This window comes from Neoarius graeffei, chromosome 6 (genome assembly GCF_027579695.1).
Source record: "Neoarius graeffei isolate fNeoGra1 chromosome 6, fNeoGra1.pri, whole genome shotgun sequence".
NCBI classification, from domain to species: Eukaryota; Metazoa; Chordata; class Actinopteri; order Siluriformes; family Ariidae; genus Neoarius; species Neoarius graeffei.
The window spans coordinates 34,436,598-34,580,776 of record NC_083574.1 but is presented as its reverse complement, the minus strand read 5'-3'; the positions used below and the strand labels follow the sequence as shown (position 1 = coordinate 34,580,776).

At 41.6% G+C, this 144,179-nt stretch overlaps 4 protein-coding genes across 6 annotated transcripts; 3 read left to right on the top strand and 1 right to left on the bottom strand.

Moving 5' to 3' along the window:
• The first annotated feature begins 4,717 nt into the window (after positions 1-4,717).
• tsen34 (TSEN34 tRNA splicing endonuclease subunit) lies at positions 4,718-18,704 on the top strand. Its single transcript, XM_060923594.1, has 4 exons — positions 4,718-5,342; positions 12,784-12,925; positions 17,861-18,142; positions 18,289-18,704. The coding sequence occupies exons 1-4, from the start codon at positions 5,010-5,012 to the stop codon at positions 18,498-18,500; spliced, it is 969 nt and encodes a 322-aa protein (XP_060779577.1). The 5' UTR covers positions 4,718-5,009; the 3' UTR covers positions 18,501-18,704.
• A 10,350-nt stretch (positions 18,705-29,054) lies between these two features.
• bcl7bb (BAF chromatin remodeling complex subunit BCL7B b) lies at positions 29,055-58,254 on the top strand. Its single transcript, XM_060922891.1, has 6 exons — positions 29,055-29,225; positions 47,823-47,898; positions 47,996-48,098; positions 48,288-48,461; positions 54,032-54,111; positions 56,629-58,254. The coding sequence occupies exons 1-6, from the start codon at positions 29,134-29,136 to the stop codon at positions 56,680-56,682; spliced, it is 579 nt and encodes a 192-aa protein (XP_060778874.1). The 5' UTR covers positions 29,055-29,133; the 3' UTR covers positions 56,683-58,254.
• Positions 58,255-63,623: 5,369 nt separating this feature from the next.
• On the top strand, positions 63,624-96,357 carry baz1b (bromodomain adjacent to zinc finger domain, 1B). 3 transcript variants are annotated; one of them, XM_060923592.1, is made up of 19 exons: positions 63,624-64,408; positions 67,593-67,709; positions 69,354-69,498; positions 69,609-69,801; positions 69,923-70,242; positions 70,406-70,609; positions 75,852-77,301; positions 78,539-78,665; positions 80,035-80,177; positions 83,063-83,183; positions 83,446-83,544; positions 83,650-83,827; positions 84,180-84,365; positions 84,532-84,679; positions 87,111-87,261; positions 90,114-90,223; positions 90,376-90,530; positions 90,729-90,835; positions 94,572-96,357. In XM_060923592.1, exons 1-19 carry the CDS (start codon positions 64,290-64,292, stop codon positions 95,236-95,238), a joined length of 4,740 nt encoding a protein of 1,579 aa, XP_060779575.1. In that variant the 5' UTR covers positions 63,624-64,289; the 3' UTR covers positions 95,239-96,357. The 3 variants fall into 3 exon arrangements, with proteins under 3 accessions (XP_060779575.1, XP_060779574.1, XP_060779576.1); XM_060923591.1 differs by having other exon boundaries at positions 87,108-87,261; XM_060923593.1 differs by lacking the exon at positions 70,406-70,609 and having other exon boundaries at positions 87,108-87,261.
• Positions 96,358-128,788: 32,431 nt separating this feature from the next.
• On the bottom strand, positions 128,789-131,477 carry fzd9b (frizzled class receptor 9b). Its single transcript, XM_060922890.1, has one exon. The coding sequence runs from the start codon at positions 131,103-131,105 to the stop codon at positions 129,354-129,356; it is 1,752 nt and encodes a 583-aa protein (XP_060778873.1). The 5' UTR covers positions 131,106-131,477; the 3' UTR covers positions 128,789-129,353.
• Between the last annotated feature and the right edge of the window lie 12,702 nt (positions 131,478-144,179).

The window sequence follows — 144,179 nt, the reverse complement described above, 5'->3', positions numbered from 1 at the left end:
GATAAGAGTGTCTGCTAAATGCCATTAATGTACAACCCCGATTCCAAAAAAGTTGGGACAAAATACAAATTGTAAATAAAAACGGAATGCAATGATGTGGAAGTTTCAAAATTCCATATTTTATTCAGAATAGAACATAGATGACATATCAAATGTTTAAAGTGAGAAAATGTATCATTTAAAGAGAAAAATTAGGTGATTTTAAATTTCATGACAACAACACATCTCAAACAAGTTGGGACAAGGCCATGTTTACCACTGTGAGACATCCCCTTTTCTCTTTACAACAGTCTGTAAACGTCTGGGGACTGAGGAGACAAGTTGCTCAAGTTTAGGGATAGGAATGTTAACCCATTCTTGTCTAATGCAGGATTCTAGTTGCTCAACTGTCTTAGCTCTATTTTGTCGTATCTTCCGTTTTATGATGCGCCAAATGTTTTCTATGGGTGAAAGATCTGGACTGCAGGCTGGCCAGTTCAGTACCCAGACCCTTCTTCTACGCAGCCATGATGCTGTAATTGATGCAGTATGTGGTTTGGCATTGTCATGTTGGAAAATGCAAGGTCTTCCCTGAAAGAGACGTCATCTGGATGGGAGCATATGTTGCTCTAGAACCTGGATATACCTTTCAGCATTGATGGTGTCTTTCCAGATGTGTAAGCTGCCCATGCCACACGCACTAATGCAACCCCACACCATCAGAGATGCAGGCTTCTGAACTGAGCGCTGATAACAACTCGGGTCGTCCTTCTCCTCTTTAGTCCGAATGACACGGCGTCCCTGATTTCCATAAAGAACTTCAAATTTTGATTCATCTGACCACAGAACAGTTTTCCACTTTGCCACAGTCCATTTTAAATGAGCCTTGGCCCAGAGAAGACGTCTGCACTTCTGGATCATGTTTAGATACGGCTTCTTCTTTAAACTATAGCGTTTTAGCTGGCAATGGCGGATGGCACGGTGAATTGTGTTCACAGATCATGTTCTCTGGAAATATTCCTGAGCCCATTTTGTGATTTCCAATACAGAAGCATGCCTGTATGTGATGCAGTGCCATCTAAGGGCCCGAAGATCACGGGCACCCAGTGTGGTTTTCCAGCCTTGACCCTTACGCACAGAGATTCTTCCAGATTCTCTGAATCTTTTGATGATATTATGCACTGTAGATGATGATATGTTCAAACTCTTTGCAATTTTACACTGTCAAACTCCTTTCTGATATTGCTCCACTATTTGTCGGCGCAGAATTAGGGGGATTGGTGATCCTCTTCCCATCTTTACTTCTGAGAACCGCTGCCACTCCAAGATGCTCTTTTTATACCCAGTCATGTTAATGACCTATTGCCAGTTGACCTAATGAGTTGCAATTTGGTCCTCCAGCTGTTCCTTTTTTGTACCTTTAACTTTTCCAGCCTCTTATTGCCCCTGTCCCAACTTTTTTGAGATGTGTTGCTGTCATGAAATTTCAAATGAGCCAATATTTGGCATGAAATTTAAAAATGTCTCACTTTCGACATTTGATATGTTGTCTATGTTCTATTGTGAATACAATATCAGTTTTTGAGATTTGTAAATTATTGCATTCCGTTTTTATTTACAATTTGTACTTTGTCCCAACTTTTTTTGGAATCGGGGTTGTAATGCATGGTGCACTGTGGCCTAGCAGGTAGTATTGCCAGGCGTCCCATCCAGGGTATGTTCCTGCCTTGTAACAAGTATTCTCAGGATAAATTTAGGATCAACCATGACCCTACACAGTTTCTAAAGATGAATAAATGTGCTTATAAATCATATTTCCTGGCTCTAAATTGACCGTAGGTGTGAATGGTTGTTTGTCTCTGTGTCAGCCCTGTGATAACCTGGCGACTTGTCCAGGGTGTACCCCGCCTCTCACCCATAGTCAGCTGGGATAGGCTCCAGCTTGCCTGCAACAATGTAGAACAGGATAAGCGGCTACAGATAATGGATGGATGGAAATCATATTTCCCAACTCTGGTCCTGTTCTGCATATTTTAGTGTTTTCCTGCTCCTACATACTCACTTGTTCCTCAGACCTGCCTGATCCATCCTGGTGCCCTGTGTCTGGTTGGAGTCTCATCGCATTGCTCCTGTGGAGTAAGGCCTCATGTGGGGACGCGCCTGGATGCTCTGGATTTTTGCAGTGGTGCTTTTGTGGCTGAGGACTACAGTTGACTTGCTGACTCTAGGGCTGCAATTGACTTGCTGACTTTAGGGCTGACTTCCTGACTTTGGGACTATGGTTGTCGTGAATGATTTTGTGCTTGGGTTTACGTTGGTGGGGGGTTTATAGCATCAACGAAGCTGACTTTATGTTAAAACTGTTAATGTTATAGTCATGTTGTCTGTTGTTGCCCAAATGAGGATGGGTTCCCTTTTGAATCTGGTTCCTCTCGAGGTTTCTTCCTCATGTCGTCTGAGGGAGTTTTTCCTTGCCACCGTCACCACAGGCTTCTCATTGGGGATAGATTAGGGATAAAATTAGCTCATATTTTAAGTCGTTCAAATTCCGTAAAGCTGCTTTGCGACAATGTTTATTGTTAAAAGTGCTATACAAATAAACTTGACTTGACCTGAACTAAGGAAGGGCTGTTAATTAGTTGAATCAGGTGTGCTGGAAACAAGAAAAATATTAAAATATGAAGGACAGGGAGTACTCCAGGCCCAAGGTTGGGAAACTTTTAAGTCCGACCATAGGGTCAGACATGGATGTTGTTTAAATTTGCAAGCTAGGGACTTCTTTGTAACTGCAAATGTCACATTACTGTTAATTAATTGATTAATTTTGACACATTACTGAAATATCAAAATTTGACCTGGCAATAACGTTAGCATGAGTTGCGATTAGCTACAGTTTTCTAGCTTTTGGAATGTTTACCAACTTTTATTTTGACACACAAACGCGACCTCTCGCTTGTTCCGGGTGTTTTACACGCTCATTGGTTAAAAACCACGGATCATTAGCCAATCCGCGCTGTACAGACGACTGAAGCCATCTAGCCGCCATATTACCACGCACATCGCCACATTACCCCACGTCCGTTTGTGTTCAAGCGTCGTATCCGATCAAACTTGCCCCAAGAAAAGTGTCTCCTGACCTTTTCCCCCTTTCATTACCTCCTCTTATTTTCTCAACTTTACCCACATTCCTTACATATCTTTATAGCGCTCCCCTTCATTGTTTCCCCCCTTTTCCAGCTCAGTCTCTGATAATATTTTTAAACAGCTCTTTTACTACTATAATTATTTTTACAGAGATTATTTCAGTTTTTCTTTTATACAGTGGAGCTTTCTCTTTCCTATATTTCTTCTTCCTTTCTATTTAGGACAATTGTTGAAACAGGATTATTTTCTCATGCTCTTTGCTATTTTCACTTCATTCTCACAGTCATGCCTTAACTGGGGGGCGGCACGGTGGTGTAGTGGTTAGGGCTGTTGCCTCACAGCAAGAAGGTCCTGGGTTCGAGCCCAGTGGCCGATGGGGCCCTTCTGTATGGAGTTTGCATGTTCTTTGCGTGGGTTTCCTCCAGGTGCTCTGGTTTCCCCCACGTTAGCAGGTTAGGCTAATTGAAAAGAAACCTTTTCATTATTATTCGTCACATGCACACTTCAAGCAAAGTGAAATTCATCCTCTGCATTTAACCCATCTGAAGCAGTGAACACACGCACACACACTCAGAGCAGTGGGCAGCCACAGCAGAGCGCCCAGGGAGCAGTCGGGGTCAGGTACCTTGCTCAAGGGCACCTCAGCCCAAGGCCTCCCCACATCAACCTAACTGCATGTCTTTGGACTGTGGGGGAAAACACGGTCCCGGAGGAAACCCATGCAGACACGGGGAGAACATGCAGACTCCACACAGAAAGGCCCCCGCCAGCCGCTGGGTTCGAACCCGGAGCCTTCTTGCTGCGAGATGACAGCGCTAACCACTACACCACCGTGCCGCCCAATGGTTCCTCTGAAATGACCGTAGGTGTGAATGTGAGTGTGAATGGTTGTCTGTCTCTATGTGTCAGCCCTGTGATGACCTGGCGACTTATCCAGGGTGTACCCCGCCTTTCGCCCATAGTCAGCTGGGATAGGCTCCAGCTTGCCTGCGACCCTGTAGGACAGGATAAGCGGCTACAGATAATGGATGGATGGATGGATGGCTGGAGGATGTCTTAACCGGATTTACTGGTTACATAATTCACATCAGTGGGTGGCACGGTGGTGTAGTGGTTAGCACTGTCGCCTCACATCAAGAAGGTCTGGGTTCGAGCCCCGTGGCTGGCGAGGGCCTTTCTGTGCGGAGTTTGCATGTTCTCCCCGTGTCCGCGTGGGTTTCCTCCGGGTGCTCCGGTTTTCCCCACAGTCCAAAGACATGCAGGTTAGGTTAACTGGTGACTCTAAATTGACCGTAGGTGTGAATGGTTGTCTGTGTCTATGTGTCAGCCCTGTGATGACCTGGCGACTTGTCCAGGGTGTACCCCACCTTTCGCCCGTAGTCAGCTGGGATAGGCTCCAGCTTGCCTGCGACCCTGTGGAACAGGATAAAGCGGATACAGATAATGAGATGGGGAATAACTTTAGCATAAGTTGCCATTAGCTTTCCAGCTTCAGGAACTTTACCTGCTTTTATTTTGACACACAAACGCGACCTCTGTCTTGTTCCGGGTGTTTTTACACGCTCATTGGTTAAGAACGCGACGAATGTGTCACGTGACACGTAGTAACGCGGAAGTAAACAAATAATGCGGTCGTCTTGAATGTAAATTTGGATTAAAGTGTGTAGTTTGTAATCTGGGCGAAGGAAGCAGTCGTGTAATCAAATTCAAATCAAATGCACGCGTCCTGGCTTGTGTTTTGGTAGATTTGATATTAGACTGAAATGTTGACAGTTAAAATTTTCACCACGTGGTCAAACCTAACTAAAGCAAACCACAGCCATTAAGATAGTAGTAAACCAAGCAAGTTATTATTTATATGCCCAAGTTTAATTATAGTTGATGTCATGGATTGGGATGCGACAGAACTGAGCATCCAGTCTGATGAACAACATGCAGAAAGCAGTGAGTGTGTGGAGGCGAGAAATCAGACTGATGGCGAAGAGAAGGCTGAGAATCAGACTGTGAACATCAGCTTCTGCGGATCCACGCCTTTGCTGTGGAGGGCGGCAGATATTAAGAAGTGTAGAGAAGAGGTCGGGGTGATCGGGACTCTTGTGGGGTCTCTGGCCAGACAGCCAAGGCAGAATGTCAGACTGGGAAGGCCACTGGAAATCCTGCAGGAAGAGGCTTGGCTGCTGGTGGAGACTGGAAAGGCGATTGCTTTACGGCACAAAGAGGTGACTGCTGAAATCAGGAGGAGTGGTTGGTTTCAAGTCATTTACGTGCCTTGTGTTAATGGTGTTTATGAGGTAAAGGAGTAGATCTGGAGGATCCTCAGACAGAGTGCTTTGGTAAACTGGGATGTATGGATGCTGTCAGTCCCCCACTCGCTTGCTCACTCGAGTTTGTTGACGGTGTAGTGGCTGCTGCTTTATGTCCCGAGGCTCCCTCATGCCTGTGTTACCTTCTGGCTCTCCCCTTTTAGTTATCAAGTCAAGTTTATTGTCAAATATGCTATACATGCTCGACATACACTACCGTTCAAAAGTTTGGGGTCACCCAGACAATTTTGTGTTTTCCATGAAAAGTCGCACTTTTATTTACCACCATAAGTTGTAAAATGAATAGAAAATATAGTCAAGACGTTTTTCTGGCCATTTTGAGCATTTAATCGACCCCACAAATGTGATGCTCCAGAAACTCAATCTGCTCAAAGGAAGGTCAGTTTTATAGCTTCTCTAAAGAGCTAAACTGTTTTCAGCTGTGCTAACATGATTGTACAAGGGTTTTCTAATCATCCATTAGCCTTCTGAGGCAATGAGCAAACACACTGTACCATTAGAACACTGGAGTGAGAGTTGCTGGAAATGGGCCTCTATACACCTATGGAGATATTGCACCAAAAACCACACATTTGCAGCTAGAATAGTCATTTACCACATTAGCAATGTATAGAGTGGATTTCTGATTAGTTTAAAGTGATCTTCATTGAAAAGAACAGTGCTTTTCTTTCAAAAATAAGGACATTTCAAAGTGACCCCAAACTTTTGAACGGTAGTGTACAGCACAGATGAAATTACAGTCCTCTCTGACCCACGGTGCAAACAGGCAATGCAATAAATTAAAAAAAATAGAATAATTGAATAAACAATACAAACAGTATAAACACTCGATAAGAACTAGACATAGACTAAACACTCAAAAATAGAATAATTGAAATAAACAATACAAACAGTATAAACACTCGATAAGTACTAGACATAGACTAAACACTCATATGTATACACACACACAAATTGAAGCAAATAAACAGTCAAGGGCACTTGAGCTATAGCAGGTAAACATGAGATAAGCAGAATAAACAATAAACTAATAGCTGTTTAGGTGAGGTAGTGTGGAATAGTGCAAATATGCTGTCATAGTTAGTTGCCGGAGTCCCTGCTTGTACTCAGCGCAAAATGTATACTGTTCCTTCTTATTCAGGTGATATTGGGCATACCTAACAACCTGTGTTTTCTCTCTCTTCTCCCTCCTCTGAGTTACGTGTCAATCCTGAGATCGAGATGCTGACCTCTTCTGCTCCTCGGACCTGCCTGATCCATCCTGATGCCCTGTGTCTGGTTGGAGTCTCATCACATCGCTCCTATGGAGGACGGCCCCGTATGGACAGTCGAAAGTCATACTTGGAAGACGCTTTGGACACTTAAGGCCAATTTATGCTGACAACCCAGTCCTCGCAGATGGCGTCGCAGATGGTGTCTGCGAAGCCCCCCCCCCTTCGCAGATGCTCTGTGCGCACCTCCCAAAAATTGTGACCACCGCAGACAGCCTCGCAGACAGCGTCGCAGACAAGAGGGCTCTGATTGGTCCACTCTACATCCGCTGTACACACACTTCCGCTTCCCTACTTTCCCGGTTTGTTTTGTTTTCACGACCGCCATTTTTAAAAACACGAGCAAAGATGGAGCAGCACGAAGAGCGGTTGATCGAGGAAGTGAGGAAGTACGTACATCTATACGACTCCAGTTCTAGTCATAGTGTGGTTAGTGGAGTGTTTATCCTCCGGTTACTTTAGTAACCGGAAGATAAACACTCCACTAACCACACCCACCAACTACTCCTAGCGATTTCGCGACTTCGCGCCCCCTTGCGTTCTGGCGGTGAATAACATCGCGCACGCCTATTACTCCCCGCTCAACGATAAATTACAAATGTCTACGAAAAGCTATCTGCGAAAGCCTTGTCGCAAGAGCATGCAGAGGCCCTTACAGTAATGCTTTTGTGGCTGAGGACTACAGTTGGCTTGCTAACTTTGGGACTGCGGTTGTCATGAACAGTTTTGCACTCAAGTTTCCATCAATGAAGAGTTATAACATCAACAAAACTTGTTAAAGCTGTTAATGTTATAGTCATGTTGTCTGTTGTTGTCCAGGTGAGGATGGGTTCCCTTTTGGGTCTGGTTCCTCGAGAGGTTTCTTTCTCGTGTCATCTGGGGGAGTTTTTCCTTGCCACCGTCACCACAGGCTTGCTCATTGGGGATGGATTAGGGATAAAATTGGCTCATGTCTCGGGTCATTCAGATTCTGTAAAGCTGCTTTGGGACAATGTCTATTGTTAAAAGTGCTATACAAACAAACTTGACATGCAACCCACAATAAAAGGTGTTCTTGTATTTGCAGATTTTGGTGGGAAACAGTGCACGTTTTGTGTGTCAAAAGTCAAGTCAAGTGGGTTTTTATTTCATTTCATTTCTCTCGATAGATAGATAGATAGATAGATAGATAGATAGATAGATAGATAGATAGATAGATAGATAGATAGATAGATTCTTTATTGTCATTGCACATTACTATACAACGAAACACTGTTTGAGGGCTCAGATCACAGCAGCATGTCATATCAAATAAATAAAACCTTTTAAAAAGCAGCATATTGGCATATAAGCAGCAGTATAAATTACAGTATGGAATTCTTCTTCTTTTGGCTGCTCCTGATTAGGGGTCACCACAGCGGATCTTTCATCTCCATCGCTCCCTGTCTTCCGCATCCTTCTCTACCACACCTGCCACTTTCATGTCCTCTCTCACCACATCCATGTATCTCCTCTTTGGCCTTCCTCGTTTTCGTGTGCCTGGCAGCTCCATCCTCAACATTCTCCTTCCAACATGCTCTGCATCTCTTCTCAGGCTGTGCCCGTACCATCTCAGTCTCTCCTCTCTTAGCTTAATTCCCAAGCTCTCCACATGTGCTGTCCCTCTGATGTGCTCGTTCCTGATCCTGTCCAACCTTGTCACTCCCATCGCAAACATCCTTAACTTTGCCTCCTGCCTCTTTGTTAAGGGTACGGTCTCCAATCCATACATCACAGCTGGTCTCACTACTGTCTTATACATCTTACCTTTCACTTTCGCTGGGACTTTCCTATCACAAATGACTCCCGAAATCCTTCTCCAACTGATCCACCCTGCCTGCACTCTCTTTCTTACCTCACTATCGCAGCCCCCATTTTCCTGCACAGTTGACCCCAGGTACTTGAATTCACCTGTATGTAATTATTCAATGTAGCCAAACACAGTAAGGTGCAGAGTGTGAGTCCAAGTCCGGATCAGGCCTCCAGCAGAACTTTTCCAGCCCTGGGGAAGAAGCTATTTTGGTATGACCCTAAGCCTGCCAGAGGGAAGGGTGTCAAAAAGACATTGTCCGGAGTGAGTGCAGTCAGTCCTAATCTTTGTGGCTCTGTTTCTCAGCCTGGCAGAGTAAATCTGTTCCAGGGATTGGCGAGGGGTACCAATGATTTTAGATGCAGTCCTGATGATCCGCTGCAGATCTTTCCTCTCCTCTGAGGTGCAGCTGGAGAACCACACTATGCATCCATAGCTCAGAACACTTTGTATGGTGCACTGGTAGAAGTTGGTGAGGAGCTTCTGTGAGAGCCCAGTTTTCCTCAGGGATCGCAGGAAGAAGAGTCTCTGCTGGGCCTTCTTCACCACCTCTCTGTAGTTTGTATACATTAGAATGAAATGTCATTTCTCGAGGACCATGGTGCATAGTCAAGTCAAGTTTGTGTCTCTCTTTTAACAATAGACATCATCGCAAAGCAGCTTTACAGAAAATTAAAGACTTTAAACATGAGCTAATTGTATCTGTAATCTGTCCCCAATGAGCAAGCCTGTGGCGATGGTGGCAAGGAAAAACTCCCTCAGACAACATGAGGAAGAAGCCTTGAGAGGAACCAGAGTCTAAAGGGAACCCATCCTCATCTGGGTGATAACAGATAGCGTGATTTATAAATAACTCGCTTCTATACCATAACTGTGTTCTATATAGTCACAAAGTACAACTGTAAAACCAGGAAAAAAATTATAAGTCTATTTTGTTGAAGTTAAAACTGTTCATTGATGGAAACTTGAGTGGAAAACTGTTCATGACAACTGCGGTCCTAAAGTTAGCAAGTCAACTGTCGTGCTTAGACATAAAAGCATTACTGTAAGTGTCCAGAGCGTCTTCCAAGTGCGACTTTCGACTGCCCATATGGGGCCGTCCTCCACAGAGCCATGTGATGAGACTCCAGCCAGACATAGGGCACCAGGATGGATCAGAAGAGGTCAGCATCATTGTTGTCTCAGGATTGACATGTAACTTGACAGAGAGAGACAGATAAAAGAGAGAGAGAAAAAAAAACACAGGTTGTTAGGTATACCCAGTGTCACCTAATGGTTAAAGCATATACGCAGAACCATGGCCTTACTTTTTGTTTATAAATGCCTTGAGACCTCAAGAATGGCACAGGAATAGTTTTAAGCGTTAACAATAAATCTAACATAGTAATTTTTACGATTAAAGTGATTTATATAGGTAGCGGTCTGAGTGAATGATGTTGACGTCCGTGATGTCACAACAGGAAGTCTATCGGCCTCATCGCCATTTCCAGTATACTAAAACACAGAGCTGACTGCAACTCCGAGCTTCCATTTTGAGCTAATTTATCACCATGCCACGTAGATGTGTTGCTGGCCGGTGCAGCAACATGACAAAAGGTGGATTTCCGTTGCATTCATGGCCCAAGAATGTTCAAACTGCAAAGATTTGGACACGTTTTGCAAGAAGTTCACGGGCACATCGGGTGCCTACGAAGTGGTCTCTCCTCTGCTCTGCACATTTTACTGAAGACTCTTACGAGACCTCTGATCTGTTGAGGAGCGTTGGCTATACCGGTAAGCCCGTATTGAACGAGGGTGCAGTACCAACAATTAAAGGAAAATAAAACTATAAGAAAAGGAAAGTAAGTTCAGTTGCACCAGTCTTCCCGGAGTGAGCCAAGGGTTGGTGCTAAAACCTGGGATGGAACAGGACATATTATCACTTAGGCAGTGACCTCCCCGCGGTTGTTGCTAAAACCGGTGACGTCCCGTCCTGGGTTTTAGTAATTGCCTGAGCCGAGCAGTAATAGCGGAGTACTCAGTATGGAGAAAATGGAGAATGAGTGGAGCAGCTGTCTGATTTCTCTGCTGGATATGCTCGCCTCAGCAGCAACATCTCGCCCTTATGTGGAAGGAGCGAATGAACGGAGAACTGAACGAACAACTGAAAGTCAGATTGTTTTGAAACAATCAGCCACAAGATCGGCCTTCAAGAAGCGAGAACACAAATGAGTAAGCTGCGACTCTCATTTGGATACAAAACAACAAAAACAACACTCGTTTTTTACTTGCATTTAGATTAATACATGTAACTTGTGTTGTGTGTTTAAGTTACCGGTATGAGATTATTTCATTTGCTTCAGAATGTGACTGTTTCAGTTCATCTGATTATTTAATTAGCCTTTTACGTTTTATCAGTGAAAATGCATGCATGTACATGTATGTTGCATAAGTTAGAACACCTATCCTGTTTTAATGAGAGTCAACCCACAATCAATGAAGTCAAATCAGTCTTAGTTGAGCGAGTTGGTTACGGTATTTCTTACTTTGACCATACATTTTTATTTATATGACTTTGGTCTATAGCTGTAAAAGGCCTCGGCCTTAAAACCGGTTACCGCTGTGACGTCACGCACTCAGGGCTGGCTGGCTCAGCGGGGCAGCTCGAATGCCAACTTTGCGGTCGATTTTAACTCTCAAAAATATATCTCATTATCTCTAGCCGCTTTATCCTGTTCTACAGGGTCGCAGGCAAGCTGGAGCCTATCCCAGCTGACTACGGGCGAAAGGCGGGGTACACCCTGGACAAGTCGCCAGGTCATCACAGGGCTGACACACAGACAACCATTCACACTCACATTCACACCTACGCTCAATTTAGAGTCACCAGTTAACCTAACCTGAATGTCTTTGGACTATGGGGGAAACCAGAGCACCCGGAGGAAACCCACGTGGATACGGGGAGAACATGCAAACTCCACACAGAAAGGCCCTCGCCGGCCACGGGGCTGAAACCCGGACCTTCTTGCTGTGAGGCGACAGCGCTAACCGCTACACCACCATGCCGCCCCTCAAAAATATATATATATTTTTATTCCCATTTATGCAGCATACAAGAGTCAAGGATGGAGATACTATCCACTCAGAAATTTATTTTAAAATAAAGGTTCTGCGTATCTCCTTTAAGAATGGTATACATTTTGCGCTGAGTGCAAAAGCAGGGATTCTGGCAAGACTAACTATGACGACATAACTAAAAGGGAGAGCTAGACATGAGGGAGTCCTGGGACATACAGTATATAAAGCAGCCAGACACCACAACGTCAACAAACCCGAGCATAGGACAGTGGTGGCCCAGCTGTTAAGGCTCAGGGTTACTGATCAGGAGTTCAAAGCCCAGCACCTCTACGTTTCCATTGTTGGGCCCTTGAGCAAGGCCCTTAACCCTCTTTGCTCTCAGGGTGCAGTATAATGGCTGACCCTGCACACAGACCCCAGCTTTCTAACAAGCAGAGATATGCAAAGAAAAAAATTCCACTGTGCTGTAATGTAACCAAGGCTGCTGCTTCTTTGACATGGAGTGCAGGGAAAAAATACACAGAACAGGACACGGGCTGTAAACTATTGGTAGAGTAGCAACAATACGTTTAGTGTTCTATAAATTGTCTGATGCAGCTTTGCAAAGAGTAGGTGTGTAGCATCAAGTACAGAAACAAAAAGACATCTGTGGAATTTATGGAACAATGGATACTTACAAGTGAGATACAAACTTTGGTCGTCCTTAGAACAGAATAAAAACTTAATTCATTCATTTTCAGTAAGTGCTTTATTCTGGGCAGGGTGGATCTGGTGTTGGTCCCAGGAATATTGGATGGGATACCAGTCTATTACAGAGCAACATGCACATACACACTCACACCTAAGGGGAATATTTCTTAGCCAGTCCAGTGTGAGAAGAAACAAGTAAGATGTGAAAATCCGCAGTAAGACCTGAACTCGGGATTAAACCGCAGACCCTGTGAGGTGGCAGCCGGACCGGCTGCACCTCTGTGTTGTCCACATAACATGGCAAAAATCATTGGCTCAATATTAGTGGATTCTTTCAGTTACATTTCTTTTGAATGGTTACCATTCTTAAATAATCCATTTGTTTCATCCCAAAATTGGGGATCGAAGGGATTCAGTATTGTACCTTTTGTAAGAAGAGTGTGAAGATATTGCTTATGCATTAATCGTTGTTTTATTCTTATTTCCACAGCTGTCTGCAGATGAAGAAAGTCGTTTGAAGGCAGTGGAGTTGTACGAGGCCAGACTAGAGCAGAGTTATAAGGAGCAGCATGTTCTCGCCCTGGAGGACAAGAAAGCTGTACTGCAAAGAGTAATCAGTGAGAAACAGAATGGTGATTGACACTCCATAGTATATCAAATACTCAACATAACATCAATGCATTGACACTGAATGATGACTGGTGCGTACCTGAGCCTTTCTCTTTACAGAATAGGCAAAAAGAAGATTTCAAAAAAATAAATCTGATGCACAACGTTTCAAATTTTCCAATCAGAATAATTGGAGAAAATATTTACACTTCCGGTGACAAAACATTTAATTCTTTCTTTAAATAATACTATTATATTTCAAAAGTATATGCAAAACATGGTTGTCCCTTCATAAATGGAAACAAATTATCATCTTTCAATTATGTAGATTCTTATTAGGATGCAGTGCTGCTGCACAGCAACCTATGGGCTCCCCTAGGGGAGCCCATAGGTTGCAGTGCAAAGCACTGCAACTATTGTTCTTCTACGTGTTTCTTCTTCTTCTTCCGTATTCTTCTTCTTCTTCTTCCTCCTACGCAAATTTCGATTTCGAATAACTCAATAACCATACGTCGCACACAGACAAACAATATATCAAAACGTGCGGCTCGATCGGACTCGCTATGCTATTACTTTTCTCTACAGAATACGATTTTTTCGCGACGTAGTCGCGAAAAAATCGCCCCAAAAAACCCCATTCATTTCTATGGAATTAATTGAAAAAAAAAGCACTTTTTCAAACATTCGCTGCTCTGGCATGCTTTCACCTAGAGACGTGATTCAAACTCTAAAACGTAGGAAAACTTCTCCTCTGTGGATCTGGTATTCAACTTTTCTGCTAGGTTCTACACTTTCAGATCAGTCCCGGCTCAAACGCCATGTGGGTTCCGGGAGAAAATCCGGCTTTTGAATGGGTGTCTATTGCGTTACACACCAGTGAAGCTCGTTAAGTCAGAGTGTAGAGGGCTTGAAAAAAAAGCTCAAACTTTCTCGCTTAAACTGTGTTTTCAGCCACAAATTTCACTCTACAGACATGATTTTCTCAAAAGTAGTAGTAAAACTTGTCCTGATTCACACAATGTGTCTACCTAAACGATTGGATTTACAGTTTTTGAATGACAAGCCTCAAACTGAGGACAGGGCAGCTGAGAGGCCTCATTGACACCCATTATAAACGTGACAGAAAAGTCACTCATTTTTAACTCGCTCTAGTGTCCTCATTTTTAACACTACAGACAAAAAATTACATCAGTTTATTCAGGAGACCCTTCTAGCGCTCACTGTGAAAGAATTTAGTGAATTTCTTTTTTTTGTGAAAAAAAAAACAGCCTCGGTCGGCATGACACTTCACCTTAGCTGCCCACTTTATTAGGAAAACTTCTGTTCGTACATACAAACTACAAACACTCTTCTTAGAGTTTAGAGTTTATTTTATTTTTAAAAGGGACAGTGCACAAATTAAACATTATCCTTGTGGTCAGGACAGATGTCTGTACCAGGTTATAGCAGTACATGCTAATTTCCGCCTGTAGTCACTTTGTTTATACTCTTGAATAGCTCTTCTTCATGATGACAACCGGAAGTGTACCAACACGATGGGGCGTGTAGCGCCACCTGTGGCTCGGGTGCACAATGCACCTCATAACAATAGCTCGATTTAAACACTGTGCATGTAGGATTGGATTTCTCTGGCACCCCTGCTGGGACCCTTTGCTCGATTACTGACAGTAGCTCAATTTGGATGTGCATGTAAACGTAGTGAATGTGTTTACCTAACTGATAGGATTTACAGTTTTTGAATGAGAAGCCTCAAAGTGAGGAGAGCACAGGTGAGCGGCCTCATTGACTCCCATTATAAACGTGGCTGAAAAGTCACTCGTTTTTAACTCGCTGTAGCGTCCTCATTTTTTACACTAGGGACAAAAAAATAGTGAAAGAATTTTGTTAATAGTTGCTTTCGTTTTCGAGTTATTCGTCCTGAGCAAAAAACAGCAGAAATCTGACAAGATCTTGTGGGTCTTAGCGCTCCTGCTCAGGCCCGTCGCCAGGCCGACTGGGGCCAGTGAGGGAGCAGAGAGGGGGGAGGGGGCTGCTGTCTCAAGCACACACATAAATCATGGCATTGTAGCTTCATAGCAGGTCACACATTCACGGCCAGCGAACATGCGTGCCCGAATTGCTTCGTGCACTGCATCCTCTCACAATTTCCCCTGGGGAATTGTCCGGTCTAGTTTTGGAGTTGCCCTCAGCCTCCAGGAGCCATCATTATTCATGTCATTTCAAATGCAGTGGCAAACGCAGTCTAAAATTCTGCTTACATGATGAGTTTCATTGCATAAATTGAATGCAGGAGTTGTGGTGATGTGTTAAAGCATTCATTGTACAACATATTGTATTACCATAGCCAGGTTCTTCAATATTAGGGCTTCTATCAAAGTCCCATCATGCCAGTGTTGTAGCCAAGTCACTAAACCTTGAGTCGGAGTCCAGTCTTGAGTCCCCATTGTTCAAGTCCAAGTCATTAAAAAAAATTAGAGTCAAGTTCACTATTGATCCGAGTCGAGTCCGAGAACAAAATTCCAACCGCACCATTAAAATTAGTTTGTTCCTGAACATGACGTATGAACAGGTCAATGTGCTTCTCTTTATCAGGGAGTGTGAAGTATTCTGTCAGAGATGGTTGGGAGACGGATGTAAGTGCAGAAGGTTTGTTTATTAATACAAGTGAAGACGGGTAAACAATCCAGAATGGCAGGCAAAATCGTGAAACTGGCCGAGCGAGGCACAAACAGGCTATCGTAGACTCGGCAGAATCAAAGACGAGAAACAGGAAATCAGGGATCAGGAGCCCAAACAAGGAAATAAGGCTCGGTAATGTGTCTGCAACACAACTCAATACTTCGCAAAGTAAGTGTGTTTTCACAGTTTTTATATAGGCGCTCTGATTGCACCTTAATCCTGTGCAGGTGTGAGTCGTTTATGGCGCGCGCACCTGAGAGAGAGTCCGCTAGGCGTGCGCGCTGTCTGGAGTGCACCCGAGAGTCTATCTGATGCAAGCGCCAAGGCACGCAGGTGTGACACTCTTGCTCAAAAATTAATGTAGATATACAGTGGTGCTTGAAAGTTTGTGAACCCTTTAGAATTTTCTATATTTCTGCATAAATATGACCTAAAACATCATCAGATTTTCACACAAGTCCTAAAAGTAGATAAAGAGAACCCAGTTAAACAAATGAGACAAAAATATTATATTTGGTCATTTATTTATTGAGGAAAATGATCCAATATTACACATCTGTGAGTGGCAAAAGTATGTGACCCTTTGCTTTCAGTATCTGGTGTGACCCCCTTGTGCAGCAATAACTGCAACTAAACGTTTCCGGTAACTGTTGATCAGTCCTGCACACCGGCTTGGAGGAATTTTAGCCCATTCCTCCGTACAGACCAGCTTCAACTCTGGGATGTTGGTGGGTTTCCTCACATGAACTGCTCACTTCAGGTCCTTCCACAACATTTCCATTGGATTAAGGTCAAGACATTGACTTGGCCATTCCAAAACATTAACTTTATTCTTCTTTAACCATTCTTTGGTAGAACGACTTGTGTGCTTAGGGTCGTTGTCTTGCTGCATGGCCCACCTCCTCTTGAGATTCAGTTTATGGACAGATGTCCTGACATTTTCCTTTAGAATTGGCTGGTATAATTCAGAATTCATTGTTCCATCAATGATAGCAAGCTGTCCTGGCCCAGATGCAGCAAACCAGGCCCAAACCATGATGCTACCACCACCATGTTTCACAGATGGGATAAGGTTCTTATGCTGGAATGCAGTGTTTTCCTTTCGACAAACATAATGCTGCTCATTTAAACCAAAAAAGTTCAATTTTGGTCTCATCCGTCCACAAAACATTTTTCCAATAACCTTCTGGCTTGTCCACATGATCTTTAGCAAACTGCAGATGAGCAGCAATGTTTTTTTTGGAGAGCAGTGGCTTTCTCCTTGCTACCCTGCCATGCACACCCTTATTGTTCAGTGTTCTCCTGATGGTGGACTCATGAACATCAACATTAGCCAATGTGAGAGAGATCTTCAGTTGCTTAAAAGTTACCCTGGGGTCCTTTGTGACCTCGCCAACTATTACACGCCTTGCTCTTGGAGTGATCTTTATTGGTCGACCACTCCTGGGGAGGGTAACAATGGTCTTGAATTTCCTCCATTTGTACACAATCTGTCTGACTGTGGATTGGTGGAGTCCAAACTCTTTAGAGATGGTTTTGTAACCTTTTCCAGCCTGATGAGCATCAACAACACTTTTTCTGAGCTCCTCAGAAATCTCCTTTGTTCGTGCCATGATACACTTACACAAACATGTGTTGTGAAGATCAGACTTTGATAGATCCCTGTTCTTTAAATAAAACAGGGTTCCCACTCACACCTGATTGTCATCCCATTGGTTGAAAACACCTGACTCTAATTTCACTTTCAAATTAACTGCTAATCCTAGAAGTTCACATTCTTTTGCCACTCACAGATATATAATATTGGATCATTTTCCTCAATAAATAAATGACCAAGTATAATATTTTTGTCTCATTTGTTTAACTGGGTTCTCTTTATCTACTTTTAGGACTTGTGTGAAAATCTGATGATGTTTTAGGTCATATTTATGCAGAAATATAGAAAATTCTAAAGGGTTCACAAACTTTCAAGCACCGCTGTAAATATCTTATGCCAAAATATTATGGAATGTGACAAAAAATAAAGAAAAACATCTGAGTCCTTGTGTCCAATTTACGAGTCTGAATGCAGTTAATGCAAGAGTCCGAGTCATCAGTGCTCAAGTCTAAGTCAAGTCACGAGTCCTTAAAATTAGGGCATGAGTCGGACATATATATATATATATATATATATATATATATATATATATACACACTACACACACACACTAATGATTTGATAGTTGCTCTAACTGACATGGAGTTTTTTGTCTGTATGGATTTTGTGTCTTGTCATTAAGCTCACAAGGGTAAGGATGCAGCAGAGCAGGCAGTCAGACAGCGACTTGAATCTCTGGAGAAGAGCTTCTCGTTCCCCCGTTCTGCCATGGCTGTCCAACTCTGCACTGCACGTGCCGGCTTCAGTCACTGTCCTGAGGAACATGCTTTCTTGACTGTTGATTGGCCAATGCCTAGAAACAAGCGCTCAGAGACGAGATTCCGGGTTTATAAGGATCTTAGGAGGAAAGGCTTCTATCTAACTCCAGCAGGGAAGTTTGGGGGTGATTATCTGGTGTATCCAGGTGAGCTCAGTGTGGACGGATACATTTTCACTTGATTTTACAGTCCTCTTTTACAGTATAAAGTACTGCAGTAACATGGGGTTCCCAGCCAGTGATATATTTTTTTTTCATTTATTGATAATTATCATGTTGTCCTTTTCCTCCAGATGATCCACTCCGCTTTCATGCCCACTTCATCGCCCTGTGCTTGCCAATGGATGAAAAGTTACCACTCTGTGATGTTCTTGCTATAGCAAGGCTTGGATCCAGTGTAAAGAAAACAGTGTTACTTTGCTCACCACAGGATACCAGTGACAGTGGAGAGGAAATGGGAGAGGAGGTTGTGTATTCGTCTCTGCAGTGGAGTGGAATAGTATAGCATACGGACTGATTCGACCCAGAGGAGGGCCCTCCTTGCCTTTCAGGACTTAATAACCTGCTGGACTGAGCTTGTCTGAAGGCACAAATATTTAATATAAAATTAAATCTGTTCATTTTCCCATGGCTGGTCAGTTCTTTTCAGTTTGTTTCAGTAAAACAGCGTCTGGGATTTGGCCAATAAACCACATGTATGATAAAACCAGTGGTATCTGGTTTGGGTGGATTTTTGTCAGAGTTTCACCATGACTGAATTGTTGAGGAGGGTTTTTTTTTTTTTTAAATAAGAAAACAGTGTGGTTTATAGACAAATGCTCTTAGTGCTGACATAATTTGCTGGCAAATGAACTGATATTTGATATGGAACAAATAAGTACAAAAGGTGAATTTATTACTAGGTTATCGACCAAGATGTTAAAAAAAAAAACACACACACATGAACTGTTGTAGACACGATCCCAGACCCCCCCCCCCGTCCTCTTGCAGCAAAAAGACGAACATTTATGCAAGTTTTGTGCAGATACACAACTTTCCTATTTTTTTTTTTAAATGTTGCGGTAATTTCATCTCATCTCATTATCTCTAGCCACTTTATCCTGTTCTACAGGGTCGCAGGCAAGCTGGAGCCTATCCCAGCTGACTACGGGCGAAAGGCGGGGTACACCCTGGACAAGTCGCCAGGTCATCACAGGGCTGACACATAGACACAGACAACCATTCACACTCACATTCACACCTACGGTCAATTTAGAGTCACCAGTTAACCTAACCTGCATGTCTTTGGACTGTGGGGGAAACCGGAGCACCCGGAGGAAACCCACGCGGACACAGGGAGAACATGCAAACTCCACACAGAAAGGCCCTCACTGGCCGCTGGGCTCGAACCTGGACCTTCTTGCTGTGAGGCGACAGTGCTAACCATTACACCACCGTGCTGCCGTTGCAGTAATTATTAAAAAAAAACTAGTTTATTTTCTTGTTTGCTGCTGATTCCTCTGTTGATCCCATTAATAATAATAATATTAATAATAATAATAATACCTCATTAGGGGCGGCACGGTGATGTAGTGGTTAGCGCTGTCGCCTCACAGCAAGAAGGTCCGGGTTCGAGCCCCGTGGCCGGCGAGGGCCTTTCTGTGTGGAGTTTGCATGTTCTCCCCGTGTCCGCGTGGGTTTCCTCCGGGTGCTCCGGTTTCCTCCACAGTCCAAAGACATGCAGGTTAGGTTAACTGGTGACTCTAAATTGACCGTAGGTGTGAATGTGAGTGTGAATGGTTGTCTGTGTCTATGTGTCAGCCCTGTGATGACCTGGCGACTTGTCCAGGGTGTACCCCGCCTTTCGCCCGTAGTCAGCTGGGATAGGCTCCAGCTTGCCTGCAACCCTGTAGATCAGGATAAAGCGGCTAGAGATAATGAGATGAGAATACCTCATTATTTTTTTGTAGAACCACACCTTAGAAAAATTATTAGACTGGGGCAGTTAGGAATGTAGATAAAACATTAGACAGGAAAAAAGGTATCATAAGAAAATGATAAAATATGAAAGAACATAGTTTCAAAAACCATGAACAAAAAACGTGAACTATTGTACGATTAGGGCTTTCAAAAGTTAAGGTATATTCTCATCTCATTATCTCTAGTCGCTTTATCCTGTTCTACAGGGTCGCAGGCAAGCTGGAGCTTATCCCAGCTGACTACGGGTGAGAGGCGGGGTACACCCTGGACAAGTCGCCAGGTCATCACAGGGGTGACACATAGACACAGACAACCATTCACACTCACATTCACACCTACGGTCAATTTAGAGTCACCAGTTAACCTAACCTGCATGTCTTTGGACTGTGGGGGAAACCGGAGCACCCGGAGGAAACCCACGCGGACACGGGGAGAACATGCAAACTCCGCACAGAAAGGCCCTCGCCGGCCACGGGGCTCGAACCCGGACCTTCTTGCTGTGAGGCGACAGCGCTAACCACTACACTACCGTGCCGCCCAGTTAAGGTATATTATATAGCAAAATGTACACGGTACTAACCCTAACCCATCACACCCATATGTGGGTGTTCCCTAAACTGTTGGTACAAAGTTGCCTACAATATCTTTGTATACTGTAGCATGATGATGATGATCTCCCTTCACTGGAGCGAACAGGCCTAGCCCCAGCCTGTTCCAGCATCACAATACCCCTTTGTACCAAGTGAGGTCTATAAAGACATGGTTTGCTGATGTTGATGTGGAAGAACTTGAGTGTCCTGCACAGAGCCTTGACCTCAACCCCTTGAACACATTTGGCATGAACCAGAATACTGTGTGCCTGACCTCACGAATACTCTTGTGGCTGAATGAACACAAATCCCCACAGCTACGATCCAAAATCTAGTGGAATGCCTTCCCAGAAGAGTGGAGGTTATTATAACAGCCAAGGGGGACTAACTCCATATTAACGCCAATGGATTTGGAAAGGGATGTTCAACAAGTATATGAGGTTATGATGGTCAGGTGTCAACATGCTCTATAAATTAGTCTATATAGAGGATATTACATGGTTGTGCAACAATATTAAGTTTATCTTCAAGTGGTGAATATATATAAAATGAGTGAACGAAGAGAACGGGTGAAATATTTTTCAACACGAGAAGATAAAATTCATATCTTCGTACCACTGTGTAATGTTCTTTACAGGAGTGCTTGAAAGTTTGTGAACCCTTTAGAATTTTCTATATTTCTGCATAAATATGACCTAAAACGTCATCAGATTTTCACACAAGTCCTAAAAGTAGATAAAGAGAACCAAGTTAAACAAATGAGACAAAAATATTATACTTGGTCATTTATTTATTGAGGAAAATTATCCAATATTACATTTCTGTCAGTGGCAAAAGTATGTGAACCTTTGCTTTCAGTATCTGGTGTGACCCCCTTGTGCAGCAATAACTGCAACTAAACGTTTCCGGTAACTGTTGATCAGTCCTGCACACTGGCTTGGAGGAATTTTAGCCCATTCCTCCGTACAGAACAGCTTCAACTCTGGGATATTGGTGGGTTTCCTCACATGAACTGCTCGGTTCAGGTCCTTCCACAACATTTTGATTGGATTAAGGTCAGGACTTTGACTTGGCCATTCCAAAACATTAACTTTATTCTTCTTTAACCATTCTTTGGTAGAACGACTTGTGTGCTTAGGGCTGTTGTCTTGCTGCATGACCCACCTTCTCTTGAGATTCAGTTCATGGACAGATGTCCTGACATTTTCCTTTTGAATTGGCTGGTATAATTCAGAATTCATTGTTCCATCAATGATGGCAAGCCGTCCTGGCCCAGATGCAGCAAAACAGGCCCAAACCATGATGCTACCACCATCATGTTTCACAGATGGGATAAGGTTCTTATGCTGGAATGCAGTGTTTTCCTTTCTCCAAATATAACGCTTCTCATTTAAACCAAAAAGTTCTATTTTGGTCTCATCCGTCCACAAAACATTTTTCCAATAGCCTTCTGGCTTGTCCACATGATCTTTAGCAAACTGCAGACAAGCAGCAATGTTCTTTTTGGAGAGCAGTGGATTTCTCCTTGCAACCCTGCCATGCACACCATTGTTGTTCAGTGTTCTCCTGATGGTGGACTCATGAACATTAACATTAGCCAATATGAGAGAGGCCTTCAGTTGCTTAGTAGTTACCCTGAGGTCCTTTGTGACCTCGCCGACTATTACAAGCCTTGCTCTTGGCGTGATCTTTGTTGGTCGGCCACTCCTGGGGAGGGTAACAATGGTCTTGAATTTCCTCCATTTGGACACAATCTGTCTGACTGTGGATTGGTGGAGTCCAAACTCTTTAGAGATGGCTTTGTAACCTTTTCCAGCCTGATGAGAATCAACAACATTTTTTCTGAGGTCCTCAGAAATCTCCTTTGTTTGTGCCATGATACACTTACACAAACGTGTTGTGAAGATCAGACTTTGATAGATTCCTGTTCTTTAAATAAAACAGGGTGCCCACTCACACCTGATTGTCATCCCATTGATTGAAAACACCTGACTCTAATTTCACCTTCAAATTCACTGCTAATCCTAGAGGTTCACATACTTTTGCCACTCACAGATATGTAATATTGGATCATTTTCCTCAATAAATAAATGACCAAGTATAATATTTTTGTCTCATTTGTTTAACTGGGTTCTCTTTATCTACTTTTAGGACTTGTGTGAAAACCTGATGATGTTTTAGGTCATATTTATGCAGAAATATAGAAAATTCTAAAGGGTTCACAAACTTTCAAGCACCACTGTATATTATACAGACACATCTCCCCAAAAGAAATGCAAGTTAATCAAAAGAGCTTTAATTTTGAACCGGTTTGCCGGAGTGATGTCATCGGAGTGAAATATCGGAAATTATTATACATACAGGATACTTTTTTGATAGAATGTATTGTAACATGTATTCTATTCCCTGCTAGCAAATTTCATTCATTTGGTTTGATAGCATACAATAATGTTAGCATATCGCTTATCCTATTATGTCACACTACCCAGTGAAGAATGAGTGTTGAATATGGTTTATGATATTGCATGGTTGTCAAGACATGATGACGTCACACGTCAGAGACGTAAAACTTGCGTGCTAGCGAGCAACTGTGACAATTTGTAAACAGACCTGGCTGCCAAGTTTGCATCATTAAATACAGAAGATTTTGAGAGAATTTTGAAAGAGAAAGACGCACTGAACCCCCGAAAGGAGTGTGTATGAATATTATTATCTCATCTCATCTCATTATCTCTAGCCACTTTATCCTGTTCTACAGGGTCGCAGGCAAGCTGGAGCCTATCCCAGCTGACTACGGGCGAAAGGCGGGGTACACCCTGGACAAGTCACCAGGTCATCACAGGGCTGACACATAGACACAGACAACCATTCACTCACATTCACACCTACAGTCAATTTAGAGTCACCAGTTAACCTAACCTGCATGTCTTTGGACTGTGGGGGAAACCGGGGCACCCGGAGGAAACCCACGCGGACACGGGGAGAACATGCAAACTCCACACAGAAAGGCCCTCGCCGGCTACGGGGCTCGAACCCAGGACCTTCTTGCTGTGAGGTGACAGCGCTAACCACTACACCACCGTGCCGCCCCAATATTATTATCATTAATAATATTAATAATAATAATAATGGCTTTTTTCATGGTATATCATATATTCCATCCAGCTAGCATGATATTGAATGACCCGAAAACGAGTTCAGTATCATGCTGGCTTAATGAAATATATCTGATATACCACGAAAAAAGCCAGCCAATATTATTTCATTGTCACTCAGATCCGCACTGTATTTCATATGAAAAATGCTAATTTTTCAACACAAGAAGATAAACTTCATATCTCCAAGCCAGCATGTGATTTTCTTTTTATTCACAAACAATATTTTATTTACAACATTCACAAAGAAAAAGTACCCAAATTTATCAAAACAATTAATCAAGTTCCTCACAAGTAACATATAGAGATTTATGTCATGGTTATGGTTCTCCGTGTCCTGGCTGTAGCTCGTATGAAAAATATGAGTGGCGTATTTCCCAGGAAAACACTCATATGTCTATATAATATATAAACAAACCTTTAAAAATTAAATATTAGGAAGATATTACAATTTCTCACTCCCAACCCTCTACATCAGGGGATCTCAGAGTTTTGCAGCCTGCATCCCTTTTAACTGTAAAAGAAATCCCATGGATGCTATCAGTACAGATTTATTTATGAACATAATCCAACTATTCAAATAACAGGTTCATTATTTACATGTCTGCAATAAAGTTATGGTTATTTATTGGAGCTATGGAGCTTTTATTCTTGAAATTTTCACTGACAAATACACTAGGCCTAAGTCTACAGTGAGATTTTGAGTTGAGGTTTGGATTAAAACTTGAGCTTCTTTTCTTTTAATCCCACTCGAAGTGATTTGGCGTCCGATAAGGATTGGAACTACTAGTTCTCATATTGTGACCAAGCACACACACATTAAATACGAGTTTCTTTTCTCATCTCATTATCTCTAGCCGCTTTATCCTGTTCTACAGGGTTGCAGGCAAGCTGGAGCCTATCCCAGCTGACTACGGGTGAAAGGCGGGGTACACCCTGGACAAGTCGCCAGGTCATCACAGGGCTGACACATAGACACAGACAACCATTCACACTCACATTCACACCTACCGTCAATTTAGAGTCACCAGTTAACCTAACCTGCATGTCTTTGGACTGTGGGGGAAACCGGAGCACCCGGAGGAAACCCACGCAGACACGGGGAGAACATGCAAACTCCACACAGAAAGGCCCCCGCCGGCCACGGGGCTCAAACCCAGACCTTCTTGCTGTGAGGCGACAGCGCTAACCACTACACCACCGTGCCGCCCGAGTTTCTTTTCTATTTTTTCAAAAATTACATTTTTATTTCTTTTTCAATAATAAACTTATGTCATTATAAAATTCTTTATGTAAAAGTAAATTTTTATATTAATTTCTAATTGTTTATTTCTCATTTTTTAAATAATTTTATCATGAAAGTTTGGATATTTGATACAATATAGAAGCAGGTGTTTGACATTTTCTTTTACACCACAAGTTGTACATTGATTGGATTTTTTTTTTAAAGAAATTGTGTATCATTAAGTAGACATTTTCCAAATCTAAATCTTGTAATTATCCTTTGGTTTTTTCTGTTTTGGTCAGAATATGTGGTATGTGTTGTACTATTTGGTTCAAGTTGTTTAGAAGAATCTACCAGTTTGGAAATTATCCTGTCTGTCTTGCCATATTGGAAAAATAACATCTTTGATATGTTTTGTAATATCAGAAGTGGTAAAAGGGTAATGAATGTCATAATATGTTTTATTTACTGATCTTTTGGCCAATTTATCAGCCATTTCATTTCCTATAATACCCACATGAGCTGGAATCCAACAAAAAACAACCTCACCACCCATAAGATTAAACTGATACATAAGATATCGGGAATCTAATAATTCTATGTCATTATCTTCCTTTTGAATTTTTTCTAAGACAGTCAAGGAATCAGAAAATATCACACTTTGAGAGGGAGGTTTATCAGTAAGAAGTTCCAAAGCCTTTGTAATTGCTAGTAACTCAGCTCTAAAGATAGTACAGTTTGAGATTTTATAATCTTTTTGAATGTTTAGACTTGGAATTAGGCGGCATGGTGGTGTAGTGGTTAGCGCTGTCGCCTCACAGCAAGAAGGTCCTGGGTTCGAGCCCCGGGGCTGGCGAGGGCCTTTCTGTGCGGAGTTTGCATGTTCTCCCCGTGTCCGCGTGGGTTTCCTCCGGGTGCTCCGGTTTCCCCCACAGTCCAAAGACATGCAGGTTAGGTTAACTGGTGACTCTAAATTGACCGTAGGTGTGAATGTGAGTGTGAATGGTTGTCTGTGTCTATGTGTCAGCCCTGTGATGACCTGGCGACTTGTCCAGGGTGTACCCCGCCTTTCGCCCGTAGTCAGCTGGGATAGGCTCCAGCTTGCCTGCGACCCTGTAGAACAGGATAAAGCGGCTAGAGATAATGAGATGAGATGAGATGAGACTTGGAATTACAACGCCAGATGCACATTTGAGATCTTTTTTTGAACCATCAGTAAATATAAGTAAGTGTTGATTGTATTTGAGTTGAATGTGTTCTAATGCCGAGTGTAACATGTAGCAACTATTATCCTCTTGTTTAGCGATTTTAGGGACTAAATCTAAGTCAACTTTTGGAGACTGGGATTCCCAGAATGGAAAAGGATCAACCAAAGGATTACAAGCTGGAACCGGAAGACTGTTAACCAAGTCAAGTCAAGTCATTTGTATAGCCCTTTTAACAATAAACATTGTCGCAAAGCAGCTTTACAGAATTTGAACGACTTAAAACATGAGCTAATTTTATCCCTAATCTATCCCCAATGATAGATGCCTGTGCCTGTGGCGACGGTGGCAAGGAAAAACTCCCTCAGACGACATGAGGAGGAAACCTCAAGAGGAACCAGACTCAAAAGGGAACCCATCCTCATTCCGTGGTCGCCAGTGTCCTGTTTTACACCGTGGTGTGCTGGGGGGGCAGCACATCCAAGAAGGACACATCCAGGCTGGACAAACTGACCAGGTGGGCCGGCTCTGTGGTCGGCATGAAGCTGGACTCTCTGGTGACGGTGGCAGAGAAGAGGACTATGGACAAAATACTGAACATCATGGACGATGCCAGTCACCCTCTGCACACCGTCATCAGCAACCAGAGGAGCCTGTTCAGTGACAGAATGCTCCTTCCCAAGTGCAGGACTAACAGACTTAAAAACTCCTTTGTCCCTCATGCCATCAGACTGTACAACTCCTCTCTGGGGGGGAAGAGGGGGAACAGGAGGACAGAGGACGGGAAGGAGCAGTAGCTGGCCCTCCCCCCCATATCTTATTCTTTTTTATATTTGTATATTCAAATACCTAATTTAATTTATCTAGAAGTTTTTTCTCTATTTCTATTCTATATAGAAATAGAGAAAAAATATAGATATAGATATTTATGAAGTGTATATATGGTATGTAGTATATATTTATTTTTGTAATTATATATTTATATAGATATTTATGAAGTGTATACATGGTATGTAGTATATATTTATTTTTGTAATTATATATTTATATAGATATTCATGAAGTGTATATATGGTATATATTTATATAGGTGTATTAATGTAGTTAGGATTCCGGGGTGGGCGGCACGGTGGTGTAGTGGTTAGCGCTGTCGCCTCACAGCAAGAAGGTCCTGGGTTCGAGCCCCGGCGAGGGCCTTTCTGTGTGGAGTTTGCATGTTCTCCCCGTGTCCACGTGGGTTTCCTCCGGGTGCTCCGGTTTCCCCCACAGTCCAAAGACATGCAGGTTAGGTTAACTGGTGACTCTAAATTGACCATAGGTGTGAGTGTGAATGGTTGTCTGTGTCTATGTGTCAGCCCTGTGATGACCTGGCGATTTGTCCAGGGTGTACCCCGCCTTTCACCCGTAGTCAGCTGGGATAGGCTCCAGCTTGCCTGCGACCCTGTAGAAGGATAAAGCGGCTAGAGATAATGAGATGAGACGAGATTATTTATTTGGCATGTGGTGCTTTTTGTATTGTCTAGAACATACATAAGATGAGCATATTATAGCAGCAAAATAGAAGCACAGTCATTTGAATGCAGCAAAAGTTTTGCTGCATTCAAATGACTGTGCTTCTATTTTGCTGCTATAATATGCTCATCTTATGTATGTTCTAGACAATACAAAAAGCACCACATGCCAAATAAATAATTGAATACATAATAATAACAATAATAATAAATGCTTCCAATGTTATAGTGTTGTTTGTATTTGGTTGCATTCACTGCATGAATATATTTGATTGACAATTTGACTGACAGTGTTTTGGCATATTTAACATTTATCCTCCAAAATAAATCAACTGTTTTGGTTTAAGATTGTGCAAGCCTTCAAATTTTCTCACTGAACATTTCTCCTTCACATTTTTCACCTGTAGGCATGTGACAAGATTTAACATGATATTGCTCAACCTACCTCTGTAAAGTCAGCTAACAACTTATTAAAATGCACCAGAATTCAGCAAATAACATGTATGATAATAAAAAACTTCTGGGGGAGGACCCCCAGACCCCCCACTAATCATTTCCTTCAAACCAATGTACAACAACCTGTACAATCTGTTACATTGGCCAACCAATCTACATTCAAACTGCCATAATGTGTAGGGGGGCACTACAAGACACACATAGGCCTACAACACACAGATAAGGTGTATATCTCTGTGCAATATGATATGGTTATCAAATTAGAGGGTTATTTTCCAAAAAGTATATTGGGGCAGGGTGGCGGGGGCAGGGGCGGGTACGAGGCAGAGCCCCCCCCACATAACCAATCCCAATTTAACCCCTGGTGTCAGCCCTGTGATGACCTGGCGACTTGTCCAGGGTGTACCCCGCCTTTCGCCCGTAGTCAGCTGGGATAGGCTCCAGCTTGCCTGCGACCCTGTAGAACAGGATAAAGTGGCTAGAGATAATGAGATGAGATGATCTTCAAAAGATCTATATTTAATTGCACTTTGAGTTTCTTTGAATTCTCTTCTTAGATCCAAAGGCATAATAGAGCACTCTATGTCCAAAACAGAGATAGGAGTACATTTAAGAGCACCAGTGCAGATTCTAAGGCATTGATTTTTGAACAACATCTAATTGTCTTTTCCTATAAATACATGCACCTTTAAGCAACCAGTTAAATCCTTAGACATGGTTCAGATCTCTATGATCCATTCGTGTTTAAATTTATTTAAGGGGAGGGGAAAAAAAGCTTGACGAAATAACCTTGGTTTGGAAAAAAAAAAAAAGAAAGAAAAAAAAAAAAGGTGGTCTGACGTCTGTACAAAACCTTAGCAACAAAACTGCAGTGATTGTTTACAGCCATTGGGCGCTAACGAAGAGGAAGATAATAATAATCAAATCTCGGATAATGAAATCTCGCGAGATCGCGTCGAAAAGCGGCCAAATCGCGGGCAGCAGAGGGAGAAGGAAAAGAGAGGCATCTGAACAAACTCATAGAATAAGTGATCAAAATGTCCGGGCGATCAGTACGAGCGGAAACGCGAAGCCGTGCAAAAGATGATATCAAAAAAGTCATGGCGGCGATCGAAAGGGTCCGTAGATGGTAAGCTGAACAATCTAAAGACGATTAAGTTTCTTACTGTGAAAGCAACAGCTAAGCTAATCACGAAAACACAAACTTCAATGTGGCCTGTGGGCGGGGCGAAGTGTGGATTGACAGTTATACAGTTGAGCTGTGACCAATAGAATGCCGACTCTGGGCTGTTATGCAAAAGAGGGTGTGTCCTGAGCATGTCAGTGGGAAGGAGGAGCTCAGGTGAAGGAGGGCGAGCTGCAGTCAGCACCCTGCATTTCCCCTCAGTGGGCTGGAGGAGGTTTCTAGCATGTGGTCGCATAAACAATATATGACACAGGGATATGATGTAAACAGCGTTCCCTCTGGGTTCTGAAAAATATTCTTCACTTTTTTTTCCCTTGAGCAAATCAAGTCAAAGAAGTATTCTTCACTTAGTCTGTATTTTTTTTCTTAGTTACTTAATACAGGTTTATACCAACCAGTCAAGTCAACTTTGTCAAATATGCTATACATGCTCGACATACAGCACAGATGAAATTTCAGTCCTCTCTGACCCACGGTGCAAACAGGCAATGCAATCAATCTCATCTCATTATCTCTAGCCGCTTTATCCTTCTACAGGGTCGCAGGCAAGCTGGAGCCTATCCCAGCTGACTACGGGCGAAAGGCGGGGTACACCCTGGACAAGTCGCCAGGTCATCACAGGGCTGACACATATGCCGCTTTTCCACTACCAACGCGGCTGAGTCGAGCTGAGTGGGGCTGTTGGAGTTGCATTTCGACTACAACCGCGCTGAACCGTGCTGGCTGGAAGTGGGTGGACACATTGGGTGGAGTTAGTGAAAGTGGGTGGACGTCACGTGATGTCGTTAGGCGGCGCAAACAGTGACATCAGTGATCTTTTAAGCGGTAGTCTCACGACCAGGATAGTAAACAATAAACATGGAGGACATGGAGTCGTTAGTGTTGCTGGTCTTGGTGCTGTGGCTTGTTGTCACCGACAACGCCAACAGATACTGGCAAGAGCGTATAGATGAGGCGAGGCGCATAAGGCTTCAGAAATTCTCGTAATTCGTAATTCTTCTTCTTCCAGGTTTACGGTGTTTACAGATCCCAGCGTGCTCGCGGGGCATGTGTGGGCATGTGAGGACACTCCTCCTCACCAATCAGTGCACAGGGGAGTGTCTCCTCACGCCCCTAGCCCCACTCGGCTCGGTTTGGCTCGCTTTAGCCCTACTCCAAAACCGTGCGAGTTTTGGGTGCTAAGCAGGGCTGAAGCGAGCCGAGTCGTGCTGTTCTAAGGTAGTCGAAATGCGAGCCGTGTCGGGCTGAAGCGAGCTGAAAAAGGGGAGTGGAAAAGGGCCAACAGACACAGACAACCATTCACATTCACACCTACGGTCAATTTAGAGTCACCAGTTAACCTAACCTGCATGTCTTTGGACTGTGGGGGAAACCGGAGCACCCGGAGGAAACCCACGCGGACACGGGGAGAACATGCAAACTCCGCACAGAAAGGCCCTCGCCGGCCACGGGGCTCAAACCCGGACCTTCTTGCTGTGAGGCGACAGCGCTAACCACTACACCACCGTGTCGCCTGCAATGCAATAAATAAAAATAGAATAATTGAAAAAAAACAAACAACAATATAAACACTCTAGATAGGAACTAGACATAAAGTTAGGTCCATAAATATTTGGACAGAGACAACATTTTTCTAATTTTGGTTCTGTACATTACCACAGTGAATTTTGAGCAAAACAATTCAGATGCAGTTGAAGTTCAGACTTTCAGCTTTAATTCAGTGGGTTGAACAAAATGATTGCATAAAAATGTGAGGAACTAAAGCATTTTTTAAACACAATCCCTTCATTTCAGGGGCTCAAAAGTAATTGGACAAATTAAATAATTGTAAATAAAATGTTCATTTCTAATACTTGGTTGAAAACCCTTTGTTGGCAATGACTGCCTGAAGTCTTGAACTCATGGGCATCACCAGACGCTGTGTTTCCTCCTTTTTAATGCTCTGCCAGGCCTTTACTGCAGCAGTTTTCAGTTGCTGTTTGTTTGTGGGCCTTTCTGTCTGAAGTTTAGTCTTTAACAAGTGAAATGCATGCTCAATTGGGTTGAGATCAGGTGACTGACTTGGTAATTCAAGAATATTCCACTTCTTTGCTTTAATAAACTCCTGGGTTGCTTTGGCTTTATGTTTTGGGTCATTGTCCATCTGTATTATGAAACGCCGATTATTATTTGGCTGGATTTGAGCACACAGTATGTCTCTGAATACCTCAGAATTCATCCGGCTGCTTCTGTCCTGTGTCACATCATCAATAAACACTAGTGACCCAGTGCCACTGGCAGCCATGCATGCCCAAGTCATCACACTGCCTCCGCCGTGTTTTACAGATGATGTGGTATGCTTTGGATCATGAGCTGTACCATGCCTTTGCCATACTTTTTTCTTTCCATCATTCTGGTAGAGGTTGATCTTGGTTTCATCTGTCCAAAGAATGTTCTTCCAGAACTGTGCTGGCTTTTTTAGATGTTTTTTAGCAAAGTCCAATCTAGCCTTTTTATTCTTGAGGCTTATGAGTGGCTTGCACTGTGCAGTGAACCCTCTGTATTTACTTTCATGCAGTCTTCTCTTTATGGTAGATTTGGATATTGATACGCCGACCTCCTGGAGAGTGTTGTTCACTCGGTTGGCTGTTGTGAAGGGGTTTCTCTTCACCATGGAAATTATCCTGCGATCATCCACTACTGTTGTCTTCTGTGAGTGTCCAGGTCTTTGTGCATTGATGAGTTCACCAGTTCTTTCTTTCTTTCTTTCTTTCTTTCTTTCTCAGGATGTACCAAACTGTAGATTTTGCCACTCCTAATATTGTAGCAATTTCTCGGATGGGTTTTTTCTGTTTTCGCAGCTTAAGGATGGCTTGTTTCACCTGCATGGAGAGCTCCTCTGACCGCATGTTTTCTTCACAGCAAAATCTTCCAAATGCAAGCACCACACCTCAAATCAACTCCAGGCCTTTTATCTGCTTAATTGAGAATGACATCACGAAGGAATTGCCCACACCTGCCCATGAAATAGCCTTTGAGTCAATTGTCCAATTACTTTTGGTCCCTTTAAAAACAGGGTGGCACATGTTAAGGAGCTGAAACTCCTAAACCCTTCATCCAATTTTAATGTGGATACCTTCAAATGAAAGCTGAAAGTCTGGACTTTATGTCCATGTCCATTATATAACTATAACTTGAATATGTTTCAGTAAACAGGTAAAAAAACAAAATTTGTGTCAGTGTCCAAATATATATATGGACCTAACTGTAGACTAAACACTCAGACAAACAATATAAACAGTATAAATAAACAGTATAAACACTAGATAAAAACAAGACATAGACTAAACACTCAGACAATATAAACAGTGTAAACACTAGATAAGAACTACACACAGACTAAACACTCAAACAGACAATATAAACAGTATAAACACTCTAGATATGAACTAGACGTAGACTAAACACTCATATATACATACATATATACACACACACACACACACACACATAAATTGGTTCAAATAACCGAACAGTCAAGGGCACTTGAGGTATAGCAGGTAAACATGAAATAAGGAGTATAAACAAACTAGCAGCTGTTAAGATGAGGTAGTGCGGAATAGTGCAAATGAGCGAGGTAAAGTGAGATGTGTGGTCTCTGAGTTCAGTGTGTTAATGAACGATGAGATGTGTGTGTGTGTGTGTGTGTGTGTGTGTGTGTGTGTGTGTGTGTGTGTGTGTGTGTGTGTTTGCGGGGGGGGGACTGTGAGGATGACATGTCAGATGCTGAAGTGGGGTGTGTGAGCAGAATCTGTGGCAGGGGGCAGAGGGGGGAGGAGGGGCAGAACAAGGAGGGAGTTGAGCCTCCTGACTGCCTGGTGAAAGAAACTGTTCTTGAGCCTGCTGGTTTTGGCCTGGAGACTCCGCAGTCTAAACTGGCACAATTAAAATATTTGTACAGATACAGCTAGGCCTCTCGATTACATATCTCTAATAAGAAAGACTTGATTTGGGGCGTCCTGTGCACCATCAAGCGAAAATAAACCTCTCTGGTTTGAGCTTACTTAAAGCAGATACGCAGAACCTCATCTCATATCTCATCTCATCTCATCTCATCTCATCTCATCATCTCTAGCCTCTTTATCCCGTCCTACAGGGTCGCAGGCAAGCTGGAGCCTATCCCAGCTGCAGGGATCGAAACGGGAATTTGGGAGCACTGGCCCATTTGGACCAGTGCCTCTCAGAGGTAGTGGTCCGAATGGAGTAGCACTGGTCCGTATTTATAATTACAAATTTCAAGCCGATTTTATATATTTATTCATATAATACAACCATATTAGACATGAGTGATCAATTTCAACTGTCTATAAACTTCTTCCTCAGTCATCTCATTATCATCACAATCTTCGAAACCCTCATCCAGATCATCATCATCATCATCTATCGGGTCATACACCACATCATGCTGCGCCTCCTCGTCATCTTCATCTTCCACCTCCTCATTCTGTCTCTCCTGGGGCTCTACATCTCCTGCCACATACTCCCTCTCATCACCTGCAGGCTGCTCTGGCTCATCATACTTGTTGAGCGATATCCGTTTGTTTTGATAGCTGTCAGAAATGTCAAGCCAAGGACTTTTAAACTTCGCGGGGGTCTAATCTATCTGACCAATAGCGGTTCAAGTTACATTTGTCTTCACGGGCAGCAGCGAAAATGAACGGGAAGAAACGAAACTTCGCGCAGCCATGCTGTATGTAGCGGCGTATACTGCACACGTAAACAATATGGTGGCGCCTGCGTCTATGCCAACTTGACAAATGTCTCACAAAATCTATTGAAATTATCGTAAAAACCGGTAAAATAGACGTGTCTGTGAAGATTCTCAGTCATCCAGGTCATGGTAAACTGTGGGTGGTAAAAGAGAGCAACTGGACTTGCTTGAGAGTCCGGTTGCTCTCTGGCTCAAGCAAGTCCAGTTGCTCTCTTTTACCACCCACAGGGTAAAATAGACCAAGTTCTGCTTAAAATGGGCAAGAATCGTTGATAGAAACCATTGAGGCAGTGAGTAGTTTGATATATATATATATATATATATATATATATATATATATATATATATATATATATATATATAGCGTGGCGAGCCAGTCGCCCACTCGGTCGAGTACATGTTGTCACTAGTCGCCCGTACCCTTTCCAACTCACATTGGCGAGTGGGCGACCGCCCATTTCGATCCCTGAGCTGACTATGGGCGAAAGGCGGGGTACACCCTGGCCAAGTCGCCAGGTCATCACAGGGCTGACACATAGACAGACAACCATTCACACCTACGGTCAATTTAGAGTCACCAGTTAACCTAACCTGTATGTCTTTGGACTGTGGGGGAAACCGGAGCACCCGGAGGAAACCCACGCGGACACGGGGAGAACATGCAAACTCCACACAGAAAGGCCCTTGCCGGCCACGGGGCTCGAACCCAGACCTTCTTGCTGTGAGGTGACAGCGCTAACCACTAGACCACCCATTTATCTTTTTTCAAAAAAATAAGATTTATTAAAACCACCAGGTCGTTTTCTCATAAACAAACCAGCGCTGACGTAGGATTCAGAGGGAGGCGTCCCGCACGTGACGTCACGAAAATCAATGTTTCCCGGGAAATCCAAATGCCAAGTTTTTTCAGAGGCGGACCAATTCGCCTCAAATGGCTTGATTTCAACTGAATTTTTCTGGTATTGCGCAAGGTAAAAAAATTGCACGAAATGCAAAATGTTACAGATATTTGACCAAAGTTTAAAATAAAATAGGAGAATTACAGTGGGGCAAAAAAGTATTTAGTCAGTCACCAATTGTGCAAGTTCTCCCACTTAAAAAGATGAGAGAGGCCTGTAATTTTCATCATAGGTACACTTCAACTATGAGAGACAGAATGAGAAAAAAAATCCAGAAAATCACATTGTCTGATTTTTAAAGAATTTATTTGCAAATTATGGTGGAAAATAAGTATTTGGTCAATAACAAAAGTTCGTCTCAATACTTTGTTATATACCCTTTGTTGGCAATGACAGAGGTCAAACGTTTTCTGTAAGTCTTCACAAGGTTTTCACACACTGTTGCTGGTATTTTGGCCCATTCCTCCATGCAGATCTCCTCTAGAGCAGTGATGTTTTATGGGGCTGTTGCTGGGCAACATGGACTTTTAACTCCCTCCAAAGATTTTCTATGGGGTTGAGATCTGGAGACTGGCTAGGCCACTCCAGGACCTTGAAATGCTTCTTACGAAGCCACTCCTTTGTTGCCCGGGAGGTGTGTTTGGGATCATTGTCATGCTGAAAGACCCAGCCACGTTTCATCTTCAATGCCCTTGCTGATGGAAGGAGGTTTTCACTCAAAATCTCACGATACATGGCCCCATTCATTCTTTCCTTTACATGGATCAGTCATCCTGGTCCCTTTGCAGAAAAACAGCCCCAAAGCATGATGTTTCCACCCCCATGCTTCATAGTAGGTATGGTGTTCTTTGGATGCAACTCAGCATTCTTTCTCCTCCAAACATGACAAGTTGAGTTTTTACCAAAAAGTTCTATTTTGGTTTCATCTGACCATATGACATTCTCCCAATCCTCTTCTGGATCATCCAAATGCTCTCTAGCAAACTTCAGATGGGGCCTGGACATGTACTGGCTTAAGCAGGGGAACACGTCTGGCACTGCAGGATTTGAGTCCCTGGTGGCGTAGTGTGTTACTGATGGTAGCTTTTGTTACTTTGGTCCCAGCTCTCTGCAGGTCATTCACTAGTTTCCCCTGTGTGGTTCTGGGATTTTTGCTCACCGTTCTTGTGATCATTTTGACCCCACGGGGTGAGATCTTGTGTGGAGCCCCAGATCAAGGGAGATTATCGGTGGTCTTGTATGTCTTCCATTTTCTAATAATTGCTCCCACAGTTGATTTCTTCACACCAAGCTGCTTACCTATTGCAGATTCAGTCTTCCCAGCCTGGTGCAGGTCTACAATTTTGTTTCTGGTGTCCTTTGACAGCTCTTTGGTCTTGGCCATAGTGGAGTTTGGAGTGTGACTGTTTGAGGTTGTGGACAGGTGTCTTTTATACTGATAACGAGTTCAAACAGGTGCCATTAATACAGGTAACGAGTGGAGGACAGAGGAGCCTCTTAAAGAAGTAGTTACAGGTCTGTGAGAGCCAGAAATCTTGCTTGTTTGTAGGTGACCAAATACTTATTTTACCGAGGAATTTACCAATTAATTCATTAAAAATCCTACAATGTGATTTCCTGGATTCTTTCCCCCCATTCTGTCTCTCATAGTTGAAGTGTTCCTATGATGAAAATTACAGGCCTCTCTCATCTTTTTAAGTGGGAGAACTTGCACAATTGGTGGCTGACTAAATACTTTTTTGCCCCACTGTACATTGATCTTGCTCCTGAATTTACCTGTGATATGCACTTTAAGGCCGAGGCCTTTTACAGCTATAGACCAAAGTCATATAAATAAGAACTTGTGTTGAAAGTAAGAAATACCGTTACCCACTTGTTCAACTAAGACTGATTTGACTTCACTGATTGTGGGTTGACTCTCATTAAAACAGGATAGGTGTTCTAACTTATGCAACATACATGTACATGCATGCATTTTCACTGATAAAACGTAAAAGGCTGATTAAATAATCAGATGAACTGAGACCATCACATTCTGAAGCAAATTAAATAATCTCATACTGGTAACTTAAACACACAATACAAGTTACATGTATTAATCTAAATGCAGGTAAACAATGTGTTGTTTTTTTTATCCAAATGAGAGTCTGCGCTTACCCGTCTGTGTTCTCGCTTCTTGAAGGCCGATCTTGTGGCCGATTGTTTTGAAACAGTCTGACTTTCATTTGTTCGTTCAGTTCTCCGTTCGTTCTCTTCTTACACGTAAGGGCGAGATGGCAGCAATATCCAGTTTAGAAATAAGACAGTTGCTCCACTCATTCTTTCCTTACTGTGTATTCCGCCATTACTGCTCGGCTCAGGCAATTACCAAAACCTGGGACATCACCAGTTTTAGCAACAACCGCAGGGAGGTCACTGCCCGAGCGATATGTCCCATCCTGTGCCGTCCCGGGTTTTAGCAACAACCCTCGGCTCACGCTCCAGGAGAACTGATGCAACTGAACTCCCTTTAAAAAAATAAAATAAATACTTTCCTTTTCTTGTTTTCTTTAATTGTTGATCCTGCACCCTCTTTCAATATGGGCTTATAGCCAACGCTCCTCAACAGATCAGAGGTCTCGTACGAGTCTTCAGTAAAATGTGCAGAGCAGAGGAGAGACCACTTCTTAGCCGCCCAATGTGCCTGTGAACTTCTCGCAAAACACGTCCAAATCTTTGCAGTTTGAACATTCTTGGGCCATGAATGTAATGTAAATCCACCTTCTGTCGTGTTGCTGCACCGGCCAGCAACACATCTACGTGGCATGGCGATAAATTAGCTCAAAATGGAGGATCGGAGTTGCAGTCAGCTCTGTGTTTTAGTATAGCGGAAGTGGTGATGAGACCGATAGACTTCCTGCTGTGACGTTACGGACGTCAAGGTCATTCGCTCAGACCGCTACCTATATAAATCACTTTAATCGTAAAAATTACTATATTAGATTTATTGTTAACGCTTAAAACTATTCCTGTGCCATTCTTGAGGTCTCAAGGCATTTATAAACGAAAGTGAGGCCATGGCTCTGCGTATATGCTTTTAAGGTTATTTTAGCATGGAATTATTCAAAATAGGCATTAGGACTCCCTTTAGTCTGTACTTCAACACAAAACTTGATTTACAATTGAACAGAGTCGAGGAGAAAAAAATCTGAGAACAACCAGCAGTGAAGGAATCCGAATTTCCGGTTGATTTACAAACTGAACACAGAATGACACAGCGGCTGTGTCTGAAATCACTCACTCATTCACGGCTCCCTACTCACTATCGAGGGAATTCTACATATATACAGGACTCTCTCTCTCTCTCTCTCTGTGTGTGTGTGTGTGTGTATATATATATATATATATATATATATATATATATATATATACACTACCGTTCAAAAGTTTGGGGTCACCCAGACAATTTTCTGTTTTCCATGAAAAGTCACACTTTTATTTACCACCATAAGTTGTAAAATGAATAGAAAATAGAGTCAAGCCATTTTTCTGGCCATTTTGAGCATTTAATCGACCCCACAAATGTGATGCTCCAGAAACTCAATCTGCTCAAAGGAAGGTCAGTTTTATAGCTTCTCTAAAGAGCTCAACTGTTTTCAGCTGTGCTAACATGATTGTACAAGGGTTTTCTAATCATCCATTAGCCTTCTGAGGCAATGAGCAAACACATTGTACCATTAGAACACTGGAGTTGCTGGAAATGGGCCTCTATACACCTATGGAGATATTGCACCAAAAACCAGACATTTGCAGCTAGAATAGTCATTTACCACATTAGCAATGTATAGAGTGGATTTCTGATTAGTTTAAAGTGATCTTCATTGAAAAGAACAGTGCTTTTCTTTCAAAAATAAGGACATTTCAAAGTGACCCCAAACTTTTGAACGGTTGTGTGTGTGTGTGTGTGTGTGTGTGTGTGTGTATATATATATATATATATATATATATATATATATATATATATAAAGCTGGGCGGCACGGTGGTGTAGTGGTTAGCGCTGTCGCCTCACAGCAAGAAGGTCCGGGTTCGAGCCCCGTGGCCGGCGAGGGCCTTTCTGTGTGGAGTTTGCATGTTCTCCCCGTGTCCGCGTGGGTTTCCTCCGGGTGCTCCGGTTTCCCCCACAGTCCAAAGACATGCAGGTTAGGTTAACTGGTGACTCTAAATTGAGCGTAGGTGTGAATGTGAGTGTGAATGGTTGTCTGTGTCTATGTGTCAGCCCTGTGATGACCTGGCGACTTGTCCAGGGTGTACCCCGCCTTTCGCCCGTAGTCAGCTGGGATAGGCTCCAGCTTGCCTGCGACCCTGTAGAACAGGATAAAGCGGCTACAGATAATGAGATGAGATGAGATGAGATATATAAAGCTCATTTGTAAAATGAAAAATGGGTACATGTGGCTGCTGCTTATAATAAATAAAATTGTTTTCTGATCCCATGTCTATACAGTAAATATAGCATATATACATGTTATCAATTCTACTCGCCTCATCTCTTGCAAGCATCACCAAGCTGTGAGCAGCATCAGGGTTTGGAGTATTTTGGTTACCAATTTTGTTTACTGTGTTTTGTTCAAAATCCAGTGCTGTGAACTAGATCTATTTTCAAAATAGTAAGAAAGCACTTGTTCATGAATTGTCTTGGAAGCATTATTTAGTACTAATGAGCATGTTTTGTGGGTGGTGTAGTGGTTAGCGCTGTCGCCTCACAGCAAGAAAGCCCTGGGTTCGAGCCCCGGGGCTGGCGAGGGTCTTTCTGTGCGGAGTTTGCATGTTCTCCCCGTGTCCGCGTGGGTTTCCTCCGGGTGCTCCGGTTTCCCCCACAGTCCAAAGACATGCAGGTTAGGTTAACTGGTGACTCTAAATTGACCGTAGGTGTGAATGTGAGTGTGAATGGTTGTCTGTGTCTATGTGTCAGCCCTGTGATGACCTGGCGACTTGTCCAGGGTGTACCCCGCCTTTCGCCCCTAGTCAGCTGGGATAGGCTCCAGCTTGCCTGCGACCCTGTAGGACAGGATAAAACGTCTAGAGATAATGAATGGATGGATGGAGCACATTTTGTTTCACGAGTGTAGTGTAAAGACTCTAAAATAAATAGGCTAATCCCTCGAAAGGGCTCAGTTATCCCCCGAAGGAGCTGATTTATTCCCACATGAGACTTTTGTAATTGCAAGCCGAGCGGATCGCTCAAAAGATTCCAGCGTTGTCTTCGCTGCCTTCTTGAGTTTTTGTTGAATGGCTGGAATTCTTGGTGTGAATATCTGCCAAAAAGCTAAAAAAAAAAGTACAAAACTTTTCATTTGACCTTTCAGAAGGACCAAACAAAAGCTGTGATAATCAAAAGGTACATTTTCTTAAAATAAACACCACTTACTTGACATCGAATCAGTAGCCTTGGCGAACCACAAGGTGAATTTTGTGTATCTTTTTATCTGCCGATTATCTTCCGATACTACGGCGTTGTAATGAAGTTTCTCTTATTTTGTTTCTGGTTCTGAAGTTTATCAAGAAGTAGAACGGGTCATCGAACTTAATCAGGATAAGTGCTGATTGGTTACAAAGTTTCACTATTGTTACACTCATTCTTACATTCTTATACTTGCCTACCTTTGATAACGTGAGATCAGCTGTTTGTATCGCGAGATCACAATTTGCCGTTCTCGTGATTTGTAATGCTTATGCGCATGCACAATGCGTTATTGTTACACTCATTCTTACAACACGATGACATAATGGCTTCGCCTCTATGAGGTAGTAGCCACAAAAAACCCTTTCAGGCGCTACTCTGTTACACTGGTATTTACGTCATTACTGTCGCACAATTAAAACGTGCCAGATCAGTCGGCTGGTGGGTTTTCAAAATAATAAATACATGCATGTATTTTTGTGATAAATCCATATTATACCGAGCGTATTTCCCACATTAATAAATACAAAGTACTTTGTGTCTGCTGCATCTTTTAGTTCTTTTAAATCAAGGCTGAATGCTTTCTTCTTTGCCTTTTATTAAATCAAATTTGAGGCTTTTGATGAATTCCTCGCTCCATGCTGTAACTTTTTATTCTTGTATTTTATCTGTCTTATTCTATTTTAGCTTTTTTCTATTTTCTTACTATTTTTAATTGTACTTGAATGTCCGTTTATAATGTGTTTCTTCCTCCGTCCATTCACCCCAACACACTTTTTTTTTCTTTTCTTTCAGTGCGACTGCAATTCATGATGGTATATACAGTGCAAGTTCTCCCACTTAAAAAGATGAGAGGCCTGTAATTTTCATCATAGGTATACCTCAACTATGAGAGACAAAATGAGAAAAAAAAATCCAGAAAATCACATTGTCTGATTTTTAAAGAATTTATTTGCAAATTATGGTGGAAAATAAGTATTTGGTCAATAACAAAAGTTCGTCTCAATACTTTGTTATATACCCTTTGTTGGCAAGGACAGAGGTCAAATGTTTTCTGTAAGTCTTCACAAGATTTTCACACACTGTTGCTGGTATTTTGGCCCATTCCTCCATGCAGATCTCCTCTAGAGCAGTGATGTTTTGGGGCTGTCGCTGGGCAACACGGACTTTCAACTCCCTCCAAAGATTTTCTATGGGGTTGAGATCTGGAGACTGGCTAGGCCACCCCAGGACCTTGAAATGCTTCTTACGAAGCCACTCCTTCGTTGCTCGGGCGGTGTGTTTGGGATCATTGTCATGCTGAAAGACCCAGCCACGTTTCATCTTCAATGCCCTTGCTGATGGAAGGAGGTTTTCACTCAAAATCTCACGATACATGGCCCCATTCATTCTTTCCTTTACATGGATCAGTCGCCCTGGTCCCTTTGCAGAAAAACAGCCCCAAAGCATGATGTTTCCACCCCCATGCTTCACAGTAGGTATGGTGTTCTTTGGATGCAACTCAGCATTCTTTCTCCTCCAAACATGACAAGTTGAGTTTTTACCAAAAAGTTCTATTTTGGTTTCATCTGACCATATGACATTCTCCCAATCCTCTTCTGGATCATCCAAATGCTCTCTAGCAAACTTCAGACGGGGCCTGGACATGTACTGGCTTAAGCAGGGGACACGTCTGGCACTGCAGGATTTGAGTCCCTGGCGGTGTAGTGTGTTACTGATGGTAGCCTTTGTTACTTTGGTCCCAGCTCTCTGCAGGTCATTCACTAGGTCCCCCCGTGTGGTTCTGGGATTTTTGCTCACCGTTCTTGTGATCATTTTGACCCCACGGGGTGAGATCTTGCGTGGAGCCCCAGATCGAGGGAGATTATCGGTGGTCTTGTATGTCTTCCATTTTCTAATAATTGCTCCCACAGTTGATTTCTTCACACCAAGCTGCTTACCTATTGCAGATTCAGTCTTCCCAGCCTGGTGCAGGTCTACAATTTTGTTTCTGGTGTCCTTTGACAGCTCTTTGGTCTTGGCCATAGTGGAGTTTGGAGTGTGACTGTTTGAGGTTGTGGACAGGTGTCTTTTATACTGATAACCAGTTCAAACAGGTGCCATTAATACAGGTAACGAGTGGAGGACAGAGGAGTCTCTTAAAGAAGTTGTTACAGGTCTGTGAGAGCCAGAAATCTTGCTTGTTTGTAGGTGACCAAATACTTATTTTACCGAGGAATTTACCAATTAATCATTAAAAATCCTACAATGTGATTTCCTGGATTCTTTCCCCCCATTCTGTCTCTCATAGTTGAAGTGTACCTATGATGAAAATTACAGGCCTCTCTCATCTTTTTAAGTGGGAGAACTTGCACAATTGGTGGCTGACTAAATACTTTTTGCCCCACTGTATTCCTTGGTTAGTCACCATTGGTTATACACTACTTTTCATGGTGCATTGTGGGATACTATGAGTCCACTATATAGTGTGTGATTTCAGACACAGGGAGCGTTTTTTATCAACATTAGCCATGGGGACTCAACATGCCACGCCCCCTGAAACAGAGCTCCCTTCAGTCACTTGCTGGCTGACAGCACTTTCACTTTGGCTGTTTTTTTTTTTTTTAACTGACCTCTGTATTACTGACACCAGAGGGGAACCATCACTGCTTTCTAGCCTTCAGAGAAGGTCCAAACATATTAGCATTTTAAATTTTATATTTAATTTCCTTCATTCTTTTAATTGCTTTCATTCTTTCATAATTTCATTATAGTTATTCTCTTCTAATTCTAATTTGCTCTCATTTTCTCTCAGATTTGCTACAGAAATGAAAGGGTTACTGTCCTGAAAACATTAAAATCGAGTTATCCAATGAGGTTTTTTTTGTTTGTTGTCTATAGGCTGAGAAAAGTTTAGAGCTGGCTCACTCATTGGTTCGGACTTCATTGCCGGGACAGAAGGCCATGGCAGTTTGTGTTTATGTAGGAAGTGACAGATGAATTAACCAATTAGATTTTGATTTATAGTGGGAGGGACCAAAAATGTATTGCCCTAGGCCTCCTCGAAGGCCAACACGAGCTTAACCACGAGTCTGCAGTGAAGTCACCGGTGTAGCGTTCATCGGTAGTGTTAGCGAATGCTAATAAAGCAGTCAAGCCAGTGCTATCGAGAGCAAGTAGCACAGGCTAACGACCGAGAAACTAAGATTTCTGTCTCCAGTCTCTTCTTCCACGCACGCTCGCTTGCCACTGTATTTTTCACTTAGACTGAAGTATTCATTTCCCTGTGTCGTTTACTGAGTTACTTTTAAAATCAACATTGACAACTACACACAACAGAGCGACCTGGCAGCCTGCTGCTAATCCCTTGCAAAATTATTTGTCCTGTTGCGTTTTTGGTGTGTCGGGATAAGTTTTGGCCAAAGTCCCAGCTCTAATAGTAACGGTTCACCACTGACTGATGCTGTCCGATGTGCTCGGGGACGGTTGGGGCTCTGAGTGTGCCTCCCCCATGGCTGTTTCAGCCCTTAAATCATCTTCATTGCTTGAAGAAGCCTGCCCAAAAAACTTTGTCAGTTTAGACTGCACTGTGGTTTGGTTCACGTAGAGATAATTACAACACCACACCAGGCCAATTAAGATGCTTTGCGATTGGTCCATCATTTGGTCATTATGTGGAGTCCAGTTTTATTGGTCACAAGCACGTGCTCATTGTTTACACTCTGGGGAAGTCTCTTCACGGGGGTTGGATTTTGGCAAATGGAAAGATTTCTATAAACAATGACTTGTGATAATGATAAAGATCACAAATACATTTGTCACTGTAACTGCTAGTAATTTTTTACGAGCTCCAGCGGGAGCCCTGTGTAAATGTTGAACTTTCCATTTTATGTCTGTGGATGTGAATAAGCTACACTTATGGCTATAGTTAGAAATACTAGCCCCTCTCTCTTTGAAAGATAAAAAAAAATCAATAAATTTTCTTTTTTTGGCATCAGGTTATGTGCTCTTGACAAATGTCTTAATCAGAGTGGATTATTTTGCACCTTTGTGGAACCAAGTGCAACAGCACGACCAATGGTTGGAAGAGAAAACGCACAAAATGGGATGAAGAACTGGGGCTGATTTTGTTCTAGCCCAGGCTATAGATCCATAACAATGATTTGGGGCAAATCATTACACGCACATAAAGGCAAATAAGTAGTTGCATTCATGATTTCTATGTTTTTAAAGTGTTTTGTCTGTAATGACCCCCTGGTTTTATGCTATTCATCCTCCAAATACCACAAATGGCAACAGAAAAGTTGTAAAATACAGTATAAACTTAGTTATGTTCTCAGTTTTTCATCTAAAGGCATATCACTGACAGTTGCAACAGGTGATTACACAGAGCACTTGGATTAGATTTGTCAATCTGCTTCACTAAAGTCCCTTTCACATACAAAACCCATTAATGTCATGTATCGGATAAAAACACGGGATAGATGATAAATTTTCGTTCCTACTCAGTCTTCCATAGTGGTAAAGCTAACAGCTGTTGTGTATTCCCAGCTGACTGGATATCACTGGATGCTATGGACTATGAACCTCTGCGAGACGTGCAAAACATGCGAGACCAGATATGATCTATAATTCATTCCAACTTCCAGCCATATCTGCCAAAGTTTTCTTTTCTGGTTGTTTTGAATTTGCCACCGGTTGCTTTACAGGAGGCAGTATGAGTATTCGGATTATGGAAGAGTCAATAGTTCTGTTGCAATATCACTGCATCATCATTTACGTCACTGCCACCAACGTCATGACAGACCATGACACATCAGGCCAGTGGTTCAGATTCCCACTGGAGCCATGGTAAAAGATTATCGTTAAGCTTACTAGGTTTGCCAGGAGATAGATTAACTTTTCGACTTGACCGTTTTGCTTCCATTCCCACACGACACCATTACAGCATAATAGGGATAAATAAACGGTTTTTGGAGTGAGCGCGAATGGGATATAACACCATCAAACACGAAATACGTTCATGAGTGTAATGAACATGGACAAGGTGGATTATTTGCTCTTATTTTATATTTTTTCGTGGTCCAGTTTCCATCAAATTGTGCGCTCTGATTGGCTCGCAAGCAGTCCGGAATCCTACGATCGGGACCCCTGTTACAGACCTTTGGCGACTCGTTTGTTCACAGCAACAACAACAACAAATGTAGCAATTTTTTGTCAACATTTATTTTTGCATTTCTCAGTATAATAGCATTAATCTTACAGCATGGATAGCGATAACGACAGCGTTCACAGCGAAAGCGAGTTTTACTACCCCGATGAAGACAAAATAAAAGAAAACATTTCAGGAGAAAGCCGAAAACGAGCTTGTAGCAGGTTTGTTCTAAATATGGTTTCCCTTTCGGGCGCTCTCATTTTCTGTTAGAATTTGGTAAAGAAAAAATATATATATTATTTACCAGCTTAAGGTCAGTTTGTATCGTGAAATACCATGACCGAGGTCTTTAAAAGGGGCCTTGGTCAGTATTTTCAAGGCCGAGGTCACGGTATTTCACCATACGGACCTCCCAGCGGGTAAATAATATATATTTTTTGTCTCCCTAAAATGCCTTTAGATGAAAAATTGAGGACAAAACTGTAAGTGTGTACTGTATTTTACAACTTTGTCATCATTTGTGGTATTTGGAGGAGACACAGCATAAAACCGGGGGGTCATTACGGACAAAATACTTTAAAAAGATCGAAATTGTGAATGCAACTACAACCCCGATTCCAAAAAAGTTGGTACAGAGTACAAATTATAAATAAAAACGGAATGCAATAATTTACAAATCTCAAAAACTGATATTGTATTCACAATAGAACATAGACAACATATCAAATGTCGAAAGTGAGACATTTTGAAATTTCATGCCTAATATTGGCTCATTTGAAATTTCATGACAGCAACACATCTCAAAAAAGTTGGGACAGGGGCAATAAGAGGCTGGAAAAGTTAAAGGTACAAAAAAGGAACAGCTGGAGGACCAAATTGCAACTCATTAGGTCAATTGGCAATAGGTCATTAACATGACTGGGTATAAAAAGAGCATCTTGGAGTGGCAGCTCTCAGAAGTAAAGATGGGAAGAGGATCACCAATCCCCCTAATTCTGTGCCGACAAATAGTGGAGCAATATCAGAAAGGAGTTCGACAGTGTAAAATTGCAAAGAGTTTGAACATATCATCATCTACAGTGCATAATATCATCAAAAGATTCAGAGAATCTGAAGAATCTCTGTGTGTAAGGGTCAAGGCCGGAAAACCATACTGGGTGCCCGTGATCTTCGGGCCCTTAGACGGCACTGCATCACATACAGGCATGCTTCTGTATTGGAAATCACAAAATGGGCTCAGGAATATTTCCAGAGAACATTATCTGTGAACACAATTCACCGTGCCATCCGCCGTTGCCAGCTAAAACTCTATAGTTCAAAGAAGAAGCCGTATCTAAACATGATCCAGAAGCGCATACGTCTTCTCTGGGCCAAGGCTCATTTAAAATGGACTGTGGCAAAGTGGAAAACTGTTCTGTGGTCAGACGAATCAAAATTTGAAGTTCTTTATGGAAATCAGGGATGCCGTGTCATTCGGACTAAAGAGGAGAAGGACGACCCAAGTTGTTATCAGCGCTCAGTTCAGAAGCCTGCATCTCTGATGGTATGGGGTTGCATTAGTGCGTGTGGCATGAGCAGCTTACACATCTGGAAAGACACCATCAATGCTGAAAGGTATATCCAGGTTCTAGAGCAACATATGCTCCCATCCAGATGACGTCTCTTTCAGGGAAGACCTTGCATTTTCCAGCATGACAATGCCAAACCACATACTGCATCAATTACAGCATCATGGCTGCGTAGAAGAAGGGTCCGGGTACTGAACTGGCCAGCCTGCAGTCCAGATCTTTCACCCATAGAAAACATTTGGCACATCATAAAACGGAAGATACGACAAAAAAGACCTAAGACAGTTGAGCAACTAGAATCCTACATTAGACAAGAATGGGTTAACATTCCTATCCCTAAACTTGAGCAACTTGTCTCCTCAGTCCCCAGACGTTTACAGACTGTTGTAAAGAGAAAAGGGGATGTCTCACAGTGGTAAACATGGCCTTGTCCCAACTTTTTTGAGATGTATTGTTGTCATGAAATTTAAAATCACCTAATTTTTCTCTTTAAATGATACATTTTCTCAGTTTAAACATTTGATATATCATCTATGTTCTATTCTGAATAAAATATGGAATTTTGAAACTTCCACATCATTGCATTCCGTTTTTATTTAAACTTTGTATTTTGTCCCAACTTTTTTGGAATCGGGGTTGTAGATCTTAGCCACCTTTAATCACTGGTTATTTCACACATTTCATTCTGTCAGGCCTGTTTTATAATTTTATATACTTCATAACATAACATATGGTGCTTTTCTTATAGGGAGAAAAAGTGGGTAACTGTGGGTGACACGTCCTTACGGATCTTTAAGTGGGTTCCTGTATCGGAGACGAAGCAGGTATGAGGTCTTAAATTAGATTGGAAGAAATAACTTTAGAGAAATGTGAGCTCATGTTTATTTACACATTGATATTCTGTCTCTCACTTTGTCTCAGATATTTAAAGCTAAAGGCCCAGGAGGGGCATCAAGGGAACTGAAGGGCTTTCCTACAGATATGGTGCTGGAAAATGCTCGCTCAGTATTACTGGATTTCCAAGGTAAAGAACCTGAGAATGATCAGTACACAACTTTATTATTCAAACTGTAAATATACCAGATGCAGATGTAAGGGCCCCAAGTTAAAGCCATTGTCTTGTAATTTTTTGAGTTTATTAAAAAAAAAAAAACACACACACAAGCTTTCTCAGTTACATCAATCAGTTTCTTTGATCATACTTCCTTAACAGATGACAATAGTAACCAGAGCTTCTTGTCGGATGCCTATCAGTCGAATAACAAAGTGGACAGCAGCAGTAACTCTAGTCCACAGCATGCCAGTGGGGCAGTGAGCCCGACTCACGCTCCCTACTTCCGCACAGAGGACTCTCAGCCACCCACCCTGGGACAGGAGACCATGGAGGGTAAGGCTCGTCGCACATTCTTTACTTCATCAGTGACCATGATAACGCTTGTCCGATAGCTTCTATTTTATGTACCAGTACAAAATATTGATAATTCAGGTATAACACGGCGAAATATTTGTATACCTCATTGGACCGGTAGTAATGCAGCTGATTGTAATGAGTCAGAACTTCTTGCTTATATTTAGAAGCCTTTATTTGGTCACATGTCCACTCAAGCACAGTGAAATTCCTCCTCCGCATTTAACACAAGTGAGCAGTGAGCACACATACATACCCAGAGCAGGGGGCAGCTATGCTACAGCGCCCAGGGAGCAGTTGGAGATTAGGTACCTTGCTCAGGGGCACTTCAGCCATGATACAGAGGGAGAGGAAGGTGCTGTTCATTCACTCAACTCAACTCAACTCATCTCACATCCCAGGAATCGAACCGGTGACGCTTTGGGCCCAAGGCTGCTTCTCTAACCTTCAGGCCATGGCTGCCAACATTTATAAAGGAATGCAGTTGTTAAAATAAAAATATATGACTATCTGTCAGACATATACTATTTGTTGCCAAATCCTTTCAGGAGAAAGTATAACCCCGATTCCAAAAAAGTTGGGACAAAGTACAAATTGTAAATAAAAATGGAATGCAATAATTTACAAATCTCAAAAACTGATATTGTATTCACAATAGAACATAGACAACATATCAAATGTCGAAAGTGAGACATTTTGAAATTTCATGCCTAATATTGGCTCATTTGAAATTTCATGACAGCAACACATCTCAAAAAAGTTGGGACAGGGGCAATAAGAGGCTGGAAAAGTTAAAGGTACAAAAAAGGAACAGCTGGAGGACCAAATTGCAACTCATTAGGTCAATTGGCAATAGGTCATTAACATGACTGGGTATAAAAAGAGCATCTTGGAGTGGCAGCGGCTCTCAGAAGTAAAGATGGGAAGAGGATCACCAATCCCCCTAATTCTGCGCCGACAAATAGTGGAGCAATATCAGAAAGGAGTTCGACAGTGTAAAATTGCAAAGAGTTTGAACATATCCTCATCTACAGTGCATAAGATCGCTCACCAAAAGATTCAGAGAATCTGGAAGAATCTCTGTGCGTAAGGGTCAAGGCCGGAAAACCATACTGGGTGCCCGTGATCTTCAGGCCCTTAGACACGGCACTGTATCACATACAGGCATGCTTCTGTATTGGAAATCACAAAATGGGCTCAGGAATATTTCCAGAGAACATTATCTGTGAACACAATTCACCGTGCCATCCGCCGTTGCCAGCTAAAACTCTATAGTTCAAAGAAGAAGCCGTGTCTAAACACGATCCAGAAGTGCAGACGTCTTCTCTGGGCCAAGGCTCATTTAAAATGGACTGTAGCAAAGTGGAAAACTGTTCTGTGGTCAGACGAATCAAAATTTGAAGTTCTTTATGGAAATCAGGGACGCCGTGTCATTCGGACTAAAGAGGAGAAGGACGACCCAAGTTGTTATCAGCGCTCAGTTCAGAAGCCTGCATCTCTGATGGTATGGGGTTGCATTAGTGCGTGTGGCATGGGCAGCTTACACATCTGGAAAGACACCATCAATGCTGAAAGGTATATCCAGGTTCTAGAGCAACATATGCTCCCATCCAGACGATGCCTCTTTCAGGGAAGACCTTGCATTTTCCAACATGACAATGTCAAACCACATACTGCATCAATTACAGCATCATGGCTGCGTAGAAGAAGGGTCCGGGTACTAAATTGGCCAGCCTGCAGTCCAGATCTTTCACCCGTAGAAAACATTTGGCGCATCATAAAACGGAAGATACGACAAAAAAGACCTAAGACAGTTGAGCAACTAGAATCCTACATTAGACAAGAATGGGTTAACATTCCTATCCCTAAACTTGAGCAACTTGTCTCCTCAGTCCCCAGACGTTTACAGACTGTTGTAAAGAGAAAAGGGGATGTCTCACAGTGGTAAACATGGCCTTGTCCCAACTTTTTTGAGATGTGTTGTTGTCATGAAATTTAAAATCACCTAATTTTTCTTTTTAAATGATACATTTTCTCAGTTTAAACATTTGATATGTCATGTATGTTCTATTCTGAATAAAATGTGGAATTTTGAAACTTCCACATCATTGCATTCCGTTTTTATTTACAATTTGTACTTTGTCCCAACTTTTTTGGAATCGGGGTTGTAGCTAATACACACTCGGACACTTGCTAGAAGTCAGTAGAAGATGTCATAGACCATTTTGCATATTCATGAATCTTTTTCAGTATTTGTATATCAGAACTTGCTACAGGAGGAAAAATTTTCTGAAGACTGAAGATTTTCTCAGGACAAACAGTGATTAGCATTGGGATCAATGATTGATCGTTGGTAATAATATTGATTAGTACTTGGTTATTGGGAACAATGATGAATAGTGATTGGTTGTTGGGAAACAATGGTTCATGCATGCACAACTCAGTCAGACTTTACCCAGGCTTGTAGTACTCGAGTCCGACTCGTGCCCTAATTTTAAGGACTCGTGACCTAATATGGACGTGAGCACTGATGACTCGGACTCATGCATTGACTGCATTCGGACTCGTAAATTGGAGATGAGGACTCAGATTTTTTCTTTATTTTTTGTAAAATGCCATAATAATTTGCCATAAGATATTTATATCTACATTCATTTTGTACTAATTTCGTACAAGAGTGTCACACCTGCATGCCTTGTCGTGTGCATCAGATAGACTCTCGGGCATGCTCCGGACAGCACACGCGCCAAGCAGACTCTCGCACGCACTGTAAACGACTCGCACCTGCACAAGCTTAAGGCGCAATCAGCGCACCTATATAAAAACTGTGAAAACACACTTACTTTGCGAAGTATTGAGTTGCGTTGCTGACACTATACCAAGCCTTATTTCCTTGTTTGGGCTCCTGATCCCTGATTTCCTGTTTCTCGTCTTTGATTCTGCCGAGTCTACGATAGCCTGTTTGTGCCTCGCTCGACCTGTTGCCTGTTTCACTGTTTTACGATTTTGCCTGCCGTTCTGGATTGTTTACCCATCTTCACTTGTATTAATAAACACACCTTCTGCACTTACATCCGTCTCCCAACCATCTCTGACAGAATACTTCACACTTCCTGATAAAGAGAAGCACATTCACCTGTTCATACGTCATGTTCAGGAACAAACTAATGTTAATGGTGCTGAAACAGCCACCGTCAAATGGTGCGGTTGGAGTCTTGTTCTCGGACTCGCCTCGGATCAGTAGTGGACTCGACTCCAGTTTTTTTTAATGACTTGGACTTGACTCGAACTTGAACATTGGGGACTCGAGACTGAACTTGGACTTGAAGACTACAACACTGGCTTTAGCACAATGGTGGTGAGGTGTGAGGTGACCGAACCTGCTCTTTCTTGTATAACCAGCTGCTGTGATGTGAGTTGGAGAGCTGTATGATGTGCAGAACAGTTGGTAATGTCTGATATATTGCTTTTTATATATCGGGCCGTCTCAGAAACTGGTCTCTCATTTGGGACATTATGGTCAAAAAATACATTTTCTAATTTTACTTTTTTTTTTTTTGCATTTACCGAACACTCAATGTTTCTTTTGTCATGTTTAATAAGAATAAAGATAGTATCTTGCTTTATCTGGCCTCCACTGTGGGACATTTTTTTTTATTACAATTCAAATGCTTTTGTAAAATTGATTTTCATATAACATAACTACATCATGAAGAATTAAAGCCCCTCCTTCACAGATGAGTGAAAATATTGAATAAATTTCCTCTTTTTGATTGCTTGGGTTAAAAATGCCAAGTTATGATGACTGAATTGATTACTCACTTAAATATGAATAATATGATACATTTTGGGTATTTGATATGGCGAAATAGGACACAATGGAAAAATCAAGAACGCACCGCAAAGATGAGAATAATGGCGGTGGTAAAAGAACAGCGACTGTACCGGCTGAAGGTCGCGCGGGTCTCTACTGCGGTGCGCGAGCAACGGGACATCACTGCCGCACTGGACGGAGTGGGGGCGGGGCAAAATGACTGGCTGTAGATTCTATGAAAAGTTCGATCTAAATTGACCATGGTTGCAAAATATTGGCCAAAAATACGCAAACACTACGAAATATGAAAGTAAGATGAAAAAGAAACATTCTATTGCCTTATAATGCAAGACTAAAACAAAATAAAACTGTCAAAACTCATCTTTTCAGTGATAACGTCCAAACAGATCACCCGTGTAACAGAAAGACCGCAAATGGAAGCACGATCAACTTCTAACTGCTGGAGTGGAAAATTCCATTCTACACATGCAAATTGTTAATGTGTGTCCTTCCCCGCACACAAATAACACGCTACGGTAAAAAATAGACCACAACTTATTTTATAGCTCAGAAATTCATACAAGACCAGCTACCATCGTAACATATTCTGTAAGAAACATATTCTATACCTAACTTTCAGCTTTCGTTTTAAAAAACAAAATCGCAGATTTATAACTAAATTTTTATATGGCGTAGTGATTTTAAGTTACTACTTTTGGTGAGGTCGTGACCTTGACCCTGAGGCTTTCCGTTTAGATTAAAACACACGATCGTATTGGTTTTGGGTTTGCGGAACATGGAGTTACAACGGTGATCAAATATTTTGCATGATGTTTTATTACGGTTATGATTATTCTGTGAGCGCACCAATCCTTAGGTGTATAAAGTTACAACTTAAAATACAATTAGTGATAACTGTAGACTTTTCAGTGGACTACAACCTTTTTAAGGGAATGCGATGTAGTCAACCATTTATCATGTCCCAGATCAAGCCGCCATTTTTCCACAAATTTGCAGAATTTTTGCCAAATTCTGAATATTCACATCAAAGATTTAGTTTTATCTGTATTATTTCTTTCATCATTTTATTTCAAATTAAAACCAACATCACCATTCAAAACCGTATAGTTTATTGACTGTGAGTATATTTAGTGGGGTACCCCCACAGTACCCAGTTTCTGAGACAGACCCATGTACTTTAAATAGGCCTATGTTTTTACTTTGAAAAGGAAGCAGGCTGCTACTTTCAGCCTGGGGCAGAGACCGTCTTGTTTGGAGTTCAGCTTCCTATCTAGATGACTGTATCTGCCTCTAAAAATATGAGATGAGAGGACTGTTTTCCTGATGACTGATAACTTTGCTTGGGAGCCCATGTTGAGATTGACCATGGAGTGAATACTTTAGAATTATTCTTCCATAAATGGGTTAGAGCAGATGATCCCACCCACTAAGATTTAATGACTGAAGAACTTGTTAAGGAAATAAATCATTAATTAAATGCGCAAACAAACAATTATTCACTCGCCCTTGAACAGAGGTTAATTATATACTTGCCTTCAGTGACATAAACCCTTCCATATGAATTAAACCTAACTGAATGTCGCATTTCATTGTCATATATGCCTTGGATTTTAAATGAAGCCTAATCACACATTACATATTGAAATATCTGCTATTACATATTCATTCCGCATTTCTTTTTAAAGCTTGTTTCATCCTTTCATTTTGCTCACAGAGCCCTCAATGACCAGCAGTGAAGTCACTGATGAACCTCCAACTCTGATAAAAGAGGATTTGCTGCCTCTGTCTGCTCAGGTAATGTACCTTACCTTTCGTAATGTTACCGTATATATCAGCTAAAGACACATTTCATATAGTATGTACCTGCATATTACAACCCCGATTCCAAAAAAGTTGGGACAAAGTACAAATTGTAAATAAAAACGGAATGCAATGATGTGGAAGTTTCAAAATTCCATATTTTATTCAGAATAGAACATAGATGACATATCAAATGTTTAAACTGAGAAAATGTATCATTTAAAGAGAAAAATTAGGTGATTTTAAATTTCATGACAACAATACATCTCAAAAAAGTTGGGACAAGGCCATGTTTACCACTGTGAGACATCCCCTTTTCTCTTTACAACAGTCTGTAAACGTCTGGGGACTGAGGAGACAAGTTGCTCAAGTTTAGGGATAGGAATGTTAACCCATTCTTGTCTAATGTAGGATTCTAGTTGCTCAACTGTCTTAGCTCTTTTTTGTCGTATCTTCCGTTTTATGATGCGCCAAATGTTTTCTATGGGTGAAAGATCTGGGCTGCAGGCTGGCCAGTTCAGTACCCGGACCCTTCTTCTACGCAGCCATGATGCTGTAATTGATGCAGTATGTGGTTTGGCATTGTCATGTTGGAAAATGCAAGGTCTGTAGTCACCAATCTTGGTGTGAAAATGGACCCCCAACTTACCTTTGAATCCCACATAAACCACCTCTGTAAGACCTCCTTCTACCACCTCAGAAATATCTCCAAACTCCGCCCCATTCTTTCCTTCTCAGATGCCGAAAAGCTAGTCCATGCCTTTATCTCTTCCAGACTGGACTACTGCAATGCACTTCTCATTGGGATCCCTAGCAAGAGTCTGCAGAGGCTGCAATACATCCAAAACTCTGCAGCTAGGATCCTGATGAGAGTGCGCAAATACGAGCACATCACCCCTATCCTCCATTCACTCCATTGGCTTCCTGTCTCTGCCCGCATCCAATACAAAGTTTCCCTCCTCACACATCAATGTATCCATGGACATGCTCCCCCCTACCTCAAAGAACTTCTTCTCCCACATAGCGCATCACGCTCCCTCCGCTCCACTCACTCAAACTCTCTCCAGATCCCTAGAACCAGGCTGAGGACAATGGGAGACAGGGCCTTCTGCACTGTTGCACCTAGGCTGTGGAATGCCCTCCCTGACACCCTGAGGGCACCACAGTCCACTGACTGTTTTAAAAGACATTTAAAGACATTTCTTTTTAATAAAACTTTTAGTCCCACTTTTTAGTAGCTTCTCTTTTTAGTAGTTTCTCTTTTTAGTAGTTTCTCTTTTTAGACTCTAATTTCTCTTTTTAACCTGTAGCCCTTTGAGATCTTTGGATGTAAAGGGCAATATAAATAAAATGTATTATTATTATTATTATTTGTCTTCCCTGAAAGAAACGTCGTCTGGATGGGAGCATATGTTGCTCTAGAACCTGGATATACCTTTCAGCATTGATGGTGTCTTTCCAGATGTGTAAGCTGCCCATGCCACACGCACTAATGCAACCCCATACCATCAGAGATGCAGGCTTCTGAACTGAGCGCCGATAACAACTCAGGTCGTCCTTTTCCTCTTTAGTCCCAATGACACGGCGTCCCTGATTTCCATAAAGAACTTCAAATTTTGATTCGTCTGACCACAGAACAGTTTTCCACTTTGCCACAGTCCATTTAAATGAGCCTTGGCCCAGAGAAGACGTCTGCGCTTCTGGAACATGTTTAGATACGGCTTCTTCTTTGAACTATAGAGTTTTAGCTGGCAACGGCGGATGGCACGGTGAATTGTGTTCACAGATAATGCTCTCTGGAAATATTCCTGAGCCCATTTTGTGATTTCCAATACAGAAGCATGCCTGTATGTGATGCAGTGCCGTCTAAGGGCCCGAAGATCACGGGCACCCAGTATGGTTTTCCGGCCTTGACCCTTACGTACAGAGATTCTTCCAGATTCTCTGAATCTTTTGATGATATTATGCACTGTAGATGATGATATGTTCAAACTCTTTGCAATTTTACACTGTCGAACTCCTTTCTGATATTGCTCCACTATTTGTCGGTGCAGAATTAGGGGGATTGGTGATCCTCTTTCCATCTTTACTTCTGAGAGCCGCTGCCACTCCAAGATGCTCTTTTTATACCCAGTCATGTTAATAACCTATTGCCAGTTGACCTAATGAGTTGCAATTTGGTCCGCCAGCTGTTCCTTTTTTGTACCTTTAACTTTTCCAGCCTCTTATTGCCCCTGTCCCAACTTTTTTGAGATGTGTTGCTGTCATGAAATTTCAAATGAGCCAATATTTGGCATGAAATTTCAAAATGTCTCACTTTCGACATTTGATATGTTGTCTATGTTCTATTGTGAATACAATATCAGTTTTTGAGATTTGTAAATGATTGCATTCCGTTTTTATTTACAATTTGTACTTTGTCCCAACTTTTTTGGAATCGGGGTTGTATGAAGAAATTGCCTAGAAGTATTTCAACAACCTTATTCTGTGTGACTTTATCCCTTTTTACAGGAGGATGAGGAAGTGGCAGTTGCTCCGCCGTTGAAAAGAGTTTGCACAGAATAAAGGGCTTTTATCAAAAGCCAAGTGTTAAGATAGACACATCATGATCAACACAGCTCACCTGGACATGTGGGACTGAAATGAGCAGCCATGTTGTGGACTGAGCCTCTGTCGGCTGCGTTAGAGTTTAATAAGGAAATAGACATATCACTTCCCAGGACTGATTAACTAAATTTAGCAAGCGATTAATACAAGAAACAACTACAGATCTCGAACAAAAGTCTACAAAGGACTGAAAAGGCACAAACTATGAAATGGTTGGAATTTCATTGAGATATTTTCCCCAAAAGTTTTGCATATTTTTACCATGAAGTATTTACTTGAAGCCTAAAGTATTTACTTGAAGAGAAAAAGTATTATATTTGTTGTAAATAACTCAGTGTGGGAGAGAACACTAGAATAGTATAGTGGGTCATGGCATCATGTAGGTACATTTTAGGACATTTAAGTATCTACTCATTTGTATTGCATTTTTAAGCTTTTCTAAGTTTGCAGAGAATATTTGCTTTCACTTTTATTGCATGCGTTGCTTTTTTTTTTTTCTTTTCTCTTTTCTGCATGCAGCAAGGAACAGTTGTTTAGACGTTTTGCCAAACTGGATTTATTTGTTAAGAAGCTAAATTTAGCAATGGTAGAGTTCAACAAAGTCATTTCGGACTCAGCTCAGGTATCTTAAGTTGAAATGTTAAATTAATCTTTCGAAATCAGAGCGCAACAGATACAAAAAGAGAATATAGCAAATGTAACATTTATTATGTATGTTTATTAATGATTATTTTCAGTATATACAGTACTGTGCAAAAGTCTTAAGCACCCTATGTTATTTCGTGCAAACTTCGTGATAGACTTTTATTCTACAACTTCTACATTATCGAGTCGTAACAAAAAAAACTTTTTAGATTTCCAAAGCTTAGTTTTCCAGCACGGAATTAAATGTTCCCAAGAAATGTTTGGATGTCAGTAAAGAAAACAGCATATTACATAAAAGTCCACTTTTCAGACCAAAAAAAAAAAAAAACATAATGAAGGCTACTGGGTTTTACTGAAAAAATTTAAGAATTAAGTGTGACAAAGTGTCCAGAAGAACTGAGGCTGGTTCTGTAAGAGGCTCAGTAAAACCTACAGCTCATTTCCTTATAAAACTGCACTCAGTGTACCAGAGACTACTATTTTGTAAATCAAAAGGTCTTCACACCAAATATTGACTTTCGTTCATTTATTACTGTTTACTTCTCTTTTATAGTAGTCAAAAAAATTTAATGTAGAACTATTTAATCTCATTATTTTTGAAGACGTCTTTGCTCTACAGCATTTCTTTGCATGTCCCAAGACGTTTGCACAGTACTGTAATTGACCAGCAATTATAGCAGTTCCCTATTTTTAGACTTGCACTGCAAATATGAAGGTATTTACATTTACATGGTGTGGTTTAATAGTCTATGAAGATGTCTTTATAGAAAAAAATCTATACAAATATACAGTATGTGAGTGATATGAGTATGTTTCAGAATGAATCCAATGCAGTATGTATTCACCATGTTAAAAGCCTACAAAAGGAATTTCCAACATTTAAAAAAATACTTTAAAAAATGTTGTAACTTTCCAACTTTGGGTCAGATTTTTTTTTTTTTTAAGCATGCAGTGTAATCTGATCAAGAGACCATAACAGAAATGCTTACCATTGGAAAACAAAACCTCTGGGTATCATTAATTAGCCTTCAAAGAAACACTTTAAAGGTTTATCAGTAGTACTTAACGCTCTTGGTGTTGCCACACCAGTAACAAACAAACATCCTGTTTGGTAGCTTGATTTATGAGAGTGTGTAGTATTTTGATTCAGCAACAAGTTAATTTGCAATGATATAATTTGTGTGGGGCGGCACGGTGGTGTAGTGGTTAGTACTGCCGCCTCACAGCAAGAAGGTCTGGGTTCGAGCCCCGTGGCAGGCGAGGGCCTTTCTGTGTGGAGTTTGCATGCTCTCCCCGTGTCCGTGTGGGTTTCCTCCGGGTGCTCCGGTTTCCCCCACAGTCCAAAGACATGCAGGTTAGGTTAACTGGTGACTCTAAATTGACCGTAGGTGTGAATGTCAGTGTGAATGGTTGTCTGTGTCTATGTGTCAGCCCTGTGATGACCTGGTGACTTGTCCAGGGTGCACCCCACCTTTCGCCCGTAGTCAGCTGGGATAGGCTCCAGCTTGCCTGCGACCCTGTAAAACAGGATAAAGCGGCTAGAGATAATGAGATGAGATGAGATAATTTGTGTGTTGTGCACAGATCAGTGCCTTGATAGAAATGGTGAGGTTTTGAGTAACACATCTTGCTGTTATTTCTGACCAGTTTCTCTCCCTAACAAAGGAGACATTAATTAATGTTTCAAAAGTGGCTGATGCCTTTACCTCGACATTGAAACTTTCAGGTTCACTAGTGCTACAATAGCGCCACTGCTTGACCATTTGATTTCATTAGTTGCCAGGTTCCCAGGCCTGGTCCTGGAGTAGCCACTTGATGGCAGGTCTGGCTCGGACGTCCATCAGAGCTTCTAGGGAACATTACAGTAGTGGTTTCTTGTTGCCTTCTACTGGATTATTATAGAGGTTTTCTCCTCTTGACCATTCACACACACATTCACACCTATGGACAATTTAGAGTAGTCAGTTAACCGAACCGCATGTCTTTGGACTGTGGGGGAAACCCATGCACACACGGAGAGAACATGCAAACTCCACACAGAAAGGCCCCTGTTGGCCGCCGGGCTCTAACCCAGAACCTTCTTGCTGTGACGCAACTACACCACCGTGCCGCCCTGAGTAGCCACTGTTCTGCACGTTTTAGTGTTTCCCCTGATCTAATGCACCCACTTCAACCGCAAGAAGAGTAGTTAATTAGCTACAGTTGTGGTCAGAAGTTTACATGCAGTGACATGTCATCTTGGACATGAATGTCATGGCAATATTTGGGCTTTCAATGATTTCTCTGAACTGCTCTTTTCCGGTGGCAGAATGATTGTACAGCATACGTTTTTAAAAAAACCTAGAATTCGGTGCACAATTTTCGCTGGGTTTTCTGAAATCAACACAGGGTTAAAATCATACATACAGGGTCAAAAATTTACATACAGCACACCTAATATTTGGGTAAGATGTCTCTTTGCAAGATTCACCTTGACCAAAAATTTTTGTTTACCATGAACAAGCTTCTGGCAGAATTCTGGTTGGGTATTTCATGACTCTTCATGGTAGAATTGGTAGAGTTCAATTAAATTTTTTTTTTGTCTTGGCATGGACTTGACTTATAAGCACGGTCCATATATTTTCAATAGGGTTGAAGTCAGGACTTGTTTTAAGCTTAATATTTGCCTGCTTTATCCTCCACAACCAGCTCTGATGCGTGTTTGGGTTCATTGTCCTGTTGTGACTCCCAGTCATGTTCAAGTTTCCAGTGGTTTGAGGTTATGCTGAAGAATTCTGAGGTAGTCCTTCATTATTCCATCCACTTTGTGCAATGAACCAATTCCACTGGCAGTAAAACAACCCCAGAGCATGATGCTGCTGCTACCACCACCAGCTGGTACAGTGTCCCTCTGTACACTGTGGTCATTGTGGCCAAACAACTCAATCTTTGTCTCATCTGACCATACAGGTTTCCTCCAGAAGCCTTTTTCTTTGTCCATGTACTAATTTGCAAACTTTAGTTAAGCTTGAAGGTGTCAATTTTGGAGCAGGGGGTTATTTATTGGATAGCAGCCTCTTAGTCCATGGTGATATAAAACTCACTGAACTGTAGACAGTGATCCATCAGCTTCCAGTTCATGGCAGGGCTGTGCCATGGTGGTTCTTGGGTTGCTCCTGACCATCCAAAGCAATTTCCTTTCAGCTGAGGGTGACAGTTTGGGTTTTCTTGAAGCAAAGTAGCTTGGCAAAGTGACTACACCTCCCAGTAACTTACATACAATTCTTTGAACTGATCTTGGGATTTGCAGTTGTTTAGAAGTGGCTCTAAGAGACATTCCTGAGTTGTGTACACCTGCGATCCTTGTTCTCAGATCTGCACTGAGCTCCTTGGACTTTCCCATTTTACTGTGTGTTGGCCAATCCAATGAATGCTGTAAATAAACCCTTTTTATGAAGGCACAGAGAAGTTACCAGCTGTAGTCAATCATAATCATGAACAGGAAGTTAAGAGGCCTTGGCTTTGGCAAGATAAGAGGCATTTTGGAAGTCTCAGAATCAGATTGCCAAGTAATTGTTGCAACTACAAGGAATTTGGCTTGGAGTTAAGGTGCTCAATGAATAAATGCTAAATAAAGATAGTCTATTCTAAGATATTAAGAAATAAGAACTAAATAAACAAGATAAGAATAAAATAAACAAGTGTGTAGGTAAACAAATGTGCAAATTAGGTAAACAATAAGATAAACAAATGTGCAAATCAGGTAAACAACTGGGGGGGCAGAGTAAATGGGGTCACTAGTATAGTTTATTGAGGTGGGGGTGGGCAGAGTGGGTCAGGAGTCTGAGGTATGGTACTGGCGAGGAGGGGGGTCAGAGTAAGTGGGGGTCATGTTTATGAGGCTAGCAGCAGTAGGAAAGAAACTGTTTCTGTGGTGTAAGGATTTGGTCTTGATGGACCGCAGCCTCCTGCTGGAGGGGAGTGTCTCAAAGAGTTTATGTCTGGGGTGGGAGGGATCAGCCACAATCTTTCCTGCCCGCCTCAGTGTCCTGGAAGTGAAGGAAGTCAGTGATCCACCTGCAGGTGGGGTCAGGCACATTTAGCTGGGACAGTTTGTCCTGTAGCAGAGCTGGAATGATGGTATTGAACGCAGAACTGAAGTCCACACACAAGATCCTAGCATAGTTCCTGGGGAATCCAGGTGCTGGAGGATAAAGTGGAGGGCTGTGTTGATGGCGTCATTCACAGACCTGTTGGCTCTGTAGGCAAACTGCAGGGGGTCCAGAAGGGGGTCTGTGATGGCTTTGAGGTGAGAGGCACTCAAAGGACTTCATCACCACGGAGGTGAGCACCTCTGAATGAATAATCTTAGTGAGTGTATGTAAATTTTTGACCATGTATGTATACTTTTGACCGCATGTTGATTTCAGAAAACCCAAAATAAATTAAAACTTCTGCACCAAATTCATGGTTTTTTTTCTATTAAAGAAATGTCATACAATCATTTCACCACAGAAAACCAACAGTTGAGAGAAATAATTGAAAGCCCAAATATTGCCATGACATTCATGTCCAAAATAACATTCATGTCATTATATATAAACGTCTGACCACAACTGTAATTATTTAACTGTATCAGGTGTACTGGGAGCAGGATAAACACTAAAACGGGCAGGACAAGGACCAGGGGTACTCTGGAACCAGGGTTAGGAACCTATCTGCATTCACTGCGAAAGGGACCCTTGTCAAAACCACATTTCAGCAAACTCTCTCAGAACAGTTGTGACACATGAAAGACCTGTTGTGGAAATATATCCAGTAGTGACAGTGTCATTACATGATACTGCTCATACTGAGGTTTAAACTGAACCCATTCAAATGACCAGACAAACCCACTCATCTCATTCATTCTCATCTCATTATCTCGAGCTGCTTTATCCTGTTCTACAGGGTCGCAGGCAAGCTGGAGCCTATCCCAGCTGACTACGGGCGAAAGGCGGGGTACACCCTGGACAAGTCGCCAAGTCATCACAGGGCTGACACATAGACACAGACAACCATTCACACTCACATTCACACCTACGGCCAATTTAGAGTCACCAGTTAACCTAACCTGCATGTCTTTGGACTGTGGGGGAAACCGGAGCACCCGGAGGAAACCCATGCAGACACGGGGAGAACATGCAAACTCCGCACAGAAAGGCCCTCACCGGCCACGGGGCTCGAACCTGGACCTTCTTGCTGTGAGGCGACCGTGCTGCCACAAACCCACTGTAAGGACTTAATATTAAGTATATCTCATCTCATCTCATTATCTCTAGCCGCTTTATCCTTCTACAGGGTCGCAGGCAAGCTGGAGCCTATCCCAGCTGACTATGGGCGAAAGGCGGGGTACACCCTGGACAAGTCGCCAGGTCATCACAGGGCTGACACATAGACACAGACAACCATTCACACTCACATTCACACCTACGGTCAATTTAGAGTCACCAGTTAACCTAACCTGCATGTCTTTGGACTGTGGGGGAAGCCGGAGCACCCGGAGGAAACCCACGCAGACACGGGGAGAACATGCAAACTCCGCACAGAAAGGCCCTCACCGGCCACGGGGCTTGAACCTGGACCTTCTTGCTGTGAGGCGACCGTGCTGCCACAAACCCACTGTAAGGACTTAATATTAAGTATATAAATTGTGATAATGGTGGGGTGTGAATATCCATAACGGACCTCACTTTGTTACTCTACTTGGGCGGCACGGTTCGCCTCACAGCGAGAAGGTTCTGGGTTCGAGCCCAGCGGCCGGCGAAGGCCTTTCTGTGTGGAGTTTGCATGTTCTCCCCACGTCTGCGTGGGTTTCCTCCGGGTGCTCCGGTTTCCCCTACAGTCCAAAGACATGCCCTTGGGCTGAGGTGCCCTTGAGCGAGGCACCTAACTCCTAACTGCTCCCCAGGGGCTGGGTGTGTGTGTGTGTGTGTGTGTGTGTTTTCACTGCTTCAGATGAGTTAAATGCAGAGAGGAATTTCACAAGCGCGTGATGAATAAAGTAGTGCTTCTTCTTCTACTTCCCTAATCTAATCTTCCTAGTCTGGCTTCCCTTTACAGTTTCCGCCAAACCCTGTTTTTATATCAGAGGCATTGCTATGATTTCACGATGTGGGCGTGGCTATCAGGACAGTCAGCCAAGTAGGCTAATCAAATTCTTTTGCTTCGAGAGCGGTCGCTGCTCAGAGCCAATCGGTGACCGAGGTAGGCGGGACAAATCGGTCTGATTCGGCGCGCTGCCGGTCGCGGTTTGGTGGTCGTACAGGACTGTTTACCGGTGGAGTCGTATCTCCCGCCATTTTTTTTCCTCCCCAATTTGACGTTCTGTTATTTGTACTTTTGTAACAGATACATCTTACGACCATCTTGGAAAGGTCAGAAGTATTTGCTGTTGGGTTTTTTCCCCCCTTCCTTTCTTGTTAACGGTAGAAAAGAACTAGAGCATTCGGCACACAGAGAGGACCGCAGTGCATGCTGGGAGATTTTTTAGAAAGCGCGCCATAGTGAGATCCTTGTGCCGGGCGGCTTGGCTGTCTGAGACTCGGATATAAAACCGTCTCTTTTCCATTCCAGGTTTTGGTGAAGTTTATTTTGAGCGCCGTTTTCTTCCGCTTTTAAATCTGTTGGATGTTTACGAGCTGTGCTCCGGCTGGGTGCTTGAATCTGAAGAGAACCCGTTGCTAATCTCAGCGCGTCGTAGTTTATTGTTATTTAGCCGAGGCTAAGTGAAGCTAAGCTAACTCGAGCCTAGCTTTGATGCTAGCTAGGCGTTAAATGTCGAGGAAAAGCGCGTTGTGTGACTTCTGTCTCGATTCCCGGAATACATGGTTGTACTGGGGTTCGTTTTAACCTAAAAGCTCTACACGACGCCGAAGTTTTATTTGTGAAAAGCAGTCGTAATGGCGCCGCTGCTGGGCCGGAAGCCATACCCGCTTGCTAAGCCGCCAGCCGAGCCGCCGGGCCCGGGAGAGCAGCTCTACATCATCCCGCACACCAAGGAGGCCTTCATCAACAAAGAGTATCCTTTCCGAGCTGGCTAGCTTTATGGCTTTTTTCCCCACACACACCAAAACACAATGCTATTATACACTGCTACAGGTTATGTCAAACAGCAGCGGTTTGTTATGATTTCAGTAAGTGTGTGTGTATATAAAAAACATTATATTTTTTTCTCTTGTCTGTTTGTTACAGCTGCTAATTTACCCCGACGCTTAGCTAGCGTGAAAAGAAAACTGTTCAGCCATCATTTGCAACGTTTAATCCTCCTCCTTCACTTTTTTTTTGTTGTTGTCCAGGTTACGTCTTTCCTTCATTGAAGTTAGCTAGGCTTTGTTTGCTACACTATAAGTGAAACCGGAGTCAAATTCCTCGTGTGTGTCCACATACCTGGCAATAAAAGCGATTCTGTGATGTGATTAGCACCAGCACTTAGCATTCATATATATCTACACTACCGTTCAAAAGTTTGGGGTCACTTTGAAATGTCCTTATTTTTGAAAGAAAAGCACTGTTCTTTTCAATGAAGATCACTTTAAACTAATCAGAAATCCACTCTATACATTGCTAATGTGGTAAATGACTATTCTAGCTGCAAATGTCTGGTTTTTGGTGCAATATCTCCATAGGTGTATAGAGGCCCATTTCCAGCAACTCTCACTCCAGTGTTCTAATGGTACAGTGTGTTTGCTCATTGCCTCAGAAGGCTAATGGATGATTAGAAAACCCTTGTACAATCATGTTAGCACAGCTGAAAACAGTTGAGCTCTTTAGAGAAGCTATAAAACTGACCTTCCTTTGAGCAGATTGAGTTTCTGGAGCATCACATTTGTGGGGTCGATTAAATGCTCAAAATGGCCAGAAAAATGGCTTGACTCTATTTTCTATTCATTTTACAACTTATGGTGGGAAATAAAAGTGTGACTTTTCATGGAAAACACAAAATTGTCTGGGTGACCCCAAACTTTTGAACATGTATATAATTTTCTTCTCAAGCCGTACTATTTCTCTTTGCGGTTTCAGATCCGTGTGATTGAGAGTGCTGGTGGAATGATCAGCTTCCGGTTAGCACACATGCTAACAGAAAGAAAGAAAAGGCACAACTTTATTCATCACGCACTTGTGAAATTTCCTCTCTGGATTTAACCCCCACACACATGTATATACCCAGAGCAGTGGGCAGCCATGCTACGGCAGCCGGGGAGTGGTTAGGAGTTAGGTGCCTTGCTCAAGGGCACCTCAGCCCAAGGCCGTCCCATATTAACCTAACCTAACTTGCATAGCACCCGGAGGAAACCCACGCAGACACGGGGAGAACATGCAAACTCCACACAGAAAGGCCGTCGCTGGCCACTGGATTCGAACCCAGAACCTTCTTGCTGTGAGGCGACTGTGCTAACCACTATACCACCATGCTGCCCAGGCATAGTGGGTGTAATGGTTCTAGGCTATACTATCTAGAGTTTTTCATTTCCCCTGCTAACATGCATGCCAACATGGGGAGGAAAAAAAACGTGATTTTGTTATACGTTTGTCAAGGTTGTGGACAGGAAAGGGACTCGAATTCGTATCCTTTTGATATGTCTGCCACTTTGAGAGTTATAGTGACTCGTTTTGTCAGGTAAACAGTTTTTGAATTGCTGGTGTTTCGTAGACTATAAACACTCTGTCAAGCCGATTCTCGCTGTTCTGTTTCTAAACTTGCACACTGGTGTTATAGGGATTTATAAATGTGGTGTAAGTGGTTAGCGCAGTCACCTCACAGCAGGAAGGTTCTGGGTTTGCAACTGGTGGGGGGGGGTTCTGTGTGGAGGTTTGGAAGAACCGACAAAGACATGCAGTTAGGTTAATATGGGACGGCCTTGGGTTGAGGTGGCCTTGGGTTGAGGTGCCCTTGAGCGACGCACCTAACTCCCAACTGCTCCCTGGGCGCTGTTAGCATGTCTGCTCACTGCTCTGGGTATGTGTTTGTGCTCACTGCTTCAGATGGGTTAAATGCAGAGGTGAATTTCACAAGCGTATGATAGATGAAGTTGTTCTTCCAGAGTGTCCTTATTTTTCATTTTAGGTACCTGCTGGATCTCCCAGTGAGCGTTTGGGATTCCCCGTGTTTATCACAGTGTATTTGTCATACAGCGTCATAAAGCGCTTCAGATGCTGACCTGTTTCTGCACATCTTGTGATCTGGATTGACAGTGCTATATAGAAAAGCATCAGAGTAGATGCATCAGCTTAATAAATTAGCGTCTTCATGTCACACTACACTAACACGCTTTCTCTTTTATATACACAGTACCAGTCGAAAGTTTGGACACCTTCTAATTTCATGGCTTTTCTTTGTTTTTATTAATTAAGATACTTCATGTCTTAAATTGATGATGGGTATCATTTCTCTTTACGTAGTTGAGCTGTTCTTGACGTAAAATGGATTGCTACCATTGTGGAATAGGGCTATTTACCGTATGTTTATTATTTACTGTTTGATCTCAAACACATTAACTAGTGCACTAATTAACTTTTGCTGAGGCACACCTATTAATTGAAATACATTCCAGGTGACTACCTCGTGAAGCTGGTTAAGATAATGACAATCGTGTACAAAGCGTCATCAAGGTAAACAGTGGCTACTTTTGAAGAATCTAAAATATGAGACATGTTTGTTTTACCACATTATTCCGTACATGTTCTGTATGTTATTTCATAGTTTTGATGTCTTCAGTATTGTTCTACAATGTAGAAAATGGTCAAGACAGAAAACCCTATGAATGAGTAGGGGTGTACAAGCTTTTTTGACTGGTCCTGTATAAAGTCAGCCATCTCATCGCTTTTAGCTGCTGCTTGGACGACTGAACATGTGGTATGACGTCATGAGGGTTTGAACTTCAGGTAGCACCGTATCTGACGATAAGTCACTAAAATTGCGGCAGCTGGATGTCAAAGCTACTCATCTTCCAGCATCATATTCCTAAATATGTCCATCTTAGAGCTGGGCCTGATGCCGTGCTTCTCTGCTACACCCTGTTGTTAATTATGAACAAGTGTGTGTCTCTCTCTTTCTCTCTCTCTCTTTCTCTCTCTCTCTCACATGCGCACAGAGACCAGACTGCAGGGTTTCACATGAGTAATGTGTAATATTGCATACTCCGCTAGAAATTCGGTGTCTTGTGCTCTGTCTTTTTCGTTCTTTCTTTAACTGTGGTACTCAGGGAGTATGAGGCCCGAATGCAGAAATACAGTGAACGGATCTGGACATGCAAAAGCACCGGCAGCAACCAGCTCACTCACCTGGAGGCCTGGGAGGAGGAACAGGAGGTCACTGAGCTGTGAGTAACAAAACAAGGATGGAATGAGGCACACTTTCATTTTAAACCAAGGGCATTGAGTATGAGTGGTTTATCTTTGTAGCTACCTGTCAGGTATGTTGGTTTCCTGAGCGTGTCGAAGCTTCCGTATGTAAGCATGGTTAAAAACTGAATTCTTCATTTGCAACCATGTGACCAAATTGACCGCTGCCATGTTGGAGAATATACACAGTGGTAAGAGTACAGACTGGAAGGTAAAGAGGAGTTAACTTTAGAAGCTGGTAGTCATTTCTCAAATCTATTTTAAAAACAATCATTTTGACTGCTTCAAAAAGACATCGAACACACTATATAAAATATTTAGTTATAAAAGAGCACTCGCCGGGTGAGGAGGCTGCATTATTTGAGATTATGGATTGGACGTGAATCTTATTTGATTGACTGTGATCGTTTGGGAAGATTCTTCAATAATTTTGCGTTTCTTTCTTCGCTCTATAAGCCTAGCATTTCAAGCTACCGCTTTAGTACCATCTTTGATTTTGTTGTGGCCCATATTTTGTGTTGGATCTGTAAAATTGTCGATCAGCTGGTTTCCGTAATGGAAAGGAAAAGGAAAATAAAAGCAGCGTCATCAAAAATTCCATACGGCTCTTTTTAAAATAAAATAATCGTAGAAGGCTTTGATTGTCGGACCACAGCTTTGTCACGTCTGACAGCAGCGAGTGTCTGCACTACCAGGCTATTGAACGAGCTGATATTTTTTATATATTGCGAACTTTCGTTAATTACTGTAGCTCGTAGCATTTACCATTGATAAAATCTTCACTGCAGACTCGTGCGGTTTTTGCTTTCTCCTCACTTAGATCAGCCTGGTTTATGTTGATCAGCCAGTGACGTCTGTGCTCGGTGGACAACCCTCTTGTGGTGTGTGTTTTTTTTTTTTTTTCTTTCCCCCCTCTCTCCTTGATTGTTTATAATTGCTGGAATTCTAAAGAACTTAAGTCCCATTGTCTCAGACGGAGTTGTGCCTGCATCCAATTACAGCACAAAGAGTCGTCATGGCAAAAAAACAAAAGGAATTCTTGAGCATAACCTCTCGCACATATCTTCTATAGTAAATGTGCACCGTGTGAGTTTGTCTATCTCCTCCAACATGGCCTGCTTCCTGTTCAAAGCCTCATGGATAATTGGCTGTCGTCATGTGCAAATGAAGAATGAATGGACATCTACTACCAGATTCTTGTTATTCTATACTTTCTATGGTGGGTGAATACTTTTCCAGTCTCGGAGTCATTTTTGTGTAATGGGAGGGGGAATCCCTTCCACACAATGTATGATGGCTACGCGTGCGTGCACAGAGCTGCGCAAGCAGGAGCCTGTGACCGCCTTTGTGTGTCTACAGTAGCGTCCCACCCCCATAACGCCTTCTGCTGGTGTGAAAGTTTATTAAAAGTTGCATGAAAGTGAAAGTTGTTCTATCTTTTGTCTTGCTTTTTAGTTTTGTCTTTAACACATTTATTGCTTGAAGTCATTTGAAAATAAATTTTGTTAAATACATTTGCATTCTGTAGTAAAATGTAGTTCTTGCGATTTTCGTATCATGCCGCAGTCATTTGCATTGTGGTCGGATATTTGCTTTTGAAAGGTATATTTGCGCTTTTCCAGGCTGCAGGAGGAATACCCTGTGTGGTTTGAGAAGCCAGTTTTGGAAATTGTACATCATAACACAGTGTCTCTGGACAAACTAGTAGATCTATCCTGGGTGGAGATCCTCACTAAATATGCTGTAGATGAGGAGTGTGACTTCCTGGTAAGAGGTTTTGTTTTTTATTTATTTAAATAAACTGAAGATAATCTTGTGACTTATGAAATAACTTTCCGAACTTGCTTATCTCATGCTTTTATATCTTGCGCTGTCAGGTTGGAAAGGATAAAAGTTTGCGAGTGAAGGTGGTGAAAATTCATCCTTTGGAAAAGGTTCAGGAGGACCAGACTCAGAAGAAGATGGAAGGTGCTTGTGACTCTCCCTCCAGTGACAAGGAGAATGCCAGCCAGGAAAACCAAAAGAAGGAGCAGCCCAAAGAAGAGGAGAACAATCGACGAGAGAGTCTTTGTAAGTAACTAGTTTATCTTTTTAGCTGTTTTTGTGTGTGAAACAGAACATGTTCTTACTGTAATCTGAAACTCTAATTTGAATCTTTTTTTTTTTTTTCTTTACATTTTTGTTTTAATAGGTGATCGTGCACGTCGATCCCCCAGGAAACTCCCCACCACTATGAAGGAGGAGAAGAAGAAATGGGTCATGCCTAAGTTTCTGCCCCACAAATATGATGTGAAGCTCCTCGATGAGGATAAGGTTATCAGTGACGTCCCTGCTGACAGCCTCTTCAGAACAGAGCGACCTCCCAATAAAGAGATCATGCGCTACTTCATCAGACATTACGCTCTCAGGCTTGGCACGGGAGAGAGCGCCCCCTGGGTGGTAGAGGACGAACTGGTCAAAAAATTCAACCTACCCAGCAAATTCAGTGACTTTCTTTTAGATCCACATAAGGTAGTGTATAAATACTGACTTCAGCCAAGTGGTTAGGGTTAATTCAGGTGCTTCTATTTCACGCCTGCAGTCAGTAATTCTGGGTTTTAACTGAGCCTGAAGGTGCATGAATTTCCGATAGTAATTATGCTTCTTTAATAACGGATGCATTTTATGTATACAGTTCTTAGCAGAAAATCCCTCATCGAAGAGAAAGAGCCTCAGCTCATCGGAAGGAAAACTCAACAAGAAGCTCAAGCTTCAGGGCTCCGAGTCAGGGGTGGACGCAAATGGTGTAAATGAAAAAGGAGAGAAGGAGAAAAAGCGGAAGAAAAAGCAAGATTCGCAAAACATGCCTCTGAGCCCAACTCTCTGGGCAAACATGCAGGTAGACTGTTTATGAATGGCACTCCTGTTCATGAGGCCTAGATGAAGTGCACTAGCACGCAAGCAGCATGTTTTCTGACCCCAAAAAATGAAAGCCACAAATTATAGAGGAAAAGAAAGAAACACAACAATAGTACGAAAATGTAAAACGTTTTAGTGGCTCGTCGGCTGCTTAAAAAAAATGGGTAAAGATGGAATTGATGAGCATTACAAAACCTGTGATATCTCAGGAGTTAATATTCTTTTCTTATTTGATATCATCCAGCCCTAAAGTGACTTGCATCAGAATCAAGTTTATTGCCAGGTCTGTTCTTGCATGCAACAAATTTGCTTTAGTGATTGGTGCTTGAACAGTTAAGAGAGAAGAATTTTTAAATAAACAAAAGTAGTTAGAATAAAAAATGGAGTAATGTATACAAATTTGATAAGCAGGGATGAGAATTTTCCGCTGATTGGCGGATTTCTGGCTTTTTCAGACCAAAATGATCGTTTTTGAGATTGATGTAAATCCGTTGAGTTTTTTTTTGGGGGGGGGGATGATTAACGATCTGTGGTCACCTTATAACGCAGACATCCCAAGTCTCCCGGAAGTTCCGGGAGTCTCCTGCATATTGATAGAAGCGAGCAAGAGCGTGCTCGCGCGCGCAACATTAAGGTCTGCATCACGCATCTTAGAATGTGCGCGCGCGAGAGGGTGCGCGAGGGAGACTGTGTGCAGTGTTGCCAGATACTGCTGACGTTTTCCAGCCCAAAATATGTTCAAAATGCACTTAAAACCACCCAATCTGGCAACACTGCCTGTGTGCCTGTTCATGTAGCGCATGCCAGACAAAGAGCATCTTGATTGGGTTACTCAGCAAAATAAGCCAATCAGCTTTCAGTGTGGGCGGGCTTTTATCTCTTTTCTCGAGGACCGGAGTTTTCAGTTGATGAAATTTTAAGTATGATACCGTGTATAACTCTCCTACTTATTGCTCATTTCATAGGGGGATGGAATTGCTGGTATGTGCCGCGCGGGAGCGTCTGCCCAAACTGTAGGCTGAGATGAACTTATAGTTTTTGATTTAAAAAAAATTTCCAATATGTAATGCCCATTGTACATACCTGTTCTTTAATTCAAAATCACCATCTCGATCTTCAAATTGACCATATGGTATCTGTTACATTACACAACATCCTGTCCAGATAAAACCTAGTTAGTACACACAACAGTCGAAAGGGAAGTGATAAGTGATGTTGAATGTTGCCTGCTTAATATGCAAGACCTCCTGCTACCATGATAACATCAGAAGAAAGCTTAAGAGAATTATATGATAGAACTTTTTCCTGGTTTGCACTTCATTTTAAAGGATTAGAGTATTCAAAGACATGAATAGCTAAAATGCAGAAATGTAATACTGTAGAGCTCGTTTATATTAAAAGGTGCATTGATTTTTTTTTTTTTTGAAATCATCAAATGTGAATTGATTAAAAACAAGTCTCTTGTACCATATTAATCATTTTCACCTGGGAGTCCACCAAGAAGGGGAATTTATTTCCAAATTGCAAATTTTTGCTGATAAAATTAATGGTTTTGGGGTAAAAAAAAAAAAAGCCAAAAATCATTAGCCCCATGTGCCCTGGTTTTTTCAGACTTTTAAAATATTTTTCATTCTCATCCCTGGATAAGTAGACATGTTTAAAGGAGATACGCAGAACCTTTATTTTTAAATAAATTTGAGTGGATAGTATCTCCATCCTTGACTCTTGTATGCTGCATAAATGGGAATAAAAAAATATATATTTTCGAGAGTTAAAATCGACCGCAAAGTTGGCATTCGAGCTGCCCCGCTGAGCCAGCCAGCCCGGAGTGCGTGACGTCACAGCGGTAACCGGTTTTAAGGCCGAGGCCTTTTACAGCTATAGACCAAAGTCATATAAATAAAAACTTATGGTAAAAGTAAGAAATACCGTTACCCACTTGTTCAACTAAGACTGATTTGACTTCATTGATTGTGGGTTGACTCTCATTAAAACAGGATAGGTGTTGTAACTTATGCAACAGACATGTACATGCATGCATTTTCACTGATTGTGTAAAAGGCTAATTAAATAATCAGATGAACTGAGGCAATCACATTCTGAAGCAAATGAAATCTCAAGCCGGTAACTTTTGTATCCAAATGAGAGTTGCGTCTTACCCGTCTGCGTTCTCGCTTCTTGAAGGCCGACCTTGTGGCAGATTGTTTTGAAACGATCTGACTTTCAGTTGTTCGTTCAGTTCTCCGTCCCTTCACTTCCATGTAAGGGCGAGATGTTGCTGCTGAGGCGAGCATATCTAGCGGAGAAATCGGACAGCTGCTCCACTCGTTCTCCATTTTCTTCATACTGAGTACTCCGCTGTTACTGCTCGGCTCAGGCAATTACTAAAACCCAGGACGGGACGTCACCAGTTTTAGCAACAACTGTGGGGAGGTCACTGCCCGAGCGATACGTTGCGTTCCGGGTTTTAGCAACAACCCTCGACTCACGCGCCAGGAGAACTGGTGCAACTGAACTCTCTTTCCTTTTTAAAAAAATAAATACTTTCCTTTTCTTGTAGTTTTCTTTAATTGTTGATCCTGCACACTCTTTCAATACAGGTTTATAGCCAACGCTCCTCAACAGATCAGAGGTCTCGTAAGAGTCTTCAGTAAAATGTGCAGAGCAGAGGAGAGACCACTTTGTAGGCGCCTAATGTGCCCGTGAACTTCTCGCAAAACGTGTCCAAATCTTTAGTTTGAACATTCTCGGGCCATGAATGTAATGTAAATCCACCTTCTGTTGTGTTGCTGTACCTGCCAGCGACACATCTACGTGGCATGGCGATAAATTAGTTCAAAATGTAGGATCAGAGTTGCAGTCAGCTGTGTTTTAGTATAGCGGAAATGGCGATGAGACCGATAGACTTCCTGTTGTGACGTTACAGACGTCGACGTCATTCACTCAGACAGCTACCTATATAAATCACTTTAATCGTAAAAACTACTATATTAGATTTATAGTTAACGCTTAAAACTATTCCTGTGCCATTCTTGAGGTCTCAAGGCATTTATAAACGAAAGTGAGGCCATGGCTCTGCGTATCTCCTTTGAGTATGTGCATGGATTGTTTTGAAGTCCAAGCTGTCCAGTATGTCCCGAAATGTGCAAAAATGGGTCACATGATGAAGTCATGACATGAATGTGTGAAAAGGAGAAATACAGTATGTGCAATGGGTTAAATAAATAGCCAAGCTGTACAGTGTGTGACAGAATGTGCAATAAAACCCTACTTTGCCTTTTAATATAAGCAAAGCATGGCTAATTAATCTGTTTTCGTTCCCTTGCACTATGTAAAGAACCCTGCTCCTTTAGATTGGTGATTCTAAATTGCCCCAGGTATTTGTGTGTGGTGCCGGTGTATTTTTCCAGAGCGTGTCTTGCAGTTAGTGTTCCAGATCCACTGTAGTCCTGGCCAGGATGAAGTAGTGACTGAAAATAAGTACATTTTTATTTTTTTCGTGGTCCAAATTCTGTGCTCTGATTGGCTGGCGAGCGGGTCCGTATCCTACGATACGGGCCCCAGTTACCGACCTCTGGCGACTCGCTCGTTCACAACAACGACAAACATGGTAGCATTTTTTGTCAACATTTTATCTTTTTTTTGTAAGATTTATTTATAAGATTATCAAAAATCTTGTAAATTTTTGCCAGCATTTCTCAGGAGAATAGCATTAATTTTACAGCATGGATAGTGATAATGACAGTGTTCACAGCGAAAACGAGTTTTACTACCCTGAGGAAGAAGAAATGAAATAAAACATTTCAGGAGAAAGCTAAAACCTGTAATCTGCTAACATCGAGCAAAAACATGGCTGAATCCTGAATGACTCCTATTTGTATAAATAGGGGACTACATAGGCGGCAAAATGTAGTTTTTTTTCCTGCCATGGAAGTGCACTTGTATACCGAGGAGGAAGCCATTTGCATTACAGCCGTGAATGAGGATTCAAAATAGCATTAATGACAGTGTTCACAGCGAAACCGAGTTTTACTACCCTGAGGAAGAAGAAATAAAAGAAAACATTTCAGGAGAAAACTAAAAACCTCTAACTTGCTAACAGTTTGATCTCCATTTTTATTTATTTATATTTTTATTTTTTGGGCTTTTTTCACCTTTTATTATTGGATAGGACAGTGTAGAGACAGGATATGTGCGGGAGAGAGAGACAGGGAGGGATCGGGAAATGACCTCGGGCCGGAATCGAACCCGGGTCCCCGGATTTATGGTATGGCGCCTTATCCACCTGAGCCACGACGCCCCAGTTTGATCTCATTGTTAATGAGGCCCATTTTGGACCATGTTATCCTAATACATATTACGTTAGGTAAAAACTTTAAACCAGTACAATCTCTTCAGAATTTCACCAAACGGCTTTATTTCTGCAATATAAAGGCTATAATACTGTATAACTTTGGTTGAGCAAAAACATGGCTGAATCCTGAATGACTCAGTTTTGTATAAATAGGGAACTACATAGGCAGCAAAATGTAGTTTTTTTTTTTTTTTTTTCCTTTCTTTCCCCTGCCATGGAAGTGCACTTGTATACCGAGGAGGAAGCCATTTGCATTACAGCTGTGAATGATTCAAAATGGTGGCTCGCCTCGGTTTTCCCTTTCGGGCGCTCTCGTTTTCTGTTAGAATTTGGTAAAGAAAAAATAAATATATTCTTTACCAGCCTTGAATACTGACCTTGGCCCAGAGGGCCTTGCTCAGTACTTTCAAAACCTCGGTCACAGTATTTCACCATACGGACCTCCCAGCTGGTAAATAACATATGTATTCTTCCTTTGTGTCAGGCTGGCAACTGAAGCTCTGTTCCAAATTAGAACTGAATCTAAAATGCCATGAAGCCGGGTACCCATATATTTAAAAAAAAAAAAAAAGTTTGCTTTTAGTTCCTTAATGTGATAATCCTTTATTATTTCAAGCAGAGGATGCATATCTTCAAGGATGTATTCAGCTGTCTGTGAAGCGTTTTAGATACAAGCTCGCTTGCATGACTAACCCCACAACAGTGTAAATGTTCAGTTGACACTTCAAAGAATATTTTTGCTATCTCAGGATTTGACCTCTTTATTTTTACCATGTTGAAATCCAGAATTGATGAGCGGAATCTATAAAAAGCAAACGATACCCAACACCACGTCTGTGTATTTTTGTTTTTTATTGTGTACTTTCAGGTGAAGAACTTGAATGGCTCTCCACTGAAGGTAAAGAATTCAGGAACACTCAAGAAATCCGAGAACAAGAAACCTTCTGACACCAAGAAGAATCACAAGAGCAGTGGAACCAAAACACCCAACAACCAGAGAGCCTCAAAAAAAGACGAAAAGACCTCTAAGAAGCCCAGAATGAAACAAATGACCCTGCTAGATCTAGCGAAGAGTCCCACTGCTGCAGGCAGTCCTAAAAAGAGAGCACGGAGTACCGGGCCTGGGACCCCAAAGCTGGGTAAACCTCTGCCTCCTATGGCTCTTCATCTGCTACGGTTTTATAAAGAAAACAAGGGCAAAGAGGACAAGAAGAGCACACTATCGTCGTTGGTGAGCAGGGCAGCAAAAACCTTATCGGCAGAGGACCGCGGGCGCCTCCCTGACGAACTGAAGGAGATGGTACAGAAGCGCTGGGAGCGGCTGGAGGAGAAGCGGCGCTGGGCTCTCATGAGTGAGGAGGAGCGACAGGAAGCAATGCGAAAGAAGCGGGAGGAGTTGAAAGAGAAGCTACGGGAGAAGGCAAAGGAGCGACGCGAGAAGGAATTGCAGCTGAGGCGTGAGCAGCAGCGACGTTTCGAGGACCAGGAGCTCACAGGCAAGAGCCTGCCCACATTCCGGCTGGTGGACATGCCCGAGGGCCTGCCCAACGCTCTGTTTGGTGACACCGCCATGGTTGCGGACTTCCTCAGCTGCTACGCTGATCTGCTGTTGCCTGACAAGCAGTACCCAATCACAGCGCAGTCACTTATGGAGGCACTGGCAGGCGACAAGGGAGGCTTTCTGTACCTGAATCGTGTGCTGGTTGTGCTGCTACAGACCCTGCTGCAGGATGAGCTGGCTGAGGCCTATAGTGAGCTGGACATGGCTCTTTCTGAAATCCCCTTGACAATGCACTCTGCATCAGAGCTGGCTCGCCTGTGCCTACGCCCAACTGACGTGCAGGGCAGCGAGAGCGCCCGCGACTCTGACGACTGGCATGGCGGCGGCTGCTACGACGACGTCTTGAGTGCCGAGCTCCTGGAACGGCTCGAGACAACCGAGGTGTTTGAGCTAGCACCGGCGGAGAAGGTGAGTCTGTTGGTGGCTCTGTGCCATCGCATCCTTATGACCTACTCCGTTGAGGACCACGTGGAATCGGCACATCAGCGCTCTTCAGAGCTCTGGAAGGAACGCATTGCCACACTCAAGGAGGCCAATGTGCGCCTTCGGGCTGAAAAGCAAAAGCGTAAGGAACAGATGGAGTCCAAGACCCAGGACGTGCCTGGTAAAAAAGAGAAGAAGAAGGAGACAAATGGCAAGGAGGACGTACCCAAAGTCAAGGCGGAGCCAGAAGACATGATCAGCACGGTGAAAAGCCGCAGGATGTTGGCCATACAGGCCAAACAGGAGAAGGAGGAGCTTGAACGTCAGAAAAAAGGTAAACACAAAGCAAGAATATACACTAGTAGATAACAGGAGGATGGAAGAAAGGGGAAAAAATAACAAAGGCAACGATGTGTGTGTTTACAAGTTCAAAAACTAACAGTTAAAGAGCAAGATTGTGGTTGTAACTCGGACAAGCTTGAACTAGGGATGGCGAAAACTAAAAAAAATCTTAACCGACCACCGAGCCTCATTAGCCGGTTAAAGTCGGTTAACCTATGAGTTTAAACAGGGATGCAAACAGCGCGCCTTTTTCACGGCTCGTGCAGATCCGATTTTTTTTTGGGGGGGGGCGCGTTGGAGTGTCTGAATAATTTCATCAGAGTAAATTCTGTATTAAAATTACTACATAAGCAAATGCCGTTACAGTCCATGAAAAAGCCGTGAAAAAGTCGGCATCTGCGCCTTTAGTTTGTGTGGAGAGATGTGATCTGCAATAACATGCATTGTTGGCTACAGACCGAAACATACTTTCAGAATGCACTGGCTAAGGCAGGACTAAACTCGATGTGCCTTCTAATAATAATTAAAAAAAAAAAAAACAGAATAGTAATTTGTAAGCTAAAAAGCCTGTGTCTACACTTTTCTTTTGCCGAGTGGCAGCCAATGTTGCCAGATATTGCTGACGTTTTCCAGCCCAAAATATGTTCAAAACCCGCCAAAATCCACTTAAAACCGCCCAAATGGGCGGGAAACCGCCCAATCTGGCAACACTGGTGGCAGCTGTGTTCAACTGGGGCGGGACATGACTGAATGGGTGCTTCTGATTTGTCAGCTGTCTTTAACTGGGGCGGGAGGGCGGGACATGACTGAATGGGTGTTTCTGATTTGTCAGCTGTCTTTAACTGGGGCGGGACATGACTGAATGGGTGTTTCTGATTTGTCAGCTGTTGTCCTTACACCGCATGGCATGCGTTTACAAACACAGAATTCCAGGTTCTCCGCTCCAAAATCAGCAGCTTCAAAACGATTTTTTTTTTTTTTTTTCCATCGACAACCAAAAAAAAATTAACCGGTTAACGTTGATTCGGTCAACCACCGGTCAAACGGTCATCGGTTAACATCCCTAGCTTGAACCAGTCATCTGATTTAGCTTTAGAAATATTTCTTTGAGTTAGGAGTCATTGTGCACGTAAACACATTCTTTGATATAAGAAGATTGTCCTTGAGAAAATCCTGCTGTATACTCATTGCTACTGTATTCACGGTACTGTTCTTCTGTATTGATGTAGAACGCATGGAGGAGGAGCGGATCAGGAAACAGAGGGCTGCAGTAGAGCGTGCGTTCCACGAGGGCCTCACTAAGGCCAAGCTGGTGATGAGGAGAGTGCCACTCGGCACTGACCGCAACCACAACCGGTACACACACACAATCCTTATCTAAAAACAAACCACCAAAGCATAGTCTATCCCTGTTCTTAAAGCATGGGGGCCAGGGTTTAAAGCTTCACACGAAAGAACGAAATTGATGATGGTTATTTGTGTCGCAAACATGAATATTTTCAAATTAAAACATTTCCTTCTTTTTAATCATAAGTTGTGATTTTATTAAGCCTACAGGAACCTGAAACCTAGAAGAAACATGAATATTCTTTGTTAAAATCTTGTCCTGAGTGTTGCATGATTTTATTGGTGGCTTTGTTTGCAGATAAATGGGGACTTTTTTTTTTTTTAGTTGCGGTTGGCTGTAATTCCAAATTTGGACCAGTAGTTATGACAGACAACTTGCTCATTTTCCACAAATGCACACATTTGCAAAATGGAAGAGTTTCTATGCCAGTGCCATAAGGGCATTAAATAAAGCAAACCTCTCATCTCATTATCTGTAGCCGCTTTATCCTGTTCTACAGGGTCGCAGGCAAGCTGGAGCCTATCCCAGCTGACTACGGGTGAAAGGCGGGGTACACCCTGGACAAGTCGCCAGGTCATCACAGGGCTGACACATAGACACAGACAACCATTCACACTCGCATTCACACCTACGGTCAATTTAGAGTCACCAGTTAACCTAACCTGCATGTCTTTGGACTGTGGGGGAAACCGGAGCACCCGGAGGAAACCCACGCGGACACGGGGAGAACATGCAAACTCCACACAGAAAGGCCCTCGCCGGCCACGGGGCTCAAACCCGGACCTTCTTGCTGTGAGGCGACAGCGCTAACCACTACACCACCATGCCGCCCTAAAGCAAACCTGTACATTCAATAATACAATATGGGATCGTGCAATGCCCTCCACACCATAGGATGTGAATGTTTGTGAGTGATGACTGCTGTTTTTAAATAACCTTTTTAAATTATTTATGAGTTTCTTTGTATTTTTCCTAGGTTTTTTTTTTTTTAAAGATGCACTTTTTTTTTTGCACCAAGGATTGTATTTAATTTCGTTGTATTTATTTACAATATTCTGTTCTTATTCTGTGATGCTGAAAATGTGTCAGTATTATGAAAGGCTTTATCTTGGATAACAATTACAGCAACAAATGTTCATCTGAGTTATAGTTGGTCTAAAGCACACACCTTTTCAACGCCACCAATCCAATTAGTTTGTTTTATACATGCAAAACTCAAATCAACCAAGAAATTCCATATTTTTCATTCCTTTCTATCCCTATAGTAGCTGTGATGTAGCAGAGACTCTCCTGCCCTGTCACTAGTGAAATGGCTGGTTTCTGCTTTGGATCAAAAACATGACAAGGCTATAATGTAATTGGGGTGTGTGTGTGTAGGTATTGGCTGTTCTCTGATGTCGTTCCTGGGCTTTACATAGAAAAAGGCTGGGTGCATGAGAGCATCGATTACAATTTCAGTCTTCCACCTGAGCAGACACAGGTGGAAGAGGAAGAAGAGGAGGAAGAGGAGGAGACAGAGGGTGAGTGCCAAGTTCTAAGAAGATAATTAAAGGTTTTTACACCCCTGCTCTGGGGGGGGTGTATACTGTTTTACCTCTGATCTCCGTCTGTCCGAAATGCCCTTTTTCTCAGCAACCACAAATCATAGCCACTTGGTACCAAACTTCAGCTTGGGGTTCTATACCGTTTCCAGGTCTGTCCCCCATCGACTTCCTGTTTACCGACTGAATGTATTTACGAAACATGCAAATACATGTTTCATAAATACATTCAGGCTTTACAAAATTTTCATAACACTTTTCTCGGCATCTCCAAATCACAACTGCTTGATATTTGGTACTGAGCTTCAGCTTGAGGTTCTATACCGTGTATACTGTTTTCAGGTCTGTCGCACATTGACTTCCTGTTTACCGACTGAATGTATTTATGAAACATATAGGGGGGATTTTGATGCTATTTCTAGAAGCAAAATACTATTTCAAAATGACAGTTTACCAAGACGCTATTTGAAATCCCTGAGGAGAACACGACTCTTTACTTGTTTCAGGGTTAATTAGGCAAAAAAAAAAAGTGTTTCAGGTAACATGAAATACTAAAATAAGGTCGGTAGGTAGGAAAGGTTGTTTTTTTTTGTTTTTTTTCCTCTTTTCTTCGAAAAAATTAACACAAGTAAACATCTTACAAAATAGTATTTTGGCACAGAATCCTTTATACCACGTATAATAACACGTAATTTCATGATACGAAATTATCACGTTATTTCATGATTTTTCACGTTATTACATGAAAATCACCAAGAAATGACGTCCTAGGCTACTTCCATTAAAAGCAGACGGCCTCGCCTAGCCTACTGTAGAACTTGGGTCGAGCAAAAACACCGAGCAAAAACATGGCTGAATCCTGAATGACTCCTATTTGTATAAATAGGGGACTACATAGGTGGCAAAATGTAGTGTTTTTCCCTGCCATGGAAGTGCACTTGTATACTGAAGAGGAAGCGATTTGCATTACAGCTGTGAATGAGGATTCAAAATGGTGGCTCGGCTCAGTTTTCCCTTCCTCCTTCAGTATACAAGTGCGCTTCCATGTTTATGCAGGAGGGCTGATAGAAGTGGCGAAACATTTTACTTTTTATCGTTTCTTTCACAACTTGAATGCGTTGAAACAAAAAATTGACAAACTAACGCCGCTTACACTAAAATATTGTAATAACTTTACTGTCGGCAATTTCGATGCGGAAATTCTCGATCGGTCGGGTTACCAGAAACACACCTTTTTTTTTTTTCTTTTTTTTTTTTTTTCTTCCCCCCTCTGAGGGCCACATTGTCGTCCCTGACTGTGATGGGGGGCCGGGGTCGGGTCAGCTATATAACATAGAATAGTATGACCCAGACAAATATGACCACCAGCAGGCCTCATTGTGTAGTAGAGATTACTAGCCTGGCACAGCCACCCCCACTACTATACCCCCACTACTATACCCCCACTACTATATCCCCACTACTATATCAACACTTGATTCCTGGCACATATTTGTTTATCTTTACTAGTGGTTTGCAAAAGTAGTAATCGAGTCTTCACACTTTGTTTTAATTTGAAATACCACAGATATTCCATTTATTTATTTTCTAATAAAAATAACATCAAAGCTGTCAAGGTAAGAAACATCTGCCTAGTTGAGGTGATTGACACTGGCAAAGGTGAGTGGAAAATTATAAATTGTAGGTAGGCCTGTTGATATTATTAATAATATTAATAATAATTGTGTGCAGCACTTAATAAAGGTCAAATAAATAGACCTATAAAATAAATACATTTAAAAAAAAAAGTGAAATTATAATATGAGCAATAGATCACAGCAGTTGTGCTGTGTCCTGCACGTCATTGCTCTCATCCATGGCCAAAGCAAAAAACTCGAATTCTGACGCTTTCTCATTCAGCTGGTCATACACGTTGTCCCCCAAATCTTCGGTTCGCCTGGTCATAGTAGGTGCGGAGAGACTCGCTGCGTTGAGCGCATCCTTCTTGTCGGGACACACCTCCTCGGCCACAGCAAGCATGCATACTTTAACAAAGTCCCCATCAGTAAACGGCTTTCCATGGGTAGCTAGTAGGTGAGCTACCTTCTAGCTAGCTCGGACAGCAGCCTGGTTGATCTGGGTTTGGTGAAGGAATACATTCTGTTGTGCAACCAGTCTGCATTTCATCCTCTGAATCCTGTCTTCTCTTGTTTGCCCTCGCAAACTAGCATACTCTTTGTGGCGGGTTTCATAGTGACGACGCAGATTATATTCTTTGAAAACCGGCACACTTTCTTTACATACAAGACAAACTGCACGGTCCTTACACTGAACGAAAAAAATAATCGGTGGTCCACTGTTCTTTAAAAACTCTGCACTCTCTGTCAACTTTTCGCTTACCGCTAGCCATTTTGCTGTCCTGAACACTGACAGTTCTCTGCGCGTGCACTGCCTGTCACTGCTTGATCGCGAGCATATGATAAATTCGGAAAATATGAATAGTTCATTTTATAACTAAATATCAATTTTAATTGATAAAATCAACAAAATGCAAGATGCAGACATGTTATTTGCCAAAAAGCAATTTAAAAAAAAGAGGCCATGACCACTTTTGGGTATTGCCTCATAGGGCCGGTTCAAGTGGTGGAGGGCAGAGGGGCTGGGGGGCCGGTCAAAGGGGGGTGGCGGGCCGGAGTCGGCCCGCAGGCCGTAGTTTGATGACCCCTGGTTTAAGGCATCAAAACTTAATGAAATCTCAGGTTTGTGTTCGTGATCCTGTCTGTGTTCCACAAGCCTTTTCTCATTCTTAATAAAGGTACTCGTAAGCATATAAAATTAATTTTAAGTGAATTCAGCACCTTGATCTTTCATTTTCCTTTCTCTAGATGTAGAGAGAGATGATGAGGCAAGTATAGCCAGCGCTACTAATGAGAGTGGCCAGCAGGGGGCTCCAACTCCAGAGACTTGCATAGAGACAACTGTGCCCAAGTTGGGTCAAAACCTCTGGTAAGTAAATCTTAGAAATATTGAGTTAAATGTGAGGGGAATGTGCATTCCTACTTCTATTTTATTGCATCTGTGGCAGCGCTTACAGATGATAATGTGGTGTGCAGCTCAGCCGTATGCAGACCGTAGCTAATATGATATGCAACACAAACTAGTGAGGAATTTTTCATATTTCCAACACGTTAAGGACACCTTGCATGAATCAAGGACATAAACGTGATGCTGAAAAGGCGGTTTTATAGTATGTCTCGTCTTCACTCAGGTTTGTGTGTGACACTCAGAAAGATTTGGATGAGCTTATAGAAAGCCTTCACTCACAAGGTGTGCGAGAAAGCGAACTGAAACTGCAACTGGAAGTCAAGTGAGTGTGTGCACTGAGCTAATATTTCAATGTTATGCGTATATATTGCTCTTTATAATGGGATCTTTTGTTAAATAAATTTTAAAATACAATTTTTAAATAAAGGTACCAGGATATCATGCACTCCATCCACCTGAGCCGGAAGGCGCACGTGGGCCTGCGCACCTGTGACGGCCACCAGGAGCTCCTCAAATACTTGCGCAGTGACATCGTCGAGGTCTCTTCGCGTCTGGAGAAAGGTGGACTTGGCTTAATGGAAGAGACAGCCGTCTTCGAAGAGCGGGTGAGGGACTTGGGGAGAGGGTGTCTGGTTCTTGCCTTCTGAGGGGTTAATAGGCTTGAGGTTTGTCTCCTAGGGTGTTTTGGGGTCCCAGTCTCACCCTGAATAGCTATTTTTGGGAAGGCTCCAACATTTAATAAGAGTCCTGATGTGTGTCTCAATTGGTCTTAGTTATGCTTATAATGTTTAAGATTAAATATTGCATTTATTTTAAGCTTCACAGGTATATTTTTAAATTAAACATGCACATCTTAAATTTTTTTCAAGAGTAATTTCTTCAGAGAACTGGGATTTATTCACACTTTTTTTAATAAATCCCCCACTTTGTTCCCCCTTTCTTTCCCTCTTCTTTCAGGTGCGACACCTGGAAAACCTGAAAGATTTTGGTGAATGCGTGATCACATTGCAGGAGTGTGTGGTTAAGAAGTTTCTGCAGGGCTTCATGGCTCCCAAACAGAAGAAAAAGAAGAAGCAGCCAGGTGAAGAGACTGGAAAGACTGAGGAAGTGGACGAGGAGAAGAAACTGGCTGAGGAAGCTAGGGTGTGTGTGTAATAAATTGGTTACTTTGAAAGGCTTCTTTCACTTTATAAGAGTTTTATACCTTTTTTTTTTTTTTTTTTTTTTTTTTTTTTTTTTTTATTGGTTGATCCACATTCTGTCAGAAATGGGTTTTATTGAATTTTCAGCTTTTGTTTTCTGCCTGCAGGTGGCAACTGCTGTGGAGAAGTGGAAGTCTGCCATACGTGAGGCTCAGACCTTCTCACGCATGCACGTGCTCCTGGGAATGCTCGACGCATGCATCAAGTGGGACATGTCAGCGGAGAATGCTCGCTGCAAAGTGTGCCGCAAAAAAGGTAAAATGCAGCAGGTGTAAGCCGTATTAAATAAGGCTCGGGTTCTTAAATCAGTAACACTAAGGGAGGAAAGCGCACTGTCTTTAGTCAAAAAAAAACAAAACCCTTACAAACAAGTCTTGATAGGACAGGGAAAGTAGTCAGATGGCATTCAAGTAGGACAGTGAACAAACAGTATTTGTGCTCAGATTCTCCATGTTTGTGTAAGGAGCACTGTACTGCATAAAATTGTGTACAAGTTGCATGTAAAATCAAGTGCTGGGAATCGATCCAGATTTCCTGGATCAATTCGATTCCAATTCATAAGGTCACGATCCGATTCGATCCGATATCGATCTACTTACACTACGTTCACACTGCAAGGCTTAAAGGAACAGTCCACCATATTTCCATAATGAAATATGCTCTTATCTGAGTTGAGACGAGCTGCTCCGTACCTCTCCGAGCTTTGCGCGACCTCCTAGTCAGTCTGACGTGCTGTCACTCCTGTTAGCAATGTAGCTAGGCTCAGTATGGCCAACGGTATTTTTTGGGGCTGTAGTTAGATGCGACCAAACTCTTCCGCGTTTTTCCTGTTTACATAGGTTTATATGACCAGTGATATGAAACAAGTTCAGTTACACAAATTGAAACGTAGCGATTTTCTATGCTATGGAAAGTCCGCACTATAATGACAGGCGTACTAACACCTTCTGCGCGCTTCGGCAGCGCATTGATACGGAGCTCAGATATCAATGCGCTGCCGAAGCGACCTAAAAGTGTTCCGCATGCGCATTGCAGGATACGACGACGTCACACGCAGTGAGCATGGCCAGTGTTTACGGAAGTAACCTAAAGTTTCCTGTGTATGACAGTAGCCAGCATGGAGTACCTGGCGATGATGCAGTTATTGTTGCGACGGAGCCAGAACATGCACAATAGCCTGATGTTAAGGAGGAGGTTGAGAAGGAAGAGGGCAAGGGTTTTGGCTCAGGCGTTCTGCGGGGTAGTGACTGCAACCTCCGTTCAAAGGAACATCAAAGCCATGTTGTAACTTTTTTTTGAGAGACCCGCCGCTTACTTCAGCGCAGAATAGTGACGTTTGTGGCTTGTTGATGACGTGTAAGTCGGATGAATGCGACCTGGCGGTTCAGACTGAAGTCGCATATGAAAAGATCGGATAGGAATCGGAATTAGGACCACATATCCAAACGGCCTGGGTCGGATTTGAAAAAATCAGATCTGTGACGTTCATATTGTCAATAAAAGATCGGATACAGGTCACATATGGGCGAAAAAATCGGATTTGAGTCACTTCAGCCTGCAGTGTGAACGTAGTGCTAGATATTGCTGGATTGTCACTTTAAAGTAAAAACTGTCCCTATTGACAGGAACAGCCCCATATGTGTTTGTGCATGTATCTGTGTATGTGTAAGAGGGACACACAGAGAGAGAAGAGTCAAGGATTTATTTTGGAATGAAAAAAAATCCAGGTTTTATTTGAATTCTAAATCAAAACCATGACATTCGGTGGCCCTCTTTTGGTTGAATAACCTACCCATGGCAGGGTTTTTGACCACAAAGGAGAAAAAAAGCACCTCAGCAACCACAGCAATTGTGTAAGAAATGATGCTTGACTGATAAGACTCCTAGTCTTCAGGAATTGTGTAATTTTTCTGGAGGAAAAGAAGCTGGTCTACGTGCTGTGGAGTGAGGCAGCTCCTTTGAGCAGTAACGAAGGGTATATTCCGACACCCTCGGTTATGCTCAAGGCACGCTGAGAATTTGAAGGAAATTTAACACCAAATGCCTTCTCCAGTGCAGTTTGATTCGCCGCAGGTTTAGCTGAAACTGTGTCGGCATGGTGCCTGGATAAGTGGTTGCGGAGATTGGTTGTATTGCTACTGTATTTTACCTCTATGTGGCACAGTTTGCACACTGCTTTTGTTCTGTCGACTTCGTCTCTGTCCTCGTAACGTTTGAATCCAAAGTAATGCCATACATCAGCTTTCAGGCCAGGCAGTGATTTTAGCTGTGCAGCTTCAGCCATCTCGCGTTCTTAAGTTTCGTTTTTGTTTGCCGGCAACCGCTTTTTATAGCGGTCCTTGCATGGTCGAGAAAATAGTGCCTATAGCCACCTGGAAGAGATCGATCCACACGTTTTTGAATCGATCTCGTATTTTTTGAACGTGAATTGATATCGGATCGTGGATTGATCTTTTGAACCCAGCCCTACTCAACATTGTTCAGTGTACAGTATGATTTTAATAAACTTGTCTGTTCTTATTGGTACAAGCCAAAAACAATTTCAAAACAAAAACATCTTTTTGGAGAAGTTCAATGTGAAGCAAGGTTCAACCTCAGTTTGGTAAAGTGTGTTTGCTGCAGATGCACAACGGCAAAATGTGCAACATTTGATGCTTCAATATTCCACTTTTTATTTTCTCAGTAGGAGATGATGATGATAAGTTAATCCTGTGTGATGAGTGCAACAAAGCCTTCCACCTCTTCTGCCTGAGGCCAGCACTTTATCGTATACCTGAAGGGGAGTGGTTGTGCCCAGCCTGCCAACCAACCATCGCCCGCCGCTGCTCGCGTGGAAGGTGAGACGAGAAAACGCGTCCATGTCCGAAATCGCTCCCTACTCACTATATGATGAGGACGCCATTTTGTAGCTCTGTCCGAAACCTTAGTGAGGATTTACACCCTATAATAGTGCACTCAAAGTATCCCACAGTGAATCACGAAAAGTAGTGGACAACGATGGTCGCTAACCAAAGCAATATACAGGGTTCCCACGGGTCCTTAAGTTTTAAATACAACTTTTGGTTTTCAAGGCCTAAAAATGTCTTAAATTGTTTGGAATGACTGGAATTTTTGAAAGGGAGGTATTAAATTTAATATTGGACCGGACGAGTGAAATGTCTCCATCCGGTTTGGGGTATTTTTTTTAACTGTAATTTTAAAAGTGACCAGCGTACCTTTTGGGGGCAGCATTGGTTCTGTGCATTCTGTAGAACAAGAACTAACGTTAGGAGGCTACTGGAGGAAGTGTGGTGTGGTGGCTGTGAAGAGTGAGAGATGCGCAGGTAGCTTAAGCGGGTGCTAGAAAGCGTTGATAATTATGGGAAGATGTCTGTTTAACGACAAGTGGTTGGGGGATGACAAATACCCCCAAAATAAGGAGAAGAATCGTTTGCGATAAAAAGCGCTGGATCACACAAATGTGTTTAAAGACGGTAACGCAGCGCTGGGGACACGGCGGACTGGGAAACTGGCTTTTCACGGACACGAGGCGCGCGTGTGTGTTAGAGGTCAAGCGCTCCGGAGTGAAACGCGGGGGGTTCGCGCATGCGCACAAGAGTCAGGTGGAAAATGGGACTTATAGGACATAATACTACTAATAATAATGATTAGCATAATTTTTTTACATTGTTTAATATAGATATATAAACAACCTTTATTTCAAAACTCAATTAAAAAGAACTACAGAAAATACAATAATTCTAAATATAGTACAATATAAATAATTTGTACAAAAAGTTTAGTTTTATTACTTATCTAGTGTTTTTAATATAATAAGAATATTAACAACCACTAATAATTTGTAGTAATAGTAATTATTGATTATTAATCATTACTACTTATGAATTAGTGATTAAGTACTAGGGATTATTAAATGTTATAAAATTAGTTATTAAAGATTATTACAAAATTATTAAAATAGTAATTGGTAGAATACAAACAAATACTCATGGATAAAATAATTTTTTTAAATAGTGAACATTGATATAAAATAACTGCTGCTACTACTACTACTGATGATGATGATGATGATAATAATAATAATAAACAATACTACTACTACTAGTAATACTTGTTAATGTTATTATCAGTTCAATTGTTATATCAATGTTCACTATTAAAAACAAATTATCTATAATCCATGAATAGTTTGTATCACTACTACTAATAATTACTACTTTTTAATAATTAACTAATCTTAACTCAATTTTATAGCATTTTAATAATCACTACTTATTAGTATAATTTAGTAGTTGATGATTATTACTACTTATTATTAAATTACATTTTGATAATCACTACTTATTAAAGTAGTAATTAATAATACTGAATTATAAAATTGCTACTCAATTATTAATTAATATAGCTAATAAGTAGTGATTGTTATAAAATTGAGTTAATTTTTTAAAATTATTAAAAAGTAGTTTGTTTATTATTATTAGTAGTAGTAGTAATACAATTATTCATGGATTATAGATAATGATTATTTTTGAATAATGAACATTGATATAACAATTGCACTGATAATTAGTTTAGTTATTACAACACATTGATTAATATTGATAATGGTTATGAAAGGCGAGTTGTTTTTCTGTGTTTAATGTAACGCTCTGATTGTATGACTGCATAAACAGGTTCATGCTGTTACCTGCTATAATGCAGAAGATACTCGAGAACTTCCTCAGCCAGCTGTATACTGTACCACACTCAGACTGATTTTGCTGTCGGACACAAAATCACACATCAAAGATAATCTTTGGGGATTGAAATAATGCCGGCTAAGGTTGTTCAGCTGGTTCTACTTGCCGTTTATTGTTTTCGTTTTTGAAATGATTCATGGTGTTTTCTCCAGTAAACGCCAGTCTTCTCCTTGCTGCTACAGTAGTTCTGCAGGCCCAAAACGCACGACTTTGCAAGCTGTTTGCATGTCTAACAGTTGCCATTGATGCACCCTGTTGTTCACCAATTGTGTGCATTCTTCTTAGTTAGTAAAAAAAATCTATTGCAGAAAACAGTTTTAAGTTGTCGTATTTTTCATTTTCTTTGCCATGGTACAGTCTTAATTTTTCCATTTAGAGGTCTTGAAAAGGTCTTAAGTCTATAAATTTGTACTTGAAAAATGTGCAGATACCCTGATATATCCCATCATGCATTGCGGTCGTGTTGAAAGAAATCAAATTGTTTCAAATCTGATTCAGTAAAAGGCAGCGGCAAAGAAAGGATTCAGCTTTGATTTAAAAGAACCGAAAGATGCAGGTACTTTGTATTGATTAATGTGGGAAATACACTCAGTATAATCTGGATTTATCACAAAAACACATGCATGTATTTATTATTTTGAAAACCCACCAGCCGGCTGATCTGGCACGTTTTAATTGTGCGACAGTAATGATGTAAATACCAGCGTGACAGAGTAATGTCCCTGAAAGCGTTTTTTCATTTTACCAATGAGCTCACTGTATAGTCCTCTATATAGTAATTCCCCATGTAGGGAGTAGTGAGCGATTTCGGACACGGGGACGTCTCGGTCCTGTCAGTTCCCTTGTCCGTGTGTGTGCACGCATGTGCATACACGTGTGCGTTCTCTCTTGGGAGTTCTTTATATACAGCACACCTCAGTCCTTCTCTATCATCTGTGTGTGAATGACAGAAACTATAACCAAGACACGGAGGACGAAGAGGATGAAGAGGAGGAAGAAGAGGATGAGACGGAAGAGGATGAATCTGAGGACGAAGAGTATAGGGATACAGGGCACAGCTGTGAGTTGTTTGTGTGTTTGTGTGTGTGTGGGGGGGGGGAGTTTTTAACAAATGTGGATATCTCCTTTCTCCATTGCACGCCAGGTTTCCAGAAACTGTCCACCGGTGCACATTTGACTAACTTGCATTTTCATTCCTTTCTGATTTAATAGTGAGGCCGAGGAAGAAGATGAAATCGTTTTTGAGGCCCAAAGTCCAGAGCAAGTCATCATCCAAAAAACATTCGCCACCAAGTGCCAAATCTGGATCCAAGTCTAAAAGTGCTGCCAAATCACGGCCATGCAACCCTGCAGACATTGATGAACTGGTGAGGGAGTTGCTTTTTGTGTTAAACAAACGTGCGTGTGCACAAGACGACCGTATAAAAATGAGAATAGACAAAAGATTTTACCGAAACAGAGTTCGTCACTTGGGTTTTGACATTCTCATGGTGACTGATATTAAATTTGGATTTGCTTGCTATGCTGTTAGTCTGTGTTTTTGAAATGTGCTTTGATTTCTGCAGGTGCGTCAGAGCTCCAGGACAGGAGGAAACAAGCAAGCACAAGAGCTTGAGAAGTGTGAGGAGATCCTCCAAAAATTGATTAAATTCCGCTATAGCTGGCCCTTCAGGTACTCTCTTCCTCTTCATGTGCACAAAAGAGTTGTCAAATTTGGGTTTCATTTTTCCATCCTGACGCCCTGTAGGCCAATTGGCCTGTCAGTTGCCAGCCTCTTACGAGGCTGTCCGCTTCTGTCGAGAGCGCACGCGCACTTAATCTAACGCTGGCTTGCTAGGCCTGTCGCAGCTTCACAATCATTCACACCTAGGATCCATTTAGAGCCACCAATTAGCCTAACCTGCATGTCTTTGGACTGTGGGGGAACCCATGCAGACATGGGGAGAACATGCAAACTCCACACAGAAAGGCCCCTGTCAATCACTGGGCTTGAACCCAGAACCTTCTTGCTGTGAGGTGTCAGTGCTAACCACTACACCGCCGTGCTGCCCTGTCAAATTCGGTAATAAATTTATATTTGCCCCTTTTGAACTTAAATTGGTGAATGTGACCAATTTTTATTTTTTTCATACAGTAATGTGCTTTTTAAAAACATTTATTTTGGGCTCCCAGCAAGCTGTTAAATATCTGCTGTCTTCTGTATTAACCCTTCTAAGAAATGGGTCGAATTCCAAATGGTAACCTATTCATTGTACATGCTCACTATGTAAGGCACAAGTGTTTTAGAATCTCTGCAAGACTCTTTGTACCCAGAATTGTGGGTGTTTTTTTTTTTTTTTTTTTTAAATGTGAAATTTGAAGCGTGTCACACTCCCAGTTTACATCTGGCATATTAACATGTGTCCTGGGTGATCCGATCACAAGCACGAAGTACAGGTGGGAGCAGGGTCAAATGTGTCTCGGAGACTCGTTGCAGTCCAGTCACTCAAACCACATTTGATGGCTTCAGTCTGGGACAGCGGTGGGCAAAGTCTCCAATTTCAGTACTTAAGTCAAAGTACGGGCGGCACGGTGGTGTAGTGGTTAGCGCTGTCGCCTCACAGCAAGATGGTCCGGGTTCGAGCCCCGTGGCCGGCGAGGAGCTTTCTGTGTGGAGTTTGCATGTTCTCCCCGTGTCCGCGTGGGTTTCCTCCGGGTGCTCCGGTTTCCCCCACAGTCCAAAGACATGCAGGTTAGGTTAACTGGTGGCTCTAAATTGACCGTAGGTTTGAATGGTTGTCTGTGTCTGTGTCAGTCCTGTGATGACCTGGCGACTTGTCCAGGGTGTACCCCGCCTTTCGCCCGTAGTCAGCTGGGATAGGCTCCAGCTTGCCTGCGACCCTGTAGAACAGGATAAAGCGGCTAGAGATAATGAGATGAGATGCTAAAACATATTACTGAAAGGACTTCAGATAAGTGAATGTTCATGTTAGCGTAACTCCATTTTTGCATGCTAACTAAGAGCGTCCAAGCTATGTGTAAACATTAGTTGTGGACAAGGCGATGGCAACTTGGCGGGCAAATCCATAGAAAGTCATTTGACTAACCAGACTGCATAGCTATTACAACGTTATCGCTAGCTCTAAAAGCACAGACAACTTTGTTGCAAGCTTTCTCTTGGAATAAAACGTTTACAGACCTCAATATGCTTCCGCAGGTCAGACGGCAAGTTTTTGTAGGCTGTGATGTGATTCGTTTTCGGCAAACATTTAAAATGAAACGGAGCTTTTAATTCTTTCCGAAAACTGAAACATGGGTTCTAGGTAAAGCCATGGGTGTGCGTGCATTCCCCAAAAGAACCGCCTCCTTCCATTCTGCCATCAACTGATCATGTTAAATAATGCTGCGGAGAAATAATTGAGCTTGATTTTATCCAGTCTGTGGACGTGACGTGACCCTGGTGATTACTGATAGGCTGTCTCAGTGTCCCCTGCGAAAAACCAATCATGTTTTAGAAAGGGGGGGGGACATCCACTTTTAAAGCCGCTTCATAGTAATGAGGACCTTGATAGAAATGCAGTGGAGTAAAAAGTACGATATTTGCCTTTCAAATGTAGTGAAGTTAAAGTCAGAAGTTTCCAAAAAAAATTAACTCAAAGCATAGGCACTCAAAGTGTACTCAAGTAGATGTACTTTGTTACCATCCACCTCTGGTCTGGGACACACAGCCACAGCATGTTTGTAGTTTAAACATGAATGAGGTTGCACAAAGGACCGCCTAATCAACTACATCATTGCCCAAAAAAAATTTAATCTTTGCAAAGCTGTGTGGGAATTGAGCTGAACTGTTAAAGATCTCTGTTTACTCGATGAAGGCGATACTAGAACGCCAAAGGCTTTTCATAGCTTCTTTTATCATCTCATTCAAGTTTATTCATTTTAAAGAAATTTCATTACCAGACCACGCGAATAAAGCAATGAGACGACACAAGTACATGAGGCTTTGTGGGACATTTCTGCCTGAAAATAATGCTGTGTTCACACTTGTACCGGTACGAAAATGGTATAACTGTATCGATACAAAGTATACCGGGACAGTTTAGTGTATCTGTCCACACTAGCGAGAAATGTTTGCGGTTTCCTTTCACGGTAGTTGAAATGCGCGTGCGCGAAATGTTTCCATGGTTACCGAGTAACTTCCTTCCGAGAATATGGCATCCGTTATTTCGAGATCTCGAGAAAACAAAACAATTATTTCATGCTCTCAGCTGGATCACTGTATCTCCGTCAGTAGAGACAAAGCCGGGCCAGTCTTCTGCGGAGGTGCCGCGGACTAATTTTGAAATTATCCCTTATTAAAAGACTTGATGCAATCTGTCCCTGTGTCAACCCCTGATCAAAATATTGCCTTATTAGGTGATCGATTATTCCAGACATTCTAATGACCAAAGTTGCGTCTATACAGAATGAGAAATAGCCCCAAAGTCCGCATATCACAAGTCTCTTGGCGCACCTGAATGAACCATTTCTCAGCTGTTTACTCGAGATCATGAAATAACGGTTTTGTTTTCTCGAGATCTCGAATTAGTTGTGTTGTTTTCTCGAGATCCTGAATTATGTCGTTATCTCGGGATAACAAGGTGAATAAAAAAAAAAAGGATTATATGAAGGCCCTCTCTCGGCTTCTGTACGGATGAAACAACGTGTGTGTGCTTTTTGTTGTCAATGTACAGTCTGTATTTCTGGTGGTCATTTATTCAGTCGAATTGTATAAAACGCGCGAGGCAGTTGAGAAAGAAACAAACGAATCTCCGTTCTTCACTATTTTGTTCAGCGAAGACATCGATTGAGGTGTGTGACTTTGCGCATTATATTTGTATCGATACAGAACCGCTTCATCTGTCCACAGTACAGCGAAGCGCTACTGTACTGGTACGAAACCCATACATTTGTGGGTTTCGTACCAATACAGTTATACCGCTACAGTACCGGTATAGTTGCTAGTGTGGACAGGTGTTGCAGTACGAAAGTAGTATCGTATCGGTACAAAATCCCTAGTGTGGACAGGGTATAAATGCAGCAGGAGCATGGCGTAGTAAGTGTTCATGATGGGCTTTCTCCAGCGGAATTGATATGACCTCCAGTCACTGGAGATGCACTTCTAATGCCAGGTGTGAACGGCTGTGCGTGCTGGCTGTCTGCTTGTGATCTGATCTTCCAGCACCCATGTGAAGGCAAGGTGTGAACAGGCCTCAAATTGCATGCGTTTATTCAATCTAGCATCAAACAACTAAGTTTCATTTGCACTATGTGGTCTTAGACATTTGTGTTAAATATGTGAACAGCCCTTATAACCTCCACACGCACACACCTAGACTTGTATGAGCGCTCGTTGCATTTCCCTAACTTGGTTGCCCTTATCCGTTCAGAGAGCCGGTGTCAGCAGAGGAAGCCGAAGACTACCAGGACATCATCAGCACTCCCATGGACTTCAGCACCATGCAGAGCAAGTTCAAGTCCTCGCAGTACCGCAGCCCGCAAGACTTTGTCGAAGACATGAAGCTGGTTTTCAGTAACGCTGAAGAATACAACCAGCCGGGTAGCACCGTGCTGCAGTGCATGAGCCGCACCGAGCAAACGTTCACTGAGCTGCTTCACAAGATCCTGCCCGGGGTTACCTACCTGCGCCGCAAAGCACGAAAACGCAGCACTCCCCACCAAGACGATGACGAGGACGACGAGGAAGATGAGAAGAGAGGGAGGAAAATGCAGAATGGCAAGCAAGAAAGTTCGGCCTCTAAAGGCCGGGAAGAGAGCAGCAGTCGGTCCGCAAAACACAGCGGCAGACGGTGCAGGCAGGGAGAGAGTGAAAGTGAAGATGAGGATGAAGAGGACAGAGTCACAAGGAGGAGCAAACGGACAGCAGCCTTATCAAGCCGTAAGGACTACCGGGAACAGGATAGTGACAGTGAGAGAGAGAACAGGAGAACTGGCTTGAGGAAGTCGGGGAGGAGGGCAGGCGACGATGCGGAGGCAAGCAGCGATGACGAATCAATCGGTCAGCGACATTCCAAGAGGCAAAAACGCTCACTATAAAGTCCAGGGTGCGCTTTTTTTTTTTTTGGGTTAAAATGGATTCTTATCCTTCCTTAATCTTCTACCTCCCTCAGTTCCAAAAGACAAAGTGGGCCCACTCTCTCAGAAACCTCTCAAACTGCCCCATGTAGAGATTCTCTTTTCCTGGTTTGTTAGACTTGATGCTTTATGTTCATATTGATAAATACAAAAGGAACTGATTTATATTTGTAAGTTGTTTTATTACTGATGTCTTCTTTTTCTTAACCAGGAAATTTATGATCTCTGATGAGATCTTTTGTGAGCTCTTAATGCAATTTTCATTTAAATTTTGGCCTTAAGCCACTTCATATATTTAAAAAAAAAAGTCATTGGGGTAACTTGATATCTGTCCATGTCTCATTTTGATGTCAGAATGTCTCACAGAGCTGCTCTTTCGAGTTGCAGAAGTACCAGGCAGGTTGCCTGTGACTGAATATTAGTGTCCTAGATATTATTTTTTTTTTAAAGAAAATAAATAAAATGATGCACTAGAATTGGAACTCCAGCTGTGCTTGTGGTGTACCGATACTGCGCACTATTTTTTGGGGGATAACCAGCACCAACATAATTATTTGGAATTTGTATTCATTTCATTTTTCAGATTAAGTACATATGAATAAAGCATTTTTCTGGATCTCAAATCATGTCTGCTGGATTCAACTTTATTTCTGTAAATTAAGTTTATAACATAAAACCACTACTGGTTGTTGGAAAACTATGACAAATTTAAAAAGGTCAATACAAGCAGTTCAATTCAAGTATTGACTTAAAATTAAGGCTTGATCTTAGTGTTGGTGCACCTTGTGCTCTCTGGATTTCCTAAACGATTTGTAGGGTTCTCTTTTTATCTACACTTAATCCTTGCAGAGGAACACTTTTTTTTTCTCCCCCCCCAAAAGTGTGTTCTGTATTTGAGATCAACACCGCCACGGTCTGCTTTGTGGTTTTTGTTCCTCTCCCCGTATCATTTTCAAAGATCGGTGACAAATCTGTACCAAGTGATTGGCGTGCAAGAGGGTCAGTGTTGTCCTGAACTTGTTTATTACCTTTTGATATCTTTATTTTTTTTATCATTAAAGTTGCTCTGTATTCTCTTTACCTGGTTGAAGCTTGGATGAGGTTCCTGCCCTGGGGTCTTCTGCTGCTGGGATCACTGATCCTCTTTTACTGCCATGTGTTCCCAGCTTTCTGCCTTCTAGGACAGATGTTGATGACGGAGCTAACTCATGTCTGAATCATAACGTCCTCAAGAGTTCGGTGATTTACAAACAAATACTCTTGAGGTACTAAGAAGAGTGGTCGAACACCTTTTAATGGTGCTGTTATCCAAGGTGACCTGTAGGTGGCACTCTAGTCTAGTTAGTATGTTTGTGCTTTGATTACATGCATCCCCAAAATGTCCTTTATGCTTTTGTAAATTAACTTTCAGTTTCCATTGATCCCAGGAAATGGTTTCCTCAATTTATCAAATTGGTAATTGTTGAAATTTTGTGATTTTTTTATTTTATAAAATTATTTGGCGAACTGAGAATTTAGTGAAGTTGCAAGTGATCTTTCACAGGCCAACAGTCTAGATTGCGAATATGATGCTTAGAATAAACATACAAGATCCTGTGGATTAAACAAGACCGTTACCTGATCACATCCGTTCTCTTTAAACCTGGAAACGTATATAAATGAAATGTCCTAGTGCAGGAGTGATGTCTCATTCACCAGTGAGTGACATGCAAAAACTGCTCTTATATCAGCCCCCCCCCCCCCCCCTTTTTATTTTTTAAATAAACCTTAATGCGGTGACTAAAATCTGAACAGACCTGTTTTGTTGTAATTACCATTTCCCCCCTCCTTATGATTAGCACTTGGGTTCTGTGTATGTTAATGCTGTTTATATTCTTGGTATATTTTAGAAAGAATAATTGGGAGCATGTTACTCTTCGGAAGGTTGACCTCTGTTTCCGGTGTCGATTTAAAACCTGCAGAAAGTGGAACTGTGCAGAAATGTACTGGCTTCTGTTTCCATCTCTCTGTTCTGTTAAAGGTTTTGTGGGCACATTTTATATTTTCATATATAGACGCACGTTTACAGCCTACATGTTAAATTGGTCATGATCTCCCATGTAAGTTTGTAAGTAAAGGTTTTATTCTGTTTTTGTAAAAGTTCCCCCAGTCTATCTGAGTCATCACTGCCAGTTGTAAAACCTTGTAATATAATAAGAGGGGAGGGAGGCTCGGGCCAGCTTAATGAACCAACCTGAGGTTGAAATGTGTGTGGGGGGAGGTCTTTTTTTTTTTTAATAAAACCTTGAACGTTGTTCAAAATTTGTCTTTGTCCTTCTTCACCCTCCAGTTGCCTGCACTTAAGCTATAAAGTAGTGATTAGTTGCGCGTGCTCTGTGAATTGGGTGCCATCCAAAGTAAGTGTGTATGCTGGCAGTAAGTTTGGGTCATGGCAAAGGTGTGAAAGCACCACAGTCACAACAATCAAGAGAGGTTTCCCCTTTCTTTCTAAGAAAGCTTATTTTTGTCTTACCGGGTTTTTTTCCCCTCGTGTCTTGTGCGTCTGCATGTGTCCCTTACACAAATTGTGGATGGATAGAGAGAGAGAGGGGTGCGCCTTTTCTTTTAATTACAGGCCCTGGTGTTTTGCTTGGAGCTCTCAGGTGGCACCAGGTAATTACGATTGTACCTCTTGCTCCAGTCGGCCTGGCCCCCACAACTTTCCACTGAGGAGGAGAGGGGACCTTGAAAGGTGAGACATGTGGAACAAGAGGACCTTCTGTGGAAAGCCAGATGATGGAAGAAGGACAGCTTTGGAAAGCTGGAACTTTGGGGGATGAGAAGACGTGTAGTGGTGGGGAACAGTCCCTGCCTGTCTGGGATGGAAGGAAAAGTGGGATCCTGTGTGGAGAAAGTAGATAAATCAGGTTCAGAAGCGCCAAAAAGGGAAAGGTTTATTTTTATTATTATTTTAACTATCACTGGTTGTTGTGAACATCCACTGCTTTGATTTAAAGTGAGCAAGATTTCATTTCACATTTAATCCAGTTCAGCAGAAGGACGGAACGTTAAAGATGGATAGAAATTTTACTGTAAATGTTCTTGATGTAGGGCGGCACGGTGGTGTAGTGGTTAGCGCTGTCGCCTCACAGCAAGAAGGTCCTGGGTTCGAGCCCCGGGGCCGGCGAGGGCCTTTCTGTGTGGAGTTTGCATGTTCTCCCCGTGTCCGCGTGGGTTTCCTCCGGGTGCTCCGGTTTCCCCCACAGTCCAAAGACATGCAGGTTAGGTTAACTGGTGACTCTAAATTGACCGTAGGTGTGAATGGTTGTCTGTGTCTATGTGTCAGCCCTGTGATGACCTGGCAACTTGTCCAGGGTGTACCCTGCCTTTCGCCCATAGTCAGCTGGGATAGGCTCCAGCTTGCCTGCGACCCCGTAGAAGGATAAAGCGGCTAGAGATAATGAGATGAGATGTTCTTGATGTATAGATATGGTTTATGAGCAGTAACTATGGCTTTAAAAAATATCACAGGATAAGGTTTCTCATTGACACCTATTCTCTCTAGATCTACATTTGTCACATTTCCTGAAAATAAGGGCGTAGGAAAGAAAGAATGAGTCATGTGGAAATGTACTGTATCATTCTCACTTGGTGGAAGTGTATTGGTTAAATCTGTTTATAAAATGTATAGTTTTGGTTCTTACAACTTCGACCGTGATAAAATCACTAACTTGTGCTCTCTTGTGGTTTATTGATTTAATAATGGTTGTTGGTTCTTCTGAGCTTTAACCACATTATACAGTGCCTTTATGAAAACTTAAAAATAGCTAAAAAGTAAATTAATGTTTACATTAAGAGTCCTGCAACTGAAATCGTTTAACACAGTGACCGGTATGAATCAATACCATGTTTGTGATTAATTGGCAAAAATCAGAATTGAGAATAAGTACCAATATTTACATTGGAAGACTAGAGCTGAGTAACTTGTTAGCATTTAGGAACATGCTGTAATGTAAATTTGCTAACTTGCGTGGACTTATTTTTAGTAATGGACTGAATAAACAGTCAGATGTGTTTCGTTAACATTTAAACAAATGTCAGTTAATATATGATGTTGCTCTGTTCAGAGGAATTCTGGTTTATTAATGATGGTGAGGGGGTGGCATGTTGGTGCAATAGTTAGCCTTGTTGCCTCACAGCAAGAAGATTGTGGGTTCGAACCTTGTGGCCAACTGGGGTCTGTCTTTGCGAAGTTTGCATGTAAAACAGACCCCTTTTTGTTTTAGCCAGCATTAACTTTTTTACCAGTTTGTGCTAGCATAGCTCTGCTGTGGGATTGGACCATATGGGCTAGCCTTTGATACTCGTGACCCTGTTGCCGGTTCACCAGTTGTCCTTCCGTGGACCACTTTTGGTAGGTACTAACTACTGCATACCGGGAACACCCCACAAGATGTGCCATTTTGGAGATGCTCAGACCCCTATCCATCACAATTTGGCCCTTGTCAAAGTCATTCAGATCCTGATACTCACCCATTTTTCCTGCTTCCACTACAGGACCCCTAACGGGAGCAGCCAGAAGAAGTCTCATCTCATCTCTCATCTCATTATCTGTAGCCGCTTTATCCTGTTCTACAGGGTCGCAGGCAAGCTGGAGCCTATCCCAACTGACTACGGGCGAAAGGCGGGGTACACCCTGGACAAGTCGCCAGGTCATCACAGGGCTGACACATAGACACAGACAACCATTCACACTCACATTCACACCTACGGTCAATTTAGAGTCACCAGTTAACCTAACCTGCATGTCTGTGGACTGTGGGGGAAACCGGAGCACCCGGAGGAAACCCATGCGGACACGGGGAGAACATGCAAACTCTGCACAGAAAGGCCCTCGCCGACCATGGGGCTCGAACCCGGACCTTCTTGCTGTGAGGCGACAGCGCTAACCACTACACCACCGCGCCGCCCCCCAGAAGTCATCTATATGATAAAAAGAATATTATATGGTGGCGCAAAGATATGAAGTTTAACTTCTCGTGTTGAAAAATATTTCACTTGTTCACTTTGCTCACTTGTAAATATATTAACCACTCGAAGATAAGCTTCATATCTTCATGTCACCGTGTAATATCATACATGTTGTTATACATACGGGCCACTTTTTCCACGGAATAAAAACATGTATTCTATTCCCTTCTAGTGGGTTTATTGATAGCATGCAATATTATCATCACTTATCCTACATGTATTACGTCACTCTCCCCAATGGAGAATGAGCGTGCAATATTGTTACAATATTGCATGTTGTGAAAACAAGTCTCACGTCAGAAATGTAAAACTTCCGCGCTAGCGAGCGACAGTGACAATTTGTAAACAAACATGGCCGCCAGGTTTGCGTCCTTAAAAACGGAAAATTTTGAGAAAATTTTGGCTGCCCAGTCGCTCCATTGTATGTAGCTGTCAATGTTGATTTTTAAAGTAACTAAGTAAATTACACAGGGAAAATAATATTTGGCTTGACTGTGCTAGCATTGGCCTTTGCTCACACTACACTGGCTGGAAGGTAACTGAACTGCCGTGCTAACAACACAGAGTCAAGGCTAAGCTAGCGTTAGCCTTCGATTATGCTCCTGCTCAATGCTACACGGGCTGGAAGGTAACTGGACTGCCGTACTAACAGCCCCAAGTCGCAGCTGAGCTATCGTTGGCCTTCACTAATGCTCCTGCTCAATGCTACGCTGGCTAGAAGGTAACTGGATTGCTGCCTTAACGGCACCGAGTCACAGGTAAACTCACGTTGGCCTTTGTGAATGCTGATTATGAAGGGTGTGTATGTATAATAATATTGGCTGGCTTTTTTTTTTGTGGTCTATCAAATATATTCCATTCAGCTAACTCATCTTTGACTCATTCAGTATCATGCTAGGTGATTGGAATATATCCAATAGACCACTCAAAGCCAGCCAGTATTACTGTATTTAAGTATCTTATATCGTACTGTATAACATCATACAGTGGTGCTTGAAAGTTTGTGAACCCTTTAGAATGTTCTATATTTCTGCATAAATATGACCTAAAACAACATCAGGTTTTCACACAAGTCCAAAAAGTAGATAAAGAGAACCCAGTTAAACAAATGAAACAAAAATATTATACTTGGTCATTTATTTATTGAGGAAAATGACCCAATATTATATATCTGAGAGTGGCAAAAGTATGTGAACCATTGCTTTCAGTATCTGGTGTGACCCCCTTGTGCAGCAATAACTGCAACTAAATGTTTCCGGTAACTGTTGATCAGTCCTGCACACCGGCTTGGAGGAATTTTAGCCCATTCCTCCGTACAGAACAGCTTCAACTCTGGGATGTTCGTGGGTTTCTTCACATGAACTGCTCGCTTCAGGTCCTTCCACAACATTTCGATTGAATTAAGGTCAGGCCATTCCAAAACATTAACTTTATTCTTCTTTAACCATTCTTTGGTAGAACGATTTGTGTGTTTAGGGTCATTGTCTTGCTGCATGACTCACCTTCTCTTGAGATTCAGTTCATGGACAGATGTCCTGACATTTTCCTTTAGAATTCGCTGGTATAATTCAGAATTCATTGTTCCATCAATGATGGCAAACCGTCCTGGCCCGAATGCAGCAAAACAGGCCCAAACCATGATACTACCACCACCATGTTTCACAGATGGGATAGGGTTCTTATGCTGGAATGCAGTGTTTTCCTTCCTCCAAACATAACGCTTCTCATTTAAACCAAAATTTCCATTTTGGTCTCATCCATCCACAAAACATTTTTCCAATAGCCTTCTGGCTTGTCCACATGATCTTTAGCAAACTGCAGATGAGCAGCAATGTTCTTTTTGGAGAGCAGTGGCTTTGTCCTTGCAACCCTGCCATGCACACAATTGTTGTTCAGTGTTCTCCTGATGGTGGACTCATGAACATTAACATTAGCCAATGTGAGGGAGTCCTTCAGTTGCTTAGAAGTTACCCTGGGATCCTTTGTGACCTCGCCGACTATTACACACCTTGCTCTTGAAGTGATCTTTGTTGGTCGACCACTCCTGGGGAGGGTAACAGTGGTCTTGAATTTCCTCCATTTGTACACAATCTGTCTGACTGTGGATTGGTGGAGTCCAAACTCTTTAGAGATGGGTTTGTAACCTTTTCCAGCCTGATGAGCATCAACAATGCTTTTTCTGAGGTCCTCAGAAATCTCCTTTGTTCGTGCCATGATACACTTCCACAAACATGTGTTGTAAAGATCAGACTTTGATAGATCCCTGTTCTTTAAATAAAATAGGGTGCCCACTCACACCTGATTGTCATCCCATTGATTGAAAACACCCGACTCTAATTTCACCTTCAAATTAACTGCTAATCCTAAAGGTTCACATACTTTTGCCACACACAGATATGTAATTTTGGATCATTTTCCTCAATAAATAAATGACCAAGTATAATATTTTTGTCTCATTTGTTTAACTGGGTTCTCTTTATCTACTTTTAGGACTTGTGTGAAAATCTGATGATGTTTTAGGTCATATTTATGCAGAAATATAGAACATTCCAAAGGGTTCACAAACTTTCAAGCACCACTGTGTGTGTGTTTTTATATATATATAATTAGTCCCTAATACCCATTGTTTGTCACGAGTGTTTGGATATATGAAGGAAAGTTTGTGATAATAGATAATAACTCTATTCACACACCTCATTAAGCCATTTCAAATAAGGGCAGAAGCAGGTGTCCAGCAGGAGTTCCTGGAAAAGGGAGACTATCTTACAAAGGTATAAGCCTGGGTAACTGAGACCTTTTGCTCTGTGTGTGTGTGTGTGTGTATATATATATATATATATATATATATATATATATATATATATATATATATTTATTTATTTATTTATTTATTTGTGTATGTTAGGACTATTTATGCACTCATAAATGTCTTGGTTTGCATATGGTAATGCATTGTTTCTGTGTATAATTGCTCCATTGCATGCACATAAATACCACGAGCATTCAGGCTCATGTGTTCTGAATGTATCTGCATGAGCATGAATAGGTATGTGTTGAGTAATGCGGGGTGCATGTGTAGTTCTCTGCGTGCACTTGCTCTAATAGGGAACAGTAAGAAGTCAGCCAGCCCATAAAGGACTCTTTGAATGGCAGGCAGTGTGTGTGGAGGGCGCTGTAATCTATTGCAGATGTGGAGGTAATTATATCCAGTCAGGTCTGATGGTGACAGAAGCCATGGCCTGGGCACTGACGTCTACGGGCTTGCCCACAGACTCTGCACTTACCACAGATGCATCTCTTTATTTCTCTTTTTAATTTATTTTTTCATCATCCATATTTCAGGTTTGTGCTAAAGCTCATTGGTACATTTTAGCATTGACTGCATGTATATTAAGGATCAGCCATCCAGGTCATCTTGAATGTTTTATAGTACATATTTTGAATCTCTGGACTTGTCTTTTAATCTTAAAAATGTTCCAGTCGACCTGATGAAGCTCTGTGACTCTGTCGGTCCAAGATTATCACACAAGTCCAGTTGCCTTGACCTAATACTAACCATATCTACATCTCTATTCCAGTAATAAATCTATCACTGTAGATTAATATGCCCACGCAGTGCCACTCACCAGCCTTGGTATTCAAAAATGACAAGAAAGCTGCTGTAATTCACCTAAGAGGAAGTATGCCATATTAGTACAAGAGATAGAGTTCATTTTTGCTGTCGTTTTTGAATATCAAGGCTGGTGAGTGGCACTTCATGGTATTCAAAAATGACAAGTAAAATGAACTCTATCTCTTGCACTAATATGGCTTACTTCCTCTTAGTGGATTTACAGCAGTTTTTCCCAGTCCCTTAAAGCCCTGTGGTAGACCGATTGGGCTGTGGTTCTCCATTTGAACTGGGCCATTGAGAATTGGCACAACAGTGTGTGTGTGTGTGTGTGTGTGCACCCAATTTGCATCGCTCTAACCACACGGTTCTCTTACACAGAGCATCTTCTTTCACAAGAGATCATGGAAAAGCTTCAGATTCCACAGGACGACGGCTGAATAGCGAAAGGTGGTGATGTATGGGTGCCTGAATTGCAACTGTTTAAAGAAAGGCCCTTCAGTACCTGAGTGTTTATTTAACTTTGCAAATTATATGTAAAAAATCCCAATCCGGAATGGTATACTTAATAAAGATCTCTAAGATTAATCTAGTGTGATAGTATAAATATTGAAAGTTGTGCAATAGTATGGTCTATATAATGAATTAGATTAATGCAAAGCCCAATTAGCACTGAGGTTTGGGATATGTTTATGCAGGAGGTCCTGATTCTTGATTGATTTATCCGTAGATGGACGTGGTGAGAGAGAGAGAAGGAGGAGAGACAAAGGCTTTCTGTGTTGTACTCGGAGGTGTTCCGCACGACTGAGGAAGGCAAAGCAAACAGAACCAAAGGAGAGGAGAAGAGGAGGAGCACAGGAGAGATTTCGCACCCTCAGCAACAATTGTGACCTGAACCACAATGGGTCCACACATACACACAAACTCTTCCCATAATCTGCTCCAAAACTCAGTTGTCACTCATTGGACAATGAAAACAAAGCGGGCCTTCACCGTCAGGCTTTACTTTCAATTTTAATTAAAGGACGGCACCTGAAATTAAATTGTTTCTGATGATCTCTCATCCTCCCAAACTCATTCATCTGAAAACGAGACATTTACACACGTTCTCACTTTCATATACATACACACAAAACTCCGTGGACGTATGACCAGTGGGCGCTGGTGTGAGAATGAATATCTAAGCATGGTTTCAGCTTCTGTAAGTAAATATGACCTCTTGTCTGATCTGATGGATTAACAGCAATCCAGGCAAAACATACAGATAAAGTTCCTTCTCCCTCCCTCCCTCTCTCTTTCTCTCAACAACAAGCCTCTCTTTTGATTTGTTGCCTGATATATAATTACTTCCTTTCTCTTTTTTTAAATTCTTGTATGTAAACAGGCTGCTTTGTGATTTCATTCTCTCCCACACATCAACACTGTTAAACCCTTTTTTCAGAAGTCTTTCAGAATCCAGCTGTTGTCCTGCTGAGAACTTCATCTAAGAGCCTTTGTTCTTTTTCTGCACACATAATTTCAGATTCTTTGCATCAATCCTCAAACTATGTTATTATTTTATATCTTGCTCTTTCAGTTACTCATGTACTCATCACACATATTTAGGTATGTACGTACCTGAAGTATATTCACTTTGCTCGTGCTAGCTTTTCTTCATTGCTCTCATTCATTCGTTGATCTTCAGTAAGTGCTTTATCCTGGTCAGGGTTGTCGTCTGTCTGGAGCCAATCCCAGGAACACTGGAACCAATATAGAAACATATTAGATGGGATTCACTCATTAAGCAATCAACTGAAAGTCCAAGACTCATCCGCTTCACAAAGGATGTGAACACTTGAACATAACACCCATAAGAGGGTCTTCCCCAAACTATTGCCAATAAGTTGGAGGCACATGATTGTCTAGAATGTCTTGGTATCCCTGTAGCATTACAAATTCCCTTCACTGGAGCTAAGAAGCCCAAACCTGTTCCAGCATGACAACGCCCCTGTGCACAAAGCAAGCTCCATGAAGACATGGTTTGTCAAAATTGGAATGGAAGAACTCGAGTGGCTTGCCCTGACCTCAACCTCCCTGACCTCAACCCCACTGAACACCTTTGAGATGAACTGGAAGGCACCTCACTAATGCCTGACCTCACTGATGTTCTTGTGACTGAATACACAAGCCATCTTCAAAAATCTAGGGGAAAGCCTTCTAAGAAGAGTGAAGGCTGTTACAGCAGGAACAAGAGAACCAAAACTATATTACTACCCATGGTTTTGGAATAAAATGTTCAACAATTACATACGAGTATATGATGGTCAGGCATCCACATTTTCTTGCCGTATAATGTAGATTCAACAAGAGAAGATGTGCTATATAGTGGGCATTAGATTATCCTGCTTGTGTTGGACTGTTTATTGTAAAATCTGACTTAATCAGGGTTCTGGCTATCATTAATGGCCCCCTAATGCTGACAAGATCCCCTGTATCTTTACGAGTGCCTGTGTTCGCTCGTAAACAGAGCCAGATGTGTGAAACAAAGCAAACGTACCTCATAAAAGACTCCCCAAAAGGTGTAATTAGTGTGTAACAGCGAGTCATGTCCGGCTAAATGCAGCAAATCGCGACAGGAGAGGACTCCGATCTCATGTAGGGCCGCTCTGGGAATCAGGAAAACAGCACGAAAAAAGTGTGTATGCTGCACCACTTAGCAGCAAATAAAACCCTGCTGGAAAGAAAGCATCCTGGGCAGAGTTGGTGTTACAGTGCATGCAAAGCATGTTTACCTCCCTTACATAACTACCTGCAACTTTATATTCCTCATAATGCCTCCAGTAGTTACATTTATGGGTTTAATATTAGAGACCAGCCTTCACAGAAGTGAAATTCAGAGTTAAAGAAACATTAGCACTGGCTTGATTTTTAAATAAGCTAGGATGTCAGAGGCCATAACCTATTGGCACCAAACAAAAGCAGCAGTGTGTGCATGTGTCTTTTCCCAGCTGGTTTTCTTTAAAGTTGAACTATGTGCTGTACAATAATCAGTCTGTGTCAACACCCCTGGCAAGAGAAAAAAGCCTTAATTCACATTAGGGGAAAAAGGTTGGGCAAATACTTTCACTCTTAAGCTGCAGTGTTGTGGACTTGAAACGTTAAGAGGTAAAGTGGCATATCAAATGCAGTACTCTGTATCTGTACAGTATAGTATGCACAGCATTATGTTTTTAAAGGTAGATATAAAGCAGGCATGTTGAACATGATGGAAATGGCTGTTGTATTGGAAGATTCATCCATTATCCATAACCGCTTATCCTGTGCAGGGTCGCGGGCAAGCTGGAGCCTATCCCAGCTGACTATGGGCGAGAGGCGGGGTACACCCTGGACAAGTCGCCAGGTCGTTGCAGGGCTGACACATAGAGACAAACAACCATTCACACTCACATTCACACCTACGGTCAACTTAGAGCCACCAATTAGCCTAACCTGCATGTCTTTGGACTGTGGGGGAAACCGGAGCACCCGGAGGAAACCCACGCGGACACGGGGAGAACATGCAAACTCCACACAGAAAGGCCCTCGTTGGCCACTGGGCTCGAACCCAGAACCTTTTTGGTGTGAGGCGACAGTGCTAACCACTACACCACCGTGCTGCCGTATTGGAAGATGTGCTAACAAATACAACACTTCACAATGGCCCCCTAATGATGAAAAGATTTGTTTCTTTTGAGAAAAAAAAGGTAGTCTGAATATGAAGCAAACATATAGAAAGATAGGAGATCCCTGCGTGAAGGATATTCCATAAAGGATGTCCCTATGCACGACAGGAAGTCCTTATTTTCCTTGAGAAGTAAATCTGGAAGGGAAGCACTTTGAACTCCCATCAGTATTTTTCACTTTCATAACTACTTTCATTCATTCATTCATTCATTCATTCATTCATCTTGAGTAACCACTGATAGAGATATTTGTTTGGCATGCTTGAACTGATACAGGCTGGTTTGATTGCTACTTGTTCTTGACAATGGAACAATCTGTTCTAATTGTTACTTGTTTTGGTTGGTTACATCCTTGAGATTTATCTTCGCTCATACATTCTGCTCTCTGCTTAATGAAAGCAATTTCGACTAGTAATGCCTTTCTCTTTTTCATAAGACTATGATCCTGATGGGTCATGTAATGGTACATAATGTCTCGCTTATTTCATACAGTAGTGTAGTCTAAACCAGTGATGTAATGCTTCATCACCCATTTACTGTACATTATGCATAGATAACTTAGCTTCGTCAATTAAAATCATCATCCAGTCACATAGCTACAACACACTCTTGAATGTGAATGTGTACTCATGTTTGTCCTACAATAAACTGAGAAACATCTCTGAACATCAGCTGTGTCTGTGTCAGTGACTGTTTGCTCCCAGATTGAGCTGTGAGGCAGAATTTCTTCGGCGGCAGAGGTCTACATTCCTAGATCATACTTTGTCAATTCAACCTCCTTCGGTACAGACAGATCAAAACCTAGCAACCACTTTATCATCCTGGTCAGGACTGTGGTGGATCTGGAGTGTGCTCCAGGAACACTGGGTGTAAGGGAGGAATACACTCTGGATAGGAAAACATCCTGAATTTAAAACCTGGGCACAACTTAGCATAGCCAGTCTACCTACTGACATTTTGGGAGGTGAAGAAAACTGGAGAACCCTGAGGAAACCCATGCAAACACAGGGAGAACATTCACAGAAAATCCAGACGGTAACCTGTGGTCAAGCTAGGGGACCCTGGAGCTGTAAAAAACAAGGAAGCAAGCAAGCAAACAAATGAAAAACAAAACTAGAACCCTTCAAGGTTCTTCAGTTTTGCCCTCTGGTGGATCTTAAAGTCGAACCCTACAATAGTGTATCCCTATCAAAGGTGGTATAAAGTAGAACCTCTTGAGAAAGATAGCAACAACCCAAGAACCCTCATAAAATATTTTTCGTAGAGTTCTTCATTTCTTAGTAATTCATATTTAATGAACAGTATGTTTTAAGATAAATAATTGGGTAATAAGCCAAATGATTAAAGTGTTCAAATAATAAAAAATTCTACAGATTATAGAATATGTCCCTGAACATACACTATAATAGCCAGATCATTTAATTTGTGACAAATACATTGTAGCTACAGGTTCGAACACACACACACACACACACACACACACACACTCACTTACTTTCGATCTACACTTCCAAACGCTGGGAAGTTTGAGGTCAAAAGGAGAAAGAGAGAATACCAAGAGGAAATCTGAGGGTTAACTTCATTATAGTGTTCTCTTAAAGCATTATCTACGCCTTTACGAAGTCCTTACAATACAACAGAGAGAGAAAGCGAGAGAGAGAGAGAGAGCGAGACTGAAAGAGAGTGGGAGGGAGTGAAAGGGAAAGAATGAAGAAAGAACAAAAAGGGCATAAAAGTCTTACCTTTCTCAAGATCTATACAAAGACCATGCTTTTGAACAAAACCCAGTACGGAGATAATCTGCAGCCATTATGTTTCTTTGCTATTCACGTTGTACATCTGCTAAATCACACTGCAGTTCTTTGAACTACAATCTCTCAGAGTGTAAATTATATAAGGACTTTAGCTTGGTGCAGCTAACTAGCTATACTTTAGTGAAATTCTAGTCAACTAGCTTTTAGTAAACATTAAAGAAAGAGCCTGTTATAGTAATGTCCGTAACAGATGTGGAAACAAACAAAAAAAGGCATAAAAATACAACCCCGATTCCAAAAAAGTTGGGACAAAGTACAAATTGTAAATAAAAACGGAATGCAATAATTTACAAATCTCAAAAACTGATATTGTATTCACAATAGAACATAGACAACATATCAAATGTCGAAAGTGAGACATTTTGAAATTTCATGCCAAATATTGGCTCATTTGAAATTTCATGACCGCAACACATCTCAAAAAAGTTGGGACAGGGGCAATAAGAGGCTGGAAAAGTTAAAGGTACAAAAAAGGAACAGCTGGAGGACCAAATTGCAACTCATTAGGTCAATTGGCAATAGGTCATTAACATGACTGGGTATAAAAAGAGCATCTTGGAGTGGCAGCGGCTCTCAGAAGTAAAGATGGGAAGAGGATCACCAATCCCCCTAATTCTGTGCCGACAAATAGTGGAGCAATATCAGAAAGGAGTTCGACAGTGTAAAATTGCAAAGAGTTTGAACATATCATCATCTACAGTGCATAATATCATCAAAAGATTCAGAGAATCTGGAAGAATCTCTGTGCGTAAGGGTCAAGGCCGGAAAACCATACTGGGTGCCCGTGATCTTCGGGCCCTTAGACGGCACTGCATCACATACAGGCATGCTTCTATATTGGAAATCACAAAATGGGCTCAGGAATATTTCCAGAGAACATTATCTGTGAACACAATTCACCGTGCCATCCGCCGTTGCCAGCTAAAGCTCTATAGTTCAAAGAAGAAGTCATATCTAAACACGATCCAGAAGCGCAGACATCTCTGGGCCAAGGCTCATTTAAAATGGACTGTGGCAAAGTGGAAAACTGTTCTGTGGTCAGACGAATCAAAATTTGAAGTTCTTTATGGAAATCAGGGATGCCGTGTCATTCGGACTAAAGAGGAGAAGGACGACCCAAGTTGTTATCAGTGCTCAGTTCAGAAGCCTGCATCTCTGATGGTATGGGGTTGCATTAGTGCGTGTGGCATGGGCAGCTTACACATCTGGAAAGACACCATCAATGCTGAAAGGTATATCCAGGTTCTAGATCAACATATGCTCCCATCCAGACGACGTCTCTTTCAGGGAAGACCTTGCATTTTCCAACATGACAATGCCAAACCACATACTGCATCAATTACAGCATCATGGCTGCGTAGAAGAAGGGTCCGGGTACTGAACTGGCCAGCCTGCAGTCCAGATCTTTCACCCATAGAAAACATTTGGCGCATCATAAAACGGAAGATACGACAAAAAAGACCTAAGACAGTTGAGCAACTAGAATGCTACATTAGACAAGAATGGGTTAACATTCCTATCCCTAAACTTGAGCAACTTGTCTCCTCAGTCCCCAGACGTTTACAGACTGTTGTAAAGAGAAAAGGGGATGTCTCACAGTGGTAAACATGGCCTTGTCCCAACTTTTTTGAGATGTGTTGTTGTCATGAAATTTAAAATCACCTAATTTTTCTCTTTAAATGATACATTTTCTCAGTTTAAACATTTGATATGTCATCTATGTTCTATTCTGAATAAAATATGGAATTTTGAAACTTCCACATCATTGCATTCCGTTTTTATTTACAATTTGTACTTTGTCCCAACTTTTTTGGAATCAGGGTTGTAGCTTAGTTATAAATAAGAACATAATAGATGATGCTGGAGTTAGCGAAGCGCTCGCTAACAAATTGATGGCTCTTAGCAAGAAAAGTAAACTAACTAATACTAGGAGATAGCTAGTGCCATCTATTCAAGCTACTGCACAAGTATGCTAGTGTGCTAAATTAAAATATAAGGCAGTTATCACAGTCCTGTTCAAAATACAAGATTAATCTAGCTAACTAGATCAGTAAAAATAAGTATTAGTACAAGATGTTGTAAGCCTAATATAATTTAGGTTTTTATTATCTCATCTCATTATCTGTAGCCACTTTATCCTGTTCTACAGGGTCGTAGGCAAGCTGGAGCCTATCCCAGCTGACTACGGGCGAAAGGCGGGGTACACCCTGGACAAGTCGCCAGGTCATCACAGGGCTGACACATAGACACAGACAACCATTCACACTCACATTCACACCTACGGTCAATTTAGAGTCACCAGTTAACCTAACCTGCATGTCTTTGGACTGTGGGGGAAACCGGAGCACCCAGAGGAAACCCACACGGACATGGGGAGAACATGCAAACTCCGCACAGAAAGGCCCTCGCCGGCCACGGGGCTCGAACCCGGACCTTCTTGCTGTGAGGTGACAGCGCTAACCACTACACCACTCTGGTTTTTATTATTATTATTATTATTGTGCTAGTGTGCATTTCACATTTTGCATTAAAAGTAGACAGCCTTTCGATTTCATAAAATTGGTGAAATTTAGTTCCCTCTGAAATTTGGTCATTGGGATATATGTTTATTTCTGTACTATCTTAAAAAAAACCAAAAAAAAAAAACCAGGCCATTCTGTGGCTGGGAAGCTATTTAATTTGAGGGGATTCCTGAACAAATCATATGCATGAAATCGCTTGCTTTGCACAGTCAAGCAGACAGAGGATGTCCGTGTGCGCATGCACATGCTTACCTTCATCATCTTTTTCTTCTTCTTTTGGGTTTTACAACAGCTGGCATCCAGTGTTGCATTACTGCCATCTACAGGTTTACCTTTGACCGTGCACTGACAGTTACATCATTCTGTCGCTAAACGAACAGCTGATCACACCGAGGTGCTCGCTGACCGCCGATATTTATTAGTTTGGTCCTGCGTTTCCTTTCCTTCGCAACATAATGTCTTTTCTTCTCTCTTTCCGTTACTGTAGTCGGTCTTTCATGTTTCATTCGCACACTCACATCCTCCATTTTTCTCTCCTGTTTCAAATTTGTATCCCACAATGCCTTGCGCGAACAGGGAAAGCCCACCACATGATGCATGACGTAGTACCTTGTATTGGGTCATGGTGAAGCAGGAAAAAATAGCAGAGAATTTAGGGCCACATGGTGCTAAATTCATTAATTGTTCTATTAAAAAAAAACCTAATGAAATTGGAAGTCTGTGATTGGAATTCAGTAGCTTTCGGTCCACTAAATAAAAATAATTGGGTGTCGGGGAAAATTCTTTTTATGACCTACACTTGAAAAATCTGAAAGGCAGTCTAGCTTTAATAATTTAAGGTTGTAAATAAGACATTTAAAGCATTTGAAAAGACAAATCAGAGTTCATATATTTCTGTGGCTATAAGGGCTGCGACTTGGCTACTGTGTTCTGAAGCTGACCTCTGTGAGGAAGGGAAAATGTCATAAAATATATCTAAAAGTGTAAATAAATTACTTGAAAGCAAAGAAGAATTTAAGCTCAAGTTACCAATTGATAGGGCTTTTAAAAACACTCCACTGTTTCCTTTGATGGGGGTTTCAGTAGCCAACTCTTTGTCAATCTGACCTTTTAGGGAAAATCGCACAAAATGTTGGGCTGATTTGCAGGAAATTAATCACAATCATATTTCTACCATGGAAAAGAAATCAAATATCAAGCAATTATGTGTTTTCCTAAATCTCTTTGACTGATCTCACTAATGATGCTATCACTTCCTAGAATCTGTTGCTTTGCCTTTTATTTGCCTTGGCTCCTCTTTGAATTCTTTGCCTTCATTTAACCGCTGATCCACTTCCTCTGTGCATTAGCGGATTGCAGAATTACCTTGGAGTAACTGTGAGTTTGTTGCTTCTTGCATGCACTTGTACTTATATCCAAGCCTGATTTAAAATAGCATCCTTTGAAGTTTGTTAAACGGGAGAAGATGAAAGTGGCATCATCAACCATGGTGCTCTCTTTCTCTCTCTCTCTCTGTCTCTCTTTGGAACACAGTGAATATTTTAGCATTCTCCGGAGACAAGCTCATAGAGTATGAGACGCTCAGAGAGACAAAGCAGAGAAAGACAGAGAGATATGTGCCAGCTCTCTTTTGGAGTACGAGTCCCAGTGGGTTAGTCTTTATAGCAGAGCGTGAGGTGAAAAAATTCCAGGCTGGATCCTGAATGAGGGCAAGTTATCGCCGAGAATACTAGACAAGACCATGCTGTCCTCTCAGGAAGTGTGTATATGGATACCAGAAAGAGAGATAGAGTGCATCAGGGTGTGTGTTTAGCTATTAGAAGAAGAGGTGTGAGTGTGTGCAGAAGGCACCAGTAGACATTACAGACTTGCAGCTGAGAAGAGGCCGAGATCGAGGAAGCTGTATTGTGGAACGAGGCCGACTAACACCCTCTTTCTCTTTTTCACTCGCCCTCTCCATGTTTCGAAAAGCAGGCCATGATGCCGTATTGTTCATTTCTCTTTGTTGTTGTTTTTCCACTTGCTTTTCCCTTGTGATTTTGTTCTCTCTCTAGAGAGAGGAAGCGAGGGAGAGATTACAAGGGATCAGTAGACGAAAGGGAGAAAAAAGAGGCATCAGCGAGGCAGATTAGAGAGGTGGGCTGCCTAGCAACAGAAATCAAAATTGGTAGAAGTCTCTGTGACCTAAATAACAGCATGCCTGTGATGGTGCGACATGACAAGCTGGCGATGAAAGGCCTCGACGAGCTCCTGTCACTTTGCTGTTCCAGCAAACGTCTGCCGTCATGATGCGTAAGTGCCACTTTGAAATACAGAAGGAGGAAGAATAAAGCTGTTAAACCCTCTGGACGAAGAGCAACAAAATTGCTGGATTTAAATCGGCACACAAACAAATGCTTCAGAGCAAGTTTGGGTGACACATGCAAGACTAGAGTGACTATTTCACATCAAGACGCACTTGATTTCCATTTTGTATATAATTTTGCATAAGTTATGGGTTTTTTTTTCTTTCAAGACTGGAGAAAGGAATGAAATAAATTTTTCGGCAGGTTTTCTGAACCATTGTCGCTAAATCTGTCAGATCCTGCAAGTTTGGCGACTACGCTCCATTACCGCACAAGGCATTTAAAATCACACATAGACTGTACTGTGGATTTGGGTTTGTTATCTATCCAAATTACCTGCAGCCAAAGCAGATTTGGGGTCTATTAGTGGCTTTGGAAATGCAGCATGAATGTTAGCACTGCTGGATGCTACCACAACTGTTGGCCTTGACTACAGAACATAAACGTTATGAATGGGTTCGAATAAAACAAGAACAGTGGTTAGATACAGAACGCCAGAGGTGTGATATGTCGCAGACAGTTCAACTCCACTTCCCTCAAAAAATTACAATAGTTTATTTTGTGTTGGGTTTTTTTCTTCCGGGCACTCACTGTTCATGAACTCACACAATGGCTTCACTGTTCCAAAGTGGTAGAATATTCTGGATTCTGGGCGGCTTTTGTGTTATTCTGAGAATTCCAGTGTTTGTTTTAAAAATATTAAAACATATTTTCATGCATAGTTTCCTGCCGTGCATAGACCGCCCGTTTTTTTTTTTTTTTTTTTGGGATCTGCCTTTCCACCTCAGGCAATTTTAGCCCTGGACATAGCTGCCCAATTTCACACCAAGGCTTTCAACTGGCTCCTTTAAGACTGAGTTGAACTTGACACATTCATTTGTGCTGACTTCAAGATTTGTGAGTGAAGAGCTATAGTTACTGCCATTATATGTGTGTATGTACGTATGAGAGATCAGATGAGAGGTTGATTTTAAATCTGGGTATGTGTGTTGGATTTTCTAGTACCCAGACTTATGGTTGTTTGTTTTAGACTAAGTTAATGTAAAAAATTAAAGAAAAAAGTGCATATACACTATATGCTTGAGTGTATATGTAATTGTGTGTGTGTGTGTGATTGAACTGAGCACCCATGCTGAGCTGAACGGATCGGTTCGTGGTCCCTGCTGTGCTGCGACTGCTGCTTTTTCATGGAAAGCATCTCTTTTGGGCCTGCAGCTTTTCAATGCGCTCATTTACACATCAAAACACAGTGCGAAAGGAATAGTACTCCGGGGGTGGTGGAGGGGAGAGGGAATGGGTGTAATGAGGGGTGCTTTTATTCCCTTCTCTCTCCTCTTTCTCTTTCTTCTTTCCCGAGGGCTGGGTGGATGTTGGCAGAGTGATAAACTGAGGTGGGGTACAGGAAAGCCATCCCATAATGATTGTTTTTTATCATACACATGGCAGCGAATTAAATTTGGTCTGGAAACCGGATGGTGATCAGCATTTCTCAGTCTGAATGCTGTTCCTGTAGCTTTGCGTTTTTCCTGTTTTACACTTGCGATTGAGCTGATTAAGGAGATCTCAGTTAGATGATGGGGAAATCATATGCCAGAGCTTGGAGATACTGTATGCAGTGCTGGTTCACTCCAGGACAATGACTTGGGAATGTTGCTTAAAGCAAAGCGCCACATTTCATCCTCATCCTTGTCCATTGCCTCTGGAGTGTATGTACAATTATTATCCATACAGGACACTTTTTTGATGGAATAAAAACATGTATTCTATTCACTTTCTAGGAGGTTTCATTCATTTGGTTTGATAGCATGCAATATTGTGAGCATATCGCTTATCCTACGTGTATTACCCAATGGAGAATGAGCGTTGAATATGGTTTATGATATTGCATGGTTGTCAAGAGGGCGGCACAGTGGTGTAGTGGTTAGCGCTGTCGCCTCACAGCAAGAAGGTCCGGGTTCGAGCCCCGTGGCCGGCGAGGGCCTTTCTGTGCGGAGTTTGCATGTTCTCCCCGTGTCCGCGTGGGTTTCCTCCAGCTGCTCCGGTTTTCCCCACAGTCCAAAGACATGCAGATTAGGTTAACTGGTGACTCTAAATTGACCGTAGGTGTGAATGGTTGTCTGTGCCTATGTGTCAGCCCTGTGATGACCTGGCGACTTGTCCAGGGTGTACCCCGCCTTTCGCCCGTAGTCAGCTGGGATAGGCTCCAGCTTGCCTGTGACCCTGTAGAAGGATAAAGCGGCTAGAGATAATGAGATGAGATGGTTGTCAAGACAACATGATGTCACACATCGGAGATGTAAAACTTCTGCGCTAGCAAGTGACTGTGACAATTTGTAAACAAACATGGCCGCCAGGTTTGCTTCGTTAAATACAGAAGATTTTGAGAGAATTTTGAAAGAGAAAGATGCGTTGAGCACCTGAAAGGAATCTCATCTCATCTCATTATCTGTAGCCGCTTTATCCTTCTACAGGGTCGCAGGCAAGCTGGAGCCTATCCCAGCTGACTATGGGCGAAAGGCGGGGTACACCCTGGACAAGTCGCCAGGTCATCACAGGGCTGACACATAGACACAGACAACCATTCACACTCACATTCACACCTACGGTCAATTTAGAGTCACCAGTTAACCTAACCTGCATGTCTTTGGACTGTGGGGGAAACCGGAGCACCCGGAGGAAACCCACGCGGACACGGGGAGAACATGCAAACTCCACACAGAAAGGCCCTCGCCGGCCCCGGGGCTCGAACCCAGGACCTTCTTGCTGTGAGGCGACAGCGCTAACCACTACACCACCGTGCCGCCCCCTGAAAGGAATGTGTATGTTTAATAATAATAATAATATACGCTTGTTTTTTTTTCATTGAATGGAACATATCTGATATATCACTCAACACCAGCCAATATTATTTAATTATCACTAGGTGGGTTTCCGTGAACCTGCTTAATGCACAATTTTAAATTATGAACTAAAAAACAAACAAATAATGAAAACGTGAATTTTGAAAACCCTCAAATATTGAAAAAAAGTTTATACATTCACACGAGGTGGTTTTTCAAACGATTTAACAATCACAAAACATCAGTCAGTGGAAGCACAGACCATTTGCAATTGCATTTTGCCAACTTTAACAAAAAAAGATTCTATTTTGTGCAAAACTGCAAAGGAAACCCACTTCCTGATGATCATCTTGACTTATTTCTTTGTACTGAGAAAGAAGGAAAACCTGTTTGCTCAAAACTCGATTATATTGGAAGTCTAAGGGCAGTTGTTGGATTAATAACCAACAAAAACACATTTTATGAAGTGTTGATTTGTTACTTATAAAATAAGCTTTACATCTGTAAGCAGTACTTTTTGAGGGGTTACCAACACAGTCAATTTCCACCTCTATAAAAGCATACCTCAGCAAATCGACCTTTTTTGAATCATTCCAGTGAGCAGATTAAATAATATAATTGTATATATTTTGGTCAGAACTTCTCTCAAGACCTTAATGTTTGAATGGAAGATCTGTAGTTTTGAATTTATGCTATATAGTCTTTTGTTTTAAACATTTATTAATCAAATGGAAATTCTGCCCTTCGATTTCTATTAAAACTAACTTTTCAGTCAACAGGTTTTATTACTACATGGAACCCTGACAAAATTCACACACATGCTACAGCCACTATGGATAGAGATTAAATTTAAAAACACTGGGGTTTTACTTTATAATATAATGACTAAAGTTGTTATATAAGGGAAACGTGAACTACCAGGGGAAGTGTATCTATAATTAAAGGCTATGCAACCCACAGCATTAGATAATGGAGTTATTACAAGTGAGCGTGTGTGTGTGTGTGTGTGTTCATGCATGTTTGCTAGCTTTGACCTCATGTCTGTGGGCAGGGTCATATTAGTTCCATGTTGTGACACTCTCACTCGCATATGCTTTCTCTCTCACCAGCTGCAGTTTACTGGCATTGTGAATGTTAAAGAACCCTACTCTGGAGAGGCAACCTGAGCTGAAAAACACCAACACACACTGCCATAAAATAGCACCACTGACTTTACTATGTCAGCACTCCTTTGAACACTACAGCTCATGAAAAGAAAGCTTGTCTTGCTAAAGTTGCCTCCAGGGGACTGACTGCTATTGTAACCCATTTTCATTAAAACGGAGCTAAATAAATTACTTAGATCGGTCACTCTGGGTCAAATTCAACCTCGTGAAAGGTCTAGGTTGTGTATTATTAAATGTAGAAATATAACTCTTAATTGCCTGTACATAAAAATGTTTTTAAATGTACTGGTCTGTAAGCTTCATGAAATGGAAACTAAAGCAGCTGTTGACTTCAGTGGTGATGAGATGGTGAGGCTTGTTAATAATTGTTGATCCTTGATGCCGCTTGCTTATCTGTCATTTATAGTGAAAAGACCTTGGTCCAAAACGGGTCACCAATCTAATCAGTCAAGGCTAGCACTGGCCGTGTGAGTGATCCAGACATGTATTGACACTGTAGATTCTGAAACACAGGATGCTAACATGAGATGTGCTCAATTATCATCCCAGTAACCCAGGCTTTGACACAAAGGTGTCAGGAAAAAACACTTGTTAAAGAGAACATCTCTCGAAAAGGTGACTGAGATTTACAGCTTACACTCATTTCTCACGGAAAATCTATTACTTAGGACAAACTAAAAAACAAACAAACAGGTACCCTATGGAGACATGCGGCTACTGCTTATAAATAAAATTGTTTTCTGATACCATGTCCATACAGTAAATATAGCATATCCAGTCAAGTCGGAAAGTCTGCACACCCCTTTCACCTTCTCCACATTTTATGATGTTACAGACGTATTCTACAATAGATTGAGTTCATTTTTTGTCACAAAATTCTACACAAAATAGGCCATAATGACAAAGTGAAAGCAGGTTTTTAGAAAATAGGCAATTTTATTTTACTGACAAAAATAGGTTATGTAGGGGTTACATATCTGTACACACCCTTAGCCTAATACTTGGTTGATGCACCTTTGGCAGCAATTACAGCATCAAGGCATCTTGGGAAAGAAGCTATGAGCATGGCACACTTGTTTCTGGACACTTTTGCCCATTCCTCTTGGCAAATCCTTGCAAGCTCCATCAGGTTGGATAGGGAGCATTGGTACACAGCCATTTTCAGCTCCTTCCACAAATGTTCAATTGGATCAGGTCTGGGCTCTGGCTGGGCCACTCAAGGACATTCACAGACTTTCTCTGAAGCCACTCCTTTGTTCTCTTGGCTGTGTGCGTCAGGTCGTTGTCATGTTGGAAGGTAAACCTTCACCCCAGTCTGAAGTCCAGAGCGCTCTGGAGCAGGCTTTCTTCAAGGATCTCAGTGTACTTAGCTGCATTCATCTTTCCCTCTATCAGGACTAGTCACCCCATCCCTGCTGCTGAAAAACATCCCCACATCATGATGCTGCCACTGCCACGCTTCACTGTAGGGATGGCATTAGCCTGGTGATGAGCGGTGCCTGGTTTCCTCTGACGTGACGCTTGGCATTCAGGCCAAAAAGTTACATTTTGGCTTCATCAGGCCAGAGAATCTTGTTTCTCATGTGTAACGTTCGCTATGTGTGGGTGGAGCACAGAGGATGGCAGGACAGAGATCGGAGGGAAATAACGGCTTTATTGCCAAACTTTTCAGTCTAACAATCGGTATATTTAATACACACAGAGACACACACGCACTAGCGTCTCGTTCAGCGATCAGCTCTCTTCTGCTCTCAGCTCTCCCTCTTTAAATCGGGCGCGGTCACTGGGAAGACACACAAACACAGGTTACTTGTTCTCAGGTGTAGTGATTCTGCCACTCACCTTCCCTGACTCCGCCCTCCTGTCACAGACCGGCGCTTGACCACGCCCCCGCTGCCACATCATGGTTTGAGAGTCTTCTAGGTGCCTTTTGGCAAACTCCAAGTGGGCTGTCATGTGCCTTTTACTAAGGAGTGGCTTCCTGGCCACTCTACCATAAAGGCCTGATTTGTGGAGTGCTGCCTGGATGGTTGATCTTCTGAAAGGTTCTCCCATCTCCACAAGGATATGCTGGAGCTTTGTCAGAGTGACCCTCGGGGTCCTGCTCACCACCCTGGCCAAGGCCCATCTTCCCCGATCGCTCAGTTTGGCCGGGCAGCCAGGTCGAGGAAGATTCTTGGTGGTTCCAAACTTCTTCTGTTTACCAATGATGGTGGCCACTGTGCTCTTTGGGACCTGTAAAGGTGCAGCAATTTTTCTGTACCCTTCTCCAGATCTATGCCTTGACAAAATCCTGTTTCTGAAGTCTGCAGATAATTCCTTTGACCCCATGGCTTGGAGTTTGCTCTGACATGCACTGTCAACTGTGGGACCTTTTATATAGGCAGGTGTTGGCAATCCCCAATCAATTGAATTTACCACAGGTGGACTCCAATTAAGTTATAGAAACATCTCAAGCAGCATCAGTGGAAACAAAATGCACCTCAGCTCACTTTTGGGTGTCATATCAAAGGGTGTGCACACTTGTATACATATGATATTTTAAATTTTGATTTTGATTAAATTAGCACAAATGCCTAAAAATCTGCTTTCACTTTGTCATTATGGGCTATTTTGTGTAGAATTTTGTGACAAAAAATGAACTCAATCTATTGTAGAATAAGTCTGTAACGTAATAAAACGTGGAGAAGGTGAAAGGGGTGTGCAGACTTTCTGGCTTGACTGTATACATGTTATCAATTCTACTTGCCTCATCTCTTGCAAGCATCACCAAGCTGTGAGCAGCATCAGGGCTTGTAGTATTTTGGTTACCAATTTTGTTTACTGTGTTTTGTTCAAAATCCAGTACTGTGAACTAGATCTATTTTCAAAATAGTAAGAAAGCACTTGTTCATGAATTGTCTTAGAAGCATTATTTAGTACTAATGAGCATGTTTTGTTTCGCAAGTGTAGTATAAAGACTCTCAAATAAAAAATAAAATGAAAAAATTAAAGCGAATAGCAGAAGTTTGACCAATTATACTTTTAGTTTTCATGAAGGACCTGATTCATTCCCACATGAGACTTTTGTAATTGCAAGCCGAGCAGATCGCTCAAAAGATTCCAGCGTTGTCTTTGCTGCCTTCTCGAGTTTTTGTTGAATGGCTGGAATTCTTGGTGTAAATATCTGCCAAAAAGCTAAAAAAAAAAAAAAAACTTACAAAGCCTTTCATTTGACCTTTCAGAAGGACCAAACAAAAAGCTGTGATAATCAAAAGGTACATTTTCTTAAAATAAACACCACTTACTTGATATTGAATTAGTAGCCTTGGTGAACCACGTGGTGAATTTCATTTATCTTTTTATCTGCCAATTATCTTCTGATACTATGACATTATAATGAGGTTTCTCTTATTTTGTTTCTGGTTCTGATTGGTTCTGAAGTTTATCAAGAAGTAGAACGGGTCAGCGAACTTGATCAGGATAAGTGCTGATTGGTTACAAAGTTTCGCGATTGTTACACTCATTCTTACATTCTTACAACACAATAACATAGTGGCTTCACCACTCGTTCTTGCGTACCTTTGATCACGCGAGCTCAACTATTCATATCGCGAGATCACGATTCGCCATTCTGGTGATTGTAATGTTTATGCACAGTGGGCTATTGTTACACTCATTCTTACATTCTAATAACACAATGCTTCACCAGTATATATATATATATATATATATATATATATATATATATATATATATATATATATACACACACACATATATATATATATATATATATATATATATATATATATATATATATGTATGTATGTATACACACACACACACACACATACAGTGGTGCTTGAAAGTTTGTGAACCCTTTAGAATTTTCTATATTTCTGCATAAATATGGCCTAAAACATCATCAGATTTTCACACAAGTCCTAAAAGTAGATAAAGGGAACCCAGTTAAACAAATGAGACAAAAATATTATACTTGGTCATTTATTTATTGAGGAAAATGATCAAATATTACATATCTGTGAGTGGCAAAAGTATGTGAACCTCTAGGATTAGCAGTTAATTTGAAGATGAAAATAGAGTCAGGTGTTTTCAATCAATGGGATGACAATCAGCTATGAGTGGGCACCCTGTTTTGTTTAAAGAACAGGGATCTATCAAAGCCTGATCTTCACAACACATGTTTGTGGAAGTGTATCATGGCACGAACAAAGGAGATTTCTGAGGACCTCAGAAAAAGCATTCTTGATGCTCATCAGGCTGGAAAAGGTTACAAAACCATCTCTAAAGAGTTTGGACTCCACCAATCCACAGTCAGACAGATTGTTTACAAATGGAGGAAATTCAAGACCATTGTTACCCTCCCCAGGAGTGGTCGACCAACAAAGATCACTCCAAGAGCAAGGCGTGCAATAGTCAGCGAGGTCACAAAGGACCCCAGGGTAACTTCTAAGCAACTGAAGGCCTCTCTCACATTGGGTAATGTTAATATTCATGAGTCCACCATCAGGAGAACACTGAACAACAATGGTGTGCATGGCAGGGTTGCAAGGAGAAAGCCACTGCTCTCCAAAAAGAATATTGCTGCTCGTCCGCAGTTTGCTAAAGATCACGTAGACAAGCCAGAAGGCTATTGGAAAAATGTTTTGTGGACGGATGAGACCAAAATAGAACTTTTTGGTTTAAATGAGAATCGTTATGTTTGGAGAAAGGAAAACACTGCATTCCAGCATAAGAACCTTATCCCATCTGTGAAACATGGTGGTGGTAGTATCATGGTTTGGGCCTGTTTTGATGCATCTGGGCCAGGGCAGCTTGCCATTGTTGATGGAACAATGAATTCTGAATTATACCAGCGAATTCTAAAGGAAAATGTCAGGACATCTGTCCATGAACTGAATCTCAAGAGAAGGTGGGTCATGCAGCAAAACAACGACTGTAAGCACACAAGTCATTCTACCAAAGAATGGTTAAAGAAGAATAAAGTTAATGTTTTGGAATGGCCAAGTCAGTCCTGACCTTAATCCAATCGAAATGTTGTGGAAGGACCTGAAGCGAGCAGTTCATGTGAGGAAACCCACCAACATCCCAGAGTTGAAGCTGTTCTGTACGGAGGAATGGGCTAAAATTCCTCCAAGCTGGTGTGCAGGACTGATCAACAGTTACCAGAAATGTTTAGTTGCAGTTATTGCTGCACAAGGAGGTCACACCAGATACTGAAAGCAAAGGTTCACATACTTTTGCCACTCACAGATGTGTAATATTGGATCATTTTTCTCAATAAATAAATGACCAAGAATAATATTTTTGTCTCATTTGTTTAACTAAGTTCTCGTTATCTAATTTTAGGACTTGTGTGAAAATCTGATGATGTTTTAGGTCATATTTATGCAGAAATATAGAAAATTCTAAAGGGTTCACAAACTTTCAAGCACCACTGTATATGTATGTACGTGTGTGTATACAGTGTGTATATATATATATATATATATATATATATATATATATATATATATATATATATACACACACAGTGTATATAAAAAGTGTACACACCCTGTTAAAATGATAGGTTTTTCTGATGTAAAAAAATGGGACCACAATAAATTATTTCAAAACTTTTCCCACCTTTAATATGACCTATAACCTGTACAATTCAATTGAAAAAAAAAATCTGTTCAGGGGAAAAACATAAACAATAAAAAGCATACAATAAGCTGGTTGCATAAGTATGCACACCCTTAAACTAATACTTTGTTGAAGCACCTTTTGATTAAATTACAGCATTCAGTCTTTTTGGGTTCACACCTGCCATCAATTAAAATGACTCTGATTAACCCCAAATAAAGTTCAGACATTTACTCAGTTGCATCCTCCAGCAAAAGCCAGCGTTCACAGAGGGCTTACAAAGCATCAAAGGGATCTCATTGTTGAAAGGTATCAGTCAGGAGAAGGGTACAAAAACATTTCCACGGCATTAGATATACCATGGAGCACAGTGAAGACCGTCATCAAGAAGTGGAGAAAATATGGGACACAGTGACATTACCAAGAACTGGACGTCCCTCCAAAATTGATGAAAAGACAAGACGAAAACTGGTCAGGGAGGCTGCCAAGAGGCCTACAGCAACACTGAAGGAGCTGCAGGAATTTCTGGCAAGTACTGGTTGTGTACTACATGTGACAACAATCTTCCGTATTCTCCATATGTCTGGACTATGAGGTAGGGTCGCAAGATGGAAGCCTTTTCTTACAAAGAAAAACATCCAGGCCAGGCTAAATTTTGCAAAAAAAAAAAAACCTCCAAAAAACCATCAATTCTCCCAAAAGCATGTGGGAAAATGTGTTATGGTCTGATGAAACCAAGGTTGAAATTTTTGGCCACAATTCCAAAAGGTATGTTTGGCGCAAAAACAATCCTGCGCATCACCAAAAGAACACCATACCCACGGTGAAGCATGGTGGTGGCAGCATCATGTTTTGGGGTTGTTTTTCTTCAGCTGGAACAGGGGCTTTAGTCAAGGTGGAGGGAATTATGAACAGTTCTAAATACCAGTCAATTTTGACCCAAAACCTTCAGGTGTCTGCTAGAAAGCTGAAGATGAAGAGGAATTTCATCTTTCAGCACGACAATGACCCCAAAAAAGTTTTGGAATGGCCCAGCCAGAGCCCAGACCTAAATCCAATTGAAAATCTGTGGGGTGACCTGAAGAGGGCTGTGCACAAGAGATGCCCTCGCAATCTGACAGATTTGGAGCGCTTTTACAAGGAAGAGTGGGCAAATATTGCCAAGTCTAGATGCGGCAGGCTGATAGACTCCGACCCAAAAAGACTGAATGCTGTAATTAAATCAAAAGGTGCTTCAACAAAGTATTAGTTTAAGGGTGTGAACACTTATGCAACCAGCTTATTATACTTTTTATCTTTTATGTTTTTTTCCCCTGACAGATTTGTTTGTTTTTCAATTGAATTGTACAGGTTATAGGTCACATTAAAGGTTGGAAAAGTTTTGAAATAATTTATTGTGGTCTCATTTTTTCTGTGAGTGTATATATATATATATATATATATATATATATATATATATATATATATACACACACACACACACAGTGGATATAAAAAGTGTACACACCCCGTTAAAATGATAGGTTTTTCTGATGTAAAAAAATACATCATATATATATCTTGATGGATAAAGTCTTCAGGTGTTCTTTAAAAGCAGTAGATGCTTCGAGTGCAGCTGAAGAGGCAAACAGTAAGAAATACAGTTGGAAGACACCAGGCTCTGGATCAAGCAGCAGGGAAATTAATCTCATTTGCATGACTGGCTCACATCAAAGGACTGAAAAAGCGGAGCTTATGTGGAGCAGCGAGGCCAGGTGTATGATTATCATCATATTAGTATAATAATTTTGCCATTTGTACGATTATTCTTCTAAAATAATCCAAATATATTAGCATTATCTATAGTTTGGCAGGAAAATGTGCTTGCATTTTAATGCTTGTGAAGCTATTTTTAAAAAATGTATTGTTTAATTTATCGTTAAGTCATCTGGAGGAATTATTCATGTCAAGTGAAAAGCTTTAGTAATGTGTGATGAATTAGCACTGAATGCTTCAATCTTATCTCCTGGACCACGGTGACATCATTTTACAAAGCAGCAATGGTGGCCGGTACTGCACTATTTGGTGGGTCCTCACTTTTATCACCAGGTATAGCCACATTAGCAGGATCCAGTGCTTGGTCAGGGCCTTGCACTTGTTGGTCATTCTCCTTAACTTTTGTCTTTACCATTGACATTTTCTCCCTAAATCTTCAGTTTTCCATTTGGTAGAGTCTTAGTTTGTTATTCCAGAATGCTTTAGTGTGGATATACAGTAAGCCCTCAGTATTCGCGGGGGTTAGGGACCGAACATGGCCACGAATAAGCCAAAATCGCGAATACTTGTAACCCCCCCCCCATAAAACTGCTCTTTATGTAGTGCACGGTACTCTCGTTGATGCCGTAGTGACGAGCCACTGCCGCAAAACTCTTCCCTTCCTTTAGCATATCGAGAAGTCCTACCTTCTCCTGCAGCGTCATTACCTTCTTCTGGCGCTTAGGTTCCTTGGCAGGAGCTTAGAAGATGGAGAGCGTTTAGGAGCCATTGTAGGGCGTAAAAATTATTCAAAAATACCAAGAACGCACAACACGTGAACAAGTCTGAACTACGGGAACCATGAGACTGTACTGTACAATGCGTTCATTCGTATCAGCCAATGAGCAGCAGCCCGCCATTCAAACTTCAGCCAATAGCGAGTGAGCATTCGGCTCCGAGAATGTAGCAGTGCGTAAACGTTCGCAGTGCGTAAATGTTCGATATGTTCGCCACAAATGACTGCGAATCGCTGAGATTTCCGCGAATGTATAGGAGATATGGTCTATATAAAATCCCGCGAATATGTGAATTCGCGAATACTGAACCGCGAATAGGCGGGAGTCTACTGTACAGACATTTAGTTTAGAAATAAGAGTCAAGTTACCGGTGCTATTGAGAACATGTCTTATTCCGCCATTGCTCAACAATGCCCCCCCAAAATACACAAATTTTTGAGTCTTGACATGATCCTTTAATTTTCCACATATACGAATGCTGACATGACAAATCCATGGCCACTGTCTCATCACTCTCTTCAATGATTCTCTTATTTTGTGATGAAAAATGTTAATTTATTCTACTCACATTCACTGGATATGAGCAATCGCGTGCTCTGATTGGCTACTCTACTACTAGGATCCATCCAGCCATCCATTATCTGTAGCTGCTTTATCCTGTCCTACAGGGTCGCAGGCAAGCTGGAGCCTATCCCAGCTGACTATGGGCGAGAGGCGGACAAGTCACCAGGTTATTGTGGCTACTACTAGGATATCAGCTCATATACCATGAGTAGAGAAAAACAAAATGGCAGCGCGTGTTGCTGAACCAACCGAGGACGAAATAAAAACTCTACTCGAAAACAAAACCCCCCAACATACAAAAAAAGCAACAAACTATGGAATGAAAGTATTTATTTTTCAAGAATTATTATTATTATTATTATTATTGCATTTTTCACAAATTGCTCCTGTCATTTCTCCGGTTGTTTAACGGAAATTATTTTGTCGGACGTTTGGTATAAAGTTTTTATTTATCAAATTTGCAAAAAATAAAAATGCTCTTTTCTCAAAATTGAGTGAATGTGGATATAATAAAACATTTATTCCACTCAATCTCATCGTACGCGCCTCATCGGCTATCAGCTCATGCACAACTCGATTTTGTGGAATATGTGTTAATTGTATAGTGTGATGAGGAAATATTCCACAAATACACACATTAACTACCTGTGACATGACATCCAGTGAAAATGTGTATTATTGTCAGGAAGTCAAACACACAGATTGATTGAAGTTTTCTGAATCCTAATCTCTAGGCTCAACCTTGTTTTACACACTTCCCAAGAAAACTTGATGTGCTTTGGTAGAAACATCGCGTCCCACAGTGCCCCTGTTTGAATGGGCAATTCAGAGGGAGCCTCCTCCATTGAGGGATCCTGAAAGAGTCTCTCAAGGTTTCATTTGCATTTGAACCAGAGCCTACTTTTTTCACATGCAAACCAGCTACTTCATCTAAATATTTGCATTGCTTTGACCCAACTTGTCCAAGTCTTATTAAAGCGTGTGGCAAGTCTGAGACAAGCATCAGAGGCTTTTTCTTCTGTGCTTCTACTCCCCTGAATGCAAACACAACAGTCCAGCACCATCTATTCACAGATTAGAGTGAAATAATAGCACTATTTGTGTACACCGACAACAGAATTAAAAACTGTGTTTTGGTAAGGGGCTTATTTTATTCTGTGTCTTAAAATGTCATCGGATGAAGGAAAAAAGTTTGCAAATAAATTTATTGTTAAATAAATTTATAATTTATTGATTTATAAATAAACAAGTTTATTGACATCAGTATGTCCTGTATCATACTTAAAATCAAATATACTTGAAATAAATTATGTTTGTTCTACCAATGTCACTGATACACTCCCTATTATCCAGTTTTGAAGAAATGGAGGAAACAACAACAACAACTATGAAGTTCAAGTTAAAGGAAGTCGTATGCAAAAATTTCCAACAAAAAAAAAAAAAAAGGCTTTTCAAATTTTGGAACACCCACCCCGGCTGATTTTGAAAAATGACGAACCTTGCAGATGAAAACAAACTAAGCCTCACTACAAAATGTTTATCGGGCTATCAATCTAATACCCAGAACAAATCATTCCCGAGCAGACGATCTGATCTAATACTGACAGTCAAATGCTGGTAGTGTGCATCAGTGAGCAGTCTTATCAGTGCACGTCAAGCCATGTGTACATGTAGTGTAGAAAGAACCTGTTTTAGTCTGAAGTCAAGTAATCGATATACACAGATATACAAAATATAATATAATTTAATATCTTTTTGTTTTCAAAAAAAGGCACTTTTTGTTAATTTGGCCCATCAATATAACTTGTTTACAAAAGGCTTGTTTACAGGCCATTCCTTGAAAAGACCAAGACCAAACTAAATTAAATATATACACAATAAATAAGAACTATGAAAACTTTTTAAAACACATAAATGCCACGAATTGAGCTAAATGTGGACAAGAACATCTTATACACATACCTCCATGCACGTCTGTTTCTTTGTGTGCGACAGATAAAAGACTGCATTACAGGTTAGATTTGAAATTTTTTTTGCACTTCTACAGAAAGCAATAATAAACATTCCCTTTAACTATAAAACACTGATGATCAGTCCATTCTTTAGCGATAAGCCGCAACATACGTACAGCTTTCTTTGTGTCCATTTTTTCACAACTTTCACTTTCTTTGGTGAGCATGAACAAATCATCTTTAAGCCTGCTCTCAAACACTGTCATACACACAGGGAGGAGTAGTATAAGTCCATAGAGTACATTACAGATGAGGTCACTCTCTCCATTTCAGCTGAGAGGAACTCCACACACACACACACACATACACAAACACACACTTGAGTTCTTCTCATACATGCGTTGGGCAGTCTGAGTAGGGGTCAGTCTTGGACATGTGCAATACCACGGCTGGGGCTTTGTAATGGCAATGGGTGCTACTGCAGCTCCCACCATTGCAATGCTTCCTGCTAGTCCTGTCTGCCAGTTTCCGGCTACAGAGCCCCTGCCAGGTCTGCAAGGTCTTGGAGCTCCACACCCACACACCACTGGTGATGCCTACCACCAGCGACATGAAGATCTTCAGCATGAACACGGCTACTGTGGGCACAGATGTTCCCAGACTGCAGTCCTCATTCCTTCGGCCTGGAAAGGTAGTACACTTGCTCTCCAGCCCTCGGAATTTCCAGTAGTCCATATTGAGGCGCTCATAGAAGTAGCAAATGATGACACAGGTTGCAGGAACAGTGTAGAGGATGGAGTAGATGCCAATCTTAACCATTAGCTTTTCCAGCTTCTCCGTATTGGTACCTTCGGTTTTCATCACCTTCCGAATGTGGAAAAGTGCAACAAAGCCAGTGAGGATGAATGATGTTCCGATGACAAGGTAGCAGGACAGTGGCACCAGGACGAAACCTGTTAGCGCCCCCACGTCCATGCTGCCCACATAGCACAGCCCAGTCAGCTCGTCACCTGCCACCTTCCTCATTGTGAGGATGACTATTGTCTTTAGTGCCGGTATGCCCCAGGCGGCCATATGAAAGTAGCTGCTGTGAGATTCGATGGCTTCATGACCCCATTTTTTTCCTGCAGCCAGGAACCAAGTGAGTGTGAGAATGACCCACCAGATTGAACTGGCCATGCCGAAATAGTACAGAATGAGGAAGACTATGGTGCAGCCTGTGCTCTCGAGCCCCTCTTGAATAATATAAAGCTCCCCATTCTCACGGTCGCAGGCAATGTTCTCTGCTCCAGCTACTGAGCGAATGATGAAGGCTACAGAGTAAACATTATAGCACATAGACAGGAATATGATGGGCCTCTCAGGGTACTGGAAGCGATGAGGATCCAAGAGGAAAGTTAGGACTGTGAAAGCTGTGGAAACAAAACACAAAGTGGACCACACAGCCATCCAGATAAAAGCAAAGTCTTTGTCCTGTCTGGACCAGAACACATCAACGGCTGAGGAACAACGCGGAGCACATGACTCACTCTTCTCCACATACTGGAATTTCTCTGGGTTCTCACAGACTCCCATGGTGCCCCCTGGACGCCCACTTCCCAGCCCAGGTTGTTTGGGTCGCGGAGGCACCGGAAGCATCCCCTCTCCTTTCTTCGGCTCTGGTTTGGTGTCATTCTCGGGCGCTTCCATGCACAGTGCGTTCGGGTCATTCCGGGTAGGCAATTTAGAACAGTTCAAAGAATCAGGCCATGCGTAGTTAAACTTCTCCATAATAGGAGAGCACTTCTGACGTGCCTGTTCACACATTGGTCTACAGGCAGGGATGGACGTGGACACCTCATCGGCACACATGGGTGCGAAGAGAGAGCAGAGGAAAAAACGCAAATGGACGTCACAGCCGTACTCCACCAGTGGGGCGAATTCATTCAGCTTAATCTCTGCCTCCTTTTGATTGTCATGGTCCATCAAGTTGGGCATCCGGGTCATGTTATATCCGATGCCCTGGCACATCGGGATGATGATCGGCTCACATTTAGCCGGTCTCTCTCTCTCAAAGTCGTAAGCACTTATCTCCAGACTGTAGGTTGCGATCATGAGCTGGCACCATAGAGAAATGACAAGCTTCAGTGCTGAACCCTCCATGGTAGAGTTTTATGAATGAGAAGCAGAAATAAAACAAAAATATCCTCACATCGGCTACACCAAAGAGTCCCAGGAGATGAGTGGTTTATTGATAATATTCCAGGACAAACTGTCTCATCAGATGATGATGATAACACGACCAAGTCTGTCCAGTGTCCACATCTGCTCGTGAGAAGGTGTCAGTAGGACCACACTACCTCCTGTGATACTTCACCAAGTAAACACACAGAAGGGAAAGGAGCTGATGCATGCACAGGCTTGTGGACAGAAACACAAGTTGGTCCTTATCTTGATCCTCTGTTTTCACTTGCAGTCCTTGGCGCATTCTGTGTGTTTAGCCTTCAGTCCTGCAGCTCTGTGCCTGACTCTGCTTCATCTCTGGACAACACTGAACTTTCTTTTCCCTCTGCTCTGCTCTAAAGCGCCCGGTAGGCGGGGCGTGACGCAAGTAGGCGGAGCTTCCACCTCAAGCTGCTCTCTATCATAAATAAAGCCCATTTCACTAAAACTCAATACAGTCTCTGTTTTCAGAAAGAATATTGTATTCCAATACCACCCCCCCCCATCAATGTGTCATTAATTTAACAAAGAAAGTGCTACAGAATGTGCCAGGTTGAGCTATTTTACCCCACATTTATATGATTAAACAGATAAATAGCTGCTCATACTGGATCAACATTATTCAGCACAGGATTACGACACTGCTTGAAAAATGTCTTCCTTTTCACGCAAAGGACTTTAAAAACAACCTTTCTGCTCGTATAAAAGTCAGAACCTGTTCTACAGTCCTGTGCAAAAGTCTGAGGCACATGCAAAGAAGCACTGCAGAGCAAAAATGATAAAATTACATGTTTCTACATTTAAAACAATGCTATCAAGAGCAGTATACAGTATACATGAACCATATTTGGTGTCATCACCCTTAAAAAAAAAAGTAATCTCAGGTATCATGAGTGCAGTTTTATAAAGAGGAAATGAGCTGGAGGTTTTACTGAGCATCTCCTAGTTCTTCTGGACACTTTGACTGTCACACCTGCTTCTTAATTTTGCAGAAAATCCCAGCGGCCTTCATTATTATTATTATTATTATTATTATTATTATTATTATTATTATTACCAATCATATCCTGCTTTCTTTTCTTTACTGACATCCAAGCATTTTTTCTGTAACATTGAATTTTGTGCTGGAAAACTTAATGTTTGGAAATCTATAACTATTTGTACAAAATAGATTGCAGACAATATGTTTAGTCTTTTAACTCTTTACCACTTAAAGCAGCTGCTACAGCCACCCTTGTATATGCATATACTGTTCACCCTTAGAACATCTCATCTCATTTCATCTCATCTCATCTCATCATCTGTAGCCGCTTTATCCTGTTCTACAGGGTCGCAGGCAAGCTGGAGCCTATCCCAGCTGACTACGGGCGAAAGGCGGGGTACACCCTGGACAAGTCGCCAGGTCATCACAGGGCTGACACATAGACACAGACAACCATTCACACTCACATTCACACCTACGCTCAATTTAGAGTCACCAGTTAACCTAACCTGCATGTCTTTGGACTGTGGGGGAAACCGGAGCACCCGGAGGAAACCCACGCGGACACGGGGAGAACATGCAAACTCCACACAGAAAGGCCCTCGTCGGCCGCGGGGCTCGAACCCGGACCTTCTTGCTGTGAGGCGACAGCGCTAACCACTACACCACCGTGCCGCCCCCCTTAGAACATATTTACAAGAAAAAAAGTCTAAAGACAAGGTTTTGTTCATATCAGTTTTCTCCTTCATTATCTTGAAACAATCATGACATATCAGACAGTTTTGAAAGGAGCGCATGACACAGAATACAAAAATCACTCGTAAAGTTATGTTTCAACATTCACCAACTCACAGGTAGTGTCTGAAAGGTGAGTAATACCTGTGTGAAAACCAATCTTCACATTTTACATGAAGAATTCATGTCAAATGGTGTACAATAAATGATCACTGCAACTTTACAAAGATGCTTTATATAACGTTGTTCAATTATCTTTTCAAAATTCATACATTTTATCATAAATATTCACCTGGGATACCTGTAAAGGGTAAAATACGTATGTAGAGGCAAATTCAGAGTCGTCAAATGCCGTCATTATGATGCATACACACCGGCGTCATATGTCATCATTATAGGATATACACGGGGTTGTCATATGTCGTCATTAAGGGGTAAAGAGTTAAAAGGAGCAGACTTTTTTGTGGAGGGGTAGGGATGGTGCAAACTAGCTAAATATGAGCAAAACAGCTCACATAAGAAATAAGAAATAAATAAAAATGGTTTTCATTCAGCATGGCATGGTGGTGTAGTGGTTAGCACTGTCGCCTCACAGCAAGAAGGTCCTGGGTTCGAGCCCAGTGGCCAACGGGGGCTTTTCTGTGTGGAGGTTGCATGTTCTCCCCGTGTCTGTGTGGAGGTGCTCCGGTGAGTGTGAATGGTTATCTGTGTCTATGTGTCAGCCCTGTGATGACCTGGCGACTTGTCCAGGGTGTACCCTGCCTTTCGCTCGTAGTCAGCTGGGATAGGCTCCAGCTTGCCCACAACCCTGTAAGACAGGATAAGAGGCTACAGATAATGGATGGATGGGTTTTCATTCAGAATTATGTGTTGTTTATAGACTAAAAACAAAGTGTTGAAAAGGAAAGTGCTAGAAAAGAAAGACTATTGTTCCCATCTAGTGGCTGTCTGATGAACAGCACATCCTCATCCTTCAGCTTCTTAACTTCATGAACAAATGAATGCTACTTTTTTCCATCAAGAATTTGATTATTAAGGAAACACAGTATTTAGGTACTCAAGTGGACCATTTCTTGTCACTTGCCTTGAGTGTGGCACCCTCAATCACACCGTTTGTGTTTTTAAATTAGAATGATGGATGGAGTGTACCTTTAAAGCTTTGCTCTTCAAAACAATTCAGATCCAGTCATGGATCATTTAAATCATTTTAAATGTATGCTACGTTATCCATGTTTCCAGGTGAAAGATATGTGTTAAAGGTACAAAATACAAAATATGAGGGTGTCACCCTGGCACAATGATACAGATTAGTACAGTTTTTGTTTTTTGTTTTTTTCTGAGAGAGTAGAAAGAGAAGACCAAACAATTCTTTTTGATGAAGCTTCAGTATGCATTTCAACTTTTGCACCCGCAGCGTAAGAATGTGGAGGATTATCAGATCTGAAGTTGGCGCGCGTGCACACACACACACACACACACACACACACACACACACACACACACACACACACACACACCCTTGAAGTAAGCACAGTGAGTCTGATACCCATCCAGCACAAGGGAACAGCAGACAGACTGATTCATATCAGCCCCAGACACATGTGGGATATTTGTTTTATTTTTGTAAATTTGGTTCAGCTTCTTTTACTCATAGTAACATCTAATTTAGTGTCACTGAGAACATGCTTTGACTTTCGGCATTGGCGTTCCAACGTTTGACACTTAAACCTAAAAGCTAAAAAGGGACAGGTCACAAGATATGCCTTTCAGTTGCCTTAATCTTTCTACTTCTGTACAAGGGCTCTAACTAACACTGGCTTAAGATGAGTATCATGTAACAAGACCCTCTATGTACACCAAACTTATCAGAAACACCCCCACTCCTTTTGCCTTATCTGACTGCAGAGACATACTTCCGTGCTCTGGCCTGATTTTTACAGAGCACTGTTCCAGGATCAGCCTCTACAATCCATAAACAATAAGGGTGAGCACATTAAACTGGTCCCAGTTCAGTGACTATCAGTTCATTACCTTTTACAACTTTGCCCTTACAAATCTGATCTGACTAGAGCTGGCAGATCGTGTAGTTCGAACGAAATCGACTTTGAGCTGAAGTGATGAGAGAACAGGTCATGACATTATATCCATGACCCAAGATCCATTATATTGGGGAGATTAGCTGTCTCCATATCTCTCCGACTGAGGTTAATGGGACTTTGAGTACTTTAAGTGTCAATCTTTATCAAGATGCCTTTTCTGCTCCACCAGATCTCAACCAGAGCTTATAAAACTAGTGATCTGAAACAGTAGAGCACAAAAACTATATTACAGTGAAGTGAGAGACACCAAGGAGCTTTTAACTCTAAGGCTGTGACCCAGAGCTAAAGGACTTAGTGCACCAATATTTCAAACCTCATAAATATTCGACATGAATCCTGAAGGAAATTTGGTATGACAGATGGATTTTTTTTTTAAACACGAGTTTTAAAGTAGCAATTGTAGAGCTGTCTGTTGCTTGTGAGCAAAAGAAAATCATCTCCAAACATGATCCCAATCTATCTGTCTGTAGAAACTGTACTGCAAAAAATTTAAAACTGAATTTGAGGAGAAAATTACTTATTACTAGTGAAATTATCTCGCTGCATGGACAGATATTTTTACTTCACGAGACATCTTAGAATAAGTTGGTTGCAATCTAGAACTAGGTTTAATAATCTCAGAATTGGCGTCTTATATTCTTCTAATCGGAAATGCTCGATCGTTTAAACTTTTTCAAGATATTTTCACTTGCTAAGATATCATTTTTTTGCAGTGTGTGAATGTCTTATAAGTGACCTTTCAAAGAAAAGGGGCGGAATTGAACAGCCAGCAAAATTTTGGTGTGTGAAAATGAAGAAACTAGCCAGATCCATTGCGTGGTCATATTTTGAGTCCAAGACGTTACTGATTTTGAAGGTATTTTTGAAACTGGATGATTATTATATCCTTAAAATACATTTTAAAATAACAAACCACTTTTAACACCTTTTTTTTTTTACAATGCACTCTTGCGATGTCTTTACTGAAAAGTCATATTCATTATTGTTATTATTATTATTATTATTATTATTATTATTATTATTATTATTATAACATTATTAAATATTATGAAATTAGCCCCAGTAATGGTTTTTGGTAAGCCATTTGATTAAGCACATAAATACACGTAATTGTTTTACCCTCAGTCCACGTGGCAGAGGTTTGGACAACGTGTTTCTGCCACTGCTAAGACTGAACGGCTGGAACCCAGAGGAACAGCTGTATTAAGGGTGAAACCATGACTGTCCTTGGATGCTATATTATTGCGACAGACGATTTGGGTACATGAGGAAATATTATTTGGATTTTATTATTTTCACAGTCCTTATTATTTTTCGGTCAGGCAGAAACTAAATGCTGTTGAACAATGCCCAACTTGGCCTTGCAAGCTAATGGAAATTCAGCACTGTGGCAGCTGCGGTTGTATGAGGATGGTAGTATTGTGCTCTGTAGCCAGGATGGTGGGTGCATATATATGTGTGTGTGTGTGTGTGTGTGTGTGTGTGTGTGTGTGTATGTAAGCGTCTCTATCAAACTAGTATCCAGACTGACAGGCTGACCCTGGTCGAGTGTCACATTCTGGGATGAGTTATCTGTGAGTGAGAGGAGCATGGCATGACCCAGGATAAGAAAGGAATGGAAACAATGCCATCAACTGTAATTAGACGAGAGGGGGCATATGTGTCTGCCTGTGTGTGTGTGTGTGTGTGTGTGTGTGTGTGTGTGTGTGTGTATTGTAGAGTGGGGAGTATTTGTATTTACTTACTGGAATATCTTTATTTTATTGGAAGACTGCTTGCATGGAGACGAGAAATAAAAATAAAGTAAAAATGAAGTATGCACTGTGGTTGATTTGATTTGTCGAAAGAAGACAAAAAAAAAAAAGCCTCAATGAGGCTGGAGCTCATACCGGCCACTGTTGCTGTGTGTGAGTTTGAAATCCGATCAACCCTGTAGGAGGAGTAGCGATTTTTTTGTGAAATTGCATATGACCCCTGTGTAGCCGCATCCATGGCAGGTGGCGCCACCTGGTGAACAATTCTTGCTGGAATATGTCTTTAGAGTCTTCTGGGTGAATTTCAATGAAAACGTCCCAGCATTTTATGAAAAGTAGAGTTTAATGTGATGAGACACCCAGAAATTTCAGACACCCAGAAAATGTTAAATATAACAGGTGGCACCACCATCTTGAAAACCTTTATACATACCAACCTGAGGAACATTCCATATGAGTTTGATCAAAATCTGATCACTCCTGTAGGAGGAGTAGCAATTTTCATGAAATTGCACATGACCCCTCTGTAGCCTCATCCATGGTAGGTGGCGCCACTCTTGTTGGAATATGTCTTTAGAGTCTTCTGGATGAGTTTCAGTGAAAATGTCCCAGCAGGTTATGAAGAGTAGAGTTTAATGTGACGAGTCACCCAAAAAATTTCAGATGCCCATAAAATTGTAAATATGACAGGTGGTGCCACCGTCTTGAAAACTTTTATGCACACCCACCTGGGGAACATTGTCTGTGAGTTTGATCGAAATCTGATCATTCCTGTAGGAGGAGTAGTGATTTTTGTAAATTGTGGATGGACAACGCCGACAAATGCCGACGGAGGACGTGTGATCACATAACTTCATCCAGCCTGGCCTACAGCCAGATAAGTAAAAAAAAATGCACCAGTACAAGTCATGTAAAAAATGTATGTAAAAAATACATATTTTGAAACTTTGGTGTGAAACATTAGTAAATTATGAGAAAATAAGCTAATAATTTTTTGATCGGTTAAATCCAGAAGATTATTAATAAATAAATTAAAGTTGTATTATATTAGAAAAATTAAGAATGCACTAAATTAAAATATGCTCTTTTCAGTATTAAGGTGACCATTTTACTTTCACCGCTGCAACAGGGCTACTATGAGAATTGTAAAGTACAGAATATAAATGTCGTGTCAGCAGCTCACAATGATCCTGTCATCATGCTTTTATTTGTTTTAATGCAGAGATGAGAAGACTAGGACTGGAAGCAAGAAACAGCAGAAACCAAAATAGAATTGAATAGAGTTGAATTCTATTCAACTTTGAGCCTTGTTGATAAGTTCATCATGTGGGCAGAAATGTGTTGGATAAAAATAATACCTTTCAGCTAATATTGGACCTACATCCATGCAAGCGTGATTACAAGGTTTATATTTGACCTTAGAAACGCAATAAACACATTCTAACAAATATATCATAGCCGTTCTCTCATAAAAGAGCCTCTGTTCATACTCCACATTTCATCTCATAAACAAAGCCGTTTATTAAAGTCTGTAGCCACGTCCCAGCCCGTCTATAATTTCATGCTGTCAGCAGGGTGGGCTCCATGACAGAGCTTTGAAATTACAGCTGATCATGTATCACACATATACACACACCCTAAGACAATGGAAGCTACAATTGTAATGCAAACTCACTGCTATGCGGTTGGTGTTTCTCTGTCTTGCTCATGCTTGTACACACACATATGCCTACAGTATACAGCAAAGTAGGCATGTGTGACAGGAGCTGATGGATGGTTGCTATTAAAATTGTGGAAAAAGAGAGCTTCTTTTCTACATCAGGAATCAGGACACACAACACAAAGCACATCGTTATCTACCTGGCTTATGTAATTAGTCCTTTCTAGCCATTGAGATATACGATTTGGCAGTAGGATTTATTTTTAGATTAAGGTCTTGCCAAAATATGTGTGCATACAAAGTGTGTGTGTGTGTGTGTGTGTGTGTGTGTGTGTGTGTGTGTGTACAAAGTAAAATGAGGTCAAGCTTACATGTAGAGCTTTATTGTTTGTGAATGAAGGATGATATTGGGCTATGTGTGATATACAGTATATCATACACAAGAACTGATCTGGATGCAGCTTTATCTAGATAAATACAAACTGTAGATCTGTAGATGGATGAAACAGATCAGTGTTTGACAACAAATGTTTCATCCCTGCCCCTAATTTCAGAGCTATCTATTCTATAATAGAAAGTGCAACAAGCATTCTTTCATCATCCAAACCCATTTGAGAGTTTCATTACAGGATTTGACTGCTCAGGTGTACTTATGTCAGGCTAGCAACAGCGATCAAACACTGTATTACCTATTACATCTATTATGTTGGGAACAACAACACAACAAGTGTTGCCAGGCAAAACAAGCCTCACCCGGCAGTCTGGCCTATTCACCTTACAAGGTGAATCTGTGACCTTCAGTTTGACCTTTCAAGGTAACTCAAGGTCAAAGGTCATGGTGCCAAATGAAAGGCCATATGGGAGTTCCTATATGCTCCTAATAGTAAACATATGTCTATCGGCAACCGTTTTTGAGTTATAATGGAAAATGAAATTTTGACCGATGACCTTGACCCCCTGACTTTTAACCCCCAACTGCTATGGAAACTGTCCAAGCTACCCCACCATTCAGCATATGGTTGGAAGCAGAATTGAAAGATGCACATTTTGGTTTTGGTCTAAAGTCAAAATGATGAATTTGAAGAAAGTTATCGCAAAAAAAAGATTTTGACCTTTCTGGTGACCTTGACCTTAATCCGATTACCCCCAAAATTTAATCAGGTAATCTACGGACCATTGCCCACCTATCCTGAAAATTTGAAGTCAATTGGTGCAATCGTCTAGATGCTAGATTGTTAACAGACAGACACACAAACAGACAGACAGACAAACAAACAAACAGACAAACAAACCGCACTGATTACAATACCTCACCCCACTTACTCTGTTGTGGGTGAAGTAAATATTTCCCCAAAGACTTACATTAAGTAAGTGAATAGCTGCATTTTCTAAAAAGGCATTTTTTTTTCAGGTAACATTAAATTCTTTATGTATTTGTTTCAAATTCATTATTACAAGGCTTTGTTGAATACTCAATTCTGATTGGTTTGTTATTCTATGCATTCTGTGGTTTGTTATATCATAACAGACCATTGCTATAGACCATGTCATTAATGGATACAATAAAATCATTTTTAAATCTTTTTAATTTTAAAATTTTTAAAATTTTAATTTCATGAGTGCTACCTGACATGGGAAAGGTGGAGGGATATCAAATATATTCAAAGCCTCTTTTCAATGTAAACAGTCCTCACTTGGTGATTTTACATCCTTTGAACACTTATGTGCACTTGTTACATGCTCTCCTAACATATTGTTATTAACTATTTACAGGCCTTCGAGACATTCAGCCAAAGTTTTCTGGAAGAGTTTGGTGAACTGTTGTCAGTCATTTGCTTAGAGTTTGACTGTCTTATTATATATGGGGATTTTAACTTGCATGTAGATAATCCTGAAAACACTTATGCCAGAGAACTACTTGCACTTATTGACAACTTCAACCTAGTACAACATGTACAGGGGCTGACCCACTCTCGTGGTCATACCCTTGACCTCGTTATCGTAAAGGGTCTTACTGTTTCTACTACTGTTGTTGACCTGGCCTTATCTGATCATTTCTGTGTTTTCTCTGATGTTTCTATGTCCCCTCACATTCAGAACAGCTCAATGACTATGGGTAGGAGAGTCATAAATGACAACACATGTGTTCTCTTTGAGCAAGCTCTTTCACGGATCTCAACTAAAATGTCAGACACTGTAGACGACTTACTGGAAATTTTTAATTTAAATATGACCCAAATTATGGATGATATTGCTCCATTCAAAATCAAAAGAGTCAATGACAAGCAGAAAGCACCATGGAAGCAATACCCAGCTGTTAAACTGCTAAAGAGAGAATGTAGGAAGACTGAAAGAAAATGGCGCAAATCTAAACTTCACATCCATTATCAAATCCATAAAGAGATGCTTTGTAAATATAATTATGAAATTGGTAAAGCAAGACAGTCTTTCTTCTCCAACATCATCAACAGGAATATGAACAATGCCCGTGTGCTATTTTCAACAGTAGAGAAGCTAACTAATCCCCCACCACAGTTAGCACCTGAACTTCTCTCAGTTAATAAATGCAATGAGTTTGCATCCTTCTTCAAAGGTAAAATTGATAAAATACGACATAATATTGCTCATAATATATCTCAGTTGCAAATAACTGAAAAGCTGCAATCACCAGTGACACAGACAGACAATTTCAACACAATGTCAGAATTTTGTTTGATTGATTACGAGACTCTTGAAAAAACTGTACAAAATCTCAGTTCCTCAACATCTGAATTGGACATTCTGCCCACCAACTTTTTTAAGTCTGTTCTTCACCTCATAATTACAGATGTGCTTCAGATCATAAATACATCCCTAGAGACTGGCATTTTTCCTATGTCCCTGAAAAAAGCCGTTGTAAAGCCCTTACTTAAAAATAATAATCTGGATGCTTCAGTATTGAACAACTACAGGCCAATATCAAATCTACCATTCATCGGGAAAATCCTTGAAAAAATTGTCTTCAATCAATTAACTGCCTTCTTGATATCAAACAGCTGTTTTGATAACTTTCAGTCAGGATTTCATGCCAATCACAGCACTGAAACAGCGCTGATTAAAATTATAAATGACATACGTCTTAATACTGATACAGGCAAAACATCAGTCCTGGTGTTACTGGACCTCAGTGCAGCTTTTGATACTGTTGATCACAACATACTGCTATATCGACTTGAACACTGGGTTGGGGTGACTGGTAAAGTTATCAATTGGGTAAAATCATACTTAAAAGATAGAAGCTTCTTTGTTACCATGGGAAATTGTACCTCAACATCAATGTCCTTGACCTGTGGTGTCCCCCAGGGGTCGATCCTTGGACCATTACTATTCAACCTTTATATGCTCCTACTTGGACAAATTATCAAGAACTACTCAATTTTGTATCACTGCTATGCAGATGACACCCAAATTTATTTTGCTGTATCACCTAATGATTATGCCCCCCCTTGAATGTCTCTACCAGTGTATCGACCAAATCAACAACTGGATGTCACAAAATTTTCTTCAGCTGAACACAGATAAAACAGAAGTAATTCTATTTGGGGAAAAAAGATGAAAGACTCAGGATTACCACTATTCTTGACACAAAGGGGATTAAAACAAAAGATATGGTTAAAAATCTTGGTGTTTTCATTGACAGCGAGCTAAACTTTGACAGTCACATGAAAGCAATCACTAAATTGGCATTTTATCACCTAAAAAACATTTCCAAACTAAGAGGACTTATGTCAAAAAATGATCTGGAAAAACTTATACATGCCTTCATCTCTAGTAGGTTGACTACTGCAATGGCCTTTTCACAGGCCTGCCAAAAAAGACCATCAAACGACTTCAGGTGATTCAAAATGCAGCGGCTAGGGTTCTCACACGAACAAAAAGAACAGAGCACATTACTCCAATTCTAAGGTCCCTTCACTGGCTTCCAGTAAGCTACAAAATTGACTTTAAAGCATTGCTGCTGGTGTACAAATCTCTAAATGGTACAGGGCCCAATTACCTCTCTGATATGTTGCAGCGGCCGAACCCGATCAGACCTACCAGATCGCAGCAGCAAAATTTACTGGTAAAACCTGTTGTTAAAACAAAGTGTGGTGAAGCAGCTTTTAGCTACTATGCAGTACAGCTATGGAACCAACTCCCAGAGGACATCAAAAATGCTCCTGCTGTTGGCAGCTTCAAATCTAGACTAAAGACCAAGCTGTTTTCAGATGCTTTCTGCTAACTGATAAATATCATCATCTTTACATGTTTTAAACTTTACTTAACTTTTACAGTCTTTGCATGTTTTAATCTTTACTTAACTTTTATTCCATTTTATTCTGCTGTTTTTTATTGAACTTTTACTTCATTTTATTACTTTATTTCTACTATTGTTTAATTCTCATATTATTTTTATTGGGGCGGCACGGTGGTGTAGTGGTTAGCGCTGTTGCCTCACAGCAAGAAGGTCCGGGTTCGAGCCCCGTGGCCGGCGAGGGCCTTTCTGTGTGGAGTTTGCATATTCTCCCCGTGTCCGCATGGGTTTCCTCCGGGTGCTCCGGTTTCCCCCACAGTCCAAAGACATGCAGGTTAGGTTAACTGGTGACTCTAAATTGACCGTAGGTGTGAATGTGAGTGTGAATGGTTGTCTGTGTCTATGTGTCAGCCCTGTGATGACCTGGCAACTTGTCCAGGGTGTACCCCGCCTTTCACCCGTAGTCAGCTGGGATAGGCTCCAGCTCGCCTGGGACCCTGTAGAACAGGATAAAGCGGCTACAGATAATGAGATTATGTTTATTTTTCTCTCTTCTTCCCCCTTTATTTTATGTAATTTTATTTTCTATTGTTTACTGTTTTGCCTTTACCTCTGTAAAGCACATTGAACTACCACTGTGTATGAAATGCGCTATATAAATAAACTTGCCTTGCCTTGCCTAAATCAATATTTGTGAAAAAATATTCATTTCTTTAGTAAGTAGCCATATAATAAGCAGAATAATGATGTACAGTGAACCAGTCATTCCTGTGAAATAACCCCCTTCAGGATGACTCAAGAGCCCTCCGCTTCATATTGGGGTTTATTTCACAATAACGACCAGACCATGGGGGAAGCCATGGCCTAATGGTCAGAGAAGCAGCTTTGGGACCAAAAAGTTGCTGGTTTGATTCCCTGGACCAGCAGGAACGGCTGAAGTGCCCTTGAACAAGGCACCTAACTCCCAACTGCTCCCCAGGCTGCTCTGGGTATGTTGTATGTCGCTCTGGATAAGAGCGTCTGCTAAATGCCATTAATGTAATGTAAGATCATTATACATGATCTTTTACATAATTCTCTTTCCCTAGTGATTGTTTTCTTAGCACATCATATCTCAGTGAGTGTGTTCCAGTCATAAGGCAGCTTCTAAGATAGGCAATGTATTTGGCATCTCCTGAAATAAGGACTGTGGACTGTCCAAAGATGGTTTGTTCGTGTTCACCTCATTTATGGCCAAATTTGAAAGTTGCATTGCTCTTTGCTCTTCTTGGTGTAGGCAATTTCATCATTCTGTTCACCAAACCAGAGTTCTGTTACTTTGTACAAGCATGGCAAAAGAAAAAAAAAGGATCTAGTAGTATTTTACAACAGTTGTAATGAACTAAAAGTCATGACTTTTGATGACTCTAAAGAGTTTCCTGATTGTGATATCTTTATCTAAAAATTCTGTCCACTGAGGCAGTTACTTTTGAAAGATATGGCTCCCAAGGTAGCTTCCTTCAGAATGAAAC

Coding starts and splice junctions, on each gene's coding strand:
- bcl7bb (XM_060922891.1), top strand. CDS start 29,134: ATGTCCGGGCGATCAGTACGAGCGGAAACGCGAAGCCGTGCAAAAGAT. Junction 48,099..48,287: donor AGTATTACTGGATTTCCAAG/GTAAAGAACCTG, acceptor CTTCCTTAACAG/ATGACAATAGTAACCAGAGC. Junction 48,462..54,031: donor GGGACAGGAGACCATGGAGG/GTAAGGCTCGTC, acceptor TTTTGCTCACAG/AGCCCTCAATGACCAGCAGT.
- fzd9b (XM_060922890.1), bottom strand. CDS start 131,105: ATGGAGGGTTCAGCACTGAAGCTTGTCATTTCTCTATGGTGCCAGCTC.
- tsen34 (XM_060923594.1), top strand. CDS start 5,010: ATGGATTGGGATGCGACAGAACTGAGCATCCAGTCTGATGAACAACAT. Junction 12,926..17,860: donor AATCAGTGAGAAACAGAATG/GTGATTGACACT, acceptor CTTGTCATTAAG/CTCACAAGGGTAAGGATGCA. Junction 18,143..18,288: donor TGATTATCTGGTGTATCCAG/GTGAGCTCAGTG, acceptor CTTTTCCTCCAG/ATGATCCACTCCGCTTTCAT.
- baz1b (XM_060923591.1), top strand. CDS start 64,290: ATGGCGCCGCTGCTGGGCCGGAAGCCATACCCGCTTGCTAAGCCGCCA. Junction 80,178..83,062: donor GGAAGAGGAGGAGACAGAGG/GTGAGTGCCAAG, acceptor TCCTTTCTCTAG/ATGTAGAGAGAGATGATGAG. Junction 83,828..84,179: donor CAGCCGTCTTCGAAGAGCGG/GTGAGGGACTTG, acceptor CTCTTCTTTCAG/GTGCGACACCTGGAAAACCT.